The sequence below is a fragment of the Mercenaria mercenaria genome, chromosome 7, assembly GCF_021730395.1.
Source record: "Mercenaria mercenaria strain notata chromosome 7, MADL_Memer_1, whole genome shotgun sequence".
Classification (NCBI taxonomy): domain Eukaryota; kingdom Metazoa; phylum Mollusca; class Bivalvia; order Venerida; family Veneridae; genus Mercenaria; species Mercenaria mercenaria.
Genome location: NC_069367.1, coordinates 60515191 through 60659369, shown reverse-complemented (window position 1 = coordinate 60659369; position 144179 = coordinate 60515191). Strand labels below are relative to the sequence as shown.

General features: G+C 35.1%; 5 protein-coding genes and 1 non-coding gene across 8 annotated transcripts in view; 2 read left to right on the top strand and 4 right to left on the bottom strand.

Annotated features, from left to right (window-relative positions):
* Window positions 1-6190, bottom strand: part of LOC123554084 (ragulator complex protein LAMTOR4-like) — a 12445-nt gene extending 6255 nt beyond the window's left edge. The window contains exons 1-2 of one of the 2 annotated variants that reach the window (XM_053548510.1): window positions 6096-6190; window positions 2751-2841 (exon numbers count right to left, since the gene is read on the bottom strand). In XM_053548510.1, coding sequence (XP_053404485.1) covers window positions 2751-2825 — 75 coding nt within the window. In that variant the 5' untranslated portion in view covers window positions 2826-2841; window positions 6096-6190. The other variant, XM_053548511.1, reaches the window with a different exon arrangement.
* A 35055-nt stretch (window positions 6191-41245) lies between these two features.
* LOC128558630 (uncharacterized) lies at window positions 41246-42862 on the bottom strand. Its single transcript, XM_053548506.1, has 2 exons — window positions 42157-42862; window positions 41246-41893 (listed from the first exon to the last, which is right to left on the bottom strand). Exons 1-2 carry the CDS (start codon window positions 42365-42367, stop codon window positions 41313-41315), a joined length of 792 nt encoding a protein of 263 aa, XP_053404481.1. The 5' UTR covers window positions 42368-42862; the 3' UTR covers window positions 41246-41312.
* A 13467-nt stretch (window positions 42863-56329) lies between these two features.
* On the bottom strand, window positions 56330-82980 carry LOC128558629 (COP9 signalosome complex subunit 6-like). 2 transcript variants are annotated; one of them, XM_053548504.1, is made up of 10 exons: window positions 82710-82980; window positions 73624-73755; window positions 69482-69570; window positions 67780-67851; window positions 64985-65032; window positions 64199-64313; window positions 62198-62290; window positions 61241-61341; window positions 58237-58305; window positions 56330-57346 (listed from the first exon to the last, which is right to left on the bottom strand). In XM_053548504.1, exons 1-10 carry the CDS (start codon window positions 82864-82866, stop codon window positions 57275-57277), a joined length of 948 nt encoding a protein of 315 aa, XP_053404479.1. In that variant the 5' UTR covers window positions 82867-82980; the 3' UTR covers window positions 56330-57274. The 2 variants fall into 2 exon arrangements, with proteins under 2 accessions (XP_053404479.1, XP_053404480.1); XM_053548505.1 differs by having other exon boundaries at window positions 67789-67851.
* A 10802-nt stretch (window positions 82981-93782) lies between these two features.
* LOC123541337 (uncharacterized) lies at window positions 93783-94301 on the bottom strand. Its single transcript, XM_045326762.2, has one exon. It carries the CDS (start codon window positions 94299-94301, stop codon window positions 93783-93785), a length of 519 nt encoding a protein of 172 aa, XP_045182697.2.
* A 4172-nt stretch (window positions 94302-98473) lies between these two features.
* Window positions 98474-107667, top strand: LOC128558302 (peroxynitrite isomerase THAP4-like). Its single transcript, XM_053547225.1, has 5 exons — window positions 98474-98486; window positions 99582-99735; window positions 104478-104587; window positions 105239-105342; window positions 106700-107667. Exons 1-5 carry the CDS (start codon window positions 98474-98476, stop codon window positions 106829-106831), a joined length of 513 nt encoding a protein of 170 aa, XP_053403200.1. The 3' UTR covers window positions 106832-107667.
* Trnat-agu (transfer RNA threonine (anticodon AGU)) lies at window positions 106089-106160 on the top strand. The gene has a single exon. It is a non-coding gene; the product is annotated as a tRNA-Thr (tRNA).
* Window positions 107668-144179: the final 36512 nt, after the last annotated feature.

Sequence of the window (144179 nt, the reverse complement as noted above, 5' to 3'; positions counted from 1 at the left end):
GAGCAATATTCCGTATAAACTGACAGGTAAACTGTGTCGAACAAGTGACCTATTTGCCCTCAAGGAATTTATATTTTTGTTTGAGAAGAATATCTTACATATCCTGTCAAAAATACACCTACAAAGATTCATTTACTTATCAAACTTATTTAAAACCACAGCAACATCATACTGCTTTATTTTAAAACCACATTTCTATTTACGTCCACGAGGTGTTACTGCCGCATTACAGAAATGTTTGCCAAAATTGTTTTACTCGATGTATTGAAAAAGCTGCCGCGTTTTTATTATTTAAGATTTTTTAATTCTGTTTTTTGTACTTTCTTGTCAAAAGTCTGAATTTTATGACCATAGAATGTATTACTTATTTACTTTTTAAAATAAATAAATAATTAAGACCGCGCTGTTTGAAATTTTACAAATAACTGTATGAAAATTCGATCGTTTTTATAGAATATTGCCTACATTTCTGTCGATATCTTATTAAAATTGTTATAGAATTCAAACTGTGTTACTTCTCAAGTGGTGCTGAAAATCTGAAGCGATTATATTAAAAAATGAAAGCATTACGCGCGTTTTTTGGTGTACGTGTCGATAAACAAAGATATTATTATTACGATAGGTCGCTCATGTTCGTGGAATGGAAAATTACTGGTATGACGTTTTGATATTTTTACGATTCGCGGGAAAATTACATTCAATCCAGGTTATTTTTAAGGATGTAATTTCTGAATTTGGTAAAGTTACGAGAAAAAGCCACTCACCCGATCCGACGAGCATACAGAGAGGTCCACTCGTCCCTATCCAGACATTAACTCGCCAATCCTCGCATAAGACATAACTCGCAATATACAAGGCGTCTAAATGTTCTTAGTGTTTGAAGATAAAATTGCATGCAAGAAATCGAGAAATGCATGCTGCAGACAAAAGTCCGTGCAAAACCTGACGCGGGGGAACTGTTCGGCGCATGTAAAATTTATATGAAAAACTAACAGTTGTTTTTATTGAAGTACAGCGACTATGCGAACATAGAGTCGGTTGTGTTTGTCGGCGATCGATTGATTTTTCGATCTTTGTGGGAATGATGACACTATACCCCCCCCCCCCCCCCCCCTTTCGACCCGGATTTAGACGATTTGGAAAAACGATCCCGGTCGAGATGAAAAATCCGGAACTTCCGGAGTATTCCGGAAAACTTTCACCCATGTTATAAGGCATAAACTATCTATTTTTGTAATCTGTTCATTAGAATTTTTTAAAATTAATTTTGTGTAGATTGAAAAAAAGTGAAAATATTAACACTGTTTGAAAATAAACAATGTTGTACATTATTATCTGAATAAAAGGCAACAAAAATTACATAAAGAATCTTTTGTTACATTTCTTTGCATATGAAGGTTATGATATAGCGATAATAAAAATATCATTAAATTTTACATTTTTGAATTGTACTTTACAGAAAATATATCTTTGCTGTTTTTTTGCTTCTTTGTTTTGTTTTGGGTTTAATGCCATTTTGCAACAGTATTTCAATTATAAATGTAACAGCGGGCAGTTAACCTAACTAGTGTTCCTGGATTCTGTACCAGTACAAACCTGTTCTCCGTAAGTAAATGCCAATTTCCCCACATCAAACAGAGGTGGAGGACGAATGAAGTCAGACACAATGTCTTTTATCAAATCGTCATGGAGAACATTCGCCCTGCCTGGGGATCAAACTCGCGACCCCGAGATCCATAGATCTCTGCTCTACCTATTGAGCGAAGAGGGCGGGCTTCTTTGCTGTAGTTTAAGATCAAAATATCAAGTGAACACAAGATGTGAGTGTTGTAAAAAGTCAATTTTATAAGTGAATGTTTCAGTACATTTAAAACATATCAGTATCTATGACTAACCTATCCTATACAGGACTGCTTAGTCATTATATCACTCACATATGACTAGAACTTTTGGTTAGTTGATCAGGCCTGTATTTCTAGCCACTGTCAATAAATATACCTCAATAACTTGAACTTTAACTGTGGATAAAAGCAATGGGTATAGAATACATTTTTCAACACAGTAAGTTTTCTGTTTTTAAAGTCAGTCAGGGAAAAATTCTGTTGATGTATTCTTTAGAAATACAGACCTGAATATCTAGTGTAGAAGCAATGGACATAACTTTAGACAAACATTCTTTTAATCTGGCAAGTTTTTGACTAAGAAAATCCAATTTCAAAACTGACCTAGGTTTCATAGAGACAAACATTCTGACAAAGATTTATGAAGATCAAATAGAAAATGTGTTTTACAAAGCTTTTTCTGTAATTTAACCTAATGACCTAGTTTTTGACCTCAACCTAAGATGATCAAGTAGGAAATGTGACCTTTAGAGTGTAAACAATGTTTTTCTATGATCTGACCTTAGTACCGTTATTGACCTAGTCTCTGACCTAGATTTCATAGCTCTAGACAAAATTTATGACAAAGTTTCATGAAGATGAGATAGAAAATAAACCCTTTCATGGGTAAATAAAGGTTTCCCATTAACTGACCTAGTGACCTAGTTTTTGACCCAAGAAAATAATTCATCAAAAAGTTTATTGAGGGTAACAATCGTCAAACAAGTCACATTAAGATTGGGCAAAATTTGTGATTTTTACAGTGTTAACAATCAAGTCATTGATGACAACATACACAGGGTGATCACAACAGCTCACAATGAACACGTTGTGCTAAGGTTAGATTACAGCTACATGCAGTCTACATACATTTATAACAGCCCCATCTTCTGTCAGCACCAAATAGCCCATGGAATCTGGAATTCTGTCTAAAGGTACTGTCATTTTTGTTTCTGGCAACCTGAAAACAATACCAGTTTGAACAGTACATAGTTACAAACTTACAAGGAAATAAACAGATGAAATTTCTGAAAGATAAACAGGAGATCTGTAAAATCATTGGTGCATTTATAAGAAGAGCGAGTAATGACTGTCAGTGAGTGTGCTTGTCTATTTGAAGCCCTTCCCCTTAATGCTAATTAAATACAAAAGCATCAGCAAAAGTTTCTTAGTTAAAAGGGTGACATACTTTTGCCAAAATGTTAGCAAGAGTTATGAAACTTGCCATGCGAGAACCTGAATTTAAACATGCTTACATGCAATACTATTGTAAAATGGGACATAATTCTGACAAAGTACAAGCTAAAGTATGAGTTATGTAACTTGCTTAGTGAGGTCACCCCTCAGGGTGCCGAGTCATCGTGTAGTTTGAAAGCATTTTGCCTAGCTGTGTTTTAGAAATCTGCTTACAAGCAAAACTTGAATGTGAATTTCTATTTCTAAGTTCATAAGGAGCATAGTTTTGACAAAAGAAAAGCTTAATTAACTCAATAACTTGTTCCATAAGGTCAGCTCAAGATGCCAAAGTCATGTGTGAAGTTTGAAAGCATTTGGCCTAGTATGGTTTGCGAAACTGGCTATGCAAACATTTAATCTGAAATTTCAAGTTTAGGGTCCGATGGGCATTATCTGATAAAACTAGAATTGTATCCAAAGAACACAGATGCCCCCACATACTGCACCATCCTCTTATTAGCAAAGTTTTTAGTACAGACAATCTTCAGATGAAAGATGTTCGACTAAAAGTTTGAAGCGAATGGTATTCAGATAAGGTTGACATGTGCATCTGAGCAACTTGAATCCATTCAATCAAAAAGTGTATGAGGAGAGTTGGAAGACATCAAATTTCTTCACTATGGCCTATTTTCTATTTTTTTTGTGAAATCAAGAAAGGGCCATAATTCTAGAAAAATAGCCACACAAAAAGATCCATTATTCATGGTCATCTAATTCATTTGCAATTTGTACGCCAATATTGGAAGCTTTTATCGAAGTCTCATTTTTCTCAGGACCGATGAATTAAAATGATAAACTAAAAGATGCTTTGTAAAAAAGCACATGTCTCCCCCAATGCAAAGTCATACAGGCAAGAAGTCAGTAGGGGTCAGGAGTGAAAGTCAAAAAGACACTGATGGTTGGCTGCAATAGGGATCATCTACTTGGCATGTCCAGTCATCCCGCTAAGTTTCAACATTCTTGGCCTAGTGGTTCTCAAGTTAGTTTCCGGAAATGATTTTATATGACCATGCCCCTGTAACCTTGACCTTTAATAGACTGACCCAAAAATCAATAGGGGTCATCTACTCTGCATGTTCAATCATACTATGAAGTTTCAACATTCTGGGTCAAGTGGTTCTCAAGTTATTGATTGGAAACGGTTTTCAATGTTCTGGCTCCTGTGACCTTGACCTTTAACGTAGTGACCCTAAAATCAATAGGGGTCATCTACTCTGCATGTTCAATCATCCTATGAAGTTTCAACATTCTGGATCAATTGGTTCTTAAGTTATTGATCGGAAACGGTTTTAAATGTTCACGCCCCTGTGACCTCGACCTTTAACGGAGTGACCTCAAAAACAATAGGGGTCATTTACTCTGCATGATCAATCATCCTATGAAGTTTCAACATTCTGGGTCAAATGGTTCTCAAGTTACTGACCAGAAACAGTTTTCTATGTTCAGGCCCCTGTGACCTTGACCTTTAACAGAGTGACCCCAAAATTAGTTGGGGTCATCTACTCTACATGTCCAATTATCCTATGAAGTTTCAACATTCTGGGTCAAGTGGTTCTCAAGTTATTGATCGGAAACAGTTTTCCATGTTCAGGCCCCTGTGACCTTGACCTTTAACAGAGTGATCTCAAAATTGTTAGGGGTCATCTACTCTGCATGACCAATCACCCTAAGAAGCTTCAACATTCTGGGTCAAGTGGTTCTCAAGTTACTGACCGGAAATGGTTTTCAATGTTCACGCCCCTGTGACCTTGACCTTTAACGGAGTGATCCCAAAATCAATAGGGGTCATCTACTTTGCATGTACAATCGTCCTATGAAGTTTCAACATTCTGGGTCAAGTGGTACTCAAGTTATTGATCGGAAATGGTTTTCAATGTTCAGGCCCCTGTAACCTTGACCTTTAATGGAGTGACCCCAAAAACAATAGGGTTCGACACTTTGCATGTACAATCGTCCTATGAAGTTTCAACATTCTGGGTCAAGTGGTACTCAAGTTATTGATCGGAAATGAAGTGTGACGTACGTACGGACGGACAGAGCAAAAAACAATATTTCCCCCCCTAACTGTTTGCTTTAGTATTTAAGACATGGATTGTGCTCGTTAAAAAGTTGCCGTTATATTACTTGTTTTTTTTTGTAAATATGTTATTTATAAATAGCTTTCACTCGGGTTGGAGGCTTGCTGAATATGACATTTTAACGTTTTTCGTCATTTTAGATACATGGTAAATGATAGGAAACAGAATTATTTATAAGTATTTAATCCTGAGAAAACACAATTGGAAATTTGATAAATTATTGATAGTAATTAGCACTTTGAATGCCATACATTGTACACAAAAATAAATCTATCTGTAATAAGAAATCTTTTATCGGTTTTGTGTTTTTCTCGAGACTGAAGAATTTAGTATTTTTAACATGGATTGTGCTCATAAATTGTTGGATTCGTTTACTTCTTGAGTAGAGAGCTATTTATATAAAAAATTTAATATTTCCAGGACTAAAGTTAAAAATACTTCTGAAATACTTGCGACTGAAAAGTAAAGAAATCGGTTGAAAAATATATCAGTTGAATGACTTCAGTACAATGTAATACAGAACTGCTGTATGAATAAGGAGAGCCTTAAGAATAATTGCCACTTCCAAAAAGAAAATAATAATTATTCATCAGTAGCTACCCTTGATTCTTACAAGGCTATCCTGATCATGATACATACACTGAAATAGAGCCCACATATCATTCAGTTACTGAACCTGTATTGAAATTATCATCAACTGAATATAAATAGAATAATAACTGTTTTAACTGACTGAACTGATGTACCTTCCAATTTTTGCTCTATCCGAACACTAGTACACATTTAATTTACATTCATTAGAAATGACTGCTTCATTTGTAGGGTAGAAATAAATAAAAAGCGGTCCATTTGATCTATTCATGTTTTGACTACCATATGAATTGACTTGTTACAAACTTACTAAGAAAATATTCAATAACAACTTGTTTTTATCGTTTCCGCATTTGTTGTAGGCTTGGGACTACTAATTGTTTGCCACACACATAAAGAGGCATAAGCACACTAAAATGTTGGTCTCAAACCTGTTCTCATTTAAAATGTCTGTAACTTGCATTTTCTTGAAGTACATTGTAAGAACATTATGTTAAATGCAAAGAGCTATAAAAATAAATACATGTGTATTTTATACTTCTTTGTTTAATGGAAGAATATGTATATGAGTATATTTTGGCCGAACAAATACATTGTAGTAGAAACTAAAATCTCAAATAAAAGCTGAAATTAAACAATCATATATATGATTCTTATTTAGAAAACAATCTGAACCTTGCAGGTGATGATGGAACTGACACACAAAGTCAAGTTTATACCAAATAGCTCTACACCCTAATAAAAAACTCAAAACAAGATTCACAAAAGGTATCCCCACTAAAAGATCAAAACTTATAGTCGGTTAAAAAGCTCTTTTGAGCTTATGTTATCATGTTGCTTTTTTGCCGATTTTAAATAAAACTTGAAATCTATCTTATCTTTAAATTCAGACTCTTTTAAAAGTAACAAGCAAATTCGATGAATTGGTATCCCCCGTCGAAAGGGTTTGTGATGAGGAACGGCAAAACAGTATATCCGGCAAAAAGTTAAGGATGTTACTAAGAGGCAAATAATTTCATTAGTCAAAAGGTGGTGACCAGGTGTGGGTACACAACTTCACATGTTTAATAAATGCTCATGGAAAAGAATGAAATAAGTTTAATGAAATTCTATCAATTGGTTGGTTTATGTACAAATCTGTAGATTTTTAAACAATTAAAGGGCAAGAACTCTAAGGAAAATTGACCAATTAAAAAAAAAAAGAGGAAGGCATCATCGAAGTATGTTGGTTCATATTTATTTCAAGTTTCATGAAATTCTACCATCTTGTTACTGAGAAATTGCTGCAGACGTGGATTTTTCATTAAATCAAGGGCAATAACTCTAAGGGAAATTGACCAATAAAAAAAAACCAAAAAAAAAAAACAAAAAAAATTGACGGGCATCATCGCAGTATGTTGGTGCATGTTTATTTCAAGTTTTATGCAATTCTACGTGATAGTTACTGAGAAATGGCTGCGGACGGACATTTTTGGGCATTTTTCATTAAATCAAGGGCAATAACTCTAAGGGAAATTGACCAATAAAAAAAAACTTGACGGGCATCACCGCAGTATGTTGGTTTATGTTTATTTCAAGTTTCATGAAATTCTACCTGCTAGTTACTGAGATATGGCTGCGGACGGACGCACGAACGCACGCATGGACGTGACGGACGGACAACGCCATTTTAATACCCCTCTCCCGATTTCATCGGCGGGGGATAACAACATTGAAAAAGCAAATATTCTTAACAATTAAACAATTTCAGCCAGTTTTTTACTTAAACAGACATGCAGACAAAAACTGAGGCATCTGGACCCGAGAAATTACTTTAAATAGCCTCCAATGAGTGACATTATCATCAGTAAAGTTGGACTATTAAAGCTCCTTGCCAACCTCAATGCCAACAAAGCTGCCGGCCCTGACAATATAAGACCAATTGTCCTGAAGGAGCTGACAGACATCATCACTGTTCTCTTTCAAAAGTCCCTGACCACCGGCAATATTCCCTATGACTGGATCAGTGCAAATGTCTGCCCAGTATACACAAAAAGGAGATACTGGGTCAGTGATCCAGCAAACTATCGCCCAATTTCCCTTAAATGCATTCTCTGTAAAACCCTTGAACACATAGTTGCCTCTCAACTGTTTTTTTTTCAATTTGCCACCCACAACATACTCTAGCTATGATCTGCATGGCTTCAGAGAAAGACGATCATGCGAGACCCAGCTCATTGAATTAACTGATACCTTGTGAACAACCTCTCCTCTGGTAAACAAACATATCTTATACTCCTTGATTTTTCTAAAGCTTTTGATAAAGTGAACCATCTCAAACTCTTATACACTCTTTAAGAACATGATGTTTGTCCTCAAATCCTAAACTGGATTCGATTTTTTCTCAATGGCCCTAGACAGACAGAAGTTTTGGATGGTGACTGTTCTTCCGAAGTGCCTGTTACCTCTGGGGTGCCCAAGGGGTCAGTCCTATGTCCTGTTTCCTTCTTTACATCAACCAGCTACCTTCCTCATTGTTAAAGGCTTAAGTCAGATTATTTGCTGATGACACTGCTGTGTACCTTACCATCAACTCACCATCAGACTTTCCAACACTCCAACATGATCCAAACAACATGGTACAATGTACTCTGGGAGAAGCAGTTAGACATGGAGTTCAATCCTTCAAAATGGCAAGTTATTCATATAACCAAAAACAAAACTGATTAAACACCTATATCTGCTCCATGGCCAAATCCTAGAATCTATATCTAATGCTAAATATCTCGGACTAGATCAATCCGCTGACCTTAACTTTAACACAGGCATATCTAGATAAACTTCTAACGCAAACAGACCTCTTTGTTTCTTTAAAAGGAATATAACAACGACTTTGATATATAGCGGGAGATTAACTGCAACTAGGTTATGGTATATTATATAAAACATGATGAGCCTGCAGTCTAGTCTGCAATGTTTAAGGGAACGCCAGCCCAGGTCTTCCTGCATGGCTGTGGCACTCGAGAGAGAGGGGAGTAGTGACTCTTTACCCAACGTCTCTGGACCATTTCTACCTTGTGAATGTTGGAGTTAGTGCAGGGACTCCAGATAGTTGACGCATATTCAACCTGTGGCCGGACCAGTATGCTAGTTGTCTGACTTTTTTTATTTTTCGTTGTTTGGTCAGCTATGCTTTCTGCACGACTAACACTTGCACGGCCCTCTGTAATCATTCTTTAGAATCGGTTCAAAGTGAACGCAACTTCCTTTCTACTTTATAGTAAACAGTCCTTGCCTTTGGACAACTTACTATTCTTTAGAATAAGTTACGAAGGAACATAAGTTCCTTTCTACTTTTTAATTTTTAGTAAACAGTCCTTACTTTTGGACAACTTACTTTTTATTAAATGTAAGTGTACCATTCATAGATGTATCTGGTAAGCTATTTTATTTGGCATTTGTTCTTTTAGTAATAACCACGAGAGATGTATTTTGTGAAATTTGCGTATTTCCACGTTTGTTATTGTTATATTACAATTCGTATTGTTTCATGTTCCTCATTTTACTGTTTTATGTTTTTAGGTTTTCTTTGTACATAGTATACTGGTACGCTGTCCAATAAATGGAAACTATCTACAACATGGTTGAGTTCACCATAAATACAAATATACCACTACTACAAAATGGCTCCCCGACGAGGAATCGGACCCCGGTCTCCCGCGTGACAGGCGGGGCTACTTACCCCTATACGAAATTTGGATCTAATATACCTTTAATGCCTTTGGACAGAACTATATAGCAGAGTCTACCTTCAATTTTCTGACAGAATGTTTGCAACAATGTTTTGAACAAAGATGTATAAATTACAGGTACAGTCAACAAGACACACATCATCTAGTACTATATCTGTGATGTGGACAAAGATGGGGCCTCACTTTGGGGGAATTTGGCAATCGAACCATTTCGTACCTCTAATATCTACAAGTGTTAATACAAACAGTGAACCAGAAGGAGTAAATCAATGTGAAGTCAGTGAAATAGAAGCCAATGAGTTAAAAGTATAAGAGCATACTTGTGAACCTGATAATGCCATCAGTTCAGAAATACAGTCCAACAGCACAACAGTCTCTGAATGTGATATGAATGAAAAAGAAAGTGATGAAAATAAACTTATTGTGTCAATGCGACCATTACCAAATGGAAAGTTCAGGCCGCTTTAAGATTTACTGACACAATTAATGGAGAAATTACAACTGTATCGTCTGTTCCTGGAGTCATTCTAGTTGATTGTGAAGAAAACATTAAGTGTAACATGTCATGGAAAAAAGCAAATTACTATGATGACTGTGGTGTTTGGAACAGTAAGAAATGAAGAACTTGCAAGACCAACTTTCTTTTGTTCTTTTGGAAGAACTGGAAAATGGCCAGACAGGCTAAAAGGCAAAGTTGTAAAAACACCATGAAATCCACAACCAAATTTAGAAAACGTAGTGACACTACACATGTATTATACAGTCTTAAAATGAAATGTTGAATTCAAGAAACGTGTAAGCTGGTTTGAAAACTTGCCTGCGGCACTTTATACAAGAAAGTATGTGATGGTTGTTGAGTATCAGGGAACAAACGGAGAGTATGGAAAAGCTCATGGAAATTAAAAAAAGCAAATGAACAGCCTTAAAACGTTCTCACCCGATCACTATCAAATTGTTTAAGAAGCTCTTAAGCATGATAGCCTGTGGATGCATATACCAAATTAACAAAACTTAACGACTCGGCTCTCAATTCAAAATATTTGCACCGGTGTCAGTATTATTAAACTAAAACTGTAGGTAGTGAGAATAAAGTAAAAATGCTGCAGATAAAAGTTTGAATATTATTAAGTCAGTAGATGGGTACCCTTTTGTCAGTGAAATAATTCACTCAAGGGACAGTGATCAAACTTGCAGTGATGAGTAGTTGGCAGATCCAAGGTCATTCATTAAGTCAAATGGGGGTGTTGTAGGAACTGACAGAACATTCTTGCTTGTTACGTGGCATTAAAAGTGTATAAAACGTATAAAATGAAAGTAGTACGTTAAGAAACAGTTGAGCCCCTAATTATGATAGGTCCACTCATGCTGCACTGGGATGGCAAAACAAAACCTTATTACATGTTCTTTCAATATATTCTTAGTATTTTAGATATTGGGCTTAAAATGTGGAAATGTTGATTGGAAAAAATGATGAGAAAGCCTTGACCAATGCCACTGATGAAACGTGTCCAGAAGCCAAACGTAGGTTGTGTAAAAACACATTAAGGACAATTTGTTAAGAAATATGACAGAGAAGATCCCAAAAACTATGCAGGAGAGAAATGAAATTGTAAATAAAATATTTGGACTCAATGGGGTTGCATGTGCTAATGATAGTGCCATATCTGATGATAGGAATGTTGAATTGAAAGAATCCTTGAAACACCATCCACACTTTTTAGAAAATTATGAAAAGTTTGTTGAAAGAAAGATTTCGGAACACTACGTCAATGAAAATGATCCGCTGTGGGCAAATAATAATCAATCGGTGCCATAGACTGAAAATTTCCACAGACCGGAAACAAAACAAAAAGCCCCAACAAAACCCCATAAAAATCTTGTTTTTGTTGAAAAACTGTATGGTGCTGTTATGGTTCAGCATATGAATGTAAGATATGCCCTTCACGGAACTGGGAAGTATTCGCTTTATCCAAAATTCAATAAGTTCAGGTTAGCAGAAGGTGTGTGGCGATCAAAATCTGACAGTGAAAAAATACCTATAAAAGAAAAATCCTAAATGCTAAATCAAAACTTGGAATGCCATGAAATATTGTATCAGCTGATGGTACTTACTCAAATGGACAGACTCCAGCAGTCGCCAAGAAACCAGGGCAAAAAAGCCGTGCCAAAGTGACACGAACATTTACCCTGCATACTGATTCTGTTGGAAACAACAGACTTAATGCTTCGTCAAGCGGCGCAATCGTCACTTCCTTTCAAGAAACATAATCAGTCATAAACATTGACTATACAATGCCATGTGTTTGAATAAGCAATGCCATGTCTTTGTGCATGATTAGTATGTCCTTACATAGAACTTTTGATAAGCAATGTCATTATATATTTTATTGTTTTGTAATTATGTATCTAATTTATTAACATGACAAGTATGGTATAGTACGAATTTTTAAAGATACATTATATCACTAAATATGGTTAATAAAAATTTCGATGGCTTTACAATGGTGACAATAAAGTTACAAATGTTTGATAAGTTGTTATGTGATAAAGGTAAAATGTATGTTTACTCAGGATACATAAGCACTCAGTTTGGTTCATAAACCATACAAATGTATCCGACATAGTAATATTTGTCTATTACATACAAGAGAAGGAATTAATATTCGAGAGTTATATTTTCCAAAGCGAAACACGTCCTCAGTGGCAGTGCTTTGTTATTTGACAAACTCATCCTAAGCGGTCCTTAGTGGTACCGGATGCGTTGAAAACCAAAGTTAATCAGTCTATTAGCACTTTATGATAAGTACCCCTTAGACGTCCATGGTGTCTCTTTAACAGTCCTTAGAGCCTCCTTAGTGGTCCTTAGTGCCTCCTTAGCTGACTTAAATGGGAGAACTGCTGGGCATAATTCATTCATATCTTTTTTATGATAGCATTTATTCCTTAGATTTTTCTCCAGGTCCTTATGGTACCCTTGGTGACACTTAAGTGGTTCTTGGTGCCCACTTAAAATTAGTAATTAGTCATCGGCATAATTATAATGAACAATCTTTTCTTGGTAAGAAACATTCAATATATTCAAAATTTTTATGCTAAAAAGAGAAACAGATAAAATAGGACCTTGCGGAACGCCCTGCTCCAGCATTTCAAGAATCAGAAAGGGCAGAACCAACACGTGCTTTAAATTGTCGATCGGATAAAACTTGAGATATAAATATTCGAAGACTACCTTTCAAACCCAAGTCAGTCGTAATACCATATTTCCAAACTGTGTCATAATCGTTTTTTCTAAATCGAAAAAAAGAGACAATATGTTCTTTTTCTAGTCAACAAGATGATCAGATTTACGACGCTGTTTGCGAAAACCGCTTTGAAAGTTTGTAGTTAAAACTTGTGGTTTTAGAAACACAACTAGAATTAATCAAACGTTCTAATATTTCGCATAAGCAACTAGTAAGGGCAATCGATCTATAATTACTACTGGTGTTTGTGATATCTTTCCCGGGTTTTGGTATGGGAATAACTATTGCTATAGATTTAGTCTGGATCAGCTGCTGTATCATGACATTTCTCATGAGGGGCAAGTAATTTCTGTCGGAGAAAAGGGTTTGTAATAATCTGCATCATTATTTGAATTGAAATTAATTTAAGGTCCACTTTCTTTAGTTGATTTTGGTATTTTTACCAAGAGTGTTTGCAATGTCCACTTTTGTAGTCCGATTTAGTTAGATGAGATTTTTTTGTGAAGCGTTTTTCCCATTTATTTTTCGAATGATATCATAAACGTTTTAGCTAAGTTTAGAAACGTATACATTTTAGGACTTTTTTGCTTGTTTAATCGTTTTTGCGAGCTTTTGCTTTCCACTCAAAATCTTAACTGATAGTAGGTTATCTTTAGACGACCATATATTGAAATGTTATTAATGGCCACTTTATGTTTTCAAGCAGCGGTCTTACAATCATCATTAAATCAAGGTCTATTTTTATGTTTACCATTTCGTGAAGTTTTTGGTATGGAGTTGTCCGCAATATCAGAACGAATAACAGAAATATGATCAACAGGATCATATCCTTTTTTTTGAAATTGTCCGAAGTCAAATCATTTTTACATAAAGACTGATAATGTTGCCAATCCTCCGATCCAGTTAAAATCTAAAATAAAGCTTGGATGGTAAATTGATAAATCGAGAGAAGAATAATTTCCTGTTGCAGGATGAAGATATGTTGTAATTTAACAGAGAGAATTTCTCTTAATAAATGTTTCAATTATTTGACCTCTAGTATTGCTGCCAGAACAGCCCCAAAATTCATGATGACCATTGAAATTATTAGTAGTCATTGTCAATAGTCAATGCGGTAGTCATTTTATGAAGTGGTCAAGGTCTTCAAGATCAAGTTAAAATTTAGGAGGGAAAGTAATTGGTCGATGCATAGTAATATGTAATGCAAAGGACTAAATAGTTCTCTCCAAAACTATTTCTCTTATTTATCAGAATTGATGCTCCACCTGAAGCCCTTTCTATATCTTTATTAACAAAGTTATACATGGAGTAATTTTTAGAAAAATGTGTTGTCACTTTATTTTAAAAAGGTTTAGCTGCCGTAAAAAGTCACCCCGTAGATCTACATTCAATCAGTATTGTTATATTTTCATCTTTCAGGGATTGTTATGCATTCTAAACTCTCGGCCTCCGTCAAAGATGAGGAGTTGTTTGTGTGTCTTTGGGGATGCTGCGTTTTTGGAACGTGGCTTTCACTGTTGGATGTTCTTGTACCAGTACCAACCTGTTCTCCGCAAGTAACCTCCAACTTCCCCACATAAATTACAGGGGGAGGACTAATGATTTCAGACACAATGCCATTTATCAAATAGTCACGGAGAACATACGCCCCGCCCGAGGATCGAACTCGTGACCCCGCGATCCGTAGACTAACGCTCTACCTACTGAGCTAAGCGGGCGGGCTGACGTTGGCAGTAGTAACTTCTGGAACAGTCACTAGATCAGACTGAGTGAATGCATAGATACGCTGTGTTGTTTTGCTAGACGGATTTAGTTACTGATGAATAAGTTGGCGTAAGTGATGAAGATGCAAATTTCATTTTACATGACGAACCCTCTTCCCCATTTTTTATGTCTTGCAGTCAAGAGACTTGGCTGAATCTGACCCTCTGCAATTCACGTATGACAATAATCATGAGAATAGCATTTTGGGCCACACTTAGGACAAATTTATTTACCTTTACAGTTTTCTCGTTGTGCCCAAACTTAAAACAATTGTAGAACTAAGAGTATTTGTATGTAGCAACTTTTATCACGAGAAAGCCAGCTTTTATAAATAAGGGGGAAAAAACGGAATGCCAAAAGTAAGAATGATGGTGTTTGTCCTAATTTCGTTTCCTAACCGTTTTGATTTTGATGTATCTTGCATCAGTGACATGTTGTTCAGTAAGGCCTTGCACAATTTCCGTTTCTGATAATCCTAGTCCAACTAAGTTGACGCGATCCTAGAAAATATTGAAATAATTTTTTCATATGGGCAATATCCCCACTCGCGTCAAACACTCGAAGACCAAAATAGTTGAAGCAATTGCCGATAACATTTTCAACGCTGCCGACGCTTTGCATGCTATAGGTTTGTATGCCGATTATTTCATGAATCGGCCATAAATTCAAATAAAACTTACATGTATCAAAAGGGGATTCAATTCCTCATTGATTTATGTAAAAAATATCAAATAAATCCAAAATTACGAGTTTTCTGGTGATTGAAACTTATGTATGTACTGTACACGATTAACGTTTACCGTATATATGCGCAAAAAAACAACAACAATAACTTAACATGACTGGGTACTGTGATTCATCCTCCATTATTTTGTTCCTTCAAAGTTTTTACGTTAGATTGGCAGTCACAAATATAAAACAATCTGAACGTCGAATTATTGTGACTACTGATAATCCAGCAAGATCAAGACAACGAATGACCCCTTAAGGAATTCAGAGTACGATGTGCAATGCACACATGAATGGCTGAAGAAGAATGAATAAACATTGGATTTCGTGTAACGTCAATTTGCTACGTCGGTCCTGTAAAAAATTCTGTCATTTGGTTCGGATTTCTTAAGTGCTACGTTTTATCAAAATTATTTTTATTACAAGCCTTCAAAGTATTTCCCTTTACCGAAACACATTTTTGTAACCTTTTTACCCAATCGCGAAAAGCAGATACATAGTCTTCTTTTGGTATCTGTTTGAGACACTGATAAATGGTGCTGCCATGAAAACTTCGGGACTTATATTTCTTTCCAGAAAGCATTTTCTTAAAATAGAAAAACTGGAAACTCCACAGGTCCCTCAACACGACAAAAGCCAAAATGTTGCAGGCTCGGTTTGATTGAGCCTGTTCATGGACGGTTACCGTAGTGGAAATGCATGCTACCGTCCACACCCTCTAGTCCCGCCCGGGTTGAGCAAAACACCCAACATTTACAAATGCTAAAAGTACAAAAAAAGAACAACAATTCAGAGACATCCGCAGATGTGTTCATACGGCGGTGCGCATGGAACCTTCAATGATACATTAGTGAGTAATTCCATGAAAAGCGGTGTATGGTCCCCAGTTAAAAGAATGGGTTTGCTCTAAACGAGAATTTACACATGCTACAAGTACAGAAAGAAACAATTTAGAGACATCCGCAGATGTGTTCATATGGCGGTGCACATAGCACCCTTCAATGACAAATAGTGTGTAATTCCATGAAAAGCGGCGTATGGTCCCCAGATAAAATGTTTTTTCCCTAAACGAGAAACCAGTGGGCGGAACTAAACAAACTGGAATTTAGAACGGGGATCTGGGGTTATGGAGCCTGCATTTCACAGGAACTGCCAAAAGACAAAATTAAAAAGCAGGCACCATATCCAAGGGGTGATTATACAATATTATACAATACCTAAAGCTATAAAAGCTGGAGTATTGGAACCACTCAAGCCTTGGAAATAAAAAAAAGTCACAGGGGCACAGGTCAGGTGAATAAGGTGGATGGTTTACAACTTCTACCTTTTCAGAAGCCAAAAGAGACTTAACCACATCGCATTTGTAAGAGGAGGCGTTGTTATGTATAAGATGGACACCTGACCATCCTTTGCTTGGACGTTTCTTATTTAAAACCTTTTCACTTTCTTCAGTACAGAGATCTTGTAGAATCATCCAGTAATTGTATGACCAGATGAATAAGGCACTTAAACAACTGGCCCATTAGAATTGAAAAAAAAATGCGTATAACATCTTTTTCGAACTTGTGGTTCTCTTGGCAATACAGGGGCGTTTTTGATCTTTTCGCTTCAATTGCTTATTATCAACCCTTCTCTGTAGCTCAAACATGTGCACCCAGGTTTCGTCAAAGAAATAAACCCGACTATCACAGCCTATGTTTTCAAAATTTTCCAGGCACATTTTAGGCGTTGTTTATTTTGCTCCTCAGTGAGCAAATGAGGTACCCACCTAGCGCAAACCTTTCTCAGGTCCAAACGCATTTTCAGAATTGTTTGCCTTGTGATGTGCCAGTACAACTGGCTATATCTTTCACCGACAATCGTGCATCCTGTTCGACCACAGCTTTTACAGCAGCGATGTTTACCTTGGTAACAGAGGGTTTAGGTCTACCATCTTCGACAGATAATTTCCCAGCTTTAAAAGCTTTAACCCACTTAAAAACTTTGCGCACTGAAATGGCCTGAGGTCCATATATACCACACAATTCATCAAATCTCTGCTTTGAATCTATATCAAGCCTAATGCGGCATTTAATATAGTTTTTCGTCCATTTTACAATGTGACAAGTAAATTGGTCAGTATTTATGACTATATATATTTTAATTAGAAATAACTCGGTCATTTGAAAAGCACTGTGCGCGAAATAAACGGATATCGTTTGCTATTGGACAAACCATTCTAGTGCAGTGAAGCGTTTTAAAATACATGGGATAAAACTACGGAAGCCCATTAGTGACAGACCTTTTTGCAGGACCCTCGTATAACACAGATAATTGTGAAATTTAAAAATGAAAACACATAGATACAACAGATCATAAAGTAAACGATTATGTAAGCATAAAGAGGTTTCCTAGGGCTAGGCATGACTAGTGGATTGATCATATCGGGCCAATATGACCACCAAAAGCTTCTAGACTAAATTAGGGATCAAAGATGTGTATTGGCATCCACACCCCGAAAAGAGAATGCACAATGTATATAAGCATGCAACACATCCCCGGGGTGCCATGGGGCACCTCGACGTACAGGACTCTCCTTTCCGGATTACGGGCCGCCACCCACGGCAAACGGGCGACTCCATTTTCATCAAAACCCAAGGTGCACAACTTCACATGCTGAATAATACTCCAATCATGGGTAAAACATTTTTTTGAGATAAATGCGACACAAACTTAGGGCCTTTTATGCAAATATTGACTTAGTCACGGGCTATAACTCTGGTCTAAATGTATGAGATCCAAATAAAAATATCAGGTGTATAGCTTCCCGTGCTGAATAACAATCCTGTAAGGTTTAATGACTCTGGGTCAAAATCTTTTTAAGATATGCACGACACATGAACGAATGTTCAGTATTTTAAATTTGTACTGTTTCATAATTACATAAATCATACATTTTTCCAATTCAGCACTTTCAAAAAGGACCATCGCTTACGCAGTCATGTGGATACTGAAACAGGCGAGCTATTTACTTCATGATAAAACATGGCATAATTATAATAAATCAAAGCTTCACGTCTGAGATTTTACAGTAAACTTTGTTAAAGAATGAAAACTGTTTTTTTTTGCCAACACTTTAAAAAAGAGACTTAATGCTGTCCTATTCAATTTGACGAGGAACAACATGAGAATTTGAACCTGTAGTATACAAACGAAACAATGCCTCGGTGGCCCTATATCGCTCACCTGTGTTTCACAACTAGACTGAACAATTTGGTAGATGGTCACCCTAGGAACATTTCTTTGAAATTACTTCAAAACTCGGCCAGCTCTATCTGAGAAGAGTTTTGAAGTTTTCCATAATTATAGCCATAGACAGCCCCTGCTGGTCATATTTCTATACTTACACACTTATTTGAGAGAATGTGATAGAGGGTCACCCAAGGAACATTTATACTGCGAAATTATTGCAATACTTAACAAATGGTTTCATAGTTTTTCAAAGTTTTCCATATTGCTAAGTAGGGAAAACTAACCCCAGGAAAGACTAGTGACCTAGCTTTTTTCCATAGGGTATCAAGTTTCCAAGACCTGACCAAGACGGATATTCTGACAAAGTTTGATGAGGATAAAGAAGAAAATGTACCTCCCAGATTGTAAAAAAGGTGTTTCTGTGAATTAATCTAGTGACCTAGTTTTTGAACGCAGGTAATATAATTTTTGGTATGACCTAGATTTCGTATACACGTTCAACAATATGTGATGATCGGATGGAAAATGTGAAAATGTTTTACTCATTTATCCCAGTTTTGAAAATGACATAGATTTCACTGAGACAAACATTCTGATAAAGTTTTACGTCAGATACAATACAACATACACTGGCTCATGGATTTTTATCCGACAAACATATATAAAGCAGAGATTACAAAAGATAAAGCAGCTAAAAAGAAAGACACACTAATGTGTCTGCAAGTTTAAAACATATATGTTAATAATATCCAATGTCCATCTGCAACTAATAGATATTTACTTGAAATGCAAATAATTCTTATTAAATATATTAAACTTGACTAAATATAATAGGGTTATTATAACAGTAGCTTGATCTGGGATGCTGTATTCAGCTCAAGATAATTTTGACAGGTCGATCTCAAGCGCCTTGTTTGGTCCGATCTGGCAAAATCCACGAAAGCCGAATACAGAATCGCTGCTGTCATAATGAACCATATTTTCTTTGTCGTTTTGTTTTCAAACGAAATCAGTTTACCGGTGTTAAAATAGACATGACTGTAGTTTTTGTGTGTGTTAGCTATTTATAGAACTGTGTCATGCATATAGAATGATATTATTCCAGCAGCATACAATACAAAAGGTACAATACGGATATATTTTCTGCCTTTGCGTATTGACTTGTTAAATACAAGTATATATATATTTTTGACAGATTTTTTAGGTATATAATAAATAAATTTATTGTGCATGTAAAACTACATTAATAAATAATATGCATAACAGATGACTGTTAAAATACTATGTTGAGTTATGCTGGTGTGAGGTGTTTTCTATTAAAAACTTGTATATCCTACCAGTATCACTATTAGAGGGAAGCTTTATGCCAACAGCTATTTCCAGTGCTAATAGCCCAAGTCTTCATCATATTTGACTGATTTACAGCAGATCATGTTGAAAGATGATTTGTCTGAAATCCTCAAAGTAAACGCTAAATATCAGTGCAAAACTACATAATGATGATAGATGCATAATGGCTTTATTACATCAGTCAGTCAAAGCATTATTGTAGATCCGGATTGGTAAACTGGTGATTCAGAGTTGTGAATACATGGTAATGCTTCACTCATTTCCATGTTTTGATGTTCCGTTTAGGACGAGGTCATTACATTATTCAGCCTTTGTAGTCAAATGGTGTTGAAACTATCTGTTTCAACTTAATTGCAGTGATTACAGCAACATTATAATAATTGTTTTTTAGCAAATATAAAAGGGAAGCATAAAATAGTGTATGTAAATATCATCTCAAAAGAACGTGAAGTAGATATATCATGATTGTATATTTGGGTATAAAAAGACAAAGGAGTTTTTGGCATTAATTAGTTCTAATGCATGTATTTCTACGTAACAAAATTAACCACTTATATAGTACAATTTATTCACTCACGTGATGATATGAGTTCATCATTATCAATAAATACCGCTTTAATTTAATGTCTTATATTTCTACAGTTTAGTCCTATGAAGAACTTCATGAGAATTCCATAGATGTCATTGTGCTCGAAACGTTCATTACAAATGTGGAAGTAATAAGAATGCTCAAACTGTCTTAGTAATCATGAAAACGTTTACAATTATAGTTATTCCTCTAATGCATATTTATGTTACATTTGTCACTGCAGATAAAAACGAATGCCTGAGAAACCCGTGCAAAAACGGCGGTACATGTATCGATCGTGTTGGATCATACGAATGTAAATGCCCGGATCAGTGGTCAGGACCGAACTGTGGCAATGGTAAAATTTTGTTTACTAAATGTATGTTATATATCCACACATATGTTATATCAATAATCAAACTTTTGAAGCTTGTTTTACATTTCATATTATATTGTAGCTCATCGAACTGGATCATCTATGACATTGGTATTAATCTGTTTTGCAAATGCATCAAATCAGGAATGTGTTTTGACAGATTCTTATCGCCTTTAATTCTTTTAGTGAATATGTTAAACTGCAAAACTATGTATCACATTTTTCAGAAAACTGTTAGCTAGTATTATATATGTAAGTCTTGGAATTGGTCTCACTATATTATTACTATGTCCTGTTCAGATTATCGCGGTTTGTTGGTTTATATTTAAAAAGTTTATTTCAATAGGATCAAAATCCGATTTCATAAGGCTCAGCCTTGCCAAATGTTTATTCCGACAGTGGTATTATGCCAAGATTGCTTATTAGCGTAGAATATTTCATATATTTTTAGCATCAGTCTGTTATCAGTCCGTTATATTATTTTGTTGTGATGTAGTACACTGATTTCTGTTGGACTTTATTCATAATTATAAATATAATATACCCCGGTATATGTATAAACATTAACACGATTTCAATAAAGATTGCTTCTAAGTTTAATTATTTTCTTTATTATGTTGTTAATATTCAAGTAATTTATTTGTGAACATGTTTTGGCTAGAATATTATAGTTTTGCGTATAATTATCTTAACGCTTATCATGCTGTACACGACTGATTCTGCCTTTGCGACCATTGTAGATCATGATCTACACTGTTCGCTATTCAGTCAGTACCTTTTTGATAAGCACCCACTTTAACAGTTAGTGGTACTGTGTAAAATTGAAAGATGGACAAGTTCATTATAGACATTTAGCAGGGTAAGTGCTAAACAGCAAACGTTTATGAAATTGTTGCTTCTATTTAAGATATTAACGAGTGTCTTGACACGCCATGTCAAAATGGAGGAACGTGTGATAATACTCAGGGCTCCTATAGCTGTCGGTGTCCAAAGGGATTCACCGGACCAAACTGTGAAAACGGTAATTACCTTATCGCGATTCATTTCCATATATTCCATTGAACTTGTAGCATGGTTTTCGTACTTAATTTACTTATTAAAAAAAGCTTGAAGCAAGACTTTCGAATGCAATTTACTTGGCAAAGTTGAGCAATTTTTGAGCAATTCCTGAACTTGTAGTACAGTTTTGTAGCAAAGATGAAAAAGCCAGTTGAGAAATCCATGAACGTGTAGCACGATTTCGCTGTGTAATTTATTTGGCAAAGTTAGAAAGCTACAGTACGTTTTTTTTCGGTTTATGTCTTTCAATTACACACCAATGTGTAATATGATGGTATGCCGTATATCAATGTATGCTATGATGGTGCTGTTTATCTTTGTCTTTGGTTCTTCTATTTAAGATATTAACGAGTGTCTTGACACGCCATGTCTAAATGGAGGAACGTGTGATAATACTCAGGGCTCCTATAGCTGTCGGTGTCCAAAGGGATTCACCAGACCAAACTGTGAAAACGGTAATTATCTTATCGTGATTCATTTCCATAAATTCCTGAACTTGTAGCAAAATTTTCGCATTAACTTTACTTGACAAAGTTGAGAAATCCCCGACCTTGTAGCAAGATTTCACTGAGTTTTATAAAATAGAAGAAGTGGAAACTCCACAGGTCGCTCAACACATCAAAAACGAAAATGTTGCAGACTCGGTTTGATTGAGCCTGCTCATGGACGGTAGTGGAAATGCATGCTACCGTCCACGCCCACTAGCCCCGGGTTGAGCAGAAATCAACATTTATACATGCTGAAAGTACAAAAAACAATTCAGAGACATCCGCAGATGTGTTCATACGGCGGTGCACATGCAACCTTCAATGCTACACTAGTGTGTACTTCCATGAAAAGCGGCGTATGGTCCCCAGTTAAAATAATGGGTTTGCCCTAAACGAGAAAACAATGAACCAAGCACTTGTAGCAAGATTTCCGTATATAATTTACTTCATAAAGTTTAGAGAACCCTGAAATTGTAGCAATATTTTATATGCAGTTTACTTAATAAAGCTGGGAAAGCCCTGAACTTGTAGTAAACTTTTCGTTTGTAATTAACTCAGTAAAGCCGAGAAATCCCTGACATTGTAACAAGATTTCCCTGTGTATTTGAACCATATTTTCTCAGAACTGTTGTTTGATTAATTTGACCTATAGTAAATATATAGTCTGATTAGATGACCATTCGATTCACTGTTGTGTTTACTTGTTTAATTCTAGATGTAAATGAATGTGAAGTGGGTCCCTGTCTGTACGGGGGCACCTGTATCAACTCTGTCGGTTCATTTTACTGTGAATGCCCACCCGGAAGAACAGGCGTCGATTGCAGAAATGGTATGTTCATTTTATTCTGGATGTTGCGCACCGGCTGCTTTAAGTAAATCATAAAATGAAAATGTGGACATCAGAAACTATCGGATACAATTCCTTAACAATTCATTTTGAAACATCTAACGTCCATTTTAAAGAAAAACAAATACTGTTGATTCAGGATAACACACTATACCAAATTAAGGGTGTTTACTATACATACAGGTTATTTTAGCGAAGATTGAACTGCTAAAACTTAATGAACATAATTTCATAGAATCTCCTTAGGCAGGTCAACCACACCGCGATTGAAAGAAAAAGACTTTGATTTTCAGATATATAATAAATTGATAACCAACTCTTACATAGCCTATAATATATAGTAAAGAAAGGGTTACGCTTGTGGCTAATGCCGTTGTATATGACATTTTATCGCACCAGTGACTAACTGCCTGACACGACGAAACAACATTTGTTATGACCATTGCCTGTCTAATAAGAGTTCAATTCAATCTGAAATTATTGATATATTTTTTCAGATACAAATGAATGTGAACAGAATCCATGTGTACATGACGGTATGTGCTTTAACACGGACGGTTCCTACATGTGTCAATGCACGGAGTTCTGGGAGGGTCAAGACTGCCAGAAAGGTACACTTCCTTTTCTTCACTTTGTACTTTTAGTTTATATTTTGCAACATTTACATTCCGGAAAACAGAATCATGTCCAGTGTAATTTCAGCGGTTGGTGTTTGAATTTCTTTCATGGGCTATTAGATTACTAGGTATTGGCTGGTCATTTTCTGTAAAGATGTGATTCTATTTTACTACGTAAATGACATCGGTAAAGTTTAAAACAACTCAATAACATTCCTGCGACGGAATACACATCGAACAAGAGGAAACAAATTCCCGCTGGAGGAAACGATTTTGACAAGCACTTAATTCTTTTAAAAATGTCTCTACGTATTGTGCCATTTCAATAAATCAAAGACAACTAACAAAAACAACAACAAAAACACACACAAAAAAACGAATTATTATGACCTTCTAGATCGTAATGAATGTATGGACATCATGTGCTTGAATGGCGGAACATTATTATTATTAAACCAGATTTATATAGCGCCCTTTTCATGATCAATTTCACGTTCAAAGGCGCTTTACATAGTTCAAATGTAGCCACACAGAGCGCATAATTCATCCTCTACTAGTACAGACACAGAGCGATCTGACCAGAGGGACAGAGTGAGACAAAGCCCCTACGACAGAGAGATCAGAAATCAGATACAGGCTTGTCCGGCTAACATAGCCTAGCTCGTTGCGAATAGACAGCCTGGTTCTTTAACGTGCCCAGTGTATAGCACTGATACACGCAAGGATTGCCTGGGTTCCGAACCAGTACACCTCTAGTTGGGTGGGAAACACTGAAAAGTGTTTCTGAAAATTCCCGAGTAGCTGCCGGGGATCGAACCCCGACCTCAGGATTGGAAGGCCAGTGTGCAAATCACTGAGCTATCCGTCCACCCAACATGTAATAATCTCATTGGTGGGTTTGAATGTGTCGATTGCAATGCTGGATGAATTGGCCAAATATGTGAAATAGGTAGTACTAGTAAATGCTGTTTTTGCAATTTATCAACCTCCTTTAATTCTTCATTTTAATGGATGCTGTGCCTTTGGTTTTTGAAGAAGCCTTGTCAACCCTAGCATAGAATGTTAGTATTACACGATATACTTGTATTTAGCTGTCATTTTATTTCCATTTCCACTGTGCATTTTTCGCAACATATCAACTTCCGTTTCAATGCTAGTTTCCATTATACCGTTTCTGTGTGTCAATGAATGATTGAAATATTAATGTTTCTTAATACCCTTAACGCGTTTTATCTTTTCTAGATTACAATGAATGCCAGAACTTATCTATTTGCGCGAATGGCGGACAGTGTTTCAACACTGAGGGAGGATTTGCCTGTACATGTCCCGACAGGATGGACAGGGCCCACTTGCCTCATAGGTAACAGAAGCAGCGATAATCTCGGCGTGCCGGGTATAATGATGTTTTTTAAGTGATCCGATATAAAGTTTTTTCCATAGTTTTTGTTACTGTTTCTCATCAAATACACAACGCTTGGCACCTAAAGTGCATTAGTTGTTTTCAGTATAGGAAACAAAATGTAACACTTATTTATTGGTTAATTCAATATAGTTTACCAATTATTTTCATATATGTGGCTGGATAACACCTACGTAGGCATTTCGTGAAGATGCAACTTTTATGTGTTTTATGTGAAGTATATGATATAAGTAGTTCATTGATGCCGGTAGTCGCAATCCTAAGGTCAAGATTTTAGGTCAAAGGTTATTATTTTTACAAATTTCACTTATATGGCCTCGTTTCTTTTCCATTTGATGAAATCAGTGAGCAAAAAATGGTATTGAATTGAAACCAATGTATTTAACTATGAAATAAAATCACTATATGCAAATTAGCATATTTGCATATTAATTTGACATTAATGAAAGCGGCAAAATCGTACAAAATTTAGATAAAAAATGGCATGTATTTACAGCTGTACAATTATTATTGTTTCATATATGTTTTTCATGATTTGAAATAACAGAAAGGTAACAAATAATATGTGGGATACTTATCTATTGATAAACGCAATTGTTAATATCGCTATCATATGTGTTTTATGTGTACATACTGCTTGAAGTGGGTGGGAAGAGGTGACTTCTGACCAACAGTAATCTTTAGCACAATTGTATATTTTTTTCCGCAAATGCAAGGCATTTTGTTTTATATTAGGTACATATATGTACCGGTTATTTCAAGATGTGAACCTATGTCACACAGTCAATATGGCTGCCATTTTTTCAAAATGGCGACCTAGATGACCACCAATAGTAAGTATGTTCAAAAGTATGCATATATATGTGCGTTTACATATGTTTTAATGTAATTCACTGTAGTATTAAGATTGATAAATACAATTGATAATAAAACCATAAGCCACGTAGGCCACCTCAGATAACCAGTATGGCGCTCATTTATCAAAATGGCTGCCAAAAGTCAATATGTTAAGGTTTCTTTGCCTACATTATAGAGTTTACATAGTTGTTTTATGTAGTTTAGTACATTTTATATTGTGACTGAAAAAATATTACTATTTTAAATCAGATTGACACCATCTCAGACAACCAGTAAGACAGCCACTTTTCACAATGGCCGTCAAACAGTCAGTATGTTCAGTTTTTCCAATATACTGGAGAATGTATAAAAGGTTTTATGTAAGGTTTTGCAGTATTTAGACGGATAATTAAACAATATACTATTTAAAATATATATTGGGCTTACAGACTGGTATCAATGGTATACTTGATATAACCACTTGGCGCCCAGTGTATCTAGAGGTATAGAGAAGGCAACTATGGATATCTTAGGTATATCGGCAGGGAATCTTGGCTTTTTATACAAACCACTATGGATATTACTAGGAAACAGACAGGCAAACTGTGTATCAGTGATGTATAGGCAGGCCATTTTTGGTATCATTTATATACAGACAGGACATCCGCGCTAAATATTCATGCCACTGTCGGTATCGAGGGTATACAGACATGCCACTCTGGGCATCCTATGTATACAGACTGGCCCTTCTTGCTATACATACGGACGTCTAGGAAAAACCTGCCTATAAATACAGGCAACAATAGGTAGCCTGGATATAGAAACACATAACATGAGTATCCTAGTTATACAGGAAAATTATTCTGGGTAAACATACATGTACATTTCACTATGGGTATCTTAGTTACAATCATTCACTTTGCATCTTTTGTGCATACAGAAAGGCCACCCTGGCTACACATACAGTCCACTATGGGTACCCTGGCTATACATACAGGTCACTAGTGGTATCATGGGTATACAGAAAGGCCTATCTGGGTGTCCTGTGTATGCAGACAGGTAATATTGGCTACCCATGTATACATACTGGCAAATATTGGTATTCTGAATAATATACAGGCAAGCAATTCTGGGTATTCTTGACATACAGAAGGGCCAACCAAGTTTCCTTGATTTAGAGACAGATAGCTCTGGATATTCTGGGTATACAGGCATGTCATCCTGGCTATACAATTGTATATATAGGCTACTAAGGGTATTTTCGATTTACATACACACCATTCTGGGTATCTTGAGTATACAGACATGCCATCATGGCTATACATTCAGGGCACTTTGGATGGCATTGGTACACAGACAGGTTACCTAGGTATCCAGGGTATAGAGCCAGGCCACTCTGTGTAGCCTGGATATGCAAACATGTCATCGTGGCTATATATACTGGACAATATGGATATCCCGGGTTTACATATAAGTCTTTCTGGGTAAAAAACCTGGGTATACAGGTAGACAATCTTTGCTATACAACAGGCTAGTATATGCGTTGAGTATGCTTGGTATTTAGACAGGTCACCTTGAGTATCTGGGTATACAAACAGACCATCCTGACCGTTTACTTGATGACACCACTATGAATATCCTGGGTATAAATACATGCCACTGGTGTACCCTAGGTATAGAGGCAGGTCTATCTGGGTATCCTTGGTATACTGTCAGGTCGTCTTGGCTATAAATACAGGCCACTATTGGATCCTGGGTACCGCTATTTGTAAACTTGCTAAACATAAAGACCACTCTTGGTATACTGGGTATAAATACAGGTCATCCTTGTTATATATACGCAAAACTATGGTTATCCTAGGTGTACAAATAGGCCTCTCTTGGTATCCATTGTATACATACAGGCTATCAGGGCTATATATGTATGCCAAGACGGATATCCTTGGTATACAGAAAGGCCGCCAATGTATCCAAGGTATACCGGCCTTTTTGGATATGATGGATATACATAAAGGTCAGGTTATCTATGCATACAGATACACTATAAGTGTCCGTGGCATACAAAGAGGCAACTATGGGTACCTTAGGTATAGATGCAGGCCATTTTGGGTATCATGGTTATATAGACTGACCACATGTGCATCCTGTGTATACAGACATGCCATTCCAGCTATACATATATGCCAATTTGGACATATACTAATTACGCCTCACAGTTTGCATCGATAGCGTAAAGTAATGAATCTAAGTTTGCATGTACATGTATACAAAGAATACCACGGATGACACGTATGACTGTATTCCTAAAATACCCAAAGTAACATATCATATACTAATTGCAAGACGTGCTACCGATCCAACCAGGTTTGCATGTTTGAATGTGCCTGCGAGGCTATTTATATACCAACTGTAGAAATGTAAATGGCAACGAGGACAATAACGTTGTGACATTTTCAACACAATGTCTTCTGGTATTGTGCATAGGAAAAAGACTATGAGCAAGACTGTACTGTGTGAACTACGTTGTGCAATATTTGAACAAGTGTTACATACTATCTATCTATCTTTATATACGGCTGGACTCCCCTCACGGGTATAATAGCCGGGTTGCGCGTCACAACCAGATAAAAGTTGGTTTAAAAGCAGTGAAAGGAAGGCTTCAAAATGAAGATAGTGAGAAAGAAGATAAAAGTGTGAAAGTGTTAAGTAAGATGAAATATTCACAAGTTAAAAGGGGTTAAAAACATCCGCTTTGTGAGGTCAGGGGCGGTAAGAGAGGACCGAGGGATCAAGACATCGTTTGAACCCCTCAAGGTCAGGTTGGAGTACAGTTTGAGAAGGCAGGTGGTTCCACAACACAACAGTATAAGGGAAGAAGGAGTATTTGAAATAATTTGCTTCAGTATGGACTTGACGGAAGGAGAGTTCATGCATATGCCGCGACATTCTCACATGCCTTTCTAAGTAAGATGGAACTGGTACCGCAACTAAACCATACATATCTTATAAAACATGGTCAGGCGGGCTAGGTCACGTCTGTCCTGTAAACTCTGCCAACCCAACTCGTTCCGCATGCTGGTGACACTGTCATAGGTAGAATAATTATTTTTAACCCATCTAACTGATCTTTTTTGAACTTTTTCTAATTTATCAATGTTGGTATCTGTGTGGGGGCTCCAGACTGTAGAGGCATACTCTAACTGCGGTCTTACCATGGTCTTATAGGCTGTTTCCTTAATATGTTGATTTGTAGTCTGGATATTTCTACGTAAAAATCCTAATGTTTTGTTTGCATTGGATGTTATTTGCTCTATGTGTTGATTCCATGAAAGGTCTTCAGATATATTGACTCCAAGATATTTTGCACTGGGTAATGATTCTAATGTTTGGCCATGTAAGGTGTAATTGAATTGAATTTTGTATTTGGTACTTTTAGATATATGAATGACGACACACTTGCTTGGATTGAACTCAATCTCCCAGGCATCCTCCCACAAGACAAGTTTATCTAGATCCTGTTGGAGAATGGAACAGTCTTGCTTGTTGTTGATCAAAAGGTAAACGGCAGTGTCATCAGCAAAAAGACGGACCTGTGAAGAGAGAGATTCAGGAGGATCATTAATATAAAGAAGAAAGAGAAGAGGGCCAAGTACTGAATCTTGGGGGACCCCTGATGTAACCGGGACTTGATTTGATAATTCTCCACCCAAGACGACTTGCTGAGTTCTGCCTATGAGAAAAGAATGAATCCAGTTGATGGTGACGGTGTTAACACCATGTTCCTGAAGTTTAAAGAGAAGTTTTAGGTGAGAAACTTTATCGAATGCTTTACTAAAGTCAAGGAGAATCAAGTCGGTTTGTTGACCAAAGATGAGGTTTCTGACTAGATGGTCCACAAGCTGCAGAAGCTGAGTCTCACAAGAGCGGCGTTCTCGAAAACCGACATACTAATTATATTCTTAATGCATGGAATATTTACAGGCCTACTCGGACATTTATAAAACTGATAAGATTCTTATCAAAGGAACAGATATATGTGTACTAAATGAACGTTTTAAAATGCATATTTGATACATTTTAATTAATATTCAGGAGTATGCAAATGAGCTGAAAAACTCTTAATTAATATTTATGAAGAACATTATTCCAAAATCAAAATATCTTACTCTCTCAAAATATGGTTTATATGTGAGATATGTAAATATTGTCATTTTTTTTTAAATATTTGTTTTTTGTAATGATTAATATACTCTACCCACTTTTGACCAGTATTTACTCTTGCAAACAATAAATAATGCTACAAACAGATATATATTTGTATAAAGTAATGTGTCAAATGTAATTCGGCTTATTTTTGTCCATTTATAAACACAAATAGTGAAGATTTAGTCATTGTATTATTTGAAAATGTCATTGTTAACGAATTTTCTGCCCATTTTTTAAAGTCTTCATGAATATTCATAGGTATGTAAATGTGAAAATTTGATGAAGTGTTTGTAAATAAATGTACAATCTCCTGGCTTCATTTTGATACCATTGTTGTTATTATACACCGATAAATGACCAAGATACAAGGTATTTATATGACACACATGAAAATATGCACCGAATGACCTTTGACCTTGTTTATTTCACTATAAAGGGCCTCTTAAGGGCAAGTCTTTCTTCTGACACCTAGTAGATAACGTTTAACATTGTAGTCGTCCATCTTCAGAAAATGCCTACGCAAGTCGCAACTTTGAAAACTCTAGCTCTTGTCAAGTTCAGAATACCCAATAATCTGAAATTGTATATTCAGCTCAAAATGTGGCAAGATTTGTTCTTGATATGTCTTATATATATATTTTTTGAAATTAAAAGCTACAGTTATATATACTCTTGGTTGTGGTTTTGTGTTGATGACCTGTCCAGTTCTTTCAGCATTTGTTTTCTCTAAGGTCTCATCGAGTATAACTGATCGATTATAACGACAGTATTAACTGATCGTATTACAGGTCATCTATCTTGGCACTGTTCAGATTATTCTTTACAAATATTTGCACTGAAAGAACTGGACAGGTCGTCACAACCAAGACTTAGAGTAAATATAACTGTAGCTTTTAATTAACATGGCAATTCTGATTGCAAATTGGAATAGTTGCCATATTTCAACAGCAATAATAACGAAGGCTTAGCACATGTTGACACTGCTGAAGTCATCCTATGTTAGGCAGTTGAATAGGTATCGCTTTTATTAATATGTTCCCATAGATGTGCTTTTACATTTACATGTAGTATTCAGAAAAATATGTTTTACCAATTTGTTCCCAAAGAATTACTCATACAATGCCAGGTAGCATATTAATCTTAACTTAAACAAGCCCTCCCTAACCTTACTTGAAAGTTGTTTAGTAACGACCTTCACTTTAAAACTGTCTCGATGCAAAAATGGAGCGACGTGTATAAATACTATTGGAGGGTATGAATGCATATGTCCGCCAGATTACACTAGCCCGCTATGTGCAGCAGGTAATAATATTTAAAGATTCTGTAGTTTTCATGTAGGATATAAAGCGTTGAGGTATAAAGTGATGTGTCTAACGTAGCATTATTTCCCAACAGATATACAAAGTGATATAGTAAACTTGAGCAAATTTAAACACAATTTCTAGATCTCTTCACGTAAATGAGAAGCAGTGGCATACTAAGCGTAAGTGTATAGAATCAAATACGAGTTATAGTAAGTGTAATAAATAATACTCGATTGCTATGCACATATATTTAACGCAAAATATGATTTAATTTGAGAATTTGTTCTCGAATTGTGTGAAATATTATTCTATTCCTGTTTACCAACTGTCATATATTCAATTTCAGATATCAATGAGTGCCTTATGAATCCATGTCTCAACGGAGGCACTTGCATCAACAACTTTGGTTCATATGTCTGTATATGTTTGCCTGATTATACAGGACCAAACTGTGAAAATGGTAGGTGTATGAACTGTCATCCAAGCTCCGGCTTAGTGAAGATCTATATAAATATACATTTAATATCAGTTAATTTCGGTTGCACATGATTCAGTCTTACGTAACGCGACAGAAACGGTACTCAGTTTGTAGTCTGTTCAAGAAATGAGTTAAACATATGTGTACTTGTGAAGTCGGCACTGAGGATATTAATGCTTTTTGAAAAAGAAGGATAAACATCAAACTGGGAATGCCGCCTTCCAAATATGCAGCCTCCACAAATCGCAGACGTGCACACGACCAACACGCACACACACGCACACACACACACGAGGTCAAAACAAACAAATAAAGAACACAGTCGGGTACCGCCTTGGAACGGTCAGTTGCAAAAACACCACTGGGGACCTTAATGGTGCGCACCTAACCCCACTCTTACCCCCACCATGTTCCGAAGTCACGGGACGGTGTTATAAAAGTAAATCCCGTGAGGTGAATCCCTAACACACACAATGGCAACAGAAGACATGGCATGTAAAACAAAAAATATTGCTCTTTTATATTTATATAAAAAGTAAATTGTAAGAACCAAAATCGCATGTACTCAATGCCTTTTTGTAGAAGAAGAAACATCAAGAGAAACACCGTTAAGGGCGCGACGAAACAGGTCAGAAGACAGAAATAAAAACAGTTCAACACCAGTGGGATTTAAAACAGCTTATCATACAGTCATCCCCCTCTTTCGTCAGACACAAACAAAGAAGGAAGCGTAGTCTAACTGTAAAAGGATTGAACACTAAAGATGCTGTGTGTTTGAAAACAGTTGGGCCATAGCCCCTTTTATAAAACGTTTTATAATATTATCAAATATAGTTGGAAAATTACTATGACCCAAAATCTTACGAAATGTGTAAACCACAGTCCCATAAAATCGTTTAGAAGTTTGTGATGACAAAACGTTACTAATGATTTATAACTGTAGTCACAGGTGATATTATTATTCTGTTATAGATATACAAACGACGTTCAAGATTTCTTTCCAAACTCTTAACCGTAGATACAATCCAAATGTGGCTTTCAACACTTCTTCAAAGTTTCAAAGGCATGCAAAGCTGTTCTGTAAAGATGTAAGGACATTTGTATCAACTACAGAGTTGATATTACACACAACAGTCAGAAAATGTCAGATGTGATTTTTCCCCATAAAACTACCATCAATGAAAAAAAGAAACTAATAAAAGAAATGTCGATGATATGTTGCATTTTATAATGAAAAGATTGCTGTAGTGTAGGAATGAAGTAAAGACATGTTTTTATTCTATTATAGATGAAAATGAGTGTTTGATGTTCCCATGTCAGCATGGTGCTGCCTGTAACAACCTCCCTGGAACATACGAGTGTATTTGTGCTGATGGTTGGGAAGGTGATAATTGCCAGATAGGTACGACAAACTACCGGATTTTTATTTTCATACAGAATAATGTAATAGTATCTGCTTTATCATGTTTATCAATTAATCAGTTAAGTAATATTTGTCACACTACTTTGCTAATTTTCGAAATTATGCGAAGACAGAGTCCTCATATTTTGCCCCATCTCGGCCAAAACAACACCAGGACCTGTTCTTGGCAGAGAAATAGACGATAACTTAATTTTTAGAATTTTCATCAGCACCTTACATGACCTTTCTAATATTTTTATGTGATTACGAAAACAGACGATAGACAATTTAGTGCGCTATTACCGATACTTCTAACTGCGAAAACCACAAGATGTTAATGGATCCATGATGAATTTTTATAGTGTTAGGGGTCATATCCTATTATCTATGCAAAATGGTTATGAAATTTTTCTCAAAAATACCTGACCTCAAGCAGCAGGGAATGGCGTATGAAATGCAGTAAAACTGGTATTGGAGATTTCCTTTACATGTAAGCAATGATTTAAACGTAGGACCTTTTTCTTTCTGTAGCCGTTAGAGATACGATCGGTGTTGTGTTATATGTCCAAAACTGTATAGCCTATAGCGATATACGCTTTCTAAATTTAATAAGAAAGATACAATTTGAAACCATTGAATAATTTAGTAAGTAAAACCTTAAAAATTATATTATTACATACTCATTTCTATTCCCCGTTAAGTTACACTGGTACCGGAAACGTCAATATTTTTCCATACACTGACGTCTAAATTTCATATCGGGTGCTTGACGTAATTCAGTGTTTTTTGTTGCACTATTTTTTTCTATTTAGTTTAGTATTGCCAGTCCTATTCAGGCTATTGAACATATTTATGATATTTACATTATATTTATAAGTGTAGATGCCTTTTTCGGTTTAGCAACGTGGGCTTAATTTTATCTAGAATGATAGATGCTACGTTTTTCGGTTTAGCAACGTGGGCTTAATTTTATCTAGAATGATAGATGCTACGTTTTTCGGTTTAGCAACGTGTGCTTAATTTTATCTAGAATGATAGATGCTACGTTTGTTTTTCGGTTTAGCAACGTGGGCGTAATTTTATCTAGAATGATAGATGCCACGTTTTTTGGTTTATGTCTTTCAGTTACACACCAATGTGTAATAGGATGGTATGCCGTATATCAGTGCATGATATGAGGGTGCTGTTTATCTTTGTCTTTGGTTCTTCTATTTAAGATATTAACGAGTGTCTTGACACGCCGTGTCTAAATGAAGGAACGTGTGATAATACTCAAGGTTCCTATATCTGTCGATGTCCAAAGGGATTCACTGGACCAAACTGTGAAAACGGTAATTATCTTATCCTTATTTATTTCCACAAATTCCATTGAACTTGTAGCAAGTTTTCATACTTAATTTACTTGGTAAAAAGCTTAAAGCAAGGTTTTCGAATGCAATTTACTTGGTAAAGATGAGCAATTTTTGAGCAATTCCTGAACTTGTAGTACAGTTTCGTAGCAAAGATGAGAAAGCCACGTTGAGAAATCCATGAACTTGTAGCACGATTTCGCTGTGTAATTTATTTGGCAAAGTTAGAAAGGCCGTCAATTTGTTGCACGATTTCAGCATATAATTTATTTGGTAAAGTATACAAAACCCTGAAACTTGCAACCAGATTTTCGTATGTAATATATTTTATGAAGCCAGGAAAGTCGTAAACTTGCTGCAAGATTTTCGCATGTAATATACAACTTGATGAAACTAGGAAAGCCCTGAACTTGCCGCAAGATTGTCATATACACTTTACTTGGCAAAGCTGACCATGTAGCAAGAGTTTATTCAGCACATGTGAGAAAGCCCTGAGCTGTTGGCAATAATTTTTTGACAAAGCCCCAGAACACTTGAATTTGAATGAGGAGATTTTTACAACACGGCATTGAAAGACTGTTGTTGTGATAAATAATGAAATACAAAAAATTGTATGTAGGAAAAAGCTTTGACCGTATAGAAGGCAACCAAATAAAATATTAGCAGACTCGGTCTGACTGGATTTGTTCTTGAGAAATATAATTTTGCCGGCGTAAGATTCCTTTAAAGCAAAATGGCAATTTTTCGAGGACAGGAAGATTACATTTCTATTTTTATCATTACGTTAATTTCCTCGTAAGGGTGTGAGACAAATTGTGTTCTAGTTTGTATTGTTAACATTCCGAAATTATTTAATGTTTACTTGTTTCATTCTAGACGTAAATGAATGTGAACTGGGTCCCTGTCTGTACGGGGGCACCTGTATCAACACCATCGGGTCATTTTAATGTGAATGCCCACCTGGAAGAACAGGCGTCGATTGCAGAAATGGTATGTTCATTTTATACGGGATATTATGCACCGGCTGCTTTAAGTATATCATATAGTGAAAATATAAGCATAAGAAAATACAGAATATTAAATGCTTACTATTTCTTTTGATTCAGGATAACTCGTTACCCAAACAACGTGTTCACTTTAAAATGCAAATTATTTTTGCAAAGGATTAACAATCATAGCGAACATATAACGAATGAAGAAATCACTCTCGTATCCTACCAAAAATAGATAGTGCAGAAAAAAGTTACCACAGTAACCTGCGCTGTTGTATATGCATTGTTATCGCACAAAATGAACTATATCTGTTAACCATTGCCTGTCTGGTAAAATTTAAACTTAATTTCAAATCAATGATATGATTTACAGATACAAATGAATGTGAACAGAATCCATGTTTACATGACGGTATGTGCTTTAACACGGACGGGTCCTACAGGTGCCAATGCAAGGAATTCTGGGAGGGTCAAGACTGTCAGAAAGGTACTTTTATGTTCTTCATTTTGTAGTTTTAGTTTATATCTTGCAACGTTTTTCATTACTGAAAACAGAAATCAGGTTCACTTCAATATCAACGTTTTGTGTTTGAATTTCTTTCTAGGGTGATTAAAAACTGGGCATTGAGTGTTATTTTCTGTAAAGATGTCATTCTATTTGACTCTAAGAATGATATTAATAAAGCAACTCAACAGAAGTATCAAGATAAAGTGGGAGAATATTACTGCTAGAGAATAAAAATCCCACAGGATGAAACAAACTCACGCTGAAAAAAAAATCCCGCGTAGATTTGTTCTATGATATATGAGTAAGCACTTAAAATTTTTTAAAGTGTATCTATGTTTTGTGTCATTTCATTAAATCAAAGAAAACTAACCAAGAAAGTTATCGAGTTTGCAAAAACACCATTTTGCAAACTAAACCCGGAGACTGACGTAACTTTCTGATTTACTGTAGCTGTTGATGAAATGTAATGCATTAAAGTGTAACTATTTTATCACCTTTCTAGACCGTAATGAATGTATGGACCTCATGTGTTTGAATGGTGGAACATGTAATAACCTGATTGGTGGGTTCGAATGTGTCGATTGCAATGCTGGATGGACTGGCCAAATATGTGAAATAGGTAAATGTTTTTTTCATAATTACTCAGTTTACTTTTACGTCTCTATTTAAATGATGTTTATCTTTCAAAGAATTTTGTCAGCCCTCTCGGAGAACGTCAGTAAAACTCGATGCCAATCTGAATACATGTTGTTGCACGATATAGATCTAATATTATTTGGCGGTGAATTTATTCTTGCTAATGCCTTTTTCAATATGCAATTTTGAAGCGTATCAATTAGCATTTCAATATTTTTCATTATACCGTCTCTGTATATATATATATTAATGAATTTTTGAATTATAATTTTCCATTGTGCATTTCCTCTAGACGTCAGTGAATATTTGAGTTATAGTCCCTACTTTTAGATTATGTCCTTCGTCTACATGTCAATGAATCGTTGAATTATAATTTATCATTATACACTTTATCGGCTCGTCAGTGAAAGTTTGAATTATATATTACTATTATCCCTTACCCCAATTCAATTAATGTTTTAATTTTAATTTTCAATCATACCTTTCCGCTAGACGTCAGTAAATGTTTGAATTATACTTTCTCATGCTGGCTTTCCTCCAGACAGGCATCAGCAGTCACTAGTCAATGAATGTTTTATTTCTTCTGTTTCAATACGTCTTTCATATAGACGTCAAAGAGTTTTTATAAAGTACTTTTCCACTTTCGCTAAATGTTGATGAAACTGTGCCTTTTCTGTAGATATCGATGAATGTTTGAATGTCACAAACCCCTGTCTACATGATGGAAAATGCATTAATACCAAGGGATCTTTCATTTGCCAATGGTCAACAGGATGGAGGGGCAAGATCTGTGAGATAGGTCAGTAACAAATTGTCCTTAAAGTTATATGAAACATATGAGCCGCACCATGAGAAAACCAACATAGCGCATTTGCGACCAGCTTGGATCCAGACCAGCCTGCGCAGCTGCGACTTCTAGTCCGGATCCATGTTGTTTGCTTTCAAAGCCTATTGCAATTGGAGAAACCGTCAGCGAACAGCATGAATATCATATCGGGTGCGTGACGTAATCCAGTGTGTGTTGTTGCACTATTTTTTTCTATTTAGTTTAGTATTGTCAATTCTTTTCAGGCCATTGAATAAACTTATGATTATATTTATACGTGTAGATGCGTATGTAATAAAAAGGTTATTATCTTTGCATCGGGAAATATGCACTTGTTCTTCAGCGAAAGAATATTGCGCTCATAAAGTCGCGCAGTATTTCCGCTGAAGAACTCGTGCATATTTCCCGATACAAAGCTAATAACCTATAAATATTTCACTTGAAGCTCGGTACCTCGAACTCGCTTATCTCAATATCAGAGCTACCACGTGACATTTTCAAGTCCCGTCCTGAAAATCGGTGCACAAAATACCCTTTTAAGTCGAAATTCAACTGTATAAAGTAACCGCCTTAGGTTGTTTTATTAAACTTCTGAAGGATATTTCTCTTCCATGTAACACGTATTTGAATTAATAGCCTCTCAGTTAGTTATTGTGTTTCGTTTTATTCAACGTTTTGTTTGTGTTAGATGTAAAGGGTGTGCAAAAAGTTCGTTTCTGTACGTATCGGGTTACTTGACTGATTGGTTGACAACCCTCGTTAAAACTTATTGGCTCTTAAAAGGATCAACTTTGGCAGTTTATAACTTCAAACTTTTTTTTACGTGACATCCATAATAAAAAAAATCTTGAAGAGTAATTCGTTCAATATTTGTTAAAAACAACGTTAATCAAACGATGTCAAGTATGATACTCAGTTCTGTAACGGCGATTTGACTGTGTTCTCCGTTTTAGTTCTTGTTTTTTCCCCCAAATCTAAATAATGGATTTCAGAGTCACAGAATCAAGCAATATTTTTGTACCCAAGTACAATCGTAACGTTTAAAATAATTTTAGTTGGAATACTGGATAAAAACGCGGATAGCAAAAACATTGTAAAAAGTGTGCTTCTTTTTAACAGATAAACACCAAAGACATAGTCGACTTGGTTAAAAGACGTCTGAAGAAAGAGTAAATTTTCGGAGGTTATTGGGGAAAAAACAGCACATTTGACACAATGAAAGAAGAATTTATATCATGTTATATATTGAACATAAATAAATAAATAATTATATAAATATGTATCGTTAATAGTGTTGTCTTTTTTTCGAAATACGATATTTGCAGTGTCCTATAAAAACAATGGCGAAGACACAAATGCCTGGTTTTTAGCTCACCTGTCACGTAGTGTGATCGCCCTTCGTCCGTGCGTTCGTCCGTCCGTCCACAGTTTCTTTGTGAACACGATAGAGACCACATTTTGTATTTGATTTTAATCAAACTTGCACACAACTTGTATGTGCATAATATCTCAGTTCCTTTCGAAAACTGGCCAGATCCCATCATGGGTTCCAGAGTTATGGCCCCTGAGAGGGCCAAAATTTGCCATTTTTGGTTTGTGAACACGATAGAGACCAGATTTTGTAATCAACTTTAATAAAAATTGCACTCGACTTGTATTAGCATAATATCTCGGTTCCCTTTTGAAAACTGGCCAGATTATGTCGTTGGTTCCAGAGTTATGGCCCCTTAAAAGGCCAAAATTTGCTATTTTTGGCTTGTGAACACGATAGAGACAACATTTTGCAATCGACTACAATCAAACTTGCACACAACTTGTATTGGCATAGTATCTCGGTTCCTTTCGAAAACTGACCAGATCCCTTCATGGGTTCTAGAGTTATGGCCCCTTAAATGGTCAAAATTTGCTATTTTGGCTTTTGCAGCCATATAGAGACTTCATTTATGGTTTGATTTGATACAAACTTGTAAAATATCTTTAACAACAATAAATATTGGATTCCATGATGAATCTGTCAGATCCAATCATAGGTTCCGGAGTTACGGCCCCTGAAAAGAGCCATAATTTGGTAATTTTTATCTTGTGAAGACGATAGAAGTGACATTTATATTTGATTTTAACCACACTTACACACAACTTAAGTCACAATAAGATCTCTGTTCCTTTCGAAAACCGGCTAGATTCCATCATGGGTTCCAGAGTTACTGCCCCTGAAAGGGGCAAAAGTTTCCATTTTGGCCCTTTCAGCCATATAAAGGTTTCATTTATGCTTTGATTTGATAACTTTTGTTTGTTTGTTTGATTTGGGTTTAACGCCGTTTTTCAACAGTATTTCAGTCATATAACGGCGGGCAGTTAACCTAACCAGTGTTATTGGATTCTGTACCAGTACAAACCTGTTCTCCGCAAGTAACTGCCAACTTCCTCACATGTATCAGATGTGGAGGACTAATGATTTCAGACACAATGTCGTTCATCAAATAGTCACGGAGAACATATGCCCCGCCCGAGGATCGAACTCCCGATCCGTAGACCAACGCTCTACCTACTGAACTAAACGGGCGGGGTGATTTGATAACACTTGCACAGAATGATTATCTTGATGATCTCTAGGCCTGGATCAAAACTGGGTCATGTCAGATCAAAAACTAGGTCATCAGGTCAAATCAGAGGAAAAGCATGTTAGCAAGCTAGAGGCCACATTTATGACCCTATCTTCATGAAACTGGGTCAGAGTGTTTATCTTGATGATTTCTAGGCCAAGTTTTAAACTGGGTCATATGAGGTCAGAAACTAGGTCATCAGGTCAAATCAAAGGAAAAGCTTGTTAACACTCTAGGTCACATTTATGACCATATCTTCATGAAGCTTGGTCAGAATGTTTATCTTGATGATTCATAGGCCAAGTTCGAAACTGGGTTTTTTAGGAAGACCGTACAAGATTTTTCAGACACAGCAAGTTTGTAGTCTGACCTCTTCTAAAATGTACACGTGAAGTATTCATATTTTAAAAAGGGGAAGAAGAAAGAATCAGTTAGAAAGTTAATCAGCACTACTTCCCATTGTTTATGATTAAACAAAATTAAACAATGGTGCTTTGAAAAATAAAACGTTACAAGACAGTCTAAAGAAGGGATTCTTTCAAAGACTGCATATTATTTGGTCAATAACATGTAATACACATACACTCGGAATATGAAGTCTAGTAAATACGCATCTCTTACCTTTGTATAAACCTTTACATAAACAATAAATATGCGCAAAAATGATTGAGCTTAAAACTACTGACGTTCAAAGTCGCTGATTTTGTACACTTTTATAACATTATAATGTATAGTCTTACTATCATATATCTGTACCTGTTAATACATTAATACATCTACTATTCAGTTCAATTGAATTTATTCTCACGGTAACACATGTTAAAATGTGAAAAAGCATTTGGAGGTGCAATGGAAACAGTTGCAATGTATTATATCTTTTGAATATTAATAAAAATATGCAAACGAAGACCATATTTGTCCCTCTTAGGTATTGTATTCAAATTTAGATTGGACTACATTTCAGTTATAGTTCCGATGTTGGATGCACTGTATCTTTGTTTGCCAACGACAAAAAGGCCCCTCTTTTCCATAAGTTCTTAGTTGACTTAGTATGAACATTCTTGTCAGTACTGAATTGTTTGCTAGTACCTGACGCAACATCTGAAGTATCTGAACTTAAGTTGTCATCTTTGACATCATTCACCTTGTCGTCATGTTTCGTGTTTCTGTTGTTCATTTGGACACTTTCTTCGTCACATACCTTTGCAGGTATTTTCTTTTTGGCAACGTCTTTTTGAATTTGTTGCAGAAACTTATGCATCGCAAACAAAGCATTCCAGTTATCATGTGCATTTGTTGTCTCATCAGTATCAGCAATATCATCTTTGTCGTTGTTTATGAATACATTATTCACATTTTTCACTAAATTTCCCATTGCGGTTGTGTTAAGTTTATAATTTCTCGTCAGTCGCTCTTGCATGCTTTTCACGTAATCTAGGTATCTTTTTCTGTATACTCGTATCGTCGGATTATTATGTAAGGTGTATAACAAAAGCCATCTCGCTCGGGCTCTAGATTTAGATATGCTGGGTTTCTGTTGATTTTCTAAAATGTTCCACATTTATATGTATTTACCCGTGTAAAGGAACTTTATTTAAATACTTCTAAAATGTTTACAACAGTAAATATGTTGTGTTACAGCTTACGTTATTTGAAAAAGGAGTAATTTTCAACATGTGTTCTATAATACTTCCTTGATACGGAACTGACAGACGATAATTTTAACAGGTAATTTTGATACTTTTGTTCTCGAGAAAAGACAAACATGATGACCGAAAAGTAAGAAATATTATAATATCATACTTTACCAGTATCGTTTATGTCAATCACAATCTGGTGCATTTCCAAACCTTCTGATTTAGATTTTTCAGCGTCAATCATCAGAAGCCTGAGGAACGTGATCATAACAGGATGGGTGTGTGCACATTCCACATGCATAAATCCGCAGTAATTAGAAAAACCTTGAAAATAGCATGAAGATAAATAAATTGGTAGGTGAAAATAATTGTTATAATTCATAGAAAATGGTGTCCATGAATCATTACTCTGAGAAAGTTCGAGCGTGCTGTCTTACGAACAGTTCTTACATTTAACAAAACATACATTTTAAAGAAGTTTCTTTTAACAATAGAAAAAAGAAAATAATTGAATGTAAATGAAACTACAAACAGCTTTATAATAGCTGTATCAGTAACACTGACATTATGTTCTTCTTATATGTACCTGTGTAGATATTTAGGACAGTCTGTAAACGATTGTTCCATCTCTTGTCGCCCCTTGCCGGCGGGGGGATAGAAAATGCTAGCTGTATCTCCATGCAGAGGGGTACGACTCCCCCGAAAATGGAGCCACCTGTTTGCCGTGGATGGCGGCCCGTAAGCCGGAGAGGAGGGTCCTGGATGTTGAGGTGCCCCATGGCATCCCGGGGAGATGATGCGTACTTGTTTGCATGTGCGCATCTTCTTTCCGGGATGTGGGTGCCAATACACATCTTTGGCCTCTAATTCGGTTGTAGACGTTCTGGCGGTCGTATTGGGGCCCATCGATCAATGGGCAGTCATGCCAACCCAGAAACTCACCTTTCGTTTACATTTTCTTTTTGCTTATTTCAAACTGCATCTTTATGGAAATTTTTATATTTTCACAAAACAACTTTGAACAAAAAATTTTACCCCAAACCTGTTTTTTCTCTGCGTATTGTCACATTTTACGCGCTCAAAAAAACTTCATATTACGTTCACACAAAATTATTTAACAAATATTTTCAATGAAACTTCATCTATTTTTCCCTAAAGGGGGTGGCTTGGGCCAATGGTTGGGTAGAGTACAATCCTTAAATCCTATGTTTGCTTTTCTGCTTTCAACTGGTGAAAACAAATTAAAAATACCGGGCGATATATCACATAGATCCCACATGTTGACGGATACCGCTCTTTTTCATTTTCCCTTGTTGGACTCCGCGGCGGGTGGGGGCTCGATGACAAATTTTTAAAACATTTAATATGGAAAACCAAAATAAAACGCCGCATACCAAAACAGTTCTGACGGACGGAAGGTAAATCCCACCGACCAACACTTCCAAACAGGGCTTTCCGCGATTTCTTTTGTTTCATCAAAAACAAAACCCATTCAAAATTCAACCTTTCGCCTTTTAAATTTGAAAAAACCATCGAAGGTTTTTGCTGGTGTCCCAAAAAACGGGCAAAAAACTGCGAACTGGTGTCTCTTGTTGAAGTTGAAAAAGCCTACATTCACGAGTTTATTTTCCTTAACTTCATTTTACAACCGGCCATTAAGTGCTTTGCACACCGAACTTGAACACCTCAAGGGGGTCTTCTTTTGTCCTGCCTTGCAGGGGTTTCGGGGACGGAATTTTGAAAGGCCTTTCGATAAACATGTCACTGCTGCTAGAGAAAAAAAATCAAGCGATTAGGAAAAAATTCACCAAATCTTTTATTCTTACATTGGACTCCGTTTTTTCCCTTCATCTAAAGTTGGACCCCCCATCAAAAAGTTACAACTATATTTCCAAATCCCTTCAAGCATTTTGTTTTAATTTGGGCACAATGAAAGAATTGAAAAGCATTCACTTGCCCAAAATCGGAAGGGGGGCATTCTCAGCCCACGACACTTGGGTCGTCCTTTTCTTGTGTGAACTGCAAGGGCCACATTCGGCCAATCTCGTGTTTTGCAAACTAAAAACGAAAGGTTTCTTCATGAAAATTCCACGGGGCATTGGATTTCCCCAGAAGCAAGACAAATTGCCAACCCAAATTTTTACGTCTCCAACCTCGCCCAAACTTTTCATCAATACTAAATCTGCTCTACAATCAACACAGTGCATTGATGCCTGTCCCAAAAACAGATTCATGACTGCTAAACAAAACCCAAACTCAAATTTTCTGTCCCCAAATGAAAACCCTAAAGTCCAGCAAAACCTTCAAGGCATCTAAACTTCAAACCCTCAGCGCAAAACCAACCGCCCCCCCGCATACAAAATTTTCCAAGTATTTCAGGTAGGGGCCTCGCACGACAAAACGTTTCATAAAACCTAATCAACGGGGTGGTCAAACACCCAAACAAAAAATTGATTTTGGAAAAGAGGGTTTTTGGGAAAAGGGGATCAAATTTCCCATACAAACCTAAAACCCGGGTTTCCCCATGATATAAACCCGGGGTAACGGGGGAAGATGATGACGATCCGCCATTACTCCCCCGCCCATTTAAAACCACACAAAGGAGGGAAAATAAAAAGGGTTTCCCCTCCTGACAATGCAACACTAAAAATTTTAATTTTTTCCTTCGTTTAAAATTTTTGTTTGCCATTGTAATGGAAATAAATTATCCTGAATTTCCGGGACTTAAAGCAAATTATATAAAAATTCCCCTTTCCTTATCAAAATTAACCTCACTTAGGGCCTTAGTAAAACTTTTTTTTAAAAGGAACGGACAAATAGCTTTCAAAAATTTTCATGGTAACTTCAAAACACTAACACTGAAGAGCTTCTGGTGGTACATCTATTATTATTAAAAGCATGCCGCACAGAAAATTTGTTCAAAAAACAATATCCAATCAGTTGCAATAAACGTAACATTACACGACCGATTATTATCTGTTCATTTACATACCTCCCAAAAAAAAAACAAAATTTTTGAAGAACTTAATGATTTTTTATTAAAAAAAATTACCACAACCATTTTTGTTTTAGGGAATTTTAATGGTCACATGAATTCGGGGGTTTTCTGACAGCAAAAAGAGGAAAATTTATTAAAATTTTTAAATTAAAAGAAATGCCCCCTGTTTATTAAATGAAAATCCAAAACTTATCTTCACCGCAACGGGTAACTTTTTTCGCTTGTTTTAAATTTGTAACCCCAAACATTTTTTCTTTTTTTGAATGGAAAGTACGGGATGATTTGCATGGTAGTGACCTTTTTTCCAAATTTATTATTTCAAATATTTCAATCGGTTCAGACCACCCTTTCATATTTAAAATTTAATAAAGCGTTTGGGAAACAATTTGAAACGCTGGTAAAAATGATTTGCTTGAGAATTTTTTTTATTCCTTTTGATGGGTTTTTCATTTCTTCGCCGATATTGCTGACAAGCCCTTCCTAAACTTCAAGAAAGGAAAACATAAAAAATAAGCCTTGTATAATATGATTTTAGACTGCTTTTCGAAAACAGAGCGGGCATTAAAAGTTCAATATCGCCGACGAAAAAAACTTAAAATCAGTTAGGATTCTGAGACAAAAGCTCGCAAACTATAAAAAAAGCAAAGGAAAAAAATCGGGCATTCATATTTTTTAAAAACTTAATTCTAGGTCATCGTTAAAAAGTTGGGAAATGTTCGCAAAATAATGGAAAGGAAAATCTTCAAATGTTTCCCTTTTTACAAAGTCAGACCGCTATTCATCAAAAGGAGGAAAAACCCAAAACCTTTGGTAAAATTTTTTCAAAAAACTTTAAAACATTAGAAAAAATTTTAAAAAAACAAAAAATCGACAAAAGAAGAAAACCTTTAAATTTTGATTCAAATAAGATAAAATTTTAAAAAACTTTTTCACTCACAGTTTGCTTGACGCTTTAGATAATGTCACGATCCGCGCGGGCCCGGGACCAAATTCATATAAACTTTTAAAAAATTTTTACCACAAAATTATTAGACCTCCTACTGGAAATTTTATAAAAAATACTGGAAAAATGGGATTTTTCCAGATTTCCGGAGAAAGCTATAGTTATTCCATACCAAAACCCGGGAAAGATGCACAAAACCCCCGTAATTTAAACCATTGCCTTACCAGTTGTTTATGTAAAACCTGAACGTATGATCTTCTAGACAGTTTTTACTTAATCTCAAAGGCTAATTTCAAAATTCAAACGGGTTTTTCGCAACAGCGCAGACAACTGACATCTTTTTTCGACTGGAAAATTTTTTTTCGTGATGCATTTGTTAAAAAAAGAGCATTTTGTGTCTGTCTTTTTTGATTTTGAAAAAACCTTGACACTACATGGAAATATGGATTTGAATGTCTTAACACTTGGTTTAAAAGGTCGTCCTTCCAACTTTTAACGCAATTTTTTCAGATCGCAAAATTTAAAGTACGTGTTGGTTCTACCCTTTCTGACTCTTTTTAGCAAAACAGGGAGTTTTTCCCCAAGGTTCTATTTTTTTCTGTCCACTTTTTGATCAAAATTAATAATATTGTGAAATTTTGTCACCAGGGAAAATTTTAATATGTTGAGACTTTCAATATGGGTTTTTTTTCAAAAAATAGCCCTACGATTGAACGCCAATTACCAGGTTTAACAAATTCAAACTTGGGCCATGGAAATGGTTTTAAATTTTTCCCAAACAAAAAAATCAGTGGTCCCCTTTTGCAATTACGGAAACAACATTTTGACCCTGACTTTTCTAAAAGGCAAAAATACCCGTTTTGAGAACAAAATTCTTTGGGGTTTTTTTGATAAAAAGCTTTTTTTTTATCCACACATAAAAAACCGAAGCCAAATGTTTTTATATCGTTGAAATTTTTTAAAGGGAATTTTAAAACGATTTTGGGAAAAGTCGCAAGGTTTTTTTAAGACTTTTAGAGATTTGATTGGTCCAAACTAGATTACGGGTTGTGTTGTATATGGTTCGGGCCAAAAACGATTTCAAATGTTGGGGTACAAACCAAAAAAAGGTCTTTTTTAATTTTTCTCTTGGCGCATTTTGAACTCGCCTTTGAAAGCTTTTTATGTTTAAGCAAATGAAAACCCCCCTTTACACAACGGAAAACTATTTTTGCATTGCTTTAGGGGACTGCCAACAAAACTAATCCGCTCAAAAACATATTTAAACCCCAAATACCCGTTGTATGACAAAAAACCTAAAAATTAAACCTTTTTGGGTTTCGCATTAATAATTTTTATGACGGAAAAATATTTGAATTTTTATTTAAAAAGAAATTTAGTTCTGCATACACCACCATGGACTCAATTTTTCCAACAGTTCTTTTTGATATTAAAAAAACCGTCTTTAAAAAGTCAAACAAACCCAGAAATATCAAGTCTAAATAAAACAATCAAATCACTTACAAAAATCTTTTCCAATTTTTAAAAGTGGTTCAAAAGAATTCAAAAGGTTGGATGTGGCCCCGGGGCCCTTACCATCTACATCAATCAAGTTACGTTTGCCAAATAACCTACTATTTTTCAGCAAAGCAAAAGCTATTGATTTTGGCCCTAATTTTTTTTTCAGAAAATAATGAAGAAAATTTATCATCTTTTCCCACTCACTTTCTTATTACAATCATACACAATCGTTATACAGAAAATCCTCTCATCAAAACATTCTTCTCAGGGGTTTTGAACACTTTTAAAAACTCCATCAAATTTTTTTGGGTTCCTACTTTGGTTTTATGGAAAAAGTTGGATACTGCAGCAAAGAATCACTTTCATTAAATCAATCTAAATGAAATTTCCATATACGATGGCTCTTCATGGGAAAAATGCTTTGTTCAATAAAATTCGGAAAAAAAACCTACTTTAGGGGAATGGGCCCCGGGGAAAAGACTGTTCCCCGGGGGGGTTGTTCTTTCTCGTTGTCGAAAAAGGTAATATCGGTTAACTCATTCGTATCTTTTGAAAAAATGAAACAACCGAAAGTTTTACCATTCAAAAACCGCTTTCCCATTAAAAAATTTTAAAACAAAATTTTTGACTTCGTCCACAGCGCAATTCATACTAAAAATTTAGAATGTTAAAAGAGTTGTTTGAACAATCCTGCCGACAAAATTTTGCAATTTTTGAAACAAAAAGGAAAAAAATATAAAATCTGAATTTTTGATTTTTATTTTCATGTTTACATTTTTTTGTTTGCAATTGTCTTTTACGCTATATATGTTTTCCTTTTTTACTGTAATGTTTTATAATGCTTACAAAAACTTAATTCATTTAACTTTTTCTCGGGGGAATAGGCCTTTGGTCGATTCGCCGTAAAACCCCAAATCATTTATTTCCTCCTTGTAAAAGACTGTTTTAAAATTTCAAATTTGATTGCTTAGTACTTTTATGTCTAATTTTCCCAATTTAGTAAAATGATAGAAAATTTTTAACAGGATAATACCGGAAAAATAAATACAGAGTTTTTTAAAATCATTCGGCTTTTTAAGTAGAAGTCAATTTTTCTGGATCTCTTATAATTTTAATGAATATACTTCCGTACATTGTATCGCCTTTTCCGATTTTAAAAAACAACCAATAAAGGAAAATTTATAATGTATTTTTATTCGTAGCACATAAACTTCCCCATATTTTTTTTTGTTTTTTTATAAAGCGCCATTTTTGAATTGTTTCAACAAAATCAAAACAAAAAAAGAAACCACACATATCATTTGATTTTAACTTATTTGAACAGTAAGGACACATGACTTCGATTATTCTAAAGGGGGGCCCTCTCTTTTCCAAAAGAGGGACCGGGCCCAGCCGAATTTTATTTCTTTGCTTCATCAATAACCCCTTGGGCTAATTCAGGGGGGGGGGGGGGGGTAAAACATGCTGTCGGGGTTTAAGGGACGCTCCAGAACATCTTTTCCATTTTTCCCTTTTTTAAAAAAAGCCGCACATTGTAAACTTGTGGAATTGTCATTGTAATAAAACTTTATAACCGAAAACAATTAAACAAATCGTGGGAAAAAACTTAATGTATTTTTACATTTTCCCGTTATTAACTTTAATTAAATAACGCACAGCAAGCCTTTTTAGTACCTGGGGCAGCTTTTTAAAACGTCTCGGAGGGGGGGGGGGGTACTGACCCGGGAAAAAAATAACCTCAAACAATTTTTTTGATTCTCAACAGACATGACAGCAATCCGTGAAATATGTAAAAAGAAATGAAAAAGGGAAAACGAAAAACACACTCGAAACAAAAACTTTTAAAAGTGAATACCGACCAGCATGGGAAAACACAATTTTATATTTTAATTTGACTGAATAGCTCCGTAAGACAGTGAATACAATATTTTTAATGAACGTTTTTAAAATTGAGACTTTCTGCTACCGATTTTGTCTTATCGTCTTTTTCCACAGTATTTCAGCTGTGTAGCGGCAGTAAATAATCATACCCTGTTTTTCTGGATTCTGTACCAATACTGTTCTTCAAGCGATCGTAAACATATAATAAGCATGTATTGGAAAGAGAATTTTTCTATATACAATGTAACCATATCAGACTGCAAATATAGAATACTTTCCTTTCAAAAGATACACTTCTCAAAAATTCTACATCAGAAAAGAAAGTAAACAATCTATTTCTTTTAAAATTTTATGAGAATAATAAAAAAAAAAAAAATAGTGAAGATTCGCAATGGGTAAGATGTCCTTATCATCATTAAAGGCATGCAATTCGGTACACAGTAACAAAAAAGGATGTTACCTCCTTAGGCAATATCAAACAAGTTGTCCGCGACAGATTTATTACACAATGTATTGAATCTTGTAATTTATGTCATGTAACTGTTGCTGTTTGCAGTTTTTAACAGGACACGACAGTTGTTGTGTATGTTGTTAGTCTTTCTTTTGATTTATTGACACAAATAGGAGCTAGAAGCGCGCATATGACAACCATTAAAAGATACAATTTTTTTCTGAACTCAGCAAGGTAACAGAGTAAATATTGACCGTGACTTTTTCAGGGAAAAAATGTTTGTAACGAGTGTCTGCGAGATTGCTCGTCATAATAGACGCGTCCAGTATACATACGTATGATTTTTCAATTATTAAATATCCAATTCAACATCACACTGCCATCCACTTTTAAAATGAATTAAATGGAAAATTGTGCGTGAGAGGTACGTTACAACGTAATTCATGTGGTCAAAGATACACGTGACAATATCTCAATAGAAACAAGACGAAACAATGCCACTAATTGTCAGGGTGGTTAACTCACGTGACTTTCGAAATCTTACAAAGAAAATCGCACGATTCAGGTAAAATTTCCTTATCACTTAATAAAGCTGAAGACAGGAAAATAGGTGCTTTCCTCGCAAAAAACCATCTGACAGAAATTCAAACTCTTCTTCACGGACAAATGTGTAGATAACGCACACACTGGAATTTGTTGTTTGTTTGTTCGTTTTGGGTTTAACGCCGTTTTTCAACAGTATTTCAGTCATGTAACTAACCTGTTCTCCGCTAGTAACTGCCAACTTCCCCACATGAATTATCAGAGGTGGAGGACGAATGATTTCAGACACAATGTCTTTTATCAAATCGTCACGTAGAACATACGCCCCCCGCCCGGGGATCGAACTCGCGACCCCGCTGTAGACCAACGCTCTCCCCACTGAGCTAAGCGGGCAGGCACACTGAAATTTTGGCGAAGTGTTTGAGGACAGTATTGATTCAGTCTGGCAGACGTTTTGTGCAGAGGAAAGCACTGGTTTTCTGTCTTCCGTGCTTTTTATTTAATTTTATTTAAATCTAAGCGGGTGGGCACACTGGAATTTTGGCGAAGTGTTTGAAGACAGTATTGATTCAGTCTGGCAGACGTTTGTGCAGAGGAAAGCACTGGTTTTTCTGTCTTCCGTGCTTTTTATTTAATTTTATTTAAATCTGTCAAGTAATATGGGAATAACAAACAAATGTGTTACATGATCTGAGCGGTTTTCACTGTGTATCTTACTGACAGAATTTCAGACTCCTGTGGTTTGATCCAGTCTTTCTATCAAGAGTTGTATCTCCATGCCCCCTGCCCAGCACAGGGTATAGCCGCGACATATTTTACTATCAATATGATCGTTATATCATGTTCGTCATTAAATCACAAAAAATAATATTTTAACTATAACTGATATAATACAAATAACATTCACGCTTCTTCTGTTTGTTGGCTTCGGTCTCCATTCAGTTTCAGATGATTAATACTCCCATACGCCACTTTGAGACAGGGAATGTAAAATGTTGTTATCATAAGTTTTGACCTTCAAGTGTGACCTTGACCTTGAATACTGATACCTGGATTGTGCACTGATGATATTAACAAATGATGCCAGCTTTATGAAATTATTTTTAGTGGTCAAGACCATATAGAACTGATATAAATTTGAAATATTTGAATTTTTGAGTTGTGTTACCTTGACCTTGGGGTTAGTGATCTGGGTTGTACACTCTTGTCTTGATGAAGTATACAACTGATGCTAGTTTTATGAAAATCTTTCACGTGGTTAAGAAGGTACGGGAAGGTATGATTCAACTGGTTCATGTGAAGCTGTGTTAAGGTGTTTTTTCAAGTTTTATTTTTAGTGGCCTCTATAGAGAACGAGTCTAACAATTTGAAAAACCTAAAATGAGCCAAGCAGATCTATTTGAACAAAGTTTAGGGAGGACTTTACAAGGACATTATTGAAAGTTTTGTAAAGATCCATCACATGATTCATGAAAACATTTTTTCTATTTTTAGCTTTCAAATTAGTGGCTCCTAAAACTGGCCAACCCGAGCAATTTGAACAAACTGAGAAGAAGTCCTATGGGACACTACAGACAAAGTTTTGGGAAGATACATCACGTGGTTCATTATAAGTCCTTTAAATTATTTTTTTACTTTTAGCTCTGTAAAGGGGCCCAAGCTGAACTAAATGACTACCAGTATACAAGGATGCTACAGACCAAGCTTGGTGACGATCAATTGTCTGGTTCATGGGAAGTTGTTTAAAGCTTTCTTTCTAAATTTAACTTTGGCAGCCCCTAGAAGGGGCCAAGCTGAATCATTTGAGAGAGGTCCAGGTTGGGATGCTACTATCAAAGTTTAGTTTAATTCTGACTACTAGTTCAAAGGAGAAAATGTATAAGTAACAAAAGCCCTAAATGGAACCAAGTCACTCACTTTTAAAGAACTTAAACCTACTGACCTTGTATGTTTTTCCATCACTTAATGAAAGTCACTTGTGCATGCAATACAATGAACAAGACTATTGCCAAGCAATAAAAGTCCTCTACTAGAAAGAGCATTTGTTATATTTGCAACCACATTTTCTGCCATAGTAACAACATGAAAGGACATGTATATTTTCCATATTGCCAACTATCCATGTATCTTGTACTTTTAAAGTTGTTGCAAGATCACACTTTGTGTGATGGATTGACTGATAGACCGCGTGGGTTGTGGTGGCAAACATAACTTTTAAGCACTTCATGTGTACCTGAAACTAAGTCAAGGACCAAAGCTCTGGTATGGCCAAACAGAACCCCAGGAGAACAAAACATGCTATATAACAATCTTCTACTGTTTAATGACTATGTCAAATACTTTTTGAGATTTATGTCAGGCAAACTTTTATGCCCTTAACATATATTTATGACTAAGTCAGGGGTCATACCTCTGGTCTTGCAGAGTGAAATCCAAAACAAAACTCTGGTGCATGAATTCACATGTTGAATAATATTCCCTCATGGTCTCATATTAGGTCAAATATAAAAATATATGCAACACAACTTGTTTAAGCATTTAATGTGTATTTTTCACACATTTTCAGAAAATAGCTAATTCTGGCCCTATCTGGGGTCATAACTCTGGAACCCATAAAGAAATCTCGCCATTTCAAAAAAGGAACCAAGATCTTGTGGTGATACAAGTTGTGTGCAAGCTTGGTTAAAATCAAATCATAACTGAAGCTGCTATTGTGCAGACAAGGTCAAAAAAGCTAATTTTGGCCCCTTCAGGAGCCATAACTCTGGAACCCGTTATGGGATCTGGTCAGTTCAAGAAAGGAACCGAGATCTTATGGTGACACAAGTTTTGTGCAAGTTTGATTAAAATCAAATCATAAATGCAGCTGCTTTTGTTCAGACAAGGTCAAAAAAGCTAATTTTGGCCCTTTCCGGGGCCATAACTCTGGAACCCATAACGGAATCTGGTCGGTTCAAGAAAGGAACCGAGATCTTACGGTGACACAAGTTTTCTGCAAGTTTGATTAAATTCAAGTCATAAATGAAGCTGCTATTGTGCAGACAAGGTCAAAATAGCTAATTCTGGCCCTTTCAGGGGCCATAACTCTGGAACCCATGATGGAATCTGGCCAGTTCAAGAAAGGAACCAAGATCTTATGGTGATACAAGTTGTGTGCAAGTTTAGTAAAAATCAAATCATAAATGAAGTTGCTATTGTGCAGACAAGGTCAAAATAGCTAATTTTGGCCCTTCAGGGGCCATAACTCTGGAACCCATTACGAAATCTGGCCAGTTCAAGAAAGGAACCAAGACCATATGGTGGTACAAGTTGTGTGCAAGTTTGGTTAAAATAAAATCATAAATGAAACCATTATCATGCAGACAAGAAATTGTTGACGCACAAAAATAGCAAATTCTGGCCCTTTAAGAGGCAGTAACTCTAGAACTCATGATGGGATTTGGCCAGTTTTCGAAAGGAACTGAGATATCATGCCAATACAACTTTTGTACAAGTTTGATCAAAATTGCTTGCAAAATGTGGTCTCTATCTTGTTCACAAGAAATTGTGGACGGATGGACGGACGACGGGTGTTCACAAAAGCTCACCCTGTCACTATGTGACAGGTGAGCTAAAAAAAACAACTGTAGGGGTGGGGATTTCTAGGGGTAATGTAGGCTGGAGTTCGAAGGAATTTAGAAAAAGTCATTTAAAAATACTGCTGTGAAATTATTCTGAAATTTGGCCAACTGTCTCATAGAAGAGGTTTTTCCTACTGGCAACTGGAATTCTGACTTAGAACTAAAGAAATCGAAAGGGACCATCCAAAGAACATTCTTGAAAAGTTTTGTTGAAACTGGCTTGGTGGTTCAGGAGATATTCTATAAAGAATTATGGACAACGGACATCCAAGGATCCTAAAAGCTCACCAAGAGTACTTTGTGCTCAGGTGAGCTAAAAATTACCAGAAATTGAGTCAGGTCCAAGTGTTAATAACCTCTGAGTCACTGACCAAAAATTAATAGGGATTTTCCCCTAATGGTATATAGTCAAGTGTTAACTTTGAAAGCCACAGCTATCATATTTTATGACTTACTGTCCAGAAATTTTTGGTCTTCAAATCACTTTGACCCTGTCCTTTGATTTACTGACCCTAAAAACAATAGATATCCTCCACAAGGGGTGCTTAGCCATAACATAAGTCTCAAAGCTGCAGCTATTATTCTTTCTGACTAACAACAGGGCCAAGATGGCCCTAGGTCGCTCACCTGAGAAACACACCATAACAGTGTAAACATGTTTCACCTAGTGATTTCAGGGAAAAATATTATTCTGACCAATTATCATTAAAGTTGGAGCAAAATTCTTGAGTATAAACAAGTATTTTCTTTGATTTGACCTAATGACCTAGTTTTTGACCCCAGATGACCAATACTCGAACTTGACCTAGATTTCATCAAGGCTATCATTCTGACCAAATTTCATGAAGATCAGTTGAAAATACAGCCTCTCTCACATACAAAAGGTTTTTCTTTGATTTGACCTAGTGAACTGGTTTTTGACCTCAGACTACCAATATTCGAACCTGGCCTAGATTTCATCAAGGCAACTATTCAGACTAAATTTCATGAAAATCCAGTGTAAAATGCAGCACCTATTGCATACAGGTTTTTCTTTGATTTGACCTAGTGACCTACTTTTTTAACCCAGATAAGACATATTCAAACCTGACCTAGATTTAATCAAGGCTATCATTCTGACAAAATTTCATGAAGATCAATTGAAAAATACAGCCTCTATCGCATACATCAGGCTTTTCTTTGATTTGACCTAGTGACCTACTTCTTGACCCTACATTTAAAATTCTACCAAGATTTCATCAAGGTAATCATTCTGACATAATTTCAGGTAGATTTACTGCAAAATACAGCCTCTATCGCATACACAAGGTTTCCCTTTGATTTGATCTAGTGGCCTACTTTTTGACCCCAGATGATCCATATTCGATCTTGACCTAGATATCATCAAGGCAATCATTCTGACCAAATTTCATGAAGATCAATTGAAAAATACAGCCTCTATCACATACACAAGGTTTTCCTTTGATCGGACCTAGTGACCTAGTTTTTGACCCAGATGACCCATATTCGAACTTGACCTAGATTTCATCAATGCAATCACTCTGACCAAATTTTATGAAGATCAATTGAAAAATACAGCCTCTATCACATACACAAGATTTGACCTAGTGACCTAGTTTTTGACCCAAGACGACCCATTTTCAAACTCTGCCTAGATTTCATCAAGGTAATTGTTCTGACCAAAATTCATGAAGATTGAAAAATACAGCCTCTATATCACATACACAAGGTTTTTCTTTGATTTGACCCAGTGACCTAGTTTTTGATCCCAGATGACCCATTTTCAAACTTGGCCTAGATTTCATCAAGGTAATCATTCTGACCAAATTTCATGAAGATCAATTGAAAAATACAGCTTCTATCGCATACACAAGCTAAATGTTGACAGACGACAGACGCCGGACATAGAGTGATAAAAAAAACTCACCTGAGCAAAAAATACCAGAAATCCCTGTGATCTTGACCTTTAACTCACTGATCACAAGGGATCTTTCTATAGTTACCGTGGTACTTATTGATTGTGTAAAAATTGAAAACTATAGCTATTATACTTTAAGACTTTTTTCAGTTTCCAGATCACAGTGACCTTAAGCTCCAATACAAAGGAGATCCTTTTGACATAGTGCTTTTTCATCTATTAAAGTTTGAGTGCGGAAACAGAAAATGCTGATAGATGGCATAACCATTCCATAATGTTTTCTTACATACCTAAGGTGTACAGATTTGTCTTGCCATAATATCTAATTAGGCAATTGTTTAATTGTTTTTCTAGCTTTATCATAAACAAGATTTAAATAACAAGTTCTTGTTTCTTTTACAAAAGGAAAGTGTAATTATTTGTATATAAAAATATTTGTAAACAAAAATTGCTGAACGACATTTAAACAACAGTTATAATCACACAAAACAAATGTCACTTTCACTTTATTACATGAACAACATCCTGAATCTTTTTGTTTTCAATTACGTCTGTATTACATGTACTTTCTTTGAAACAATGTGTGATACAGAACTATTTCAATGTATATTTTGTAGCAAAATAAAAACAATCAGATGCTCAATTTTAAATTACTGTTTGATTTGCCAACTCTGCAACTTTATTTGGAGGGGTGGGGGCCATTTTTCTAAATCATTTTTAATGGTTCATAAGCATAATTATGAAGCAGTAGGATTTAAAAAAAAAATTTGCTAAGTATATAGTTCAGATTTATAATCACAGTTCCATTTCGATAGCATATTTTCCATTGTATTTAATTTCTTTTTCAATGTTGTTATTTGACTCTTATCTGTTGTTTGATTGATATCAAACTTTTAGGGATAGAAGGAAAATGCTAATGTTAAATTTGAAAAAAAAAATATGAAATTCTCATGTGCCCAAATTTTATTCATGGGATTTCCTTAGAAAAAACATTTTGGCAAAAAAACATGATTTCTTTACCCCTTGAGACCTAAAGAATTTATATATAATTGGCATTCAGTTAAAGAAAATTTTGAGAGACCTTGTTGCAGAATAGGCCCAGTAGTACACTGACACATAAATCACAATTTCTTGATATGTCATTTTAAAACTATTTTAAATAGCACTATCATAAAATTAGCCTTGTGAACACTTCCCAAAAAGCATTGTATTTTGCAGTTTCATAGTCTGGAGTCAGAAGTTCCAGAAACATAGGAAACTGCACTATAATTATGGAGTAAATTCCTCTGTTAAATGTCTAATCTAGTAAGTAACCACATGGATATTGTATATGACAGTTCCTAAGGAAACACTGTGTGCTGTTATCTGTGTGCTGTTAACTGTCATTTCTCTGGGGGTTGTTATAACAATGTGTGATGAGTTATGTAACAGAGTTTTAGAAGAAAAGCCCTCTCATTCTTCTGCCCATGCTGTGCCTGTCGTGTATCACATTAAACTTATTCACAAACTGAAATAAAGAATACAGAGAATAACCAATTAGACATATTTCTATTAATCATCATAAAATCGCTAAGAAAAAATTGTCTTAATTGTCTGTTTAATAATGCTTTACATGAGGATTATGTGCATATAATTATGAAGTTTAAGTTGATCTGATTTAAGTGAGATTGCAAATGTCATGTTATTAATTGATTCTGTCTTTTATCCACACTCAAGTAGAAGTTTGCTGGATTGATAATCTTCAGATTTGCATACTGAGCTTTCAAACCAAGTGAGCAACAAAAACTTAAAATTTACATATAAACAGACTTAGTATAAAGGATTTAAAACTGATTGTAGAGAAAGTTTCCACAACATGTTAGCAACCTTCTATGGCCTGACAGAACTCTTGTCTCAGGGACTGCGGAGCGGTAGTAGAACTTTGCCACTAACAGTACTCAAACTTGTCACCTGCCAGTCATAAGTCTAACACTTTTAACCCTATATCGGCCGATAGTGGGTAGGTACGTGAGCGGAATTTACCCCTCCTGTTAGTGGTGTCATGGGGGTGTCCCCCTGGAAGTTTTGAAATGGTGGCCTCTGGTATGTTATTGTGTCTAAATTTTGAGTGCAACTGTGATAAGTACAGGTCACTTCTGAGCAGACTGATTTGGCAGTCCTGGATCTGGGCTTGACTTGTAAAATCCAAACATATTACATCAACAAATATACGTTTCAGTCAAAAACAGGTAATTTGTGGCACAGGAGTACATAAATTTCAGATTTTGTGTATAAAACAGACTGACATTTAAGTTTTTGTCAGGCCTTAATTTTTTTTATTAAAGCAACTATGAAATCCACAAATAATCATTTGACATTAGTGTACAGAAGGTTACAGTAATTAGAGAATTTAGATACCTGATTAACTGTGTTACATCCTTTTGTTATAGTTCCAAGGTAAGCCATCAAACATACATCATTACATTGCTGAAAATATATCAGTATCATACATATGCTACATAACAAACAAGAGGGCCAAGATGGCCCTAGGTCGCTCACCTAAGAAACACTCCATAACAGTGTAAAACATGTTTGACCTAGTGATTTCAAGGAAACAAATATTCTGACCAATTTTCATTAAGATTGGACCAAAAAATTGGTCTCTTGCGATAAAACAAGCATTTTCTTAGATATGACCTAGTTTTTGACCCTAGATGACCCATGTTCAAATCGACCTAGATTTTATCAAGGCAATCATTCTGACCAAAATTCATGAAGATCAACTGAAAAATACAGCCTCTATCACATACAGAAGTTTTTTTTTGATTTGACCAAGTGACCTAGTTTTTTACCTCAGATGACCCATATTCAAATTCGACTAGATTTCATTAAGGCAATCAACCTGACCAAATTTCTTTAAAAAACAATTGAAAAAAACAGTCTCTATCGCATACACAAGATTTTTCTTTAATTTGACCTAGTGACCTAGTTTTTGACCTCAGATAACCCATATTCAAAATCGACCTAGATTTCATCAAGACAATCATTCTGACCAAATTTCATACAGATGAATTGAAAAAATACATCCTCTATTGCATACAAATGTTTTTCTTCGATTTGGGCCTAGTGACCTAGTTTTTGATCCGAGATGACCCATTTCGAACACGGCCTAGATTTTATCAAGGTAATCATTCTGGCTAAATTTCATGAAGATCAGTTGAAAAATACAGCCTCTACTGCATACACAAGGTTTTTTCTTTGATTTGACCTAGTGACCTAGTTTTTGACCCCCGATGACCTATTTTCGAACTTGGTCTAAAATTTCATCAAGGTAATCATTCTGACCAAATTCATGAAGACCAATTGAAAAATACAGCCTCTATCGCATACACAAGGTTTTTACGTGATATGACCTAGTGACCTAGTTTTTGACCCCAGATGACCCATTTTCGAACTCGGCCTAGATTTCATCAAGGTAATCATTCTGACGAAAATTCATGAAGATCAATTGAAAAATACCGCCTATCGCATACACAAGGTTTTTCTTTGATTTGACCTAGTGACCTAGTTTTTGACCCCAGATGGACCCATTTTCGAACTCGGCCTAGATTTTCATCAAGGCAATCATTCTGACCAAAATTCATGAAGATCAATTGAAAAATACAGCCTCTATCGCATACACAGGTTTTTCTTTGATTTGACCTAGTGACCTAGTTTTTGATCCGAGATGACCCATTTTCGAACTCGGCCTAGATTTCATCAAGGTTTATCATTCTGACCAATATTCATGAAGAAGAATTGAAAAATACTGCTCTATCGCATACACAAGGTTTTTCTTTGATTTGACCTAGTGACCTAGTTTTTGACCCGAGATGACCCATTTTCGAACTCGGCTTAGATTTCATCAAGGTTATCATTCTGACCAACATTCATGAAGATTAACTGAAAAATACCGCCTCTATCGCATACACAAGGTTTTTCTTTGATTTGACCTAGTGACCTAGTTTTTGACCCGAGATGACCCATTTTCGAACTCAGCCTAGATTTCATCAAAGTTATCATTCTGACCAATATTCATGAAGATTAAATGAAAAATACAGCCTCTATCGCATACACAAGGTTTTTCTTTGATTTGACATAGTGACCTAGTTTTTGACCCAGGATGACCCATTTTCGAACTCGGCCTAGATTTCATCAAGGTTATCATTCTGACCAATATTCATGAAGATTAATTGAAAAATACAGCCTCTATCGCATACACAAGCTAAATGTTGACAGACGACGGACGACAGACGACGGACGCCGGACATCGAGCGATCAGAAAAACTCACCTGAGCATTGCTCAGGTGAGCTAAAAAGGTGAACATAATTTTCAAATTGATTTCGCATAGAATATAAAGTGAAGAAATTTCATGGATCTCGAAAGAAATTCTGCATCAACGAATTCTTCACATTCTGTATCTCACAAAATATGTAGCCTGTGTAAACTGAACTATTGTATATTTCATTATTTCTATATACTTTATGCATGTTATACAACGACGATTACAATATGTAATAATTTAGGGGATTTTTTTCATGTGCTATTAACTTAAAACAAGGATAATCAACAGACTAAAATGGTAATTTCTATCTATAATCATTTCCATACACATAACATGTATTTACAAAAACAGTGAAATGTTTATTAACAGGACTTTTAAAATTGAACTATTTTATATTTGAAGGGATTTGGAGCAAGTGTTTCAGTTAATGACCATAATCACTTAGGATGCTATTTACTATTTATTGTTTATCCTACTTTTTTCAGCCAATCACATGCCACCAGACATTTTCAAAACCTGCCAATATCTATTCCTTTATCTGTACAACACTTACATTATCAGCCTCTTCACTGTTCTTAAGAGGCTGACACATTAAGAGCCGACACGTAAGAAATATACCTTGTCGGATAGAGGCTATGCAGTGAAATCCTCAGCACCAAGAAACTAAAAGGCAGAGAGCACAGCTACTGCAGATTTTGCTTAACATTATCTAGACTATACAATTAAACTAGAGCTATCACTGATGGTGATTCATACCCCAAGAAGCTGCTTCAATGAAGTGAACGAAAATGTTGTGATCATAACCTTTGATCTCCAAGTTAGACCTCAATCTTGGACATAGTAACCTGGGGTCATGTGCTCTGCATTAAGCTATATGATCTTTGACCTCCAAATATGATCCTGACTTAGAACCTAAAAACCTGGGCAATTAGTGTATCTCATCGTACTATGATGGTAAACATTTATGTGTAGTATTTCATAACCTATTAAAACAGTTTCAGAAATATACCTCCGGAAAGGACTTATGTACAGAATTACATGTATGACTGAAATAGCATTCATATATTTCGTATCTGAGAGTGTAATGAACAACTTACAGTGAAGAAATCTTCCTTGAACTTGTCAGTATTTAATACAGGTAGTCTGTAGCATAAACTGTACGCCTCTCTCAATATATCCAAGTTCTTTGGTATTTCACCTGTTATATGATATCAAAGGCATAATATAAAATATTCTATACATTTTGTGAATGTAAGACCTTAACAAAATAATACAATGATTTTTTTCTGCTCACCACTACAGTACTCACAGTATTTAACCTTTTAATGCATCCTTTTTGACAGATTAGTTTCAATATAGCATACTTATTCACACTTTTCATAAAGTACATTTTGAATTCTTCATTTTAAAGCCAAAGTACCATCTGAAAAAGATATACCTGTATGTGTAATACACACAGTGTACACTTAACTCCTCTTTCCTACATTACGCTTTCATGAAATGTTTCAATGATTGCAAAATATTACTTTCTGTGCTATATTCATTTTTCCTATCACTTCCATACATTTACAATCCAATTATCTTGCCTTTGATAAAACTACAGAAGTATGTTTACCTCCAAAGAAAGGCAAAACATTAAGTATGAAATCACAAGCTTTATTAGCTGTGCTTGTTTCCAAATCATCATAGATAATGCACAATTTCACTAGCTGTTGTCAACTGATGGAAAGTGGTCTAACAACAGCCATTCATGGGCAATTTGGTCCTTTAGAGAATTACAACTTGAAAGATGGACAATATTGGATATTAATTAACAAACATAAATGGAAGAAGAAACAACCGCTGATACAATAAATGATTTGTGGTTACAATAATTTTCATCCAGGCATGAAATACACTGCTTGTTTAGACATGCCTGGAATCTTTTTTTACACCAGCAAATGACTTCAAACCAAAACCTGTGATTCATTTTCTTAAATATTTGCAAGATATAACAATTTCATTTAATATTATAACATTTTCTTAAATATTTGCAAGATATAACAAGAGCATACCTGCTTCTACAGCCTTTATATATTCTAGAATCAGTTTCACTCTGCTGTGTAACATCTTTATTGCACTGTGTTGTGCTATCAACTGTTCCGCAACTGTTAAATATAAAATACAAATATTATTTATAATTTTTATATTCAAACATATACTATCTAAGTACTGGGGGAAATGCCGCCAACACTGGTGGAATTGGGAAAAAGACTTCAGAATTTGTCTAAATTGGAAAACACTGAAAAGAAACATGATTCAAATAAGGAGCTTTTTTTGATAATATTTTTGCAATTGTGTGTTGGTATTTTAATAATTGTTCACCAGTATGTTTATACCTGTATTCTACTTAGTGTGAAACCTACTTTTTTGACCAATCAGAGCGAGTTATTTTTTAAACAAGAGCTGTCTCCATAGGATGACACATGCCCCCGATGGCACTTTGAATGAATAGTTATGGCCGATGTTAGAGTTTAGGACCTTTGACCTACGGACCCGGGTCTTGCGCGCGACACGTCGTCTTACTGTGCCACACATTCATGCGTAGTTATTTTAAAATCCATGCATGAATGACAAAGATATGGACCGGACATGCCCATCATTGCACTATCATGAAATATGACTTTAACGTCTAAGTGTGACCTTGACTTTTGAGCTACGGACCTGGGTCTTGCGTGCGACACGTCATCTTACTGTGGTACACATTCATGCCAAGTTATTTGAAAATCCATCCATGGATGACAAAGATATGGACCGGACACGAATGCACTATCATGAAAAATGACCTTTATCGTCTAAGTATGACCTTGACCTTTGAGCTATGGACCTGGGTCTTGCACGCGACACGTCGTCTTACTGTGGTACACATTCATGCCAAGTTATTTGAAAATCCATCCATGGATGACAAAGATATGGACCGGACACGAATGCACTATCATGAAAAATGACCTTTAACGTCTAAATATGACCTTGACCTTTGAGCTACGGACCTGGGTCCTGCGCGCGACACGTCGTCTTACTGTGGTACACATTCATGCCAAGTTATTTGAAAATCCATCCATGGATGACAAAGATATGGACCGGACACGAAAATTGCGGACAGACTGACAGACCGACAGACTGACAGACGGTTCAAAAACTATATGCCTCCCTTCGGGGGCATAAAAATGTGGCTTCTTATTCCTGAAGACCAATGTGACTGAAGCAATAATTTTCAAAAAACAGCTCTACACGCTGAAGACAGAAGAGTGTTGACATGGCTGACTCTGCAATTCTGATTGGTCAAAATTTAATGTAGATTTCACACTATGTCAGACAGAGTCCATGAAGAAAATTCTTTGAGAAAAAGAAACCTCAGTTGGTCACTCCCTATCGGTTTCTTTTTCACGAAGAATTCACTTCATAAACTCTATATATAACGTTGCAAAACTATTACAAAACAGCAAAAAACCTTTATGTTAACAATTATTTGCAATGGGAATTTTCAGTTCAGAATTGGGAAAAAAAGGTACTCTTTTGCTTTGGGACTGCCTTCTTTTATGAGAGGTAACTTTTTAAGGGAAAATGCCATACATTAGTTTTTCTACTCAAAAATCCCTAAATGTACTGCCTAGATATATAAATGGGTTAAGGAATGATAACATACTTCAAAATAGTGAAAAACGGACAAAACATACATTAAAAATTTACACTGATCTTACAATCAACTGCTTTTTCATTGTCAGTTCTTCACATTCTACTCCATTGTAAGTTATTTTTGGCTCCATATGGTACCTCGTTTAAAATCTGTCCTAGAGAATGTTTTTCATTTTTAGTTGCAGAAACATGCAACACAGCTGGCAAACCCTTGTTTCATAATCAAATGTGTTACCACTAGATCAATCTGAATCCAAAGCAAGTTTTAAAACTGTGTAGCTTCTGAATTCATTCCCCCAATCTAGCTTGGTAGGCAAAGGGAGGTAATAATAATTGTTGAAGCTTGCATTTCTACTGAATTTACTGCTAGATGATCTTACCACTAGATGCCTCTCCAGTGTCTGCTGTTGACATTCTGGCTACATGATCCACACCAATTCTTTCTGCCTCTTCTGTAGCAAGTGTGTAGTGCAGTTCCACAAATAACATTGTAGCCTGTCAAAGTAAAATAAAATAAATAACGGCAAACAGTCTTCAAAACTGATGAAAAAAATATATACTCAAAATAAATGGGTGTAAAATCACACTGTCAGCTTTTTTCTTATTTTACTGGCTCTAAGATTATAATACTGAGACTGAAAACAAGTCTCAGAATGGAGCCTTGCCATTGGTCAGTTCAAAAACTGTGCTCAAAAACAACCAATCAGATGCTGAAGAGTTTGACTGGTCTTCAAACTCAAGTTTTTATAACCTCTGACCCTGTTTGTTGACTGTAGATCCAAGATGACAATAAAGGGTATTGGTGTAAGTATAGCAAGCACTCGAGAAGAACCATTAAACTATACCATGCAAACTGGATGACTTCCTTGTATTAAAGACTTATACCTAGCCAAGACTTCAAACAACAAAGATAAATATTTCTGCTAGAAGCTATGTTCAATCAACAGCTTCTGACAGAGTAAAAAGAACACTGACAATTACAAACATTGGATATTAAATGCATTACCAGTCAATGGAAATTAAACAATTGTAGAGAAATAACAAATAACTCTTGTCAGGAGAGTACAAATGCTATATCTATCTATGTGAAGGGTGAGCTAAAAAGATAGCATGCAATTTAAAATTGCTTAACTCTATAGGAGGAGTATCCAAAAACAGTACCATACCTCTCCATTCACCAGATCTATCACAGATTCATATATGGCAACTGGCAGCTGAAATATAAACAAAATACATTATAAAATAAACTATCATTAATCCAAAGCAATTTTTCCCACAATTTAAAACTTAAAGGTTCATAATGCCTTTGTTTAAAATGTGGCTGACATTTTTTCCGTTATGAACATAACATATATCAATTTCGTGTTACATTCTATTTACCATAATTGTTTTCTCTTATTTTCGTCAAAGGTTTGAATACTGATGAGCAAAGTAAAAAGTTTTATTGAATCTATTGGGTTTTTATTACCTCCCTTTATGACTGTAAAAGTTCATGTACAGTAGCGCTTTAATAACCATATAATTATACATAACACCTAATTGGATAGCTGTTTCAAAAAACATAAAATTTAAAGCCTTATGGAACTTTAACACCTAATACAAGCAGGACTCCAAATAATTTGTATTAAACTTCTAGTTTCTGCAACTTTCCTACTTTAAAATGTGTCTGTTTGTTTTATTTGGTAAAAAAAAAGCATAGTGTATTTTAGTTATTGAAGTTGGTCAGTATTCCTAAATTTCTACCAGCATTAACCTTTTCTCCACAAGTAACTGACAATTTCCCCACATAAATTAAAGGTTAAAGGCAAATAAGCTAAGACTCATTGTCTTCAGTTTACCATCACAGAGAACGCTCATGCCTTTCCCAGGATACAATGTCTTGTTCTTAGCTTACTGGGTTGACTGAGCCAACATTTAAAAAGCATGCAAGTTCAATCCCAAATATTCTTCAAGCTAGCTGGATGACTTTCTTTTATATTCCACCCAATATGAACTTGACATGGAGAGGATTTCAATCACGAGAGCTGTAAGAGTAGACAGCGTGCTTGACTTTTTTGATGCCTGATAGTAAAATAGAGCATATCTGAGGAAAATAGAGCTATTACTGGAGTAATTAATACCTCCCATACTCCGCAATTTTTAAGATGATATTAGCCAAAAGTTAAAGTTTAATTCATTAAATCCGTGTAGTAATAACAGAGATAAAGTGCACCAAATCAGTAACCAGAACTTCTAAGAATAAAAGGGACATAATTCAAGAAATGTTTCTGCCAGAGTCAAGGACCTTGTGTTATATAATGTGGATGCTGATATGGAACAACTATTTCAAGTTTAATTCAATTCATCAGTAATAACCAAGATAGAGTGAAAAGCCATCAAAACTTTAACTGAAATTCAAAGTAAACAGGGGACAGAAATCCTGAAATAATTCCTGAAATATCTGTGTCAAAGTTATGAACCTTGTGCCAGTGGAAGTCAGTGATATCTCACAACTATTTTAAGTTTGAATTAAATCCATTTAGTACTGTAATTCCGGTATTATTTGCGGTGTTTTAATTTTCGCTATTTTTCGCAAATAGGGCGCATCGCGAAATCATGAATCCGCGTAAATATCCTTCCATAACATAGAGACATTTCCGAAAATATGTCCAAAATATGGTCGTCAAGTTCAGCAATGAATACTAGCCGCCTGTACATCGATGTTTATTGAATAAATTTCAGTTCATTTCACATTTCAATATATTATGAATAATTCATGTAGAATATACTGCTAAAGATTAGATTTACATGCAGCTGGCAGTTTTTAACGGAGAGCATCTCCTTGATGCACTTCGTATGTGTCAAACAAGCAGCGCGCGTCTTGCCCTAGGGGAAGATCCATATCATCCCTTATCTTTTCAACAAACCTGATTTTAACATATTTTGTTTAGACAACAATAAAGATTAGCGGACAATTTATCACACGTTGATTATTTATGAAATGGCTGTAAAAAAACTTTGAACATTTTATCAGCTATTAAGTGTAATAAGAATAATTGCCAGTAAACTGAATAAAGGATTTAAAGGCTCACTTATTTCAGTCTGTGTGAATAAAGTAACCGATTGCTAATATGAAATAACCGTTACGGACAATGTGTTTAACGAGTCTTTGGCATGCATAAATTCGGTACGGTACTGAACAATTGTCACTGATATAATCAGGATTTCCGGAATTGAAATTTTGCTAATATAAGATAAGAACCGAATTTAAATTTCTGACCCTACCGTCGCGAATTCATAAATCCGCGAAATAATTCCGGGTGTCGGAATTCGCGAAATAAAGATCTCGCTAATATAAAGTGATTTACAGTAATAACTGAGGTAGAGTGAAAGTGCATCAAAACTTTTAGTAATACCTGGAATTTTAAATATAAAGGGAGAATAACTAACGAAATATTGGTGCAAAAGTTATGACCATTATATCTTGATGAAGAAACATCTATTTTAAGTTTGATGCAAATCCATAACGTAATAAGAGAGATAAAGTGAAAGTGTACCAAAAACTTTAACCAAGGCGGGTACACAGATTTCAATGCAGGGGAGGGTAGGATAGCTCTCCATATATTTCATACAGTTGTGCTAAAAAAGCATCCATTTAATACTCAATGGACCATAATGCAATAATACTCTAGTAAGACGGACACAATTACTGAAGAAGATGATGATAATAAAACTTCAGGCAAAGCTTTTTAAAATGTAACTGTGGTGAATAACTATTTGTTGGTTTTTTTCCCCAGACAATCTGTTTACGAATGTTGTCATTATTTGCCTTGATCTGAAATTTGGTTTGAACACTGATGCCTTTGAACCCTGATAATATAAGAAAATTCAGAAGATCATTCAATTCTGCCAAATAGTACTTTTATCTGAATATGAGAAATGCTATCAATGAAGGTGAATTTTTAAAAAAATATATACATACAGAACTTACATCTTGATTCCTGGCCATAGGATTCATTTTCAACAATACAGGACTTTCATTTATACTGCAGATCTGAAATATAATATATATATATCTACAATAGCTGACAAAACAGTCAAAATGGTTATACAGTGGACTCCTAGAATTTTAAAGTAAAAAGTTAACAATTTCATAAAATTCTGAGAAGTTGTTCATTTTTTCATTGGTCAGGATTTTTTTCTTTTTAAGTGCCACTTTTATAAAGATGTAAAAGTCACGGTTCTACTGTAACACAATATTGGTATTCATAAACACTCACATAACAAAAGGGTATTGAAAGCGTTTTTTGAGAATTTCAAATTTAACTCTTTATAACAGCATATTTATAGTTCATTTATTAATAGCTATAGATTGAATTTTCATCAGAATTTTTTAACAAGAAGGTCAAGATGGCCCTAGGTCGCTCACCTGAAAAACACACCATAACAGTGTAAACATGTTTGACCTAGTGATTTCATGGAAACAAATATTCTGGCCAATTTTCATTAGGATTGGACCAAAAATGTGGTCTCTTGAGTTTAAACAAGTATTTTCTTTGATATGACCTAGTGACCTAGTTTTTGACCCCAGATGACCCATATTCAAATATGACCTAGATTTCATCAAGGCAATCATTCTGACCAAATTTCATGAACATCAATTGAAAAATACAGCCTCTATTGCATACACAAGGTTTTTCTTTGATTTGACCTAGTAACCTACTTTTTAAACCCAGATCATCCATATTCAAACTCGACCTAGATTTCATCAAGGCAATCATTCTGCCCAAATTTTATGAAGATCAATTGAAAAATACAGCTTCTATCGCATACACAAGGTTTTTCTTTGATTTGACCTAGTGACCTACTTTTTGATCCCAGATGACCCATATTCGAACCTGACCTAGATTTCATCAAGGCAATCATTCTGACCAAATTTCATGAAGATCAATTGAAAAATACAGCCTCTATCGCACACACACGGTTTTTCTTTGATTTGACCTAGTGGCCTAGTTTTTGATCCCAGATGACCCATATTTGAACTTGATCTAGATTTCATCAAGGCAATCATTCTGACCAAATTTCATGAAGATCAATTGAAAAATACAGCCTCTACTGCATACACAATGTTTTTCTTTGATTTGACCTAGTGTCCTAGTTTTTGACCCCAGATGACCCATATTCAAACTTGACCTAGATTTCATTAAGGCAATCATTCTGACCAGATTTCATGAAGATCAATTGAAAAATACAGCCTCTATCGCATACACAAGGTTTTTCTCTGATTTGACCTAGTGACCTAGTTTTTGACCCCAGATGACCCATATTCGAACTTGACCTAGATTTCATCAAGGCAATCATTCTGATCAAATTTTATGAAGATCAATTGAAAAATACAGCCTCCATCGCATACACAAGGTTTTTCTTTGATTTGACCTAGTGACCTAGTTTTTGACCCCAATTGACCCATTTTCGAACTTGGCCTAGATTTCATCAAGGTAATCATTCTGACCAAATTTAATGAAGATCAGTTGAAAAATACAGCCTCTATCGCATACACAATCTAAATGTTGACAGACGACAGACGCCGGACATCGAGCGATCACAATAATTCACCTGAGCTAAAAACATTCTATACTGGTTTAACAAAATCTGAATATCAATCAATGGGAAAATGGGCATACCTGTCTATGTACATGTATATCTGAATTTGTTGGGTCATCTCCTGTTGTGTACCAGCCAAGGAAGTCCATCTCACTAAATACCTGTTTAACTAAAATACACAATTTATATGAATATTCATAGAGATATCTGTTTGTATGAGAATTAATTTTGATCGAAAAAATGGGTTATAGTTTTCTATATAATTGCATTATGTCTGGCAGAGATACCCATCCAGCTATCTCATGACTTCCAATCAGATGGTTGTAGGTTTGATTCCCTGCAAGGCATTTATGTTTTATCTGGTCCTCCAGGTCTGAATCAAGTAGTGAAGTTGTTAGCAGCTAGTTAATAATACTGAGAACTGGAACACGGGTTATGTTTACTGACCATAAGGTACAAGATACCATTGAAAAATGGTGTTTCACACAACACAACAAGCTTTTACAATCCTTCGTTACATTGTTATATTGCATGACTGTTTAATGATACAAGCAACTTGCTTATAATCTTCTTCAAACTGTCACATAAAAACGGATGTTTCAAGACTTACATTTTTATTTAGAAATCAGCTCAGGAAGCTCTCTGAATCAGGGAACCAACAGACCTTTTGATACAGACTACCGTATTTTGGTGCGTATAGGTCGCACTTTTTCTACCCATTTTGCTGCCTGAAAAAGTTCCTGCGACCTATACGACAGAACATTGCCAGCAGAATTTTTTTCGGGCCAATTTTCTGACCGTAGCTCTCGCAAAATTACGTGCAATTGTTACAAACGAACAAAATGGATAAAATATATCAATATCGGCGGCTTTTCAACCAATAGCGGTTATTTTCAATAAAATATATCATAAATAACCCATATAGACTATTAAAATTACGAATGACTTTAATTCAATGATGTTTTCGCAGTTTGAATTACGTTAGTTTCTACTTTCATTTTACTGGACGCCATGACAGGTACATGTACTCCGGGTTGGATAAAATCTGGACAGATCGTCCTCCGTTCCAAACATTGTTTATACTAATTTTTAGCTTAATAAAAAACTTGAAAGATATTTTTTTTTTACTTTTAATTTTTAAATAATAAAAAAAACTCCAAAAAGAGATATTTTGTTAATCTTTTTACTCAGAATCAGAAGAACGCGGTTAATTACATGACGCGGAAAGGTGTTATATATAATTGCTAATAATTCACACTTTAACTTGCATAATTGCAGAATGTAAACACAAACCGACTGCTGCCAATTAGTGTCAAAAAGCCGTATTTCTTTGATTTGAGGTGCAGTCTGTTACCAATACTACCATTGGTACGAAATGGTTGGGATCGAAAATAACACTGTGCGATTTCCACCAATCAGGTTCAGATAATGATTCAGTCCGCGGCAGCAATATGGCCGCCACCATAACTTTTTTGCCGGTAAAAATCTGAAATTTAACTGCGACTAATACACTAGAACTTCAATTTTCCGCCCATTTCTAGGGCAAAAATTAGATGCGTACTGTACATTACCGCGACCTATACACATCAAAATACGGTATATAAGAGTTGAACTAGCACAAGTTCCAGTGTGTCAAAAGCTCAGCAATTCTATCAGAAACTTGAAACAGCTAAGTACTTAAAATGATTTACACATGAGTAGTAATAATAACATGACAAGATCTGCATAAAGCTTTGATTTTATAATATTGCCAAGCCTAGTGAATGATACTAGGAAAATCCGGGTTTAACTGGGAATACTCGGATTTAATAGGCAATACTTGGTAATCAAATTTTTCTGTACTTTTTTTGACAAGTTTACTGGATTTCATGACCTGTTTCATGACCAGCATGCCAGATTTTACACCTGCCTCAGACCAAGGTATGACAATATAGACAGAGGTGTAGTCAAGAAATTTAGTAACAAGAAACAAATTGGAGTTCAAGAATGGTGAAGTTGGTATTCTGTTACCAACTACTTAGAGAAAAAGAGTAGTAAAATAAAGAAATATTTCTATTAAAACATCTATGAATTACACTACATACTACTGCATTTTTTTCCTAAATAAAGTTAGAATCACAACATTCCATCTCTAGGATGTTCTTACACTAAGGTGAATGACCCAAAGTAACAAGTAATAAATCAGAAGGTTACATTGACATAAAATTCAATAAATCACTGTGTCTTCATTACAAACAAGAGGACCATGATGGTCCTGAATCGCTCACCTGTCCCCACATGAACTGAGTATGACGTCGTTTTTTCTATTATTTGACATAGTGACCTAGTTTTTCAGCTCATGTGACCTAGTTCTGAACTTGACCTAGATATCATCAAGATAAAAATTCTGACCAATTTTTATGAAGATCCATTGAAAAATATGGCCTCTAGAGAGGTCACCAGGGTTTGCTATATTTTACATAATGACCTAGTTTTTAAAGGCATGTGACCCAGTTTTGTACTTGACCTAGATATCATCAAGGTGAACATTCTCACCAATTTTCATGAAGACCTCATGAAAAATATGGCCTCCAGAGAGGTCATAAGGTTTTTCTATTTTTAGACGTACTGACCTAGTTTTTGACCGCACGTGACCCAGTTTCGAACTTGACCTAGATATCATCAAGGTGAACATTCTCACCAATTTTCATGAAGATCCGTTGAAAAATATGGCCTCTAAAGAGGTCAAAAGGTTTTTCTATGTTTAGACCTAGTGACCTAGTTTTTGACGGCAGTTGACCCGGTTTCAAATTTGACCTAGATATCATCAAGATGAACATTCAGACCAACTTTCATACAGATCCCATGAAAAATATGGCCTCTAGAGTGGTCATAAGGTTTTTTATTATTTGACCTACTGACCTAGTTTATGACCGCATGTGACCCAGTTTCAAACTTGACCTAGATATTATCAAGATGAACATTCTGACCAATTTTCATGCAGATCCCATGAAAAATATGACCTCTAGATAGGTCACAAGGTTTTTCTATTATTTGACCTACTGACCTAGTTTTGGACCGGACGTGACCCAGTTTCGAACTTGACCTAGATATCATCAAGATGAACATTCTGACCAATTTTCATGCAGATCCCATGAAAAATATGACCTCTAGAGAGGTCACAAGGATTTTCTATTATTTGACCTACTGACCTAGTTTTTGACCGCAGTTGACCCAGTTTCGAACTTGATCTAGATATCATCAAGATGAACATTCTGATCAATTTTCATGCAGATCCCATGAAAAATACGGCCTCTACAGAGGTCACAAGGATTTTCTATTATTTGACCTACTGACCTAGTTTTGGACTGGACGTGACCCAATTTCGAGCCTGACCTAGATATCATCAAGATGAACATTCTGACTATTTTTCATGCAGATCCCATGAAAAATATGACCTCTAGAGAGGTCACAAGGATTTTCTATTATTTAACCTACTGACCTAGTTTTTGACACAGTTGACCCAGTTTCGAACTTGACCTAGATATTATCAAGATGAACATTCTGACCAATTTTCATGCAGATCCCATGAAAAATATGACCTCTAGAGAGGTCACAAGGTTTTACTATTATTTGACCTACTGACCTAGTTTTGGACCGGACGTGACCCAGTTTCGAACTTGACCAAGATATCATCAAGGTGAACATTCTCACCAATTTTCATGAAGATCCATTGAAAAATATGGCCTCTAGAGAGGTCACAAGGTTTTTCTATTTTTAGACCTACCGACCTAGTTTTTGATGCACGTGACCCAGTTTCGAACTTGACCTAGATATCATCAAGGTGAACATTCTGACCAATTTTCATAAAGATCCTATGAAAAATGTAACCTCTCGAGTGGTCACAAGCAAAAGTTTATGCACGTACGAACGGACGACGGACGCTGCGCGATCACAAAAGCTCACCTTGTCACTATGTGACAGGTGAGCTAAAAAGGTTATATTGCCAAGTATTGCCCACCTGAGTGATACTGCCTGTGCCATGAAAATCCAGTTGGGAAAACCAAGGGAGGTAATACATACTGTACCAATCTTACCATGTGCTAATATAGGAACAGTCACCTTATTTTGTGTAAAAACTAAAATTATCAACACCTGAATGTCAGGCTATTGTCTGACACACAAACAGATAACACAAGCTACAATGATCTTTTGATACAGACTATAGGATTGGTATACTTACACTGTTCTTCTTTTGTATTGTAGTAATCCATGTCTATTACAATTTGTCCATCCACAATATCAAACAGTAACTCAAATGAATTCATCACTTCAATATTTCTTCCAGTCTGTTTGCCAATCACAGCTCCAATTACTAGAAAACATAAAACATAAAATTAAATCATTTCTCAGAAAGAATAAAAAGCAGAAACTTTCCTATGCTTTCTATCCAGCTTCTAGAAACGAAACAGCTATAGCTCAAATACTGTGTGCTTCTGGTTCATAATAATTATCAGGCAATATGTGTGTTTGCCTTTAACCTACCCATCTTTTTGGCATTGAGTAGGTTGGTAGGTAAATTATTATATTTTTTTCTTTCAAGTTAGGTTTTTTTCTAAAGCATAAGGAAATGTTCTAATTACTTTTAATTCAAGTTTCAGTATTTAGACACAGAATTCTGCAGCTAGGTGCTGTATGTCCTTTAACTCAGATTCACTAGACCCTTATAAAGGGTGTGTGCCAGAGAGATGCTCAGTCTGCATGAGGAATACTTAGTGGTTCTACAGAAGTGCATGCTGGAACTGCATAAAATACCTGTAAGGATGTCAATACTTCATTAACCAAACAAAGCTGGAAGAAGCTATATGGCCTAACATGTCTATGCCACCAGTATGTCTATACTGATACATCATTTTCAAGAGATATTTTATTAGTTTTGCTAAATAAAACAACTAAGCTGAAAAAATTATTTGTCTGAAAGAATGGTCAAGGACTAACTTACTATGTGAGCCTCTTTTAAAAATTCCAAGTCTTCTCACTGGGTCACTGCATTTGCAGCTTTTGACTGTTTCCAAATTTTATGCATATTGTGATAAACCATATTGCAGTTGAACACGAGTACAAAATAATACATTACTGAAAGTCTAATCTTAAATGTCTTACTTAAAATCAGTCAGGAAATACATTATCTCATCAAAGGCAGGGTTTTTTTTCGACCTTTTTTTTGCCGTTATTCGGCTATATTCCCAATGCCAAAAAGTATGTCTTTTTCCCAAAATGTGTGCAAAAATTCCCAATCTACATTCTGAAAAAAATTTCATCAAAATTGCACAAAAATTGACCAAATTATGGACAATTTTGTAATGGAAGTCTGTTAAAGAGGTTGTACAATGTGAAATAAGTGTATGAGAAAGTGCTTAAACACATCATTACTATATCCTATGGGACTAAATATTTCCCAATTTGGAACATTTACGTGTCAAAATTCCCAATTTTGGGGGTATAGGCTATGTTCCCAAATTAGCTAGAAAAAACCCTGAAAGGAATCAGTGTAACCACTTACAATAAAACTTTTTTATGTACTTAAGAACAACTATAATATATCTCTTCTAAATTTTAAAAAGAAACTCTTTGTTTTGGAGAACCAGTACAAATGATTGAAAATCCTGGTCCAGTGAGAAGGTACCTGACTGATTCAGAGGGTAAGGGCCATCATATAAAAGCTTGGATTGTTCCTGGTCCAATGAGAAGGTACCTGATTGATTCAGAGGGTAAGGGCCATCATATAAAAGCTTGGATTGTTCCTGGTCCAGTGAGAAGGTACCTGATTGATTCAGAGGGTAAGGGTCATCATATAAAAGCTTGGATTGTTCCTGGTCAAGTGAGAAGGTACCTGATTGATTCAGAGGGTAAGGGCCATCATATAAAAGCTTGGATTGTTCCTGGTCCAGTGAGAAGGTACCTGATTGATTCAGAGGGTAAGGGCCATCATATAAAAGCTCGGATTGTTCAGTGACTTTGTTAATTTTAGTATAAAATTTGTGCTATGATTTGACTGCACTTTCACTGCGCAATTCCTTGATATATAAATCTACAATACATTGAATTATATGGACTGCTCTCTTGGGTAGATAGCTAATTAGAATTTTATTATTGGAGTTAATAGCCAGGTCATTATTGTTTAAAAATTACTGCTATTTAAAAGAAAGTGATTGAGTAGGAACCATTCACCTGAATAGATAATTATGTTTCTTTTTCTGAAAAAGCAACATAGATATTTTGAATGGGAGCTAAAAACTTCGGTTGGTAGGTAAAGGGCAAACACACAATTTTAATTTAGGCCTCAAATTTAAATTCATAACAAAGACATGCATCAAACCAATGATTTTATGCTCGCCAGTTACGACATTAAAAATTGGTATTAAGTTTTGGCAATTTATTTTCAGAAAGGGAAGTCCCGTGATTTACGTAAAAAAGGTTTCAATCAAATTATATTTTCTTTTAACAGTTTTACTGAATACTTGTCAAGACTCAAGACGCAAAGTCAAAGTATAAAATCTGCACAGGTATGTACCAGAGTCAGACAAAAATTAAGACATCTATTTATGGATACCAAAGTCAAAACTAGGAATTAGTTTTCTGCCTTCAGGGAAAAGTATAACGTGCATGTCCAGATGTTGTGGTAGTGGAGGCAATACCTCTTCTTGGTATACTGATATCATGTGTCAGCTGGTTAGAGGTGTTCAGTCATTAAGACCAGAGCACAGATAGAAGTAACGTACCTAGGATACAGTATGGGTCCATGAGCCATATACACTTAAATATATTACAATGATAATGTTTTATGAGAAAAAAATGCCAAAATGTCATTTGAAAATGTTTTGCCCCTGTGACATTAGTCTCAATTTTTCGACTGCAAGGCAGACTGATTTCACAGACTGACATTTACGTTATATCTGCCTCTACCTCTCAAGTAGTTAGGATCAAAACTGTGGTGGAAATCAACGCGATTTAAATTTCAGGATTTATAGTTTTACATACACATCCAGCGAGTAAGGCTTAAAAATAAACCGATCGATACATACACAGTTTTACATGACTGAGGTAGAAATTTAATAGTGTAAGCAGAAAACACGCTGACATACATGGAGTTTAAGTGTTTTGCCTATAAAATGAAGGTTTTCTCATTAGTTAGGACATATGATTTTCCTTGGAATGGGCTTTCCAGACATGTAATTTTTAGTGTGAAAAATTGGGTTTAAATATGTATTTGAAGCCTCCAAAGTTAGCAACATGATTTGCATCGCTGGTTATATACACATAGAAAGAAATCTTTCCACATTGTTTTGAATGGTAAGTGGGTTGTGCGCGGAGGGCGTTATAATCTCTATTTATCAGAGGGCGTTATAGGCTCTATATATCAAAGAGCCCTTTGTGCACAATTAGTTGTGCCACTGTAACATGAGCCAATAGCAAGGTGAAAATCAGCATTTTGACATGTACATTAATATAAATTGCTCCCAAGTCTGCAGTTTTTTTAAATAACATTTCCTTACCAATAACTGGTCATCTTTAGGGCAAGTGAATAATCTTTCAGAAAAATTTTACTTCAGAGCACAGTTGCAAACCATTTTCGCACAACAAGTGAGCAACGGCATACAAAGCGGTAGTTTTCTCTCTACCCGAATAAATCTCACACATTTTTCGCATCAAAGTCTTCCCCCTAAACATATCAAGTACACCGTGCCGGTTAAAAATAGGCAGTGTCTAGCCGTCTGGTAACTGAACGCCTAGCCTGCATTCTAGCCGTCCGGTTACCGGATGGCTAGCAAATTGTCAGGGGATTTTCTAGCCGTCCGGTAATCTATTTCTTAATGAATAAGTAATAATTTAATATAATTTTACCTGTTATTTACTTAAGATATCAGCACTTATCTGCAAACAAAATTTTGTATGAATACATACCAAAGTTTATTTTTAATCGCCTCAAATAGATTATTGCAGTTTCAGCTGAGGAAACGAAAATTTGCCGAAATCAATAATGACGAAACGAATAGAAGGAGATGATTAAGTCGTTGTCATCTTGTTGTTAGAGATCGTTAAGTTACATATGTGCCACAAACTGGGGAGATACCAAGCAGTGCACATAGGCATCCAGGCCACACTATGAGTAGGAGCTCTCATCATGGCCCATTTATTTTTTTAAATGAAATTATACTGTCAAAATATTAAAAAGAAATATTTTGTAAGTAACTGTTTTCAGATATAATGATTTTATTCCATAGTTTGAAAATGAATTACTATAGGTAAAAATCTTGTATTTCAAAATGGCTTTGAACATCATTAACTTCATGTTCTTATTAAATCTGATTAGTTCTTCTTCTTTTTTTTTTTTTTTTTTTTTTTTTTTTGAGGCCCAGATGGTAACCCAAATCTGATTAGTTCTAATGTTTGAAAATGATTTCAAAAAAATATCTTGTTATTTTCGTACTTTTATTCTTTATTTTGAATTCTTGATGATAATAATAATAACAATAAAAATGTGTAGAATCAGTATCAGTTAGGAATATGGAAATTGTTTTAATTATTCATTTATGTCTCAGACATGCATACATTAATAATAACAAGAGGACCACGATGGTCCTGAATCGCTCACCTCTTCCCACATGACCCAGTTTTGAGTATGACGTAGTTTTTTCTATTATCTAACATAGTGATCTAGTTTTTGAGCTCATGTGACCCAGTTTTGAACTTGACCTAGATATTATCAAGATAAAAATTCTGACCAATTTTCATGAAGATCCACTGAAAAATATGGTCTCTAGAGAGGTCACAAGGTTTTTCTATTATCTGACCTATTGACCTAGTTTTCGAAGGTACGTGACCCTGTTTTGAATTTTACCTAGATATCATCAAGGTGAACATTCTCACTAATTTTCATGAAGATCTCATGAAAAATATGGCCTCTAGAAAGGTCACAAGGTTTTTCTATTTTTATACCTACTGGCCTAGTTTTTGACCACATGTGACCCAGTTTCTAAACTGACCTAGATATCACCAAGGTGAACATTCAGATCAATTTTCATGAAGATCCATGAAAAATATGGCCTCTAGAGAGGTCAAAAGGTTTTAATAATTTTAGACCTACTGACCTAGTTTTTGACCGCAGCTGACCCAGTTTCAAATCTGACCTAGATATCATCAAGATGAACATTCAGACCAACTTTCATACAGATCCCATGAAAAGTATGGCCTCTAGAGAGGTCGCAAGGTTTTTTTATTATTTGACCTACTGACCTAGTTTTTTAGGGCACGTGACCCAGTTTCAAACTTGACCTAGATATCATCAAGGTGAACATTCTGACCAATTTTCATGAAGATCCATTCAAGGGTATGGCCTCTAGAGAGGTCACAAGGTTTTTCTATTTCAAGACCTACTGACCTAGTTTTTGATCGCAGTTGACCCAGTTTCAAACTTGACCTATATATCTTCAAGATAAACATTCAGACCAACTTTCAAACAGATCCCATGAAAAATATGGCTTCTAGAGAGGTCACAACGTTTTTTCATTATTTGACGTACTGACCTATTTTTTGATGGCACGTGACCCACTTTCGAACTTGATCTAGATATCATAAACATGAACATTCTGACCAATTTTTATGGAGATCCATTCACAAGTATGGCCTCTAGAGAGGTCACAAGGTTTTTCTATTTTTAGACCTACTGACCTAGTTTTTGACCGCACATGACCCTGTTTCGAACTTGACCTAGATATCATCAAGATGAACAGTCAGACCAACTTTCATACAGATCCCATGAAAAATATGGCCTTTAGAGAGGTCACAAGGTTTTTCTATTATTTGACCTACTGACCTAGTTTGTGAAGGCACGTGACCCACTTTCAAACTTGACCTAGATATCATCAAGATGAACAATCAGATCAACTTTCATACAGATCCCATGAAAAATATGGCCTCTAGAGAGGTCACAAGGTTTTTCTATTATTTGACCTACTGACCTAGTTTTTGAAGGCATGTGACCAACTTTCAAACTTGACCTAGATATCACCAAGCTGAACATTCTGACCAATTTTCATGAAGATCTCATGAAATATATGGCCTCTAGAGAGGTCACATGGTTTTTCTATTTTTAGACCTACTGACCTAGCTTTTGACCGCAAGTGACCCAGTTTCGAACTTGACCTAGATATCATCAAGATGAACATTCAGACCAACTTTCATACAGATCCCATGAAAAATATGGCCTTTAGAGAGGTCACAAGGTTTTCCTATTATTTGACCTACTGACCTAGTTTTTGACGGCACGTGACCCAGTTTCGAACTTGATCTAGATATCATCAAGATGAACATTCTGACCAACCTGCATGCAGATCCATTGAAAAGTATGGCCTCTAGAGAGGTCACAAGGTTTTTCTATTTTTAGACCTACTGACCTAGTTTTTATCGGCACGTAACCCAGTTTCGAACTTGACCTAGATATCATCAAGGTGAATATTCTGACCAACTTTCATAAAGATCCCATGATAAATGTGACCTCTAGAGTGGTCACAAGCAAAAGTTTACGGACTGATGCACGGACGGGCAAGGACAACGGACGCTGCGCGATCACAAAAGCTCACCTTGTCACTTTGTGACAGGTGAGCTAAAAGCTGTAATAACATTGGAAAACAAGTTATTGAATTATTATTTTGAATACGATGGATATGGGCTGCTTGTTAAGCACATATGTAACAAACAACAAGATGACAACGACATAATCATCTGTTTCTATTCGTTTCGCCATTATTGATTTTGGCAAACTTGCATTTTATTGGCTGAAAATGCAGTAATCTATTCGAGATGATTAAAAATATAAATTGGTATGTATTCACACAAAATTTTGTTTGCAGATAAGTATTGATATCTTAAAGGGAAAAGCAATGACGTTCTTATGTTAACTCCATCTGCAAGGATTTCTTAAATCATTTAAAGAAGTGAAAGAATTTTCAAAATCGGCTTAAAAATGAGAAAGTTATGAACATTTAAATATTTGATCAAAATGGTTGCCATTTTGTTTCCATGGCAACAAAAAACAAAATGGTGGATTTAATAAATTTCTAGATATGTATTTGAACTGTATTTGCTTATTTCTGTAAAATATTTTCTCTACTTTTTCCAGCTATAATGAAAGAAACTACCATGTTTTACATCTTACTCTCAAGAAACATATGAAATTAATCTATTTAAAAGGTTATTTGCTAAATAAAGAATTCAGCAGTGTGTAAATGACATCATAAACACACTAAAATGGCTGCCTCCATGATCAGCCATTTTCTTACATTTCAAACTGCCATATCTTTTTCAATAGTGGTCCAAATTTAAAAATCCTTTCAATGTTATGAAAGGCTTAAAAATGGCTTTCATATAAAATAAACTTATTGTCAGGCTTTCCTTGCCCTTTAAGTAAATAACAGGTAAAATTAATATATCAAATCATTACTTATTCATTAAGAAATCGATTACCAGACGGTTAGAAAATACCCTGAGAACGCAGGCTAGGCGTCCGGTTACCGGACGGCTAGACACTTCCTTAAAATAACGTTACAAGCAGTCAGAACAGGCTAAATGGAAACTAATTAGCAGGGCGTTCGGTTGACCCAAGGTCCCGGGTTTTGACCCGCGAAAATCGAGCAAAACTCGTATTTGACCCGCACAGAATATCCCCCGTGCGTCGGCTTGACTCGCGGAAATTTACCTCGATGCGTCTCGAGTTCGAAAGTCCCGCCCCTTGTCAATCAAAATCCTAGCGAATTTCAATATTGTTCGCCAGCACAAGCGGAAGTATGGCAGTAGGCGGAGCGTCGTATGTTAATTAGCTATAGACAGATGTCAATCACGCCACGCGCCGACTGACACGTGGTCATCACGCGGTGTGTATTTAGAACAATAATGCCATGTCATTATCAAAGGTGTTTGTTGTGATCAATGTGTAAAAGTTAATTGATAAACAATGCAGCCTTAGATTATCGTGTTTGTACCACTTGTTAATTATTTTGTATGCTTGATACGATTACATGAGCTGATCGGCCGTTACGGTCTATAGCAAAATTATTATCATTGCCGAGGCTTTGTTTGGGCCAAAACAAATTAAATATTTAATTAAAAGCAGAAATTATAAGTGGTATGGTGAAAAAATGAAATTTAAAACGGGTGTTTTATCAAGAATTTTAAATTTGTACTTCCGTTTTCCATATTTGTCCCTCGTTTTCGGGACCGCCATTTTCGGACATTTTTATCATTTCTTACAAGATTTTTCTGGTACAATCTACCGTAAATAAAAAGCCAATAAAAAGTCTGTATTTAAGAAAAATATGATCACTGTTGCAAAAGCAACTCTTATTTTGAAGAATTTGCCGAGAATAAAGTCATGCAAAGGCACCAAACCCCACCCACTTTAGGCAATGTGCAAAATAAGACAACTAAAATATGAATTGCTTAAGACAATCTGTAATGACTATTGTACTTGTTTTAGATAAAGTATGTGGGAGTTTCATTAATAACAGTATATCTTGACCGCTGAAAAGCTGATCTTGACTCTTGAAAATCTGATTTTGACCCTTGAAAATTTAGGCTGAAGAGTCAATGACTCTTGAGTTTCAGAACCTACCGAACACACTGAATTAGACTAAACCTTTTCAAATGAATCTTTGGCATTTTTTTCTCAGAAAACATTATCATTGTAATATATTCAAGTGTATATGGCTCATGGTCTTATACTATATCCTAGGTACATTACTTCCACCTGTGGACCTTAGGTGAACCATCCACCACTCAGGAAAATGAACAAGAATTTTTGGTAGCTGAAAATCAATCTCATTGATGTTGTAGTGATAGTAGGTTTATAGGCCACTTCCAACAGCCTAACTGTTGGGTTAACCCTTTAGCGACGTGGTTAGTGTGTTCGCCTATGGATCACGAGGTCCGGGGTTCGAACCCCAGTAGGGACCTCGGTATTTTCTCTCCCAGGGTTTACTTTAATGGTGTCAGAAGTGTTTGACGGACTCATGCGGTGGGCATAGAGTGTCATTCTGGAGAGTTGGTAAGCTCTGAAAAGTAAAGGGGGAGAAGTGTAGTGATAGTAGGTTTATAGGCCACTTCCAACAGCCTTGCTGTTGGGTTAACCCTTTAGCACGTGGTTAGTGTGTCCGCCTATGGATCACGAGGTCCTGGGTTCGAGCCCCAGTTGGGACCTTGGTATTTTCTCTCCCAGGGTTTACTTTAATGTCATTCATTAGAGAAAATAGAAAAACAGCAATATTAAACCACCTTGCTGTGGTTTTCCCTCCTGAGCTCTAACTCTTGTCCAATGTTCAGAAATGTTCATGATCACCAGAGGGTGAAGCGAAACCGATACACTTCCTGAAGTCCCTGCTGAAGCCATCACATTGGACTTTGTCCCGTCTACCTCCATATTCGTTGCCATGCTTAAAAATTCCCACAAATCGGTTAGACAAGCTTTAATATTTATAAATCACTGCAAAATATAAAATAATGGAAATAATTTCATCTCTATCAAGCGACGCTTGGTTTCCTGTGTGACAAGGTTTTATTATTGACGAAGGAATTTTTGTAATTATGTTGTTGTCGACACTCAGTAAAACGTGTGCGCGTTCAACGTTATACTACAGAAACTGAGTACTGGGACACGGAAAATTATCAAACATATTCCAGCTGAATAACACTGCGAACATTTTAGCAAGGTAGTTTTTACAGCCTTTTGACTTTAGTCTTCTTTCTAAATAAAAGAAAATTAATATTATTACTCTGATAAATATATTATGGTCGTACGGCATGTTTCCTATTTCATCATCATCATCATCATCTTTGATAATGGCAAGCAGTCCTGTTGGACTATAATGGCCATGCGTGGGGGTTAGTAAAGTGAAAGATTATCAAGCCTCCCAAGGTACTCAATCCACCCAGGAGGACATTGACAATGTGATAAAAAATAGTGCAAAAACCTACTCAAGCCCATAAAGCCTATACATTGCATAATCTACTATGTACATGGTGAAGAAACAAGAGAGTTAGTACTGTTAAAAGATAAAAGCATATATGTACTGTCTAGGGGATGTGTGGTAACACAGTCAGTCCCGACTTAAACACAGAGTCAGCACTGACTAAGTGCACCGGCAGTGAGTTCCATTCAACTATTGTCCTAGGGAAAAATGAGTACTTTATGTAGTCAACTGATGAGTGTGGTATATGATATGCTAGTTGATGGTGATGTCTGGATGTTCTTAATAGTGGATCCATATATTGTAAAGGTATTATGTCAACAAGCCCATAATGTATTTTATGGAAGAGGCTAAGACGGATGTTCTGTCTTCTGCGCTCTAAGGACTCCCATTGTAATTGCTGTAGTAATTGTGTTACAGTACCCGGCGACTTTGAATAGTTGTTGGTAACAAACCTAGCGGCCCTCTTTTGTACATTTTCTAATTTCTGCTTGTCATTAATTGATAAGGGTCCCAAACAGAAGCACAGTATTCCAAGGAAGGTCTGACTATTGATTTGTAGGCTGCTGCTTTAGTTTCAGGTTTGGCAGAATGTAGATTTCGTTTTAAGAACCCAAGATTTTGACTGGCCTTGTTTGTTATTTTGCTAATGTGTGGAGACCAAGAGAGATTAGATGAAAGTTCCACACCGAGATAGGTAGCTTGATTGACCTCAGACAAGGGTTGGCTGTGTAGAAAGTAGTCAGTCATGACTGGTTTAGATCTAGGTGGGGTAATGTGCATGATGTGGCATTTGTCTACGTTGAAGGCCATCCTCCACTTCCTCTCCCACCCTACCAGTCTGTCCAGATCTGCTTGAAGGGTCTGTGAGTCCACAGCTGAGCGTATTACTCTATAGATGATACAGTCATCAGCAAACAGTCTCACATCCGAACGAACACTGGCAGGGAGGTCGTTTATGTAGAGAAGAAATAGAAGAGGCCCTAAAACGGAACCCTGGGGGACACCAGAATCAACTGTGGCTACAGACGACATAGCACCATCAACAACTACTTTCTGCGTTCTATTACTGAGAAAGGCGTTTATCCAGTGATGAGCATTGCCTCTGATACCATAAAATTTAAGCTTGTGGAGGAGTCTTCTATGGTCTACTACAGCAAAAGCTTTACTAAAATCCATTATAGCGACATCAACCTGGCCTTCCTTTACAGACTTGACAAGATCATGAACAAAGCCCACAAGTTGGGTCTCACATGATCTACGTGCTCGAAAGCCATGCTGATTGTCAACTATAATATCATTTGCATCCAGATGATCAAGCGTGTTACTAACTACAATGTGTTCAAGTATTTTGCATGCAATGCATGTCAGTGACACTGGCCTATAGTTGCTAGGTTTAAACTTCTCCCCCTTTTTAAAGACAGGGGTGACATTTGCCTGATTCCAATCAGATGGTACGAGTCCGGACTGTAAGGACTTATTGAAAATGAGAGTGAAAATTGGTGCTATTTCATCAGCACACTCTTTAAGAATTCTAGGTTTTATGGCATCTGGGCCAGCTGCTTTATGGGGATTTAGTCCTTTAAGTAGTTTAGAGACGCCATTTTCAGAAACGGAAATATTTTTCATGTCAGGGTAAGGACTGTTTCCAAGGTCTGGGAGTACAGAATCATCTGGTTTGGTAAAAACAGAGGAAAACTGATGGTTTAATATATTTGCCTTATCACGAGAACTGGGCTTTAGTATGCCATCTTCTCTAAGGGGTGCAACACCACAAGAGTCTTTCTTAAGGCTTTTAATGAAACTCCAAATTTTTTGGTAGTTCCATGTTTTTGTTCAGTAGGATCACATACAATGTTGTTAATGTAATTCCAATAGGCTTTTCTTGTTTTCTTTTGTATAAGTGCTTTCAGTTTCTTAAGTTTATCAAGGTACTTTCCTTTTGACTTTTTGAACTTGGCATACAGTCTATCCCTTTTTTTAAGCAACTTTTTTATTTCAGTGTTTATCCAAGCCAAGTGGTGTTTCCCATTTACATTTTTAGATGGTACATAATTATCTGTCAAACTCTCTAGTTTAGACGTGAAGTTATCCCAAAACTCCTGGACATTTAGTTTATCGGACATTTTATTTAGTTCTATTCCAAAATTTACTAACCCTGATTTAAAACCAGCCCAATCAGCTTTATCAAATAAAAGTACCTTTCTTTTTTCTTTGTAATTTATTCGGGGGGTAGCTGTTATATCAATGAAAGGGATACAGTGGTCACTAAAGCCAGGAATGACTTTGATATTGTCAACTAAGGTTGGATTATTTATAAATAAAAGGTCTAAGGTATTTTAAGTAGTGTCTGTAGTTCTAGTTGGCTCATGAATCAATTGCTGAAAGCCAAAGGAGTCTGCTAAGTCAAGGAGTTTAATACTTTCATCTGCATGGGTAGCACCAGTATCAACTGTAAGAGATTGCCAATTAACATTTCCAAGATTAAAATCTCCCCCAACTATGATGGTGTTGTTACTACTGTCAATAAGTAAGGTGGTACGATTTATTTCATCTATGCAACTAAGGTCCTTGTCTGGTCTGTAGGCACTACAAACATAAAGATCTTGTTTACTTTCCTGTTTGATCTGAGCCCAGATGATCTCCGAGTCTGACTGAAGTTCCGGTAGAGAATTACTGGTAAGCTTATTTGAAACAAGAATGAAAACCCCACCTCCCGTACGACGTTTACGATCTTTTCTGTAGACTTTATAATCGGGTGGAAAGACTTCAGAATTTTTTATGTGTGGCTTCAGCCATGATTCGGTACCAAGCACAATATCAGGCTTAACAGTTGTTAGCATTGCAATAAAACCCAATTTTTTACTTTTTACAGACTGGCAGTTTGCAGTAATGATTTTGAGATGTTGGATATTTTGTTTCCTTCGAATTTGTTTAGGAGCTCTGTTTTTCTGAATGTTTGTTACTGGGTGTGATGATTTTCCAGTCGGAGTACTACTATGAAGGGGATGTTGAATTGTGGCTGTTGGTGATTTTAAACATTAAGCCTAAGTGATTTCACTTAAATATATGTATAAGAAGATTTCTCTTTGGGCCTGACTTTATTGTACATCTCGATCTTTCTTCTTCTTCTACTTCCCGTTAAGAGCTGGGATCTTTGCAGACCGTAATTAGCTCTGCGAGACTGAGTCTGCGTAATGGCTTTCAGTCTCCAAAAGTTTAAAAGTGTCATTTAAAATTCTTTAAAATGGACCAGAAAGAATATATTATTAATATTCAGGATATTGTCTTGTCCGCAGCGAGCGACAAAATTTTACATAGGCAAATGAGAATGCGTACTTTGAATGTTTTGTGGTTATTAGGAATTATTTGAATGCATTCACACTGACACATAGCTAAGTGTGGGAGGCGGTTTCCCCCTCTCTTCCCCCCCCCCCCCCCCACCCCCCTCCCCACCTCACGCAGGTGGGGCTGAGGGGGTCTCCCAGGAGAAAAAATAGAATATCACATGAAATAACGTTGTTGCATTGATTTTATATAACAGCACTGTGAATATTGTTCCTGAGAAGATAAAAAGAACATTTTCATTCCACGTTCTAGCACATCGCACTTACATTAATGTATGGTAGGTCTTGGATGGGATACATGACCTACCTTTTAAGAGGTGTGTGTATATTACTCTTCTTGATGGTGCCCCTAGTTTATCACAAAGGGATAATCTAATTAATCTTGTAAATATGTTCAGAACATTGTATCTACAACCAAAGTTCCATCTTACGTTGCACTCTTAACGGACGCAACACACGTAATATATTGTTGGAATTTCCGTTTACCAAAATAATATAAACATGCCATGACCATACTGTAGAATGAACGGAAAATGTTGAAATCTTTCCATTTTTCAGAAATAACTATATTTTTAAAGACTTCATTTCTTTATCGTCTCGTTCAAGCTTCTCTTGAAATCACCTTAATTAACAAAATAATCTTAACCTTTTGCTTTTCATTGTATTAGGATTAGGTGAATTTCGATATCCATGTTTATTAACCTCACATATATATCGATATTCATCGGAGTCTAAACATCTATGATAATTCCAAATACTAGATGTGATTTATCAACTGATATATTTATATTTTGTACCATATTTAAGAATATATCAGAATACATTCAGTTTCTTTGTAGCAATATCATAAACGAAGGGAATATTAACGATTCCTTCTCATTTTTTATCCCGACCCAAATACATGTATATATGGCCAGTTTTTGAGTGTTATTTGTTACTGGTAACAAATACATGAGTACTTGTAGAAAAACTCAGATTTGAGCCATATCTAACATGTATATTCTTACAATAAGTGGGTTCCTGGCAAACTGGACAGAAAATGGGCCATAAATGCAACATAAAGCCCAAAATCGGACTATAATGTAGTAAAAAACCTACAAACCATTGAAGGACAAATGTCTAGCTTTGCTTACACATGTATTGAAACCAGAAACAATCATTATAATTCCAAATAAAGTAATGATCTTTATGATTCCAAAATAAAGCTATTTCAGCCATAAATCAACTCAAAATGGGTTTGCTTTTGGCATCAAAACTTTTAAAAACAACTTTGCATCAAGGTTTCAATCTCAACAATACTGTAATAAATTGTATATGATATATAAATTATAAAGTTAAAAAATGCACCTTCATCTCTCCTTTTAAAGATATTTTTCTACATGTTACACATCTAATTTGTGAGAATAAATGTTCACAACAGGTTCAGTTTTTAGAATTCCGATTTGAAGGTCAGGTTTGTTTATAAAAGCACCATCTTTGATGGAAAAGATCAACTTATATGAACATGTGATCAATAGAACTGGCCAATGAAGTAGTCATGCTATGACTCTAGAAATTACATAGTTAACAGATGCCAGGTCCTGTCCCATCTCCGAAGCACTTGCGATAGTGTTATCTGGGATACTTTATATTTCCTATATTTATTTAACAGCCCAATTGATTGGTTTTCACCCATGACACTACACTGCTACGTTTCTAATCGCCGCATTGCCGAAAATGATTTCTCATGTCCAAGTTCCCCATGTCATTTTGAAAACCATTTATTTCTGCCGCATCTTCTACACTTCCGAGCACTTATTACACTCTGGCAAAAAATTCCGGAGCTGCAATAATTTTTACTCCATATTATAATATCTGAAAGTAATATAGAAAAATCCGAAGAAAATGTATAATTACCATTATTCTATGGAAATAAAAGACGCAATGACTATAAGACAGTTGTCAGATATTTCTATGTTGGATATAGGGCAAAGCCCTCCCGGACAGTACTCAGCCCTTACTCCCATTCCCCACCCGCGCCCATCCATTGCACAATTTGCCCAAAGCGAACAAAATCACTCTTTTTTTGTTTGTGTGATAAAACTTAAAAACTACAAAATTAGTTATTACCTGAAAAAATAAACCTTTTAATTTGATAATTATCAGTTTTACAACGCATAGGTTTGAAAAAACTGGAAAAAAACACAACTAATGAAGGGGGGAATTTATGATTTTTTTTTTACAAAACAATCGGAAAACGCACGAAATTGCATGCAAAAATGAAGGTATAAACACTTTTCTGGGGGAGCATTCCTATCCTCTCCCTTTACCCAAGCAACATGTACGCGAACTGCGTACAAATAGTCCAGAAAAAGTCTTGAAATGAAGTTTAAACAGGGATGAGATTTTCCTGTTCTTTGTCTTTTTGATGCTGTTGTCTATTGACTGTCTCCATACTGGCGAGCATTAAAATGACTTTGGGTTTTGTCGTACTGGTTCTTCCCAGGAAAGACGGCTTCGCGTGTATCGGTAAGAACCAGACTGTCTATTCGCAAAGAGCTAGGCTAAGTTAGCCGGACAGGCCTGTATCTAAAAAGAATTTCTCTATATCTGTTCTGGGGGCTTTATCTCTCTCTGTCCCTCTGGTCAGATCGCTCTGTGTCTGTACTAGTAGAGGATGAATTTCGCGCCCTGTGTGGCTGCGTTTGCTATATGTAAAGCGCCTTTGAACGTGTTTATCATGAAAAGGGCGCTATATAAATCTGGTATAATGATAATAATAATAATTTTCTATCTAGCGTAAACAGTCTTGTGTAAAAGAAAAAAGAAGCCAGTGATGTCAGGGTATATTATCTATTTATGTAGAATTTTAACTAGTACGCCCAATAATGTTAGGTAAGATCTGTGGCACTAAGTACTTGTTGTCATGGTGTTTTGCATCTGTCATGCACGTCCTTATACTGCCACTTTTCTCTTGTTACACCGATACACATGTAAAAGTTACGGTGCATGAACATGCATACAGAACTTACTAAAAACTTCTGTGCATTAGTGTCAAGTGATTAGCCCACGTGAAGATATTGGTTGATCTAGGTGATGTCGGTTACAGATAATGGTGCTCATCACTCAAGAGTTGTAACCAATATAACAGCTCGACTTGCAGAAGAAGCAGATTTGTCCTTGTACCCATAAGAATGTTTAGGTACTTATATTAACATGTTTCAGTTACATCTCAGTATTAACATCCCTCTGTTGTTTTAAAACGGCAAATGTTGAGTTCTTAGTTCACTGACACTTTAACCCCTTATTGCCATCGTCTGTCGTCAGACATTTTACTTAAAACCTCGCCTCCCAAAACATACCATTCTCATTCATCAGAGGTTGCGAGATTAAAAGCATACTGGAACAGCAGACAGACAGACAGACAGATAATTTTATTCACGTAAACTATACAGTTTTTTGTGATACATGTATACATATAAATATTTGTCAACAAAAAGACATGTAATGCGGACAGTTTTAACAATAAATAAATAGATGGAGGGTGAACAAATGACATAATGTTTATAAGACATATGTTCTACAAAATGTTTCTGAGTAAACAATAATACATTAAGAATGTATGGTATCAAGTATTACAATAAACTTGATCTTAAGGATGATGCATAATAGATATACTTTGCTAAGTTGAGCATTATTCTATTCTTATCACATTTAAGGAGATCAACGTATTTTTGAACACTTGGTCTACGGTAATAATAAGGTTTGATATAAACATGCCTAAGGTTATTGTACACTGGACATACTAATACAAAATGATACTCATCCTCAATATCTCTACTGTGGCATAATGTACAAAAACGCTCTTCTCTAACAATTCCAGTACGACGTCCAGTTTCAATAGCTAATGCATGTGATGATAACCTTAATTTTGATACAACATATCTGTATTTACGCGGCAAAACATCAAGATATCTTTCTAATCCAAAATTGTCTTTTGCATGTCTATAAATAAATAATGTTCTACACCCATACATATTTTGGTACCATGTTTGCTTAAACACATCCAATAAGCGTTCTTTAAATTCTAAATGAAACTTATCTAAATTTAATCCAAACTGATTATCCCAAATAAAAGAAAAACCATAGTTATCTAAGAGTGATTTTACATTGTATGCCCAATTATTGTTTCTTTTATTACATTTTAACAAGTAATCATAAAGATTGGCTATAAGAATATTTTCTGAAGTAACAATTTTACACCAGTATTTTATTACTCTTACTTGCCTATTTATATATAACGGGTAACGTCCAAGCTCACCATATACACCCATATTACTAGTTGAAGATTTAACATTTAACAATTGCTTACAAAATTTAAGATGAATACGTTCAATTTCACTGCTTTTTCCAAAACCCCAAATCTCACAACCGTAGTTTAAAGTAGCTCCGACAAATGCATCAAAAAGCTGACAAACTACGCTCGGCTTCAAATCCAAATATCTAATATTATTTTGTAATACATTAAACGCTTTTAATCCTTTACCAGCTAAGTTTTCTTGGTGTAATACAAAAGTACCGGTATAATTAAAAACTGTTCCTAGATAATTAAAATCATTTACTACTTCCAATTCCTGATTACCATAATACCATTTTTCATCGTTTTTTACTGGCCCACGTTTTCTGAATACAACAATTTTCGTCTTAGAAGTATTGACTTCTAAGCCCCATTTATTACAATAAGTATACAGCAAATTAAGACTGGATTGTAAACTATTAATTGTATCACCTAAAATAACCATATCGTCAGCAAACAACAGAAGTATAAATGTTATATCATCAATATTTAAACCACTACTGGGATTGTCCTGTAAAAATAACTCTAGGTCATCAACAAATAATGAAAACAAAACAGGGGAGAGAACTTCGCCCTGTTTTAAGCCTACAGCACATTCAAAATACTCTGAGTAAGAGTTACATCCCTTTATACATACTTTGACTTGAGCATACATATCTCTAACAATTCTCAACATTTTCCCATCAATGCCAGATTTGTATAATTTTAGCCAGAGGCCATTCAAATACACACTATCAAAGGCACGTTTCATGTCCACCATAGCACAGTACAGTCTACCCTTTTCATTTAAAACCTTATGAATAATAGCATTTAGTACAAAGATAGCATCTACAGTAGACCGACCCTTTCGAAAACCGAATTGAGCATCGCTCAAAATATCGTTATTTTCAGTCCAATCATTTATTCTTTTATTTAAAACACTTGTAAAAATTTTTGATAAACAGCTCACCAGAGTTATACCCCTGTAATTACTAGCTTCACAAGGATAATTCTTTTTAAAAACAGGTACAATAACTCCCTTTGACCATTGGACGGGAAAATGACCAGAATTGAGAATCGCATTAAACAAATCACACAAGTGAGACGACAAAATATCAAAACTTGCAATAAAATATTCATTTATTAAATTATCAATTCCATGTGCCTTGTTAGATTTTAATTTCTTAATAACTAATTGCAACTCTTCCATTGTAATAGGACGATCTAATTCTTCAAATCTGCAGTCATCGCTATCAAAAATATAGTCTTTAGCAAATGATTCTGCCTCTTCATTAATCACGTTTGTTACGTCATTTTGTAGGCTATAAAAGTAGTTATAAAAATCTGTAACAGATATAGAGCTGCCAGTATTCTTCTTTTTCTTACGAAACAAATTCCAAAAATCTTTTGGTTTTGAGTGCCTTAAATGTTCGATTTGTTTAATTTTATCATATTCATATTTCCTCTTTTTGTTACGAACTAGCTTTTTATAAAACCCTTTCAAATCAAGCATTTTAAGTCGATTTTCATCAGACTTACACATATTAAAAATTAACAAAGCTTCATGATAGGCTGATTTTGCTTCACGGCAGTCAGTATCAAACCATTCTGACCGTTTCGAAATGTCTTTATTGTGTAACGTTTGTTTCTTACTTACTTCTATATTTTTACTAAACAATGGTTTAGCAACCTCGTTTATAACATTTGTAAATTTTTCAATACACATATTAATTGAATCTTTACTACATGAAGACGTATTAACCTGCGATATTATATCATTTAAAACCGGTAATTTCCCTATCAAATTTCTTCTAAACAACATCTTCTTATCTTCTGACCAATAAATACTTTCTTTCTCATATTCCGATTGTAATGTTACATCATAATTACATATAATACCAAACGACAACGCACAATGGTCCGACCATTCAGACAGCGGTTCAATACAAAAGTTTTCTATACAACAAAAATCTTGTTCGTTTAATAAAAGGTAATCTATTGTGCTTGATCCCTGATTGTTGTAAAATGTAAAGCACCCGTCAGGGTCATTTGACAGCCGCCCGTTAGCAATGCGCATTGATAACGATTTACACAAGTCAATTAATTTCAAACCGTGTGTATTATATCCTTTATCCATAGAATTCCGTTCCATTTGACTATCAGGACTGTAGCAATCGTCATTTAAAGAGGAAACACTACTGTCAAAAACAATAAAATCTCTTTTAGATCCCACGCGTGCATTCCAGTCGCCTGTTAAAATTACTTTACCAGATTCTTGAAAAGTGTTTATATCGTGTTGCAAAATATCAAATAAATTAACATTCACAACAGTGTACGCAGGAGAGCTTTCAACCCAAATGTAAACTCCCGCAAGGAAAATATCATTATCTAAACGAAAAAATGTACCATTTATTTTAATCCAGATAATCGTGTCATAATCGTTTTTTACTATGGATATACCTTTTGCTACTGAATCTTTTATATACAGCACAATACCACCGCTACACCGTTTTGATCGCCGATTTTGAAATTTCCTGTAGAAATTAAAACATTTATATCCCTCAATATCTAGTTGTGAACGTTCATTTGACCAAGATTCGTACAAAAATATAATATCATATTTGTAGAGAGTATTTAAAAAATCATCGTCACTTAATTTTTGTCTACTAAGACCGTTTATATTCCATGACAGAATCTTTAGTTCAGCCTCCGCAACCCGTTATGCCGACATCGTCTCGCTCGAGCTGCTCGCGCCATTTGCTACGTTGGCGCTTTCTGGTACTTTCACCTTGACACCATCTATATAAAGGGTATCATAACTGATCCAAGCCTTTTTCTTCTCCTCACGTGCATTCCTCAACAGGGGCATAAGTGCCCTCCGGCGCTCTGCAACCTCTTTGGGAAACTGCTCGTTGATAAATATTCCGGTACCTTTCAACGATGAGCTCGCGCGACGGACAATTTCTCTATCTTTAAAGAACGTAAATTTAACAATAATGTTTCTGTATTTTGGAGTTCTCCTTCCTGGATTGGACGCTGACATATCGCCTGTACGATGCACTCTTTCGAGTTTCAGAGAATCCACGTAGTCTCTTGCTAACTTCATTTTATCGACAAGTACTGCGCGCAATTTACCTTCAGTTACTTCCGGTTTCTCCGAATCAGATTCTTCGACACCAGAAAATATCAGGTTATTCCTCATTGACTGGGATTGCATGTATTCTATTGTTTCTTGCATCGCGACCTTTTCCTTCTGAAGTTTTTCAATATGACTCCGGGCTTGCCCAAGAGAATTCTAAACCATCCATTCTGTCAGTAACTTTATTCACGGATTCATTACAAGCCTTAGTATTGTCCTGCACAAAGAGCCAAAGTTTACTCAGCTCCGACTCAACATTACTAACTTTCACCTCAAGATTGTCTAATTTTTCTAGTTTCTGATTCATGACCTTGAGAAAATTCATTATGTCAGCATTTGAAGGAACTCCCATGGCATCAACGGGAATAGGTGTTGGTGGTGAGGGGTTTGTTGCTGATTTGCCATCCATTGCTTTACTGACTGTTTTACTATCGGTGCTAGTGTCAAATACAGAGTTATCAAGGGCACTAAAGTCTGAGACCGAAGCTGCATGTAAAACGCTATGTGCACCACGCAAAGCCTCACTTACACTATCATTAACACTCGGTACACTTGTACTACTACCAGAACTGCTAGATTGGGAACCAGTGTAAAAATGTTTCTTTTTACGACGTCTACGGCCGCCACTACCACTGTTTTTACGTTTGGGCATAACAGTTTACATGTACATACTGTACATTTATAAAACTTTTATAACTGACATATACCTTTATGTCCTTTATGTCCATTCAAATCCGTATTTTATTGCTTTCGGCAATTGTATAGTGTACGATATTTGAATGTGAACAATCGCTCACCACTATTGTTTACTATTGTCTTTCATATTTTCCCAAATAACTTCCAAATAACAAATCATTTTACAAAAATAGTTCCAGCATCATGATCAGCATAACTTTTTGATTTAATCTGGTATATTTTACATCCATCTAATTTTATTGCAACACGTTAAAGTCCATTTTTTCCAGAGCACAAAATTTTACATCCGTCCATTATGCCCGCACTACTTTTTTCAACAGCCATGTTCAAGAAAGCACTCCAGAAAAATTGCCTACAGCACTGAGTGTTTGGATATGTAAATCAATCATAGACTAAGTAGCAAAGGGCAAACTATACAGCGGGGCACTGCCTCGAAACAGTCGGCGACAAATGAACACTGGGGACTTTGAACAGGTTAACGGTGCGAACCAAACCTCACCCTCAACACTCGTTACAAGATAGTGTAAATAAAAGTTAAAACTTAACTAATACAATGATAACAAAAGTCACGGTACACGGGCAATCACTAATAAATATTCAAAAAATATTCTAACGAGCCATTTACGCATGTTCTGCAGAGAGCAAGTCTACAAAAGAAATACCATTAAAGGCCCGACGAAGCATTAAGATTTGTCTATCACAAATTCAAAATAGAAAAGGGCTAACATAATTATACAAGTTCACATGTGGTCGGGTCATAAACTAATGAAAAGTTTTTACAATAAAAATATTAGAGTGTATGTTCATCTCACCTCCTCTTTAAGGTTTTGGGTTTGTTAAAAACTTTGCTGATGATTTTAACTTATTTGAAATTTTCACCTGAGGTATTTCAAAATTTTAGAATCCTTACAAAGTTGCTTTAACAAGATAGAGTTTTGTGCATAAGAAATAACTTATTATTATTATAACAATAAACATGTTTAGAATAAGGAATGATAAAAATATAAGAACAGTTTGTTTCATTTGTCAAAGGTTTGCATTGACGACTGATGTTTAGCAGCATGCAATTAGAAATGAAAGTCTGTTGTGAAAAATATCTCTCTTTTTAATAATAATACAGAACAGAACAGAACATATTTTATTTCTCACAAAAACTATTACAGTTTCTAGTGACAAGCAAAAACATTTTAATATTCATGTGATAACGAATAATAATAATAACAACTTTATTTTCTGAAGGTTACATACGAAGCGTACAAATACAAATATCATACAACTTTTCTATTTTGGGTGGGTTGAATATATATTGAACAAAACAGCCAACCCGCCAGTCATTAAAAAACATTTGAAATTTAGTCTACGCTTAGAACAATATGCTGTTGATAAGTTTTCACAATTTGAAAAAAAAAAGCAATCAACTTATGCTATCATATAAATTCGCTCATTTTACCACTTCAACCCATCTTAGAAAAGTCACAAAAATACACTAAAACGTCTAGAATTTACAAACTATCGGAAAACGTTGAGGGAAGAAAATAACAAAAAACAAAATAATTGCGTTGTCATGCCTTATTGTAAAAGAGCATAGGCTAATATGTGTGTGGAATTTAAACATTTCCTCGTAAAAAATCAATATCTACACTTCCTTATTTCTATAAATTGTACATATTAATTTTCTAAAAACGCGTTTTTCATGTGTATTTTTGTGACATTTTAAAAACGGGCTTTGGTTGTAAAATGGATAAAATTATATATTTGCATATTTTAATGAATACTATTGAAATTTCATATGCTAATATAGATAGATCGACCTGAACTGTCCCCTTAATTTAAGAACTTATACTTTCAGTAATTTTAGACTATTTGCAAAATAGCAAATGGTGGGTTAGCTCTTTGGTTCAGAATAGATTAATCTAAAGCTTCCAGCAGTTTTAAAATTCACCTTTCGGCCAAGCTTGTCTTGAAACATCATTCTCAATTTCTATCGAGCGGAAATGTAAACCCTGAGTTTCTATTAAAATCTTGAAAAAGAAATAGATCTAACAAGTTGTTTTCTTTACAAATGGTTTCTGCTGAAAGGGGATACCTACTACAATATGTCTATAAAGTTTCAAGTTTCGCGAAAATAAAACAGTTTTCATGAAGCAACCATTTTTCACGTAATGAAAGGATTCGTGATGAGACTATAAACTTAAATGAATAAACAAATTTATTTTATGCTAACTAATGAAATACTGTATTCTATCAGTTAAATAGTTTCATATTTCATCACTCACACTGTGAAAATATGAATTCTATATTTTCACACTGTGAGAGATATAGCTCCACCCCGTCATTACATTGTGTATGAATTTTAAATTATTTGCTTAAAACAGAATGAAAACTGTAGTCGCACTTTGTTCTTTATAGTTTATTTCTCGATTCAAATTATTTTACTTAAAGAGAATTTCGTAACGTTATGCAGCAAAAAATAAAATAAAATGGTACTTTATGCTGTGTGCGTCTTTATAACGTCACAGCACGTCTGACGTCATGTCTGTTTACGCGCGCCTGTTTCCCGCGCTGAGATTAAAAATAGTTGCAAAATGCAAATCTCAACGGTACTGAGCATAAAATAAAAAGAAAATTTGTTTGTTTTCGTGAATATGGAATATATCTCACCTCACCCGCGCTCGTGAAAATATTTGAAATATTCTCACTTCTCGGTGAGATATATTCCATATTCACTCAAAACAAACAAATATCCTCTATTTATTTTATGCTAACTAATGAAATACTGTATTCTATCGGTTAAATATTTTCATATCTCATCGCTCACACTGTGAAAATATGAAATTTATATTTTCACACTGTGAGAGATATGAGCTCCGCCCCCTCATACATTGTGTATGAATTTTAAATTATTTGCTTAAAACAAAATAAAAATTATAGTCGCACTTTGTTCTTTTAGTATATTTCTCGATTCAAATTATTTTACTTAAAGAGAATTTCATACCGTTATGCTGCAAAATATAAAACAAAATGGAACTTTATGTTGCATGCGTCTTTATAACGTCACATCACGTCTGACGTCATGTCTGTTTCCCGCGCTGAGCTTAAAACAGTTGCAAAATGCATTTCTCAACGTAATTGAGCATAAAATAAAAAGAAAATTTGTTTGTTTTTCGTGAATATGGAATATATCTCACCTTGAAGTGAGAAAATTTTCACATTTTCACTCGCGCTACGCGCTCGTGAAAATATTTGAAATTTTGTCACTTCTCAGTGAGATATAGATTCCATATTCACGAAAAACAAACAAATATCCTCTATGTTTTCTAGATTTTTTTTTATACTTTTAACAAAACATTATTATTTTTTCGCGAAAATTATTTTAATTTTCATGAAATGTAACGGGTTAACTTACCTTCTTATGAAATATGCCACCATACTATGTACAGTATCTGTGTGAAATTTCTGTGTAGTATACCTTAATTGCAAAGTTACCTCCCTTCCCTGAAGAAATTTAAGTACATGCAAAGTTAATTCCCTTTTATAAATATGTGCCATTTGATCTGATTGTTTCTACTTGCACAATGTCGAGTTCAGGTAAATATTTTGAGCTTCCATGAGTTAATTTTTAAATTTCAATGCAGGAAACCAAGAGACTGATTTGCTTTGTTCAGTTGTTAGTCAGTGAGTTTATGTGCTTTTCCCATTTCAGGTTGTTTTGAAGTGTAACACCTAAATACTTTGATGACTGAACTTTTTCTGTTTAGTTTATGATAAAACTGAATCAGGGATTTTTTTCCTTCTTTATAAAGTACCCCTAAAAGGACCTTTAACCAATTGAAAAATGCAATCTTTTTTCCCCAATTATCATCCAAAAATTCCCCAAATGACCAAATTAAGTTTGCATTTTAATGATTGCAGAAGGAAAACTTAGTTACATTGACATTCACTATGATTTAACCTGATTCAAACAGTTTGTTTGATGATATTTACATGGGATTAAAGGAAGAAGCATTCTAAATGATGTTATTAATTAACTATAAAAATTCCCAATCTGAGTAAAAACCCCGCTATTTTCCCCAATTTATCCGGTACCAGACCTTTTCCCAAAAGGGCAAAAAAAAAATCACTGTGAATGGGATTCTTTTTCTGTGAAATACTAAGGATGTTACATTTATCAGGTTGGAAATGCTTCAACAAATCCTGTCCCCATTTACCAGCATCTTCAAAATCAGACTGAAGCAGTTTAAGAGTCATTTAAAGTTTAAATTCTCTATAAATTATGCTTTCATCTGCAAATTAAGAGTCTTAAAGTACTGTATTTTATATAGCAGGCAAAATCATTGTATTAAGTTATATTATCTTTTTTTCACCTTATTCCAAATCATAGATACAATATTACTATTATATCATACCAGATAATGGCAGATTTATATATTTGTATAATGCTCTTTTCATGATGAGCATGTTCAAAGGTACTTTACACAAAGGAAGCCACTCAGGGTGCCAAATTCATCCTCTTGACCCCTACTAGTACAGACACAGAGCAATCTGACCAGAGGGACTGAGCGAGAGAAGGCCCCCAGAACAAGAACAGAGAGAAAGAAATCCCGTAGATACAGATATATGGCTTTTATTTAACTAATATTGATCTATTTTGAGGTCCTGTTTACAATAATTTTAATTTTTCAGGTCCACATCTGAATGAAAGCTTGAAGGGAGTATCCTGGTTGTTAGGCAAATGGAAATCAGAGAATGGCCAGGGATCTTACCCTACACTGAAAGATTTCAAGTATGGTGAGGAAATAGAGTTTACACATGTAGGCCAACCAAACTTGCAGTTTAGGTAAGTTATAGAATGGCATAAAGTCAGCTTTAACTACCTTGTGAGTTTGTCTAGTCAAGGATTTTTGAACTTGCATAATCACTTTAATGTCAATCTGTCAGTATTTACAAATGATTATTTCTGTGGCTAAAAGAATACAGATATTCATTTCATACTCTAATGTGGCTAAGAAAGAGTACCCATTTGTCTGTCATCCTATCTGTTACGCTTGTGACTTTCAAGTCCATATCTCTGTAATGCATGAGCCATTTTTAAAGGCTTAGATCCACTACTATATAAGTGTACCCCCTCCCCACCCCCTCCCCTCAAATCCAATAAACAACTCCAACCTTATCTGTGGCTTATCAGCAGTTATGTAATAGTAATTAATTAGAGGGCAATTAGCATAGCAGGGGGTCCCCACTAGACCATGAAGATAGGTGGAATGAAGTTGAAGGAAAGAATTTTCCTTCTGAATGTATAATAATAATAATAATAATAAACAGATATAGTGAAAACTTGGTAATTTGGTTGTTTTGACAAAGCATATCAAATTCTGCCAATATCATAAGAATAAAAAATTTCATTCCAGTGAAAGTGATCTTACATTTTCAGTTTCAGTAAACCGTTGCCTAAAGAAGTACCCTTTTCATGCTATATCTAGTAACATATGCACATAGGGTTTTCCATCTTAGACAAACTTTCTGTACAATATTTAGTAAGCAGTACAATAAAAATTTAGATGTGTGTGTATTTCACATTTTTCTTAATAATTGAGTTTACATGTCAAACAAATGTTCAACAGATTATGACGATGAATATGAATGAAGATGACATGTCTTTTTTATATCTAAAATTAAAAAATTGTTAATAAAACAGACAGATCTTGAAGAATTAAAAACATGCTGTTCTTCCTGAAACATGTTAAAATTGCAATATAATCCTAGTTAAGTTTCTTAATTCATTATTACTTTTGAACAACGAAACATTTTTCTTTTTATAAAAAGTGCCAAAATATAATAAATTTTAAAGTTATCAAATATTTATGAAATGGAAGTTTGATAATAAAATAGTTGCACTGACTTTCCTCTTCTCATATTGATACAGGTATAAGGTTGACTGACTTTCCAATAAACAATTACTCCTGTTTATTGGAACCATACTGTGAAAATCATTAGCCCCCAACTGTGCTAGTGGAGACAGAAACCCCTTGGCCCACTGCCGAGATCTGGGCCTTTAGCTCAGTTATATGAAGTATAATAGGAACTATTCTACACGCCCTAGCATTGGGGTCCACATCCATGGCTTGGTTAAAAGTTTTGATGTACATGTACTTTCATTTTATCTTGATGGGTTTGCTTCAGACTTAAAACGGTAGTGTAATATCATTATCAACATGATATTACACAAGGTCCAAAACTTTAGCATCAGTATTTTATGGTTATGCCCCATTTTAGAATTTCAAGTTGAACTTTTGGTGCCCTTTTATTCAGTCTCTGTTTTAACTCGATGAATTTGATCTAATCTTAAAATAGTAGTTCCATAGCTTCGCACACATTATATGAAACAAGGTCCATAATTCTGGCATCAGTATTTCATGAATTATGTCCCCTTTTTGCTTACAATTTCAGGTTAAAAGTTTTGTGCACTTTCACTCTATCTTGGTCATGACTCAAACCTATCTGTTAAATCACTTACATCATATGACACAAGGTGAATTACTCTGGTAGAAATATTCCATAAACTTTGTCCCTTTTAGTTGAAAATTCTGGTTAATGTTTTGATACACTTTCACTCTTAACTATGTCAATGCTAATTGCATTTGACTCAAACTTAACTGTTGTCCTACATTACTGGAGGTATAAATCTCTATTTTCCTCAGTTATGCCCTGCTTATTTTACTATAAAGCATTGAGATAGTCAAGCATGCTGTCACCGCTAACAACTCTTGTACAGATAACTCAGAACAAATGTTCACTGTAAAATTACTGTTACCCTCAAGACATATTCCAAGGGAAACGCCATGGCTGAGTGATTAATGTTAAAAGCATATGAGCCGCACCATTAGAAAACCAACATAATGGCTTTGCGACCAGCATGGATCCAGACCAGCCTGCGCATCTGCGCAGTCTGGTCAGGATCCATGCTGTTCGCTTTCAAAGTCTATTGCAAGTAGAGAAACTGTAGCGAACAGCATGGATCCTGACCAGACTGCGCGGATGCGCAGGCTGGTCTGGATCCATGCTGGTCGCAAACCCACTATGTTGGTTTTGTCATGGCATGGCTCATATTATAGTATAACCTTTATATATGTATCTCCAAAGAGCAAACACATCTCTTTGAAGGCAGGTGTTTTCTAGCCATTTTGATAATTTCGTCCAGTAAGTTAACCTTTTCAGAGCAACAATTTTAGTCTCCGTACTGGCATTTGCTCTAAAGAAGTTGCACTGTATATGAACACTGCTTGGCAAAACCCATCATTAATGCTTTGCGATCAGTATGGATCCAGATCAGCCTGCACATCTGTGTAGTCAGATCTGGATCAATACTGTTAGTTTGTCAGCTGCATACAAGTGCTGAAATAGATAAACTACCAGTATGTATATGGGGATAAATGAACAGTCTAGATGTGGGGATAAATGAACAGTATGGATGTGGGGATAAATGAACAGTCAAGATGTGGGGATAAATGAACAGTATGTTTATGGGGATAAATGAACAGTCTAGATGTGGGGATAAATGAACAGTATGGATGTGGGGATAAATGAACAGTACCCGGCTGTCAAAATTCCAGAAGTTTCCATGGAATGGCTTTGAATTTCCATGGAAGTCCGGACTCTGGAGTAATCGGACAAACTTTCCGGAGCTTGATATGGAATACTGCGGAAAAATGTCCAGGGATTTCCGGAGAACTTTCCATAGACAATTTTCCATAGTGATTCCACGGACGTCCGTGAACAATTTTCCGGAGTTATTCCGCAGTCGTCCAGGAAGTTCTGCTGACAGTATTATTCAATAGCAATAAATGTGATTTATAGACTTTTTTGCAGTACATGTATAGTGAGCCATAACACTTCAGTACAAGCAATATGATTTTATTGCATGTGATCACTTTTGCAGTTTCAAACACTATACGATATATATGAACAAGGAAAATGAATCTTTGCCAGTTAAAAGTGACTGATTAGAATATTTTTTAAGGATATACATAGTTTCGAACAAAGATTAGTTACACTTAAATAATGATGAAATCATTCAAAGAAAGTACCTAAAGGTATCTGTTTTCATATATGCATATTAATTATAAAATCTTTGTGAAGCCTTTGGTTATACTTTAGCATTCATTGTTTTATGCTACATTGTATATAATGACTGGTGTACAAATATACATGCATGTGTTAATTAGCATAATTACAAATGTATGTATTGTTTCATTGGTCAATTATGTAAACAAACTTACTTGAGCAATTTTAGAATCCTCACTATTAAACTTTGAACTAAATTACCTCACATAATAAAGTTTCACTAATTTTTACACAACTTGTTAACATCAGACTTCCAGTTACACATTTTGAAATTTCCTCTGTAAGATCAGTTCATCTAATTGGCTGAGCTTGATCACATGGTATTCCCAGTCTGATGCTAATTGTTTTCTGATGTGTTTAAAATCCCTTAGAAAATGACAGAGTTTTTTTCCAGAGTTAAATGACCAGAATTTTTTCGAAGTGCTACATTTCCGCAGTGTCGGTGAATATTCCATGAACATTTTAATAGATGTCCAGAGTAATTTCCAGAGATATCCGTGGAAAACATTTGCAATCACTCTGGACATGTTATATAACAGGTGACTTTTCTGGACTATTCCATGGAAAGTACCTACTTTGAAAGTACCTACTTTCCGTGAAAGTTTTGCATTTGTCCGTAATTTTTCCACAGTTACTCTGGAATATGTACAGCCGGGTATGGATGTGGGGATAAATGAACAGTATGGATGTGGGGATAAATGAACAGTATGTATATGGGGATAAATGAACAGTCTAGATGTAGGGATAAATGAACAGTATGGATGTGGGAATAAATGAACAGTATGGATGTGGGGATAAATGAACAGTCTGGATGTGGGGATAAATGAACAGTATGTATATGGGGATAAATGAACAGTCTAGATGTGGGGATAAATGAACAGTATGTATAAGGGGATAAATGAACAGTCTAGATGTGGGGATAAATGAACAGTATGGGTGTGGGGATAAATGAACAGTATGGATGTGGGAATAAATGAACAGTATGTATATGGGGATAAATGAACAGTCTAGATGTGGGGATAAATGAACAGTATGGATGTGGGGATAAATGAACAGTCTAGATGTGGGGATAAATGAACAGTATGGATGTGGGGATAAATGAACAGTATGGATGTGGGGATAAATGAACAGTCTAGATGTGGGGATAAATGAACAGTATGGATGTGGGGATAAATGAACAGTATGGATGTGGGGATAAATGAACAGTATGGATGTGGGGATAAATGAACAGTATAGATGTGCAATGATCTGCATCCTTTCTAGTCTCACAGCATTAATGTTGGTTTTTGTACATCGGTGCTCATATCTATTTTTGCCTAACATTTTTGTTGTAAAATACTTTTTCTGCTGATCATAATTAAAGGTTCAATAAAACTAGTATACAGTTTTATACTATATGAAGGATAATTATAAACGCGTATTAAGTTATCTATTGTATATAAATATTTTTTGTTTCAGCTGTTATTCATGGCACCTTGAGACAAAGAAACCTTTACACAGGGAACTTGGCTTTGTAAGGGTGCAGCCAAGTACTAATAAAGTTGCCTTAATTATTGCTCAGAATTTAGGTAAGTGGAATATAGCCTATATAATCTACAAACACCAGCCTTGTTAGTGATGCGAGGTTAGACTTCTAGCCTTAAAATTATAGAGTTTGATTCTTTGTCAGGAAGTGATTTTACTGTTGTCTGAACCTGTCCCATAGTCTCTTACTTTAAAGCATGAGGACTTGCCAGAAGTCCAGACAACAGCCATCATCGAGTTTATTTTATAAATTTTGTATTAACTTTTTCTCAAATAGATGTAAAATAGGTAGAATCCAAACTAAAAAAACAAACAGTGATAAACCCTAAAATGAAAAAAAGAGATTTTTTTTAAACAGTTTTTAACCTTCAACCCTCATATGCATCAACTTTTTAATTAAATTTCATGTTTTGCATTGAATGTAAACTTGCATTTTCTCATCAATAAATACCACTTGGCTGTAGAAATTGTCTTTTGTGTGGGAGATAATCCAACTGTTTTGCAGAATGTTGGTTGTTTGACCTCATATATAGCATTTTATTTATCACAGACCAAAGTTGTGATAAATGCCCTAAACTATTTACTGGATTTTCAGGCATGGTTGATTTCCTGAGTGAACATTTGACAAAATTATACATAATAATTATGGATTAATTTTATTTTTTTTCAAAATGTGTGGTAATTAATGTTTTCAGGAGTTTGTGAGTTGGAGGAAGGAGAAGTTAATGGCCAAGAAATGACCACAACTTCACACACATTGGGTAGACTCTCATTTGGAAAGGATCCAGCTACCAAAGTGGTAAGTCTTTAAGATTTTGTTATTGCATTTTTTTTAATAGGTCAACTAAAAATAGAGCTTAGCCTGTTGCTCTTACACTTCCACTGAGGTTGGCACCCATATCACACCAGCTAAGTTAAGTAGCTAAAGTCAGTTCTATGCAGCCACTTTAGGCACTTTTGTGAAACATCTCAGGACATTTACAGTCAAAGAGCAAGTTTCATAACTCTTACACATGTACTTTTAAACAAATTTATGCCTTATTCATGTTATTTTGTATCTTGATGTAAGCTAGGTTGGGTAAAGTTTTCAGTTTGCAAATATCTATGCAACTGTTGGAGGCATATTGTTTTGAAACATCATGGTATTTAGCATCGTTTGACAAAGTCTATGATCAGCATCTGTAACTTAAACTTACAATTACAAAAAGTATATTTGATTTAAGAAATAATGTATAGAAAATTGTGTTTTAACTTTAATACATGAAAAAGAGGTTAAATGTTTGCAGAAAAATTTTGCCCTTGTATTTAATCCTGGCGATGTGTAACCTATTTTGAGTGTTTTGAATAAGTTAAACAAGGTTTTGCTATATATTATTTTAATTCTAATATGCCCTTTATCTAAACCAGAAGATAAAATAAAGCAGCGCTCTTACTTGGTCCCAACAAAAACATTGATGTCACCACCCATTAACGTGATGTCATGTTAGCGTAAGTGTCACGGTATTGAACTTAAAATATATTAAAACGGGGAGAATGTGTGTAGGCGGCCGGGTAGCTCAGTCGGTAGAGCATCGGAACAGTATTCCGAGGCCCCGGGTTCGAGTCCCGGTCTGGCTGCACATTTTTCTCACCCTGTGACATTTGGCGCCCAACGTGGGGCCGTGACGGCATTACACTGGTTAGTCTCCGACACCTGTAATTGCTTATATAAAAGTACCCGCTGAAATTCGAGGACGAATTTCAAAATGGTGGGGAAATATGTCACGGTATTGAACTTAAAATATATTAAAACGGGGAGAATGTGTGTAGGCGGCCGGGTAGCTCAGTCGGTAGAGCATCGGAACGGTATTCCGAGGCCCCGGGTTCGAGTCCCGGTCTGGCTGCACATTTTCTCCCCGTTTTAATATATTTTAAGTTCAATACCGTGACATAAGCGTGTTTTAACAGAGACAAGTATATTAGAATATTAGATAGTTTTGTTACTATATATAATAGGATGGTAAGGGTGAGTATACAATGTTAGAACTATCCCTTTTCCCATTAATTCTGTGTTTTATGTGTTCAGTACAAGAGAAAATCTTATTGTACAACGTATTTAGAATATGTTCATTTTATGACACAAAGTTTTGATTCAGCTACTTTGGTTTCTGTTGCAGATCAAAAGAACATTCCGTCGAGAAGGTGATACACTACAGCAACTTGTTGAAATGGAAACAGACAAAACTCCCATGACAGAACATTTGAGAATAACATATCAGAAAATTGACCAGAAACCTCTAAAGAGTTAACCTTTGACTTCTGTTGTGTTTTTGAAAGGGAAATACTGTTTACATATACACATACAGTATTAACAATGGCAGCCTGATAGAATCCTTCCCATATAAAACCCCTTCTGCTGATTTTGTAACAAAACCCCTTCCATCAACATTTCAAGGTGAAAAAAAAAAACAGCCTCCCCTGTAAATTCCAGGGAGACAATAGACAAAATCATTGGAGGGGAAGGGCAAAGTGGGAGTGGTTTTATCTCAGTTATATCACAGGAGCACATTATGTAGACATTACCCTTTTGGGTGATTTTTATCTGTCAGTTCCTGCCATTTTAAACATTTCCTTTGAAAATTAAAATGTTGACGATTTTTTTGTCAGAATGTTTTCATAAGGTTACATATAAAAGTATGTATTTATAGTTTGATAATGCCAGTAAAACTGCAAGTTCTGAATAATCTTTACTTTACCTATTGATGCTTTGTAGTTGTTGTACACGATCGAAATCTCCCACCCCATCGTAAATAATAAGACCATTGAAAATTTACATTGCCAAAGATTTGGTTGCAAGTTCATTTGCATCATCAGTGATGTGCCAGAATTTTTTTGATATGGTGTGCTAAAGTGTACAAAAATGTGCGCCAAGGAAAACCCTCAGGCAGCACAACAATTCATCTCCATTGTAAATGGTACATCTGGTCAATACAATACTTATAGACGGTCAGCATTCACAAGTTGTAAAATACAAGTTTCCTTGATGGTGCATGAAACTTTAGTTTTTAATGGCTTTATGCATATATACTTTTGATTCAAGTTGATTTATTTCTTTTGTAGTATATGTAAAGTGAGTTGTGATAAATTATTTTTATACATAATAAAAAAAGTTATCAAGTCTTATTTACGTATGTTTTGTTTCAGTATAACTTTAATAGTTTGTGTAATTCAAAATTAACAACTTTTCTTGTTTTGGACTAACAAATTTGCCATGACAACACAAGAGTGTGACATGTAACTGATTTTTTAGCTCAACTATTTGAAGAATAGGTAGCGCTATTGCACTCTTCCATTTTTTGGCTTCGGCATCCCAATTTGGTTAAGTTTTTGTACATAGATTGAAACTTCACACACTTGTTCACTGTGATGAAATGACTTTCAGTGCGCACAGGTTCCTTTACTATATTTTGCTGTTTTACAAACTTATGCCCCTTTTTTGACTACACAATTTTTGATTTATGTCTTATATGTAAGCTAGTATCCCAGGACCCACTAATGGAAATGGATGGAAACTTCACGCAATTGTCCACTGTGATGATCGGAAGTGCATGGATCAGGTTCCACAACTCTATTTTAGAAGTCAACAAAATTATGCCCCTTTTTGACTGCAATTTTTGTTTAAGTTTTTGCCTGTGGGCTGGGAACAGATTGAGACTTCATATACAATATATTTGTCCGCTGTGATGGTCTTGCATGCACTGCATAGATTCCATAACTTTTTTTGCATATTACAAAATTATGCCTTTTTAGCTTACCTGAGCCAAAGGCTCATGGTGAACTTTTGTGACCAAAAATGTTAAAATTATTACCCTAGGGTGAAAAGAGGTCAGGCCTCGGGGACCTCAAGTTTTACATAGACTTGTATAGGAAAAAACTTTAAAAATCTTCTTGTCTGAAACTAGAATACCTAGGCCTTTGATATTTTGTATGTAGCATTGCCTTGTGGTCCTCTTTGAAGATTGTTCAAATTGTGCCCCAGGGGTGAAAAGAGGCCCCACATAGGGGGTCCCAAGTTTTACATAGACTTATATAGGGAAAAACTTAAAAAATCTTCGTCTGAAACTGCATGGCCTAGGCTTTTGATATTTGGTGTGTTGCATTGCCTTGTGGTCCTCTACCAAAATTGTTCAAATTATTACCCTGGGGTGAAAAGAGGCCCTATCCCGGGGGTCCCAAGTTTAACACCGACTTATATAGGGAAATTTAGGGTCATCATGACCATCTTGTTTTACTTTAGTAGGGGACTATTAAAAAGTTCAGAATATTAAATCTAATTTGTGAACATTGTGAGAAAGTAGTCCTACAGACTATTGCACCAGTATGTTACAGTACAAGGAGTAGACAGTGCTAGAAAAATACATCAACATGTAGTAATCTAAAGAAAATGTAGTAACCTTTGCTAACACCTCAAAGAAGCAAGTAGTCCCCAGGTCTCTGTACAAAGGCGTATTTGTTCCGCAATGGGAAAAACTTTTAGTTACATTTGCTCTCCTTAGCAACAGCCCCTGTACAAGTACAGTGTTCCCAGTGTTCGCTCTACAGAGGTTGAACTTTATGAAGTTAAAGCTCAATATGGAAGGACATCATAAACATACAACACACCCAGCTCCCTATGATGGACAAGGAATGGGTTAATAATATATTCAATGGCTTTGAATAATCATTCACCAGGAATTGAAAGCCAAGGCAGTGTTGATCTGCTTTAATCCATGCCAAAACCAGAAATGTTGAAACTGCGGCCAGGACTGAACCTACCTAATGGTCACGAGTCCAACTGGTAGATCTAAGGTTGTGCAAATGAAACGTACAGTACACATACTTAAGTTTATAACATGTTTGACCTTATATCAGTGAAATAAAGCCATTACATAGTTCTGGTATTACACCAGTGTAAAGAAAGAAGATTTTTCGATACTTCAATAGGAAAAGCTTTCGAGTGATGAAAACAATGTAACACTGAACTGACATAACTTGTTGAATGCTCAGCAGAGCCTCAAATTTCATTATTTTGTTCAACTTTTTTTAATATGAAAAGACATTCATGTAATATTTATCAATCTGGGCCCAGTTGTTCGAAACTTTAACAGACTGTTAAACTAATCGCCTGTTAAATTTTGATTCAAAGTACTAGTCTTGGTGGGAAACACTAGTATGATATTTTAATTTTACTGTAAAGATGTTTTAGTGTTCATAATCCGTCAGCCATACATTTGTTTCTCTAAGTTTTCTAAAGTGTCAAAATATTACTCGAAAAGTTAATCGACTGTTAGCTTAATCAACTGTTTAAGTTTCGAACAACTGGCTCCAGGTTGTATTATTCTTGAGAAAATGGATCTCGTATTTGGATAAATGTTTAGAAAATGATCAGCGACAAATGCAGCGATTTTGCAGACATTACATAGAACAGACAGCAAGAATCACACTTTTTCACCAAATATTTTATTAAATAACATCATTATGTACATTTCAACAATCATTAAAAAACAATATTTCATATTTCAATTTTGAACATTCATATCTTATCATTCCTATATTGTATTTTATACCTTGTAATTCAAATTTTGAATGTATATATACCTTATCATCATTTTAAACTTTGTTAAAGAATACACAGTAACACAGAAAATGTTTATCAAACAGGTGACCTTGTTGCAGCTATTAAATAATGAAGTCCTTAAATTTTCAAGCAAAAAAAAAAAAAAAAAAAAAAAAATCAAATATGCTGTAACATCAGGGTAACATAAGGGAAAATATTTTCTTCTTTACAATATGGCGTACAACATATTTTGCCGCCTCAGTGCTGTAGTTATACACCTTTTTGGCATCAAGGTGAAAAATATACATGATTTTAAACCTGTAATTTTTACATTGAAATAAAATATTATGAAATGCATTGAGAAACATAAATATCTGTATGGTAAGAGTGTCACTGACCAAACTTTTTTAAATGATATCTCGGCAGGCATACTTCATTTATAAATCAAAAGATCACCTCTGTATCAATATATCATGGACTTGTCTATACTGACAAGTCATCAAAATCATGAATTTTCTGCGCAAATAATAAACTTGAACCTACGTAAAACAATTTTTTAAAAGAAGTGCATTATGGTAATCATAAGAACATTTATGCAAAGCTTGATCTGTTGAATTATTGCCAGAATCAAAACTGGCTGGCAACCTTGACATAATACACAGTATCGACTTGGTGATAACAGAAGTCCGCTATCTTGAAATAATTTTGTTCCAATTTTTGTTGATTCAAGCCTTGCCACCAAAGTGGAATATTTTCATGCAAGAGCGATATCCAATTAACATCCAGACATTCGCAGTATAACCTGAATAATAATTATTATAAATAATGCCCAGCTTCATAATTAACGACATTTATCTGCCATGCCTCAGTAATCAAGTTATGTCAGTGAAATATCATGGCAGTTTACTTAATGCACACAGTTAGACACAGTTTTCAACTGTTAATGACACTGGAGGTAAATCAGTTTTTTAGACCCACTTGAAGAAACTGATTATTTATTTATTTTGTTGGGTTTAACGTCTCGCCAACACAGTTGTAGTAATATGGTGACTTTCTAGCTTTTATGGTGGAGGAAGACCCAAGGTGCCCCTCCGTGCATTATTCCATCATGAACGGGAACCCAGGTAGAATGGCCTTGTACATAAACGAACCTTAAAATATTAATGACAAATGTAAAAACTTGCATGAAATTAAAAACTAAGTTACACATAACACCTTAGGACACTGAAGGTAACTTTTAAAGATAAATGTTTGTAGCCATAAACAACTGTAACTCAGAACATTCTGTTTTACCATCTGTGTAAAATGATTATAAAACTAAAGTGACCCCATTTTAATAACAGAAATTTTATATCCAATGCCTTGTGACCATTACTAATTTCTTACAAAAATATTATTATATGCAACATACATGTATAACAAAAATATATTGAAAGTAAAAACTATCTTGCAGGCCCTCACAATTTTACAATGTATTTATTCCATGTGGATCTATTTCCACTTATAAATTTCATAAGAAGGGGTACAATTTAAATAGGCTGTATAAGTCTCCTTAAGCAGTACAATTTCTACATATAGTGGCACTGGTCCCATAATTAACCAGACAAAGGTAACATAGGGTGAAAGCATGCTAGTGTACAAAGTCTAAATAGAACAAGAGCTGTCCATAAGACAGCACGCTCGACTTTTATCGGTGCTTGACTCTGAATTAGAGCTTTGCAAGTAAACACTTTATAAAACTTTGACCAAACAATTCTAAGTTAAATCAGAGTTATGGGGATTGTTTTTTCTGGTGTAGACTTTGGTAGTAAACAACTATTTTAAGTTTCAAGTCGAAAGCTTTGATAGTAACAGAGATATTTGACTTTATCAAAAACTTTAACCAAAAAGTTCTTTGTTGTTGATCATAATATTAACTCTCAGTCAGTGGTAATATACCAGTATGAATGGCATAAAGTTAATACATTTAACAAGGTGGTTTGGTCAGGAAAACTGTAATGGAAAACAATTGATTTTAAACTTTTTAAAATTATGAAACTTCCTACCATCGAATTTACTTTCAATATATTTTTTGTTCCTTTACTAACACTAGTTATCAACTTTAATGAAATAAAACCTTAGTTAACAAGTGAATGAAGTATTGCCATGCAATACAAAGTCCCCTACTGGAAGGCACCTAATTTTCTCTACTGCAGTATAACATAATGAACTGATATCTGTCAATGATGTATAAACAATATTGTACTACATATACAATATGTTATAACAACACACTTGGATTAAAATGTGCATATATAAAAACCCACAGTTGTTTTCATATTGAATTTTTTTGGCTGATTATAAAAATGTTATCATGTAAGTTATTTATAGTAACAACAAAGGGGAATTAATCTTTAAAAAAAAAAAAAAAAAAAAAAAAAAAAAAAAAAAAAAAAAATCTATATAATACAAGTCCACAAGAAACTCTTTACCAGGTAGAGATAGGTCAAAATACACCTAAAAATTGGATGTAACATGCATGCTGTACCACAGAAAAGTGGTCTCGATTTTTCTCTACCGCCAGTAATAAAAAAGTTACAATAAAATCTATTTATAGTAATAACAAAGGGACGTAATTCTAAAAACAAGGGTGCCTCATGGTGGTGAACATTTCGTCCAAGTTACATCAAAATCCTTCCATGCATGAAGAAGAAATGTTCCGTACAAAATCATTCTTGAATTTGACCTTTGACCTCTAAATATGACCTTGACCTTAGACCTAGGGACCTGGTTCTTGCGCATGACATGTTGTCTCATCCAGGGGAATAATTGTGCCAACTGATATCTAAATCCTGCTTTGCATGACAAAGTTATAGACCGGACAGGAAAAAAATCCTCTTGACCTTTGATCTCAAAGTGTGACCTTGACCTTTAAGCTAGGGTACTGGGTGTTGAGCACGACAAGTCGTCTCATCATGGGAAACATTTGTGCCAAGTAATATTAAAATCCCTTCATGGATGGCAGAGTTATGGACGGGACAGGAAAAAAACTCTGTTGACCTTTGACCCCCAATTGTGACCTTGACCTTTGAGCTAGGGGTCCTGGATTTACGCATGACACATCGTCTCATCATGGGGAACACTTGTGCTAAGTGATATTAAAATCCCTTAATGAATGTCAGAGTTATGGACCGGACACGAAACAGACCCTGTTCATGCTATGTTAACATTTGACTGCTAAGTGTGACCTTGACCTTTGAGCTAGGGGTCTGAAAGTTGTGCATGACACATCATCTTATTATGAGGTATATTTGTGCCAAGTAATACTAAAATCCCTTCATAGATGGGAGAGTTATGGACCGGACAGGAAAAAAGCCTTGTTGACCTTTGACCTCCAATTGTGACCTTGACCTTTAAGCTAGGGGTCCAGGTTTTGCGCACGACATGTCGTCTCCTCATGGGGAACATTTGTGCCAAGTAATATTAAAATCTCTTCATGGATGGGAGAGTTATGGACCGGACAGGAAAAAAGCCCTGTTGACCTTTGACCTCCAATTGTGACCTTGACCTTTGAGCTAGGGGTCCGGGATTTGCGCATGACACATCATCTCATCATGGGGAACATTTGTGCCAAGTAATACTAAAATCCCTTCAAGGATGGGAGAGTTGTGGACCGGACAGGAAAAAAGCCCTGTTGACCTTTGACCTCCAATTGTGACCTTGACCTTTGAGCTAGGGGTCCAGGTTTTGCGCATGACACGTCGTCTCATCATGGGGAACATTTGTGCCAAGTAATATTAAAATCCCTTCATGGATGACAGAGTTATGGACCGGACACGAAATTGCGGACGGACGGACGGACGGAAAAGTGCATTCCTATAGTCCCCGAAACTGGTTTTCAACCAGTAGGGGACTAAAAACATAACAAGTAATGACACCAGAACAAAGCACACACCATAAACAAATCTGAGATATCAACAAATACTTGCTCTAATCAACAGTGTACTTCTTTGAGTCTAAAAACCAAAATGATCAAAATCACAGTTGTTTCTGTTAAACTGTCATTTTTTAATAATTAACTAGATTGTTATACTCCATTGGCATGCCTCAAGTTAACTGTCCAGTCACATATGTGTTACTGGATCGTGGAAATATTTCCTCGTACTGTATAATATCTTGTCCCGATAACTGTAATAACAACATAAAACTGTCACATACAACTGAAGAAAAACATTAGTAAATAACTTATGCATGCTGAAAAATTAAAATATCCAAAGTAACTAATGTAAATATGTAACGTTTAAGTCAAAGCCAGAAATCGTCATTATTTATGGACTTTGATGGGTAAATATTTTAGTTTCAAACTTTGTATAACAATGTATTTTAAAAATCAGTGACAAATATCTAAAATGCTTGTAATGCAATATAAACCAAGAGAGCCCTGGTGACCCCTAATTACTCACTTGAATACCTTACTTGTAAAATCATATAAAGTTTACCAGTAAGTTTGTTAAAGCAATAATTATTGTGCTCCTTATTATGACTCTTGGCCTATATAGTCGACTAATGATGATAAACAAGTGTGCAAATTTTCAAAGTTGTAGTTCTTATAGTTTTTTAAAAAAAGGGGGACCTAAACAAAAATTTTAACCAAGAAACTAAAATTTTCTAAGTACAGTACAAAAAGGGCCATAATTTTGACAAAATGCATATCAGAGGTATGATTCTTGGCATACAGAGTAATCTAATGACGATAAATAAGTGTGCAAAGTTTCAAAGCTGTAGCTCTTATAGTTTTTGAGAAAAGGTGGACCTAAACAAAAATTTTAACCAAGAAACTCAAATTTTCTAAGTACATAAAGGGTCATAATTTTGACAAAATGCGTATCAGAGTTATAGTTCTTGGCCTACTATGTCACCTAATGATGACAAACAAATGTGAAAGTTTCAAAGCAATAGTTCTTATGGTTTTTGAGAAAAGGTGGATCCAAACAAAAATTTTAACCATGCAATGCCGATGCAGACAATCAAGTGACGACAATACCTCTTACATTTTTTTCAAAAATCCGAGAAGCTAAAAATTGCTCAACAAATGGGAGAGCAAAAGTATTACATGTAACAATGTGAAATATGGCAATTTTGACTAATTCAAGCGGATTAAATCTAGTGATACAGAAGTCATGGTTTCATATAGAACATGAGAAACAATATTCAATTTCAAAGACTATTCAAGCTTCAAGGACTATTTTTCTTGAATTCAAACCATGTCTTGAAATTAAGGTCGAGCAACAGTTATCAACTACCGTATTTCTAACAGATTTTGTTCATGACATATTGTACATAATTCAAAACGTAAACCAAGCCTGGATTCAAAAAATTACATTATCTTCTCTTTTGTTCTGTTGAATTTCAGGTACTAATGCACAACATTTTTTTGTTTACAATATTGCCTCAGGTCAGGCATATATGCTCATGTTTTTGTCAGATTTAAATGTCTTCAATCAAGGTATAATCATGGAATTCAGTGATGTCCAACTTATTGCAGTACACACATATGATTTTTTAATCATCATAATTTGTAATTTAAACTTTAAAATAGTTTTTAAAACTTGCAGCATAAACATTCTATGCCATGATCTTGCGGCCATAAACATTCTATATTTCTTGAAGATTTCTAAAAAAAAAACAAAAACAACAAATGATGTTTACCAATAAGTTTATGCTCAACCTGTTTAGACTAAAAACAGACAACGGATTAAGGTTGATCACAATCTTAACCTTGAGCACTTCATGTTCAGGTAAACTAACAAGAGCTGTCACAGGAGACAGCGCGCTCGACTATTTCGATGCTGGATAGTGAAACTGCACACATTTGAGGAAGCTGGAGCTAACCCTAGTGTTTAATGACTCCAATAAGAATGAAGATATTGGACAATAGCTTGAGTCTGTGTCAAAAGTATTAAGTAATAAGAGAGATAAAGAACATTAAGTAAGTATAATTCTAAGCAAAAAGGGGGATAATTCATGAAATACTTGTGCATGAGAGACTTTTGCACCCTGTGTCAAATGATGTGGGTGATGATGTGGAATAACAACTTCAAGTTTGAATCAAATCCATTTAATAATAACTGAGTTATAGTGAAAATGCATCAAAATAAACCTGAAAGTCTAAATAAAAGGGGGCATAATTCATGAAATATTGGTACCAGAGTTATGGACCTTGTGTCATGTGATGTGGTTGATAAGGTGAACAACTATTTTAAGTTTGAATCAAATCCATTCAGTAATAACTGAGATGGAATGAAAGTGCATCAAAGCTAAAATCTGAAATTCTAAGTAAAAAGGGGGATAATTCATGAAATATTAGTGCAAGAGTTATGGCCCTTGTGTCATATGATGTGAGTGATGATGTTGAATAACTATTTTAAGTTTGAATCAAATTCATTTAGTAATAACAGAGATAGAGTGAAAGTACATCAAAATTTTAACCTGAAATTCTAAGTAAAAGGGTGGCATAATTCATGAAATACTGGTACCAGAGTTATGGACCTTGAGTCATATGATGTGGCTGATAAGGATGAATAACTATTTAAGTTTGAATCAAATCCATTTAGTAATAACTGAGACAGAGAGAAAGTGCCTGAAATTCTAAGTAAAAAGGGGGGATAATTCATAAAATATTGGTACAAGAGTTATGGCCCTTGTGTAATATGATGTGAGCGATGATGTTGAATAACAAGTTTAAGTCTGAATCTATCAAGTAATTACAGAGATAAAGTGAAAGTGCATAAAAACTTTAACCAAAGTGCGGACGCCGTCGCTGGGTGGAGTAGAATAGCTCTCCGTACTTCGTATAGTTGAGCTAAAAATAGTTAAAATACCTTACCAGATATTTTTCTGAATTTGTCTTTTTTGCTAGCAGAGAGGGGAATTCTTGAAGCAGTGTGAATAATGTTGAGGAATTTATTTGCCAGATCTTCATTGTTCTCTAGATCACCACCAGACTGTAACACAAATACAAAACTTCACAATAAACAGACTGTAACACAAACACAATACTTCAAAATAAACAGACTGCAACAAAAACATAAAACTTCACAATCAATTCTTAGCAACTATTAACCTTTACCCTGCTATATTTCTAAGATGGACATCTTCATCATTGAATTCGGGCTGTACCACTTATTATTCTAAGGGGTGTTTACTGAAAATTTACTGGCTGAATAGCGAACAGTACAGACCATGATCAGACTGCATGGATGTGCAGATTGATCTTGGTCTGCACTGGTCGCAAAGGCAGAATCACTTACCGCCAGCAGGCTAAATTGTTTAAAATTTCTACTTATCAGCTAAAAAACATCAAACAATTTATAATGGCAAAACTGAGTATTTTCATTTTTTTTTTTTTTTTTTTTGTTGGATTTAACATCGCACTGACACATGAAAGGTCATATGGCGACATTCCAGCTTTTAATGGTGGAGGAAGACCCCAGGTGCCCCTCCGTGCATTATTTCATCACGAGCGGGCACCTGGGTAGAACCACCGACCTTCCGTAAGCCAGCTGGATGGCTTCCTCACATGAAGAATTCGACGCCTCGAGTGAGGCTCGAACCCACATCGATGAGGAGCAAGTGATTTGAAGTCAGCGACCTTAACCACTCGGCCACGGAGGCCCCCTGAGTATTTTCAAAAATATATTTCCCTATCATTCTTTTTGTAAGATTAAATCTTATGTTATATATTAAATATCTGTAAATTAGATTGATATATTTCATTGGAGAATTAGCCTGAAATAACTCAACTCTCTTGTAATTCAATCATGAATATAGAGAATCTTAGGTTACTGTCTGATAAATTTAAATTTATTAGGCGAGTCAAAGAAAATATATTAGGCGAGGCTCTGCCGAGCCTTATATTTTTTCGTAGACGAGCCTAATAAATTTAATTTTTTTCAGACAGTAATCTAATATTATATTTATCCTACCTGTTCAGAAAATTGGGAAAAAGTCGTTGGAAAGAGCAACAGCGTGCAGACTTGACGTCATATAATATGACGTTTGCTAGTGTAATTCAGTTTGTGGAAAATTGAAAAAATGCAATAACTTTTTTGTTTCTGGATAAAAACTTTTGATTTTACCACTTATTTTCTTAGTTAGAACATTTCCAATACAATGATAACAGTTTCAATGAAAAATTCGGAAAAAAATTGTTTTCAAAATTTCCGGCTGAAGTGCTGTAAAAATGAAAAATAGCAATAACTTTTTTGTTTCAGGATAAAAACCTTTGATTTGACCACTCATTTTCTAAACTGAGACATTTCCAATACAATGGTGATGATTTAAATGCAAAATTTTGATAAAATAAGTGATTTCAAAAGTTCCCGCAAAAGTGATATCTTGACACTGACTAGATAAAGCAAAGTTTATTAGGCAGGCCGATATTGTGCTATATCTTATATGAGGGTAGGATAAAACATTTTATATGTTTATGTATAACAAACTCCTTTTGCATGTTTTGCTTCATGTTAAGAGTAAATAAGTATAACAGATATGGCAGTGGCGAGTAATATAGGCTGGTACAACTAGCCAAAAACTCTAGTCGTATGTGACAGGACAGGTTATAAAATTTGTAAGAAGATCCTTTGGAAGCGTAGAATGCAGCCAAGTAAATAATAGCAGACTAGGTCTGATTGGTCCATTTCACCTTAGGTACATTGTAAGTCGGTCCGCGCAGTCTGGTCAGGATCCATGCTGCTCGCTTTCAAAGCCTATTGCAATGAGAGAAACCTTTAGCAAACAGCATGAATCCTGACTGAGCGGATGCGCAGGCTGGTCTGGATCCATGCTGGTCGCAATCGCACAATGTTGGTTTTCTCATGGTGCGGCTCATTTCATCTATCAAATACCAAGATTCTTTGCATGAAAAATTTCACCGGATGATAGCTGGCCATTCTGAATGATATTACAAACAAGTTTACCAAAATTTCAACTGCCAAACATTAATTTGTGGACATATTGAACAGGGTAGTGGTTTCATCAAACTTAACCAACTACGGTAAGAACTTTATTTATGGATAGGGTCAGGCAACTGTTAACACACATCGATTTATGATTCAAATTTATTATCTCATTACTGCATTTATTTATCTAAAACAACCTGTTATAAAATTAATTATCTATTTTTGTAATGTTCATTGCAATTTTTACAAAAAATTAATTTTGTGTAGATTGAAAAAAGTGAAAATATTAACACTGTATGAAAATGAACAATGTTGTACATTACTATCTGAATAAAAGGCAACATATTAAAAGAATCTTTTTTTACATTTCTTAGCATATGAAATGATATAATGAAAATAACATTTACATACATCATCTACATTGTATCTGAATTGTACTTTACAATTTAAGAAAATATTTCTTTGGTGTAGTTAAAGATATCAAGTGAACACAAGATGTGAGTGCCGTAAAAAGTTAATTGAGTTAATGTTTCAGTGTATCTAACATGTATCAGTATATATGACTAACCTGTCCTATACAGGACTGCTTAGTCGTAAGTCACTCACATATGACTAGAACTTTGGATTGGTTGATCAGGCCTGTATTTCAATAAATATACCTCAATAACTTGAACTTTAACTGTGGATGAAAGCAATGAGTATAGAATTCCTTTTTCAACACAAAAAGTTTTATGTTTTTAAAGTCAGTCAGGGAAGAATCCTGTTGAAGTTTTCTTGGGAAATACAGACATGAATATCTAGTGTAGAAGCAAACATTCTTTTAATCGGGCAAAGTTTCGGCTAAGAAAATCCAATTTCAAAACTGACTTAGATTTCATAGAGACAAACATTCTGACAAAGATTTATGAAGATCATATAGAAAATGTGTTTACAAAGCTTTTCTGTGATTTAACCTAATGACCTAGTTTTGACCACAACCCATGATGACCAAGTAGGGAATGTGGCCTTTAGAATGTAAACAATGTTTTCCTATGATCTGACCTACTGACCTAGTCTTTGACCTAAAAAAAATCTGGCTGCAATTAGACCTAGATTTCATAGCTCTAGATAAAATTTATGACAAAGTTTCATGAAGATGAGCCTTTAGAGGGTAAATAAAGTTTTCCTATTAACTGACCGAGCGATCTAGTTTTTGACCCAAGAAAATAGTTCAAAAAGTTTACTGAGGGTAACATTCATAAAACAAGTCTCATTAAGATCGGGCAAAACTTGTGACCTTTACAGTGTTAACAATCAAATCATTGATGACAACATACACAGGGTGATCACAATACCTCACACTGAACACGTTGTGCTAAGGTTAGATTACAGCTACATGCAGTCTACATACATTTATAACAGCCCCATCTTCTGTCAGCACCAAATAGCCCATGGAATCTGGAATTCTGTCTAAAGGTACTGTCATTTTTGTTTCTGGCAACCTGAAAACAACACAAGCTTAGAACAGTACATAGTTACAAACTTACAATGAAATAAACAGATGAAATTCCTGAAAGATAAACAGATCTGTAAAGTCATTGGAGCATTTATAAAAAAAGAGCAATGTAATAACAGTGTAATTGGCTATTTGAAGCCCTTCCCCTTAATGCTAATTTACAAAAGCTTTAACAAAAGTTTCTTAGTTGAAAATGGGACAAAATTTTGCCAAAATGTTAGCAAGAGTTATGAAACTTGCCATGTGATGTGTGGAGAACCTGAATTTAAACATATAATGCTTACATGCAGTACTGCATGCTTTAAAACTGGGCATGCATAATTCTGACATAGTACAAGCTAGAGTATGTGTTATGTAACTTGCTTTGTGAGGTCGCCTTAGGATGCCAAGTCATCGTGTAGTTTGAAATCATTTGCCTAGCTGTGTTCTAGAAATCTGCTTACATGCAAAACTTGAATGTGAATTTCTAAGTTCAAAAGGAGCATAGTTTTGACAAAGAAAAGCTTAATTCAATAACTTGTTCCGTAAGGTCATCTCAAGATGCCAAAGTCATGTGTGAAGTTTAAAAGCATTTGGCCTAGTATGGTTTGCGAAACCAGCTTTACACATGCAAACATTTAATCTGAAACTTCAAGTTTAGGATCCGATGGGCATTATTTGATAAAACTAGAATTGTATTCAAAGAACACAAATGCCCCCACATACAGCACCGTCTTCTTAATAGCAAAGTTTTAATACAGACAATCTTCAGATGAAGGATGTTCGACTAAAAGTTTAAAGCAGACTGTATTCAGATAAGGTTGTGCATCTGAGCAACTGCATCCATTCCTTCAAAAAGTGTATCATGAGGAGTTGAACACACCAAATGTATTTACTTTGGCCTATTTTGTGAAATTAAGAAAGGGCCATTATTCTAGATTAGCTGCCACAGAAACAAGCTATACACCCAGAATGGTAGATGCTAAGCCCAGCCTGTCAAAATATAAGGTTCCATCTCTCGAAGGGCTAACTAGGGTTTTTCTTCCTATAGAAGGGGCCGTTTACAAGTGCCTTCCAAACAGAAAAAATAAATAAATTGGTGTTCATAGGACACTGGTGCTCCCACTTCCCGTCATGCACTGTTCAAGGTTTCATTACTCTAGGTGAAATATTTTTTTAAAGATAACGCAACACAAACTGTTAAGCAACTTTTGTGTATTTTTCATTCATTCAATGATCATAACTCTGGTCTGGCCGAGGGAAATCTCACACAGAAAACAAGAGGGTCATGATGACCCTGGATCGCTCACCTGAGTAATATGAGCTACATGTTTCAAATGTCAAACTGATGATTTTTAGAAAAAAAATTGAAAATTTTTCGATGTACAATCAAGTAACCCCTGTGGCGGGGCCAATTTTACCCCGGGGGTCATGATTTGAACAAAGTTTGTAGAAGTCTACTAGGCAATGTTACATATCAAATATCTAAGATCTATTAGCCTTCTGGTTTATTTTTAGCAAATTTATGAAGATTTCCCTATGTACAATCAAGTAACCCCTGGGGCTGGGTCAATTTGACCCTTGGGAGTCAAGATTTGAACAAATTTTGTAGAGGTCCACTAGGCAATGCTACATGTCAAATACCTAAGCTCTAGGCCTTCTGGTTTATTTTTAGAAAATTTTGAAGACTTTTCTATGTACAATCAAGTAACCCCATGGGGCGGGGTCAATTTGACCCCGGGGGTCATGATTTGAACAAATTTTGTAGAAGTCTACTAGGCAATGCTACACGTCAAATATCTAAGATCTACGCCTTCTGGTTTATTTTTTAAATTTTTTTTGAAAATTTTCCTATGTAAAATCAAGTGACCCCTGGGGCGAAGTCAATTTTGACCCGGGGGTCATGATTTGAACAAATTTTGCAGAGGTCCACTAGTCAATGCTACATGTCAAATATCTAAGCTCTCAGGCCTTCTGGTTTATTTTTAGAAAATTTTTGAAGATTTTCCTATGTAAAATCAAGTGACCCATCGGGCGGGGTCAATTTTGACCATGGGGGTCATAATTTGAACAAATTTTGTAGAGGTCCATTAGGCAATGCTACATGTCAAATATCTAAGATCTAGGCCTTCTGGTTTATTTTTATAAAAATTTTGAAGATTTCCCTATGTAAAATCAAGTGACCCCTCGGGCGGGGTCAATTTTGACCCCGGGGGTCATGATTTGAACAAATTTTGTAGAGGTCCACAGGGCAATGCTACACGTGAAATATCTAAGCTCTAGGCCTTCTGGTTTATTTTTAGAAGATTTTTTAAGATTTTCCTATGTAAAATCAAGTGATCCCTGGGGCAGGGTCATGATTTGAACAAATTTTGTAGAGGTCCACTAGGCAATGTTACATGTGAAATATCTAAGCCCTAGGCCTTCTGGTTTATTTTTAGAAAAATTTTGAAGATTTTCCTATGTAAAATCAAGTGACCCCCGGGGCGGGGTCATGATTTGAACAATTTTAGTAGAGGTCCACTAGGCAATGCTACATGTCAAATATCTAAGCTCTAGGGCTTCTGGTTTTTGAGAAGAAGATTTTTTAAGATTTTCCTATGTAAAATCAAGTGACCCCTGGGGCGGGGTCAATTTTGACCCCGGGGTCATGATTTGAACAAAATTACTAGAGGTCCACTAGGCAATGCTTCATACCAAATATCTAAGCTCTAGGGCTTCTGGTTTTTGAGAAGAATATTTTTTAAGTTTTTCCTTTCGGTTGCCATGGCAACCAGAGTTCTGCATGGAATTCAATTCTTTGAATAATTTTGAAAGGGGGCCACCCAAGGATCATTCCTGTGAAGTTTGTTGTAATTCTGCCCAGTGGTTTTCAAGAAGAAGATTTTTTTAGAAAATGTTGACGGACGCACGACAGACATTGAGCGGTCACAATAGCTCACCATGAGCCTTTGGCTCAGGTGAGCTAAAAAGGCGCACCATTTCACATGCTATACAGCACTCCTTTTACGATATATTTTATGACTATAGTTCAAGAACATTTTGAGATACTTGCGAAACAAACTTTTATGCCTTTAATGCATACGGTATTTCTGACTAAGTCACAGAGGCCATAATAATCGCTGGTTTTGCAGAGTGAAATGAAAAAGAAAACAAAAAAAAAACTTGTGCACAAATTCAAATGCTCAATCATTTTATGAGCAATATGCAGCACAAACTGTAAATCACTTGATGCATATTTTTCACTTAGTCAAGGACCATAACTCTGGTCTGGCAGAGCAAAATCCCAAACAGAACACCAGGTGCACAACTTCATATGCTATATAACAATCCTCTAATGTTTTATGACTCTTAGTAAAATACTTTTAAAAACACATGCTACACCAACTTGTAAGCCCTATATGCACATTTTTGACTTAATCATGGGTCATAACTCTTGTCTGACCAACAGAATTCCCTTACAAAATCCTAGGTACACAACTTCACATGCTGAATAATATTCCTTTTAATTGTTTCATAAGTTTTAAGATATATCCAACACAAACTTTTATGCCATTTTAAGGATATTTTTGACCGAGTCTTGGGCCATAACACTGGTCTGGCTTAATAAAATCTGCAACAAAACCTCAGGTTCTGAAGTTCAAGAGAACTGGCAGACGACACTATGTATCATATAATTGTTAATTATGCTGCTTTTTCCTTGATTCAAGCCTCTTATAAATATCTTTTAGGGTTGTGCATATTTTTGTAAACCTGTTCAATTAAATAATTTTTGTTTTTGTTACAAAAATATTTGCATTTAACAATGGGTAATAAGAATTACAATTTTATTATCTTTTGTATGTATTTTTTTTGCACGAGACTGAAGGACGTCAAACTCCACATCATTTTTAAACTTTCTCATCGATTCAAGCCCTTTGTTTGGAAGGTCATTAAATGTTAATGTTTGCATATTCTATTTCCATAAAGCAAATTTCTATCAAGACTGACTTCTTGTTCACTCGTTTCAACAGTCGAAATATGCTCAAGATGCTTTTAATTTGAAATTTGGGCTCACAATATTACCCACTATGTAATTTCCTTTTGAAATAAGCAATTTTTGATGCAAAATATTAAAACAGGTATTTACTCATTTTTACAGTGGTTTCAGGACTAATATTTTCCAAGGCATTTTAAAATGTAAACGACACAAGATTCTGATGGAAGAACATGCTACATAAGCATTAAATTTACTAAAACACAAGGGCTCAAATCGATGAGAAACAGGCATGTAATAGGTGTGATAATCCCTTTGACACAATCATGAGAAAGCTAAAGTCAAGGTTCAGCAATATATAAAATTCATTTAACAAATTTATACAATCTTAGCAAAAATTGTATGATTCTATGGTATGGCCAGTCATTGGGTATGGGGCAGCTATTTGGGGTACAAGGACTTTTTCTTGCATAGAAGCAATTCAGAATCGAGCCATGAGGTTTTTTCTTGGTACAGGCCGATATACACCAAGTGCTGCAGTCGCCGGTGACATGGGTTGGGAACCAATATTTGTTAAACAACTTAAATGTGTGGCAGGCACTTGGTGTAGGTTGGCGTGTATGAGTAATTTAACAATAAATAGTTTAGTTAATAAATACTGTATTAAGCTTGCTGGTAGAGCATGTAAAAATTGGCAATATAGAATGAAGGAACTTTTTGAAAAATACAACTGTGGTGAATTTTTTAACATAAATGGTGTATTGAATAAAAAGTTTTTGATTGATAGATTAACCACACACCACCTCATATTTAAATGAGTATCTTGATACATGGATTGAGACACTACATACCATTAACAGTAATACTGGTAGTGGAGGAAATAAATTGAGGACTTTCAAGTTTAATTTTGAAACTGAATCATATGTTAAGACAATGTTGCCTTATAAACATAGTACAGCTTTCGCAAAGTTTAGATGTGGTGTCGCCCCTATCAGACTTGAAATAGGCAGATACGAGAGATTACCTTTAAATCAAAGAATATGCACAATATGCAGAAATGGTATTGAAGATGAAAAACATGTGTTATTATACTGTCAGGAGTATGAGCATATAAGAAAAGATTTATTTACCAAGGCAGTGTCTATAGATGAACAATTTGTCAATTTATCTGATGAAGGTAAAATGTCATTTATTTTTTCTAATCCAGAAATTGTGAAGTGTGCTGCAAAATCCTGTTTCTATATTCTTAAAAGTAGGAAAAACTATTTGTACACCTAAGAATTGTCTTTTTATTTCCTTTTAGTATATAGGTTATTTTATCTTTGTTGATAATGGATAGATATTTTCTTTTAGTATTAATTAGCAGTTTTACAGATTCTAAGAAGTTATTGCTAATCAGTTCATCTACGATCTGATCGGGGTGATAATCGATCTTTAAAGACCATTTTTTAAGTGCGCGATAGTGCCGGTTTTCCTTATTCAGCTTTTATGGTTTCAGTTGGACATTTTATATGGTTTTTTAATACAACGATTAGCAATGATTCCTTAGTTTTATCGTGTAAATAGAACTTGAATATTATGGAAAAGGGAAGATAAACAGCTAAGCCTATTCAGTGTGGGGAATCACGTGACCCAAAATGGTACGGAACACGGAAATCAACATGGCGGATTTTTTACTTTTTTACCAATTTCCAAAGGTTAGTAAAAACTACAGCATCTATTTTACTCTTATTATAGCGCAGTCTATGCGCATTTTAATGCTCTTTCCAGCAATGTATGTGTCTTGTCTACGTTTCTTCTAGTTTCTGAGTTACCTTCGAGGTTTTGACCGAACCGATGAAACACAATGGTACGATACACGTAATTACTCTTTGCACACAAAAATCTATGTAATTAGTAGCTTTTTGTACTTGTTTCAATCTGTAACTGTTAGATTTTTATCATATAGTAACCATGCACAGTGTTTCTTTATGATTTTTCGTGAATTCTTGCAAAAAATAGACAAACTATTGAAATGGTACGCGACACGTGCTATGATACTCAACACGTACTAACTGTTGGCAGTCTGATACGCAACACGTGCATGTGTCGCCAACGGCGTTTTAGCTTCAAATTTGCGTCACAATTAATCTATTGAACTATTTCAAACGTGGTTTTCAGTTTTTAAGATCGTTCAGAAGCACTGCAATCTTTATTTATGTTTAAAGTGGTCAGCACGCTAAGACTTTCATGTTTCAAAATTACATAAAATCTATTAATCTTATTCCAAAAATGCGCAGTTGTTTAGTTTTCTTATCTTGTATACTTTTCTTCTACAGACATGGCAAAACCTAACAAGAAACGGAGTCTGACACTTGGGAAAAAAGTGGATAAAGAAGCAAAACAAGAATATCAATATCAAAGTAACTTTCCAATTGCAGCAATGCGCCAGGAAATCACCAGCGAGAAAACAAACAAAAAGACTGCTACACTCTACAGCTTATTTCCAGCAAACTGAAGAAAAAAGGCATTTAGGTCATTTGTCGCTTCCAAAAAAAAAACAACAAACATACAATAACTCTCGATTAAAGTTAAAGTCTTCAAGATCACTTTTTGGACCTGTAGAAGAAAACAGTGATATGTAAAGACAATGTAGAGCACTTCTTAAACACTGGATTGCAAGTGTGAAGAGCTGCATAATACAGACAATGTAGTCCCCGTTGATGTGACTGATGAAGAAATTAATGAAAATTTATTGTCAGAAGTTTTCTCGGTATTATAAGAGGAAGATGGACTTGATGAAGTAATGATAAAATTTCTAAAATTGGCTAAAGATAAAAAATCCCAGTAAACAGTATAGCATTTTGTTTCGTGGATGGAGGTTGTTTATTGGTTTGGGTGCACTAATACAACACAAATGAGATACTCGAACAAAACTAAGATGTTTGGATACTTGGCTGGAAAATGTTTGGAGGACGGTTTATTCGTTTTATGAGCGGATACAAAAATAGGGTAGAGAACGTATTGGGAATGTCAGATCAAGGGCTGGCATCACCCTAAACACATTTGATAAACTTTGCCATACCAGATTTGCTAGTGTTCATAACATTTAGTAACAAATAACATCATCTAATTTGAACTAATTATTGAACTCTAAATAAATGTTACTATATACCTTTCTGACGCATTTTTAGTCGATAGTTCCGATATTTTCTTCATGGAAACATTTAACAGAAAACGTTTTTTTTTCAGTATCATTGAACAAAATACTACACTACATTTTGTATATGGGGTCTGGTAAACCTATCCTCTTGGCCAAGCCAACATTATCTTCTACCCCCTGTACAGTATATTTTAACGTTATGGAACATCCCGAGACATAAAACAATCATACAAAATAAACAGTCTTCATCGGATCACGTTTTAAAATGTTCACCCGCCGCACCATGTTTGTGAACTGGGTGAGCTTTTATATTATGTACGATTGTTTTATGTCTCGGAATGTACAATACTGTATATGGGCGTAGCTAATATGGGGGTCTGCCCAAGGGGGTATGTTTTTCACAGTGATATTTTGGAGCGAATACATCGTCTTTGTATATCTGTAATTGTTTTATAATACTCTTCTCGCGATTTTAAGGATTTTGTGTTACTATGTTTATAGTTGGCATTTTTATGTGACGGTATCACCATTTTGACATTGTTTCTAGTTTCAGTTTTGTATATCCGTATATATATATATAATTGCAATTTGCTCAAGTATTATTTATATGTGAGTAAAGTGTGATTTAACCAGGAGTTCAAGTTAAATACGTATTTTATATTTAAGTACAAAAGATGGACAATCAATAAATAATTATAATAATTTAAACTGACGTTGTTTTTGGTGGCTATATTGTCCACTGAAACAGTATTCCAGATACGAGCAGAAAGAGGCTTTGGAAGAACCAACACAAGATCCTACCTAGTTTTCTCATATAAAGAGGCTGGTATTAGTGGGGCTATAACATAAACCCTCTATCTTTTCAATTTCACAGTGATTAGAAACTTGAATAACAGTTCGGTTACTTCTTTATTGCAATTAAAAACATAATTAAACAAAATTTTGTCACAAAAACATGTGCAAAAAAAGAACATATCATTTTTTTCAATTGACAAAAAAGCTATCAAAGCTCATTTTCATTATTTATACAGAATCTATACAGCAAACTTGCAACAATAAATTAAAACTTCTTAAAATTTCTTTTTCTCAATGTCATTGAGTCTTTCTATTCCCATTAAGTATGTCAATTTATATCACATAATGTCCTTTTGCATAAAATTTAGCCCCATGATTTTACTCACACTGTTTTCACATTGTTTACTGAATGTATCAAATTTTCCCTACCATTTACTATTAAAAACATCGGTTCTTTCTTCACTCAGTATCTATTTTAAGTACTCAAATAATGTTTCTTTTCTCCAGTTGTATTTATATCATCTTCCTTTTATTTTCGGTACTGATATCGTAACTATATTTGTATTTCTTTTCTCGTTCATAAGCACTTCTCAGTCCAGTCCCATCCTCTTCATCGGTAGCATTTTATTTCATTCGTCCTAGCCTTCTCCCATCTTATACACAGAGCTCCTTTCTGAACTGCGTTCCTTGATGTACTAACAGTTCCCTGTTTTCTTTTCACAGGAAGTCTCTTTCTGCTTGCAGTATCGAACATGTGATTTCTTCACACAGTAATTCAGTATTTAAGAAATGTTCTACATTGTCTCTGGTATCACTGTTTTCCTCTACATGTCCAAAAGGTGATCTTGAAGACCTTTATCGGGAGTTATTATGTCTCCCACCACACAGTGGTGTGGGAGACATATTGATTTACTCCAGTCTGTGTGTGTGTTGTGTCTGTCACAAAGCTTGTCCGCACTCTAAGTCGAACATTTCTCATCCGATTTTCACCAAACTTGAACAAAATGTGTTTGACCATAAGATCTCGGCCAAGTTCGATAACTAGCCAAATCGGTCCAGGCGTCTTGGAGTTATGGCCCTTGAATTACCAAATATCGGTCTTTTTACTCTTGTCCGCATTCTAATTCGAATATTTCTCATCCAATCTTCTCCAAACTTAAACAAAATGTGTTTGACCATGAGACCTCGGCTAAGTTCGATAACTAGCCAAATCGGTCCAGGCATTTTGGAGTTACGGCCCTAAAATTATCGAAAAATTGGCCTTTTTACTCATGTCCGCACTCTTAATCAAACATTTCTCATCCGATCTTCACCAAACTTGAACAAAATGTGTTTGACCATGAGACCTCAGCCAAGTTCGATAACTAGCCAAATCGGTCCAGGCATTTTAGAGTTACGGCCCTTGAATTACCGAAAAAATCCGTCTGTTTACTCTTGTCTGCTCTCTTAGTGGAACATTTCTCATCCGATCTTCACCAAACTTGAACAAAATGTGTTTGGCCATAAGACCTTACCCACGTTCGATAACTAGCCAAATCGGCCCAGGCACTTTTGATTTATGGCCCTTGAATTACTGATTGGATCCACTCATCCAGACCATCTAATTGGATCCACTCGTCTAAAACATCTAGAGAAACTAACATTTTTCATAGGGGCAGTTGTGGGAGACATGCGCTTTTCTCAAAAGCATCTCTAGTTTTAAATTGTTTTTTGGAAACGACAGGTGACCAAATTCACTTTATTTTTTTTTATTTGTTGGAGATGAGTTGTACAGAGGTGATTTAGATGGTTTCTCGCTGGTGATTGCTTGATGGATTGCAGCAATTGGAAAGTTATTGACATTCTTATTTTGTTTCTTTATCCACTTCTTTTTTCCCAAGTGTCAGACCCGGTTTCTTCTTAGGTTTGGTCATGTCTGTAAAGGAAAAGTATACAAGATTAGATCACTGCGCCATTCTGAAATAAAATAAACATTTTATGTAATTTTGAAACCTGAAACAGTGAAAGTCTTAGCGTGCTGACCTCTTTAAACATAAATAATGATTGCAGTGCTTCCGAACCATCTTAAAAACTGAAAACAACGTTTGAAACAGTTAGTAAATTAATTATGACACAAATCTGAAGTTAAATCGCCGTTGGTGACACATGCACATGTTGCGTATCAGACTGCCAACAGTTAGTACGTGTTGCGTATCATAGCAAGTGTCGCGTACCATTTCGATAGTTTGTCAATTTTTCTCAAGAATTCGCGAACAATTATTAATAAACACTGTGCATAGTTACTCTATTATAAAGATCTAACAGTTACAGATTTAAGCAAGTTTAAACAGCTGCAAATTACATAGATTTTTGTGTGCAAAGAGTAATTACGTGTATCGTACTATTGTGTTTTTAAAGAAAATTATCCTCGCTTCGGTCAAAACCTCAAAGGTAACTCTGAAACTAGAGAGAACGTAGACAAGACACATACATCGCTGGAAAAAGCATTAAAATGCGCATAGACTGCGCTATAAAACGAGCGGAATAGATGCTGTAGTTTTTACTAACCTTTGAAAATTGGTAAAAAAATCAAAAATCCGCCATGTTGATTTCCGTGTTCCGTACCATTTTGGGTCACGTGATTCCCCACACTGCTATTTAGGCTGTTGAGTTGCCTTTCTTTAATACTGTGTTGTATATTTGTGTATGTATGTATATTACTTTTTATGTGCGTGTATGTATGTATGTGTGTGTATATATATGTAGGTGGGTACCTATGTATGTATATGTAGATGGATATATATGTAGATGGGTATGTATATACATGTATGTATGTATATGTGTTTATATGTGTATAGGTGTATTTTTGTATATGGGTATATATGTATGTTAGTATATGTGTGTATATATGTGTGTGTGTGTATGTGTATATATGTAGGTATGTATGTGTATATGTATGCATTTATATGTGTGTATGTATATATGTGTGTGTATATGTATATATATAGATACATACGTATGTGCTATGTTTATGTGTGAAATATATATGTATGTTTATATGTATGGATGCTGATGCAAGTATTTGTTTGTATCGGTGCATGTGTATTTATGTATATTGCATACATGTTCTCTGGTTCACATGAAGTACAAGGGTGTTGTGATCACAGGGTAAATCTTGTTTTAGTTATTAACTAGAAATGTTACGGTTGTCATTTAATGTTTGACTAGATAGTCTCATATAATTCTATGTCAAGAATGGTCATATGCATTTTTTAAAGTTGTTTTTATGTTTTATGTGTTTGTATGCATGTGAATGAGCCTTAAATAAATATATAGCAAAGTGATATATTCAACATTTAAATAGATCTATCTAAAGTTAAAATTATTCTAAACGGATTGAATCAAGTAAAGTAACATCACAGAATTTACAATGATGACAACTTGTCAGGTGGAATGACCATATCCGAGAGCAATGGAAACAAATCCACATGTAATCTATATAGCAGTTACGTTCCCTTTACCTCCCTTTAACATTAATAACAAGTTCAGTTCAGCTGATGTTCTGAGATGTATTTCCTCAGATGAATCTATTCTTAAGGTTAATTAAACCGTAATAACATGTCTTCAAAGATTATTACGTCCATTCTACAGATAGAGGAGCAACTTGGACAGTAAAAATGTCCCCACATCTGATGTTCCAAATATAATCAGATTTGTTTTTATTTATTTGTTTCATGCCTTTGGAGTACACAAATTAAATATTTTAGTTAACTATCGACAATTTTTCGTAATTTCATTGATTTTGCAAAGATAGCTGTAAATCAGCGACAGATACGTTACACTGCGAATTTTTATTCAAAAAACTATTTTAATATAACATATAACAATATTTGTGTACGTTATTTACCAGTTCAGACTAAATACTCTTTATAGTTTAATAAGAAATGAAGTTATATATATATCATGATTGATAAAAATAAATCAAATTGTATGGAAAAACTAATTTAATTTACACAAATATCAGTTGTCATAAAACGCACTTCATACTGGATTATGAAATAAGATCTATAATATCATTATGTAGATTAACGCACTTGAATTGATGAGGAAAACATACTATCTGAACAATATAACTGTTGGTTCTTAGATATATCCGAAAATACAGTCTTTTTGGTGAAAATGGTCTACCCATTTCGTATAAACGTATCTGTCACATTTTTAAATTCATTAATTGGCGTTACATTTGCTTTATATTTCATACATTTTGATAATTATGATTCTTTTTGAAAATAAAGAAATATAACCCAAAATGTATATGTTTTGTATAAAAAAAACTTTAATTTGAACATTTAACATAAAAATAGAAATTGTAACGTATCTGTTTTATTCATTATTTATGATGTCTTATTAACTCCAGATATCAATAATAAAACAGTAATCAACTTTTTTTTCTAAAACTTTAAGTTAAGGTGATGATTATTCAAACAATTCAAACATTTTTACACATTTATAGCACATTCGTATAACGTATCTGTTGTTTGTAACGTATCTGTTTTTAATATGTTTTCTCAAGTGAAAAGTATGAAATCTGGACTAAAAGTTAAATACTTTTAACTTGGATACAAAGTTAAACACGTGTTCTACTACACCACCGTGTCCAACGTATACGTTGCATTTATGGCGAGTACGCTACATACATGGTATATTGTACGTTCCATTACCGGCATTTCCTGTTGATTTTGTCAACATCCTATGTTATGCGGTAAGAAAAACTACTCATTTTCATCGAAGTTCAACGTGTTCAAAGAAGCGATATATTCAGTACGAGCTGCAGATCATTCAAGATCCCCATGGTAATGTGATTTTGGTCAGTAATTCTCTAGTTTCTTCAAACATTCGAGTAAACCAACGTGTAAAGTCGGTTTTGAACTCGGGTGTTCACTTTCAGGTTCATTTTCTGTCTCTTAAAATCATTCTGTTGATTTTTCATCTGTTTAACGCGACAATAGTATACCAAGTTACAAATAAAAATATACATCATGGCGTAAATTCATGTTTTAGGGGAGCTTTATGCCAAAATTAGCGATGTACGCCCCATAAAACGGCGCGTCTACAGAAGTACGCCACAGAAAAAGGCCGTTATATTTATAGCAACTGATTACGTATGTCTTCACTCGCATCTATTCTTTCATTTTATTTACACTTTTTAACAATTATAAACGGTTTTGTAATTACATAATGTAATAACAGTAATATTAATTATTCGAAAGATAAAATAAACATGCTTGTTTTGTATAAACAGTCCGGTATAGAAGTATTTACTTGGGAATCATGAACATTCCATATATTTTCGTAAAGTAATCTTCGGTGTCGGAACCTAAAACGAATTAAAAACTGAAAATGTATTTCACAAGTAACATAATGTAGTATTTTCAGGTTGAGTGCGGAAAAAACGAATACTGCTAGTGTGAACATGGCCTGTAACTTCACAACCTGCCCCGCGTCTGGGGTAGGTTGTGACAGTATGCGGGGTACACCCTTACCTTTCAGTATGGTATAGCAGTATGAAAGTACATGGCATTTAACCTTAGGGAAATGCTGAATTTCATAATATATCTTATGTCGATATATCTATATGATAACGAACTGTCAGAACACAGATGTGTTATACGTCAAAAATTACTTATAGCGGTCAAAATCGGTGTTTCAAACAGTTTCGTTGTCCTTTTGTTTACAAAGCTTGTGCTTTCCAAAAAGAGTATTTGAAAAAATGGCGTTTTTAAAATATTTGCAAATGACGTCTAAGCTCTTCAATAAATATTATAAGTCACGTGTGGCACAACCAACCCGTGGCACATTCAACAGCGTTCTCCCCTACTTACCTGATCAAACTAATAATCATCATTTCTTGTTCATTTCCTGAATGAAAAACACTTGTTTCCAAGATAACCGTGGAAGAAATTGTCGATTTTTCTTTTAAGGTATCTAAGAAGAAAGAAAGACATATTTCCTGTTGTAAGTGATTCCAGAAAGTAAAAATGAGCCACGCTATGAGAAAACCAACATACTGGCTTTCAGCATGGATCCAGACCAGCTTGCATATCCGCACAGTCTGCACATGGTCAGGATCCATGCTATTCGCTTTCAAAGCCTATTGCAATTAGAGAAACCATAAGCGAATAGCATGGATCCTGACCAGAATGTGCGCATGCGCAGGCTGTCTGTATCCATGCTTGTCGCAAAGCCACTGCATGTTTGTTTTCTGATGTTGCGGCTCAAATCTACAAATGAAAACAATTAAAATTCGTAAAATATGTTACATGCACGTGAAATAATATAAGAATAAAATCAATGCCAATAACCTTGCGTAATACTGAGACACCACTACGCCATCGTGTAATGTGACTTCTACATATGTAATTATTTTCAGGATACGATTCTTTCGTCAGCTAACGTAAACGCCCGAAAATATTGGCGAATATTAATGAGTGCCAGGTAAATGCTTATGGACAACTGACTGAAAATTATTATACATGATATCTAATTGTGAATGTAACTCTACAAACACAGTTATTTCATATATTTAGTCAAGTTTATTTGATAACAATCAACATTAAAATTAATATTTTAAAGAGACTTTTTGCTAGGAATTTATCATACGCAGTGGTCGGGTTTAGGGTTTAGGTATCCCCCCCCCCCCCCCCCCCCAGGAAATTCCTTACAATAATGACAGTAACTGTTGCATTTTAGATGAAGATAACGGCCTTTTTATGTGGCGTACTTCTGTAGACGCGCCGTTTTATAGGGCGTACATCGCTAATTTTGGCATAAAGCTCCCTTTAAACATGAATTTACACGATGATATATATTTCAAATTGTAGCTTGTGATACTATTCTCGCGTTAAACCGATGAAAAGTCAACAGAATGATTTTAAGAGACAGAAAATGAACCTGAAAGTGAACACCCGAGTTCAAAACCGACTTTACACGTCGGTTTACTCGAATGTTTGAAGAAACTAGAGAATTACTGACCAAAATCACATTACCATGGGGAGCTTGAATGATCTGCAGCTCGTACTGAATATATCGCTTCTTCGAACACGTTGAACTTCGATGAAAATAAGTAGTTTTTCTTACCTCACTATACGGGATGTTGACAAAATCAACAGGAAATGCCGGTAATGGAACGTACAATATACCATGTATGCAGCGTACCCACCGTAAATGCAACGTATACGTTGGACACGGTGTACACTGTTCAGTAACATTTCTAGATAAATGCAATATAAATGTATGCTGAATGAAACACCTCGTAACGTATCTGTTAAAAAGAAATTGAAACATGGTGGCAGTTGAACATCATCTTATTTTATTTTCTACAATATGTTTTTTTCGATAATAAATAAATATTATTTTGATAATCATATCATTACAGGGTTTTTTTTTCGGCCGTTTTTATAGCCGTTATTTGGCTATATTCCCAATGCCAAAAAGTACGTATTTTTCCCAACATGAGTGCAAAAATTCCCAATCTACATTCTGAAAAAAATTTCATCAAAATTGCACAAACATTGACCAAATTAAGGACAATTTTGTAATGGCAGTATGTTAAAGAGATTGTACAATGTGAAACAAGTGTATGAGAAAGTGCTTAAACACATCCTTACTATATCCTATGGGACTAAATATTTCCCAATATGGAACATTTACGCATCAAAATTCCCAATATTGGGGGTAAAGGCTATGTTCCCAAAACAGAAAGAAAATACCCTGCATTAAACATTCAAACTGTCAATAGTCGTTCCGGAACATGCATTACACACCTGAGTATTTAAAGTGAATAGATGTTGTAACGTATCTGTTGTCCAAATTGCCGACACAAAAGGTACGTGGTCAATATACAAATGATTGACACTTATGGAAAAAGGCAACGTTTTGTTCAAGATATATATCATTAACTAATCATTTGAGCATAACATTTTAGTAATTGTCCAGATATTTAAATTTCAGTACCATGCAATTTAATTTAACCCTAGATCGACGACATAGATTTTTGATCTCATGTGCATGTGTAAACGTCTAATTTCGAAAATTAGTTATCTCTAGTGGACATTTCAGTGCGATTTTAGACACTATAAAACATGCCTACTTCATTTTGAAAGCAAAATAATGATATTACCAAAAAGTATAACAAGAAACGCGGCAATGCCACGAAACCAGGTTTTCAACACTTTTCATAAGAATAAACAAGAGTGCCAGAATGTCACAATATACGCCCGTCACAGCAAATTTCTTTACTCTAGCACCTGTATTTGCAGATGTAATTTTAATTTTGTGGTTGTTTAGTAATCATTGTAATTCTTTTGTTTTTCTAAGTCCACAAAAAAACTCCTTACCAGGTAGAGATACCTTAAAATACACCTAAAATTAGAAAGTAACAACTATGTTAATTGTACCACAGAAAAGTGGTCTTGGTTTTTCCCTACGGTCAATTATAAAAAAGTTACAATAAAAGTTATTTATAGTAACAACTAAGGGAAGTTAATCTTAAAAAAAAAAAAAAAAAAAAAAAAAAAATACAAAAAAAAAAATTGTAAGTCCACACAGAAATCCTTACCAGGTAGAGATTGGTCAAAATACACCTCAAAATTGGATGTAACATGCATGTTGTACTACAGAAAAGTGGTCTCGATTTTTCCCTACGTCTAGTAATGAAAAAGTTACAATATAAGCTATTTATAGTAACAACAAAGGGAAGTAATTCTAAAGAAGGGAACTGCGCAAGACACTTTGTCTCATGATGGTGTATAATTGTGCCAAGTTACATCAAAATCCCTCCATGCATGAAGAAAATATGCTCCGGACAAAGTTTTCATTCTTGTATCCTTTGACCTCTAAGTGTGACCTTGACCTTAGACCTAGGGACCTGGTTCTTGCGCATGACACTCTGTCTCATGATGATGAACAATTGTGCCAACTTTCATCAAAATCCCTCCATGCATGTAGAAGATATGCTAACCCTAACCCTAACCTAACCCTAACCCTATTTTTAGTAACAATGACCTTGACCTTGATCCCAGAAACCCCAAAATCAATCCCAAGCTACAACTTTATATAAGTTTTCTATAAACCAAGTTTCATCATGATAGCTCATTCCTAAGTTAAGTTATTGACCAGAAACCCTTTTTCTATTTTAAGTAACAGTGACCTTGACCTTGACCCCAGAAACCCCAAAATCAATCCCACCCTTTGTCTTGATATAAGCTACATACATACCAAGTTTTATTCAAATATCTTTACCGAAACAAAAGTTATTGACCGGAAACACCAGTTTGACGCCGCCACCGCCGCTGCCGCCGCCCGCCCGCCCAACCGACATCTACCCCAATCTAATAACTCAGGTTTTCATTGAAAACCTGGTTAAAAAGTTGAACTGTGTCGGCATGTTTAAATTGGAGTTGCTCCTCTATCTGTACTAAGAATGGACGATATACATTTTTTTAATAAATAATACTTGAAACCTAGCTGTGTCTCTGGGTGTTTTGGGGTGAAAAGACCTTCCAGTTCAGCATTTCTTTCACTTGATTTATAACTTGTGACATATTATTAAATGCTGAATTATATCTCGAGAATGTACATGTTAACACATGTTAAGAGAAACCATATGAGGAAATCACATTTTGCAACAAGATGGACTAAAAGGAATCAAAACATCCATTTTGCCCTCCAGATGAAATATTAAAACAGTTTTTAGGGTTGGTGTTATCATGCTGTCACAAACAACCTATTATTTAGATTTGTCCTCTGATAACATGTGACAAACTATACATCGATGAAAAAAGAAAGGCAGTGGCTAGAGAACCGGAATTGGTTCCCTAGACAGCGAACTTATTCGTCTGGAACCGGTTCTCTAACCAAAATAGCGTGCATAGGCTAGGGAACTGGAATTTTATTTCTATGCATAATGCTGCCAAAATCCACTTTGTTTCTTGGTAAATGTCATGCATATTGTTATCTTAATTAATTTTACCGTGCCCTTGCATTTATCTGCGTTTACTGTCCACCATATTCACGGGGGAGGAACTGTTACACGAGACTCGGTTGTGGAGGATATCATGTTACAGATTTAGGATGCTACTGTTACAGTATTCCTGGATAACGTTACAGCATTCGGAGGATAAAAATCACTGTTGGTGTTTTGTTTGCCAAAAAAATAGTAAATATTTATCTCTTTTTTGCAAAAGTAAAATTGTTTTTCTAGATCAGTGGTATGTACGTCTGCTGAGACATGGTTTAACACGTGAAACACAGTATATTCATGTCTATCAAGCGTTTAATGACAAAATCCGAAATTTTGATAGAAAATTAACTAAAAGAAGTTGATTAAAATATGTTTCAACCATATTTTGTGCTCATTTGCATCGATAAAGACCCTCTTTAGGCATGCAGTTATAACACGAGGTACAAAAATAAATGTGGGTCTAATTTTTCGTGGTTTTATAGAATGTTACAGTTGTGGGGTGCTTCTTCTGGGTGTGTTACAGATTTAGGATGATACTTTTTATAACACATTTTGACAATATACAATACCAGGATAGCAAATAAAATTTAGATATCATGAATTATGCGGGATTTTTTGTAAGATGTAACAAATATATTATACCAAGTGCATCTTTTTCTATTTTTGAAATTCTAAATCTGATTCAACAGCTATATATAATAAAACGATATATATAAACATTTTCAATGGAAAGCCAGTGTTCTATATCTAATGTATATGATACCATAATCACCAATTCGCATTGAATCGTCGTTTGCACTTTAATAAGCTGTTCTTTCATAAATAGTACCTGTTTATGCTACATGTATTAAGCTAGCAAACGATGTGTCCTCGCTTCGGAAGAGTTTGGCAATGCGTGTCTTTGTCAACGATTTCAATTACTAATAAGCTTAAAAGAAAATATCCTCTCGGAATCGGTAATGGAGAACTTAAGAAATTAATTGGCTTTTCTCACGACAACTCGCACATGTGCAATAAAACTTTATTTCAAATAACAAAAGATTCTTTTTTTTTTTTTTTGTTAAACATGTACACGTGTTTACTGTTGGAACAATCATCGAATCATAGTCTGCTTGCAGGCGCGTAGCTGCCAACAAGCAGATATGCGTTTGCGCAATGAAGATTTGGCAAGCATGCACAATCAAATAGGCTAATCTGAAGCACTGAATCTGTTTGGTCACAGTTAGGAGCCTAAATCATTTAACTGAGGATTTTATACGCAATCATTTAACAGAGGATTTTATACGCAGTTCATAGTTAAAATGGATAATGTTTCAGGATTTTCATCTAAAAGTATATGCGTCTTTGTCTTTGTGTGTATGACGGTGGCAAGGGCTTTTCAGGATTGTGCGCCATGAGAAGGCATGTCTCAGGACTGTAGGCATTGCGTAAACGCGAGCACGAGCACATTAAATTCGGGTTGTTCAAAAATTAGGAGTTACCTTATAAACATAGTAACTCACTCTCTTTTTAGATTTGAACGAAAGTAATTAATCTATGTGAATATAAATAAATACACACTTAAAACATATTTCGATTTCGCTCCGCGATATCTTTGGTGATTTATTTAGAGTTTATGGAAAAACATTTAACAACCGATGTATTTAGAGATTGTTCAAACGATCGGTCAATTGCATGGAAAAGGGATGGGAGATTTGCTCTGCATAGCTTGTATCATCAACTGTTCATCATATGTAATTCTTGACATATCACAACCGACATCTTCTCCCGTTAGGTGGACTTTCCTGTGTTTTTAAACGTCGTTACAGCAACGCCACTCTAGTACATGTCTGACTGCCTCAAATGACAAAATAAATGTTGTTTAGCAGTATTTACATCTAACAACTGAATCCTGAAGAAGGAAAAAGTATCATCCTAAATCTGTAACACATTCAAAAGCAGCACCCCACAACTGTAACATATCCTGCTAAACTGCAACATTCTATAGAACCACGAAATATTAGATCAACAGTAATTTTTCTACCTCGTTTTATAAGTCCTTCCATGAAGAGGGTTTTAATCAATGCAAATTTGCATGAAATACGGTTGGAATATATTTTAATCAATTTCTTTTAGATATTTTTCTATCAAAATTTCGAAGTTTTTCATAAAACGCTTGATTGACATCAATATACTGTGTTTTACGTGTTAAACCATGTCTCAGCAGACGTACATACCACTGATCTAGAAAAACAATTTTTACTTTTGCAAAAAAAGAGATAAATATTTACTACTTTTTTGGCAAACAAAACACCGACAGTGATTTTTATCCTCCAAATGCTGTAACGTTATCCAGGAATACTGTAACAGTAGCATCCTAAATCTGTAACATGATATCCTCCACAACCGAATCTCGTGTAACAGTTCCTCCCCCGTGATATTGGAATGATAAAAACTAGTACGAATAAATGCGTGAAAACTCACTTTCACGTTTTTAAATGTTATTTGCTTTCAACATGTACTATGTTAAAATTATTTAAATATAAAATAATATTGATTTGTATTTGTGTCATTACATGTTTATAGATGTACAAACTAATTTAATTGCCATTAAAACTTCATGCGGATTCTTTGATCAGTTTGTAACACCTCGGCATTTTAGATCAAAGATATGTGATCAATACTAATTAACAGAAATTACTTAATTTGTTTTAAATGTTTCTTTTATTGCTTTAATTTTACATTTCAAGTTTATTTCGGCTTGCTCCAATGCTTACGATTTCCGCATTCATTCGTACTAGTTTATTTTATCATTCCAATATGGCGGACAGTATGCGGCGAGTACACTTTTGGAGACACGGTAAACACAGATAAATGAAAGGGCATTGCTTGCTGAAAATTGAAATGTTAAATTCATTAAGATAATAATGCATAATACTTACCAAAAGAAACAAAGTGAATTTCGGCAGCTTTATGCATAGAAGTAAAATTCCGGTTCCCTAGTCTATGCATGGTACTTTGGCTAGAGAACCGTTTCCGGACGAATAAGTTCGCTGTCTAGGGAACCGATTCCGGTTCTCTAGCCACTGCCAAAAAGAAAATGAATAATTTCAGTAGCTGCACTCTTACAAGGCTATCCAGATCATGATCCACTGAAACGGAGCCCACATATAGTTCAGTTACTGAACCTGTACTGAAAATATCATCAACTGAATATAAATAGAATATAATGGCTGTTTTAACTGTCTGAACTGAAGTATAATTATAGGAGAGATCGTGTTTGTATACAAATCCGTTGTATTTTCTATTTTTAGCACAGATAAGACAGAGATCGGGGGGGGGGCAGACGCCGAGCGTACATGTTTTTTGTAAACAGTGATATTTTTCTAACGGCTTAAACTTCCCTAAAACACAAATTATATAAATAATTTTTTTTATCTATAAAAAGGATATAAAACAAGCAATTTATTAATAACTTTTAATTATTTTTTTTAAGTAAAATGGATTAATTATGAACGCTTAACTTACAGTGTTTTTCTAAAAGTTTTGAACATCGCTACGCCGCTATTAAAATCATATGTCATCTAAAATGGTAATTCATATTAGGCAGAGGCTAGAGAACCGGAATCGGTTCCCTAGACAGCGGACTTATTCGTCCGGAACCGGTTCTCTAGCCAAAGTACCGTGCATAGGCTCGAGAACCGGAATTTCATTTTTATGCATAAAGCTGCCGAAGATCACTTTGTTTCTTTTGGTAAGTATCATGCATGTTATTATCTTAATTATTTTTACCATTTCAGCAAGCCAAGCCCTTGCATTTACCTGCGTTTACTGTGTCTATTCGCCGCATACTGTCCGCCATATTGGAATGATATAAAATGCGAAAATCTTTCAGCATGGAGCAAGCCAAACTAAACTTGAAATTTAAACTCAAAGGTAAAACAGAGTAAAAGAAACAATCTAAACAAATTAAGTCATTACTGTTAATAAGTATTGATTACATGTTTTTGTTTTTTCCAATTTGCTAATCACTTGCAAACTTTAATCCAATAAAGACTGATGCACGTGAAATACCGAGGTGTTATAAACCAGTATTTAAAGCGAGCAAAGAATCCGCTGGAAGCTATCACAGCAATTTAATTATTTTGTACATCTGTTAGTTTTACTTCTAATGACACATATACAAAACAATACAATTTTACATTTAAATAATTTAAATATAATCATACATGTGATCTCCCGCGCGGGAGGGTCAAAATCCAATTTTTTCACCTTGCCTCCCGTCTCCCGACCAAAACCATATTTCTCCCGCTTTTCAAAAAAAAAATCAAAAAAAAATCAGTATTATGATGGGGTTGATAATTACCGAGGAGTGCCAAACATGTTTACACAGTTACTGTTGTGTATTATACATGTTTGACATACATGTAGCTGGAGGAAAGAGTTGTTTTTCACAGGTGAATTGTTTGTTTTGATAAGGGATTAGACAAGCAGGGCCTTTTCCACCTGTCTCACGGGGCCATTCGGCCCATTCTCAGTGCCAATTAGGCTCCATATTTTACCAATTTGAAGCAAAAAACTCCAAGTCTTTAGAAATAATTCCCAACTGAAATGAATTTTGATTATTCAAAGAAGTTTTATTCGGTAATAAAATCACATAAATATTTGTTGGAAAAACCAACCCATTACTATTTTTAGAACAGGAGTGTTATTTCCCCTTATTCAGTTACGCCATTTTCTTCCAATGTTTACCAAATTAATTTGCTGCTAAAATCGTACTTATTTCATTGAAATTGGATGAAAACACACACTCATTTATTTGAAAACATCAATCTACATTATTTTGGTAAGGGTAAATACATGTTGATGCATTTCTGTTTTCTATTTTTCATGTCAAAATCATCAGTATTTTTATACGAAAGTGGGTGGGGTAAGGAATTTACATAATTTATGAGTTGTGTTCAGACCAATTTAGAGCTTCGTTTTTTTTCAGTCCTCGAGTAGAATAATGTTAATGCATGTTCACCACCATTTCAGACCTATATTGAGACTTTGTTTCTACAGATTTAATCTGTTAAGAAAATTTAAAGTTAGAACAAGAGGGAGCTTATGTTAGACAGCATGCTCGACTTCTCTGATTTAAAGCTTTGCCAGTAAAAGGGGCAATTAAAGCTTTGTGAGTAAAAGTGGCATAATAGTCAATAGCTTTGAATTTAACAGAGATATTAGACATTATATAAAACTTTAACAAAAAGATGTAAGTTAAGAAGGGGCTTAACTCTGTCAAAATTCAAATCAAGAGGTATGAGGATTGTTTCTTCTGTTATAGACTTATATACGTTATTGTGTGGCCAAAAATATTGATTTTGTCTCTAAGTTATGTGTCTGTGCGCTTAATTTATGTCGATAAAAAACCTCCAGTTTTGAGACCCCAACTCCAGCTGAAAAGTGGCAAACCTCCAGTTTTGGGATTCTGAACTTATCACATGTATGAATATAATACATGTTTAAAGCAAATAACATTTAAAAATGGCAAAGTAGTTTTCACGCATTCATTTGTTTTAGTTATATATCATTCCAATATGGTGGACACGGTATGCTGCGAGAAACTTCTGAAGACACAGTAAATGCAGATAAATACAAGGGTATGGTAAAATTAATTAAGATCATAATATGCATGATACTTACCAAAAGAAACGAAGTGAATTTCGGCAGCTTTATGCATAGAAATAAAATTCCGGTTCTCTAGCCTATGC

What these genes read in the sequence shown, in the direction of transcription:
- LOC128558630 (XM_053548506.1), bottom strand. Translation starts at nt 42,367, where the DNA reads ATGAATTATAACAATTATTTTCACCTACCAATTTATTTATCTTCATGC. An exon ending in GATTGACATAAACGATACTG is followed by an intron (nt 41,894 to 42,156) that starts GTAAAGTATGAT and finishes GGAACATTTTAG; the next exon opens with AAAATCAACAGAAACCCAGC.
- LOC128558302 (XM_053547225.1), top strand. An exon ending in CAACCAAACTTGCAGTTTAG is followed by an intron (nt 99,736 to 104,477) that starts GTAAGTTATAGA and finishes TTTTTGTTTCAG; the next exon opens with CTGTTATTCATGGCACCTTG. An exon ending in AATTATTGCTCAGAATTTAG is followed by an intron (nt 104,588 to 105,238) that starts GTAAGTGGAATA and finishes TAATGTTTTCAG; the next exon opens with GAGTTTGTGAGTTGGAGGAA.
- LOC128558629 (XM_053548504.1), bottom strand. Translation starts at nt 82,866, where the DNA reads ATGGCAACGAATATGGAGGTAGACGGGACAAAGTCCAATGTGATGGCT. An exon ending in ATATACATGTACATAGACAG is followed by an intron (nt 67,852 to 69,481) that starts GTATGCCCATTT and finishes ATTATATTTCAG; the next exon opens with ATCTGCAGTATAAATGAAAG. An exon ending in GGAATCAAGATGTAAGTTCT is followed by an intron (nt 65,033 to 67,779) that starts GTATGTATATAT and finishes TTTATATTTCAG; the next exon opens with CTGCCAGTTGCCATATATGA.
- LOC123541337 (XM_045326762.2), bottom strand. Translation starts at nt 94,301, where the DNA reads ATGCAAGAAACAATAGAATACATGCAATCCCAGTCAATGAGGAATAAC.